Raw genomic sequence first — 121,896 nt, forward strand, 5'->3', positions numbered from 1 at the left:
AACCATACAATGTAAACCTCTCATGCAGCTGGACTGGCTGCCCATTTCTCCATTTTCCTCACACTGCTTCATATTCAACCATCAGATTGTGCTCAAGACAACAGAGACCAGTTTACCTTCAGATCTGTGAAGGACTTCTCCATCAACAATCTACAGCTTATACTTACCTCTCATACCACCACCAGCCCCAACGTCTGAAGTCAATATCCTTCTCAATTATTTTTCAACTCACTCCTGGTAAACAACGTAAACATCTACACCCCAAAACAAATCACACTAGTGCAAACACAAACCATCAGTTAGTTCAAACACCATAGACCTCACTGACAACAAACAAACCATATGCATGTAAGAAAGAAAATGGAGGACAAGCAGCTCAGTCCACATACTATTGCAGGCCCTCTGCACAACATATCCATCCAATGCAAAACTACACTAACACACTTAACAAAGTAGCCAGCAAAAGCAAAATATTCTTCAAAACAATCAAGCTCTACTTCAAAGCCCTCTTTGAATCTCTAATCCCACATTCTTCAGACAAATTCATTGCCATCAACCGCTTCTTCAGTGAAAAAATTAATATGATGTACCATCACATCAACAGAGAGACATGTGCTTCCCAACTACATGTCCCAGCACACACCACCCCTCTAGGGTCATTTTGTGAACTGATCTTGTTTGTTTCACACCTCGCCAACATTGTCAACTCCTTGGAAACCACATCCTGTGAAGATGACTTACCTGCAGTCTTCAGTGAACCCTCTCCACAGATGCCATTTACCCCTTCTCACCAATGTCAATGCCTCCCTCACCCATGGAGTCTTTCCAGAAGTCCTCAACATGACTAGCCTCACCCTCTCCTGAAGGACCCCTCCATGGATCGTAATGACCACACTGATGACTTGCTGACTCAACTACCCTTCATTGGTATGTTCATCACAAAAGGAGTTTACACACAACTACAAGCCCACATAAATGCTAGCCATTCCCTTCAAAACTACCAATCCGACTTCAGATGTAGGTGATCTAAAAAAGTTACATTGATTTTTCCACCTTGTCCATCACACACTGAACTAACTATCTAAGCAGGATTTAAACTTCTGAGCTTCAGGTTTCATGCAAGGCTCTGCAGCAGACCTGTTGACCACCAGATTTTTTTCCAGAATGCTTTATATGTCTGGAACAAGTGCATTACCCAATCCTCAGCAAATATTCCTCCTCTGTTCAGCAGCCCCTACAACTACTGTCTGTCATTGTCTACAGCATAAAATTGTGAGCAGAAACGGCCAGGATAGTGGGTATGTTTTCAGGAGGTAGAGTGGAGAGATGGTTAATAGGGAGGGGGAGAACCATGATGCCATAAGTGGTGCTTTTCATTCTGGGGGTGTACATGGCCTGACCCAGTTTCAGTCTTTTCACTAATTTGTAATGCAACTTTACTAAGGGCCCGAATATGAGTTAGGTGGAATGGGACCACCGCCTCTTTTTCGGTAGATGTCAGAAAGTGGGTTTCGGTTGCAATAACCCACACTTTTTGACAGTGTTTTGATGCACTTTGACTGAGTGTGCATAGAGTCCCTGGCAATCAGGTTCCCAGTGCTTGTGTTTTTTCGCTAAACCATACCATTGTTTCCACAATTGGCATACCTTTGGCTCATATATATGTCCCTTGTAAAAGGTACCAGTGGTACCAAGGGCATTGAGCCCTGAATGGGTCTCTTAGGGCTTGTCATGCCTGTTTTGAAAGCATAGACGTGGTTGGCACTTCTTGCGGCAGGAATGGTTGGCAAAACATCACGAACAATCAACACACATGCGCGGAGGTTAGCGCATGCGTGAAACAAGTATAAAGTCCATCCTCACTGTTTAGAGAACGCTTCACGTTCCTTCCGGTTTCGGAGTTCCAGCATCGCTACCGGGTCACGGTGGTGGCGTTTTCGGGTCTCGTCGGTTACGGCTATCGGCGATTCAAGTCCCTCGCAGAACTTGTTCTTCTAGCTTCTTCAGGTATTCCCGCTCTGGATTCTTGGTGCAGCTTTACGTTCTTTATTTGAGGCTTTAGAAGCTTATGCCTTTGGTTCCTCTTATTTGAGTCCTCTTGACCTGTTTGTAGGATCTATTGTCTGGCCAGTTATTATTTATTTTTAAGCAGGATAGTTTCTATATAAGGGCGATTGGCTCTCTTATTATTTCATGGGCACAAGGATTATTGACGGCCCAGGATTTCATCTACGCCCCCGAATACCCCCACACAGGGTGTACACAGCATCATTGCCCTCTACTTACTCTTGTGGAGATAACAGGAGAATATTGACAACGTTAAGCATCCTCTCACACAGGGTGTCCCCAGCCTTCTTTTCCCTATCTACCTCTATTCTGTGGAGTGAACAGGACATTGGTGGTATCCAAGAGTATACATACATCCAGCATAACGAACAGGAGAAGGTTGACAGAAGTCTCCCTGTCCCCTGAGCAGACTACCTTACCTACTGTGTACGAAGACCCTGTGTTTCCCCACCTTACCTTGTTTTGTTTCCCTGCTTTCCCCGCACAGGCATCACTTCTCGTTACCAGTATATATATCTTGGTGCAGAGTGAACCGGTGAGGGGGAGTTGTGGACTGTGCTTCAATTCCGTGGTGCTTCCGAGGCAACCTCATTTACCAGCTTGACAGAACGCGAAGCCTCTATATATTTGCCACCCAAGCACCATGGACGGGACGCTAGGTGACTTAGCCAACATGATGGGGAGTCTCCAAATAGAAACCCAAGCATTGGCAAGTCGGTTAGATAGACTTGACAGAGATGGAGCAGGGGGAGCTTCTGGTTCACAGAATCCAGTTATACAGGTGGTCACTCATTCACCCCCAATACCTTTAGCCCCTCCTGAACGATTTACAGGAGACCCTACTAAATGCGCTGCATTCATAAGCCAATGCCAACTACACTTCATGTGTAAGACAACATGTTTCCCTACAGATCAGGCCAAGGTCGCCTTTATGATTTCTTACCTAGGGGGTTCGGCAGCCAATTGGGCTATACCACTAATTGAAAGGGATGATCCGTTATTATTGGATTATGAGACATTTAGGGGTGAACTACGCAAATTGTTTGACAAACATTCCTTCACCCATGCAGCTGATACCGAACTGCTTAATTTAAGACCTACCTACATATATTGCAACCTTTAACAGACTAGTAGCTGAAGCAGGCTGGTCTCTTGAGAAAAGTAGCGCTTTATTTTACAAAGGGCTACGTGAGGAATTAAAAGACGCCTTGGCTCTTGTCGTTGATCCCCCTGATTCTTGCCCTGAATTGATTGATTTAGTGGTAAAATTAGACCACAGACTAGGAGAGCGAAGGAAGGATAAGACAAGGTACGATTTTAACAGGACATTCTATAGAGAAAAGAGAACTGAACCACAGTCAGGTTCTGTACCCAATTCTGACAGCACAGAACCCGTGCAAATTGGGAGTATTAAAGGTCCGCTTAGTGAAGCAGAAAAACAGAGAAGAAGGGACCATAAACTGTGTTTATATTGTGGTAAGGCCGGGCATTTTTTGAGGGAATGTCCCATCAAACCAAGACAAAGTAGGAAGTCGGAAAACTAGAGGACCCGAAGCCAAAGGAGGCTGAGGCATCGGGTCATTCTGGATCTATAGTCTCCTCCCTCTCTCACACTCAAGGCCATTTCTTCGTACCTTCTTTATTGCAATGGGAACATCATCAGACAGAAATTCCCATTATGATTGACTCCGGGGCTTCGGGAAACTTTATGGACCTACACTGGGCCCAGGAATGTAATTTTACCATACTACGCAAGGACATAGTAGAAGAAGTATTCACCATAGACAGGAGTTCCTTAAAGTCAGGCCCTATTACACATGCTACAGACACCATTATAGTGACATTAGCAGACCTTCATAGGGAGTTCATTCAGTTTGACCTTATTCAGTCGCTTCAATTTCCAGTGGTTTTAGGCCTTCCCTGGTTAAGACTACACAACCCGTCTATTGATTGGCAGGAGGGTACAATACGATTTGAATCTTTATCATGTAAAGATCATATATGTATCTTTGAGGTCCAGGACACAGAAATTCAACAGGAAAGGAATAATATCACTGATTCCGGTCAAACCCAAGACAAACACGTTTTGAATGCCACTATCAAAGAACTTAGCATTGACGAACCAGATACCATATTACCTGAGGTTTATCTAACGTTTCAGTCTATTTTTGATGCTAAGGAAGCTACGGGTCTACCCCCTCAAAGGGTGTATGATTGTCGTATCGATATACAGGCAGGAGCTCGCATACCGACTAGTCGTGTCTACGCTTTGACAGAAAAAGAAAATGTGTATCTGAGAGAATATTTGGACAAAATGCTGGACCTCGGGTTCATTCGGGTTTCTAGGTCCCCCGCCTCATCCGCTCTCTTCTTTATCCCGAAACGAGAAGGGGGTTTGCGGTGCTGTATTGATTATCGCTCCTTTAATGCGGTTACCATTAAGAACCGATACCCTCTCCCACTCATCCCTTCTCTGCTGGATCAAGTGAAGACTGCCAAATACTTCACGAAACTAGACCTAAGAGGGGCGTACCATCTTGTAAGAGTAAAAGAGGGAGATGAGTGGAAGACGGCGTTCTGCACAAAGTTCGGATTATTTGAGTATTTAGTGATGCCATTCGGTTTGTGCAATGCACCCTCAGCTTTTCAATACTTCATTAATGATGTATTGAAGGACCTATTAGACAAATGCGTGATCGCCTATATTGACGATTTACTGGTTTATTCTGCTACCTTGGAAGAACACGTCATTCAGGTTCAGTCTGTTTTACAAAAGCTAATGGACAATCTTTTATTCTGCAAGTTAGACAAATGTTTTTCCATAGGTCACAAGTAGCGTTTTTGGGGTATGTTATATCATCTCAAGGGTTGGAGATGGATCCCCACAAGGTTCAGGCAGTTGTACAATGGCCATCACCTACCACAGCCAAAGAAGTGCAGCGATTTATTGGCTTCGCCAATTTCTTTAGGCGCTTTATCAGTCATTTCTCAGAAATTGTAACCCCCATTACCAGGTTATTACGGAAAGGCACCCCTTTTGTGTGGTCTCCTGAAGCGGAAGAAGCCTTTATCACCTTAAAGAAGGCCTTCACGAGCGCTCCCATTCTCAGGCATCCGGATCAACAAAGCCCCTTCGTAGTAGAAGTAGATGCGTCACAAGTAGCCGTAGGAGGTGTGCTATCACAAGTCCACCCCAAAACAGGAGAATTACATCCAGTGGCCTTTTATTCTCATAAGCTTACTGCCCCTGAAATCAATTACGCCGTGGGCGAAAGGGAATTACTTGCGATATAGAAGGTACTAGAGGAATGGAGGCCGTATCTGTTGGGTACCCGATACACTGTTACTATTATAACAGATCATAGAAATCTGCAATACCTCAAAACGACCAAGGCGCTATCCATGAGACAGCTCAGATGGACCCAATTCTTCAGTGGGTATGACTTTGAAATTCACTTCAGGGCTGGCAAGAAAAACGGGGAGGCAGATGCCCTTTCACGCATTGGTTTTGATTCTCCTCCATCAGCCGAAGATCCACCTAACATCTTAGATACCAATAGGATAATAGGGGTACTCACAACTGAAGAAAAGTTCATGAGAGAAGTCAAGGAGGCCCAACAGAGTCCTAACACCCTTGAGTATCATCAAATCCCAAGACACCCAGTGGAAACAAGGGTTGTATTATGTACAGGGGGGTTTGTATATTCCCACTATTCAACAGCGACAGAAGGTTTTACATTGGTGTCACACTCAGGGAACAGCTGGACATCCAGGGTACAAAAAGACAATCGAGATGGTGAAACGTTATTGTTGGTGGCCTGGCATTTCACAGGATGTACAGGATTATGTTAAAACTTGCCATGTCTGTGCTCAAGGAAAAGCATCCCATATCAAACCAGTAGGTCTTCTCTGTCCTATTCCTACTCCTCCTGGTCCATGGCACACCGTGTAAATGTGTAAATGTAAATGTATTTACATAGCGCAAATCACCGACACGGTATCTAAGCGCTTGCTTAGGGAACCCGTCCTGGTATTCCCCTGTGAGATACCCCGGCAGGGTATCCACAAGGTGAAATCCAGGCATCCCGCCGCGAGGGGCCGTAGTGGAGATTAAGCAAGCTATTGCCCAGAGTCGCAGAGTGTGACCCTGTGAGTCGAGTAGGCACCGGAGCGAGAATTATCGAGTCCGTGGAATTTTAGAGCCCTAGGCACCGGAGCGAGAATTATCGAGTCCGTGGAATTTTAGAGCCCGAGACCCGCCGAGGCGGGGAATCGAACCCTGGTCCACGGCCGATCTCAGCTTCCGGGTCTGCCGCCTCTAACCACTGAGCCACACTTCTCCACTCCATGGACTTCATTGTTGAGTTGTCACGCGCTAACAAAGGAAATACTACATTGTTGGTGGTGGTTGACTCGTTCACTAAAGCTGCCCATTTCATCCCTTTGCCTGGTCTTCCTACATCGATGAAGTTAGCACAGGTGTTTTTACAACACATCATCAGATTACATGGTATTCCCTTTGTTTTGATAACCGATAGGGGTACACAATTTATATCTAGGTTCTGGAGATAATTGTGTACGTTGTTACAGATAGACGTTCGTTTGTCATCCAGCCACCATCCACAAACGGATGGACAAACAGAACGCGTTAACCAAAGCCTTGAACAATTTGTGAGATGTCAATGTATCCAGTCTAGTAGAGATTGGGACAAGATAATTTGGTTAGCAGAACTGTCTTACAACAACAGTCATCATTTCGCCACTTTATTCACCCCTTTTTATGGGTCTCATGGTTTCCATCCCCGGGTGCTGCCTATACCCCTTTCTACCTCTTATGATACACCGGCAGTGTCAGCATTGGTCCAACATTTACAAATTGTACACAACTCTATCCATGATAATCTTGATAAGGCCAAAACTCTGTACAAGAAGGGAGGGGACGCACACCAGACACCAGAACCGACATATCAAATAGGGGATAAGGTATGGTTGTCAACCAGACACATTGCATTGAGAGGGGCATGTAAATTCCAACCCAAATACTTAGGCCCCTTCCCTGTTTCCAAGATTGTGAACCCTGTTGCCATGAAGCTTGAACTTCCATCGTCCATGAAAATACACCCAGTTTTTCATGTATCGCTCCTTAAACCTGTTGAACCTGGTACACGTCTTCCATTGGCCCCCACCCCTGTTGTCATTGATTCTGAAGAGGAATATGAAGTGGAGGCTATCATTGATTCCCGAAGAAGTAGGGGCAGATTGCAGTACCTAATTCATTGGAAGGGGTATGGTATAGAGGAGCGCAGCTGGGAGCCTGCTAGCCAGATACATGCGCCAAGGCTGTTGCGCATTTTTCACCGACGTTACCCCAGGAAACCCAAACCGGTTGGAGGGGGTTTAGGAGGGGTGTACTGTCATGCCTGTACTGAAAGCATAGACGTGGTTGGCACTTCTTGCGGCAGGAATGGTTGGCAAAACATCACGAACAATCAACACGCATGCGCGGAGGTTAGCGCATGCGTGAAACAAGTATAAAGTCCATCCTCACTGTTTAGAGAACGCTTCGCATTCCTTCCGGTTCCGGAGTTCCAGCATCGCTTCCGGGTCACGGTGGTGGCGTTTTCGGGTCTCGTCGGTTACGGCTATCGGCGATTCAAGTCCCTCGCAGAACTTGTTCTTCTAGCTTCTTCAGGTATTCCCGCTCTGGATTCTTGGTGCAGCTTTATGTTCTTTGTTTGAGGCTTTAGCAGCTTATGCCTTTGGTTCCGCTTATTTGAGTCCTCTTGACCTGTTTGTAGGATCTATTGTCTGGCCGGTTATTTTTTATTTTTAAGCAGGATAGTTTCTATATAAGAGCGATTGGCTCTCTTATTATTTCATGGGCACAAGGATTATTGACGGCCCAGGATTTCTTCTACGCCCCCGAATACCCCCACACAGGGTGTACACAGCATCATTGCCCTCTACTACCTCTTGTGGAGATAACAGGAGAATATTGACAACATTAAGCATCCTCTCACACAGGGTGTCCCCAGCCTTCTTTTCCCTATCTACCTCTATTCTGTGGAGTGAACAGGACATTGGTGGTATCCAAGAGTATACATACATCCAGCATAACGAACAGGAGAAGGTTGACAGAAGTCTCCCTGTCCCCTGAGCAGACTACCTTACCTACGGTGTACGAAGACCCTGTGTTTCCCTGCCTTACCTTGTTTTGTTTCCGTGCTTTCCCCGCACGGGCATCACTTCTCGTTACCAGTATATATATCTTGGTGCAGAGTGAACCGGTGAGGGGGAGTTGTAGACTGTGCTTCAATTCCGTGGTGCTTCCGAGGCAACCTCCTTTACCAGCTTCACAGGGCTGTAGCATGTATTGGGCCACCCTAAAGGACCCCACACTAAACACATACACACTGTCATTGCAGGCTAAGTAATGTGGTGTAGCTAAACAAAAAGAGTTGATAGGGCACACCTTCCTGGCATAGGTAGGTCACCCCTAAGGCAGGGTGCACTATAGTACAGGTGAGGGCATAGCTGCATGAGCAGTATGCCCCTATAATGTCCCAGTCCATTCTTGGACACTGTAAGTGAAGTGAAGCCAATTTGAGTACATGGGCTGGGAGGTTGTCACTACAAACTTTACAACTCCATGATGGAGTTACTGAAGACTGAGAATTTTGGTATCCAACTTATCAGCATTATAAACCCACCCAGATGCCAGTGTTGGATTTATTATAAAATGCACTCAGAAGGCATCTTAGATAATACCTCTGAAAAAAAAAACAACTACTAGTGAATTGACTGACTGGTCTCTGCCAGCCAGCCACCAACAGACAGGTTTCGGACTTCATGGATAAGAGCCATTGTGCTCTCAGAGGTCAGAAACAAAGCCTGCTCTGGGTGGAGGTGCTTCACACCTCCCCCTTGCAGGAACAGCAACACTTGGCGGTGAGCCTCAAAGGCTCTCACCTTGTGCACTGCTGCTTTGGGCAGCTCCAACTAGTGGAGATGCCCGCCCTCCTGTCCCAGCCCCACTTTTTGTGGCAAGACAGGTGGGAAATTAGTAAACAAAGTAGGAGTGTCCACCTTAGCCTAGCACACCCCTAGTGTGTCCTGGATCTGAATTGAACCCCTCTCTTAAAAATTCTCCATCTTGAATTGGAGAATTAGGCCCAATAGGAACAGGGATGTGCCCCTCTCCCCAAAGGGAGGGGGCACCTGATGGGTGTAGTCACTCTAAGGGGCAGTAGCCATTGACTACTGCCCTCCAACCTCAGTAACACCTTTAAATTTAGTATTTAAGGGCTCCCCTGAGCCTTGTTCCTTGGATTCGATGACCTACGAAGAAGGACTGAAGAACCGTGTTGCAGTGGAGAAGAAGAAGACAACTGACTTGGCCCCAGCCCTACCGACCTGTCTACTCCTACAGTGACCCTGCTCCAAGAAACCGACATGGCCCTAAGGCACCAACCTCAAGAAACCCAGAGGACCTGTGCAGTCTTCACTAAAGACTCTTGTCTCCCGTTGACAATTGGTTTGTCCAGAAAAGAAACTAAAACCAAGCATCCGCGGATCCGCGACACTTGCACCACTCTTAACCCAACGCCATGTCCCAAGTCCAGGTGGCCCACCGACCCAGTGAAGTCTCCCTGGTGATCCTAACCTGGGATCCAGCGTTTGGTGACCTCTCCTGACCTCCCCCATGATGCCTGCAGCCCCAATACGAAGTGTCCCCCTGACTGTGATCGGATCTGGTGAGAAAACCCGACGCCAAAAGTAATCCCAGCACCCGCAGCCCCCCGGCCTTGGTGTGCCCACCTGATGGTGTCCCGGCATCCCCCCACTATCCAATTTACCTCTCCTATCATTGGATACCTTCAGCCAACCTTCTGAAGCAAGCCTGCAGCCCTTCTGCCCGACCCTGGATCTCCATTGGTTTCAACAGGGCTCCTGATGCCTCTTTTGCACTCTGTACCTGGCCAACACCCGTGCCGCTGGTGGTGCAGCCTCAGTGCTCTTTGGTGGCCCTCCAGTGCTGATCTTAACCCCCAGGGACTGTATCCCCGAACCACAGGTACTTACCTGTAACTGGTGCCTCTTCGAGGTGCCCCCAGCCGCCATTATATAACATTGGGCCCAGTGACCTCTGCACCCGGCCGCACCAGTGCTGCTGGTGGTGCAGTACCTACCTTGGTCAGACCCTGGTTCAGTGTTGACCCAAACCCTCGGAGACTGAACTTGAGAACCATTTACTTAACTGTAAGTTTATCACTTGCATTTTTTCCCCATAGGATTGCATTGCTCACTGTGTGATCCCAAATGCAAAGTAGCTCTTTGTGTACTAAAAAGCATTTCTTGCACATGTAAAGTATTGTTGAATGCTATACAAATCTATTGCCAGTAATTTAAAAGCAGTGCAACTGAAAAGTACTTACTTGTAAGTTCAACTTGGTTTCTAGAAATCAAAGTAACTGAAGTAATATTTTTCTACAAATATTGGCCTGGAGTCAGTGATTGAGTGTGTGTTCCTGCCTTGTATGAGTTTGTACCCAAATGCATTCACACTACCCTCTGATGAGCCAGACTGCTCAGCCCAGCTACCACTTAATTGAGAGTTAGGTATTATCTACTTTAACCTCTGCCATACCTATGGAGACTCACTATACTCTAAATTTGTTTTGCCGTCTGTGTGCGAATGACACTGAGTCTTTGATTCACGTCATATGCACATGCAAGAAGTTAGATGACATTCGGAAAACACTATTTAAGCAGCATGGAGTAAGGACCTTCAGGCAGGCAGTGATGCTGTGCTTTAATCCCTCCTTAGTGCATCTAAACTGTCGCCTTACAAAATTCTTTGATCTGACAAAACTGAGACTGGAAAACTCTTGCTGCCAATCGTAGAGATCCACAAAAGACTATAGTAGACACAGATTTGGACCACTAGCTGGTTTAAAATTAGATGGTTCAAACAATTGACTTCAAATAGGCCTGCAAACATGTGTCAGCAGTGCTATCATAATCGGAACATTTTATGTCTCTTAATTAAAAAAGTAAAGGATTTTTTAAACTTTGTTCTTTTTAACCGTTTTATTAATGTCATTTTTTCATATCAGCATGTAATGTTCTAAATGCAACGGTTTTAAATAATCATGCATAATAAAAATACCTTACCTTACCACTGTACTCTGTGCACACTATACCTCTTTTTGGTGTATATATACAAAGCCAGCTTCCTAAACCAGTCTTCCCACCCGCTACCTTGGCGGTCCGGCCACCCAATTACAATCCTAGGGGTCCATTATGATATCGGGCGGATTGCCTCCGCCATGCTGGCGGTAGCCACCGCCAGCGTGGCGGAGGCAATCCGCTCGATATCACAACCAGATTTTCCCCCCGCCATATTAGGATGGCGGGGGGACCACGGCGGACGGAAAGACCGTCCGCCGCTTTTCCGCCCTGGTCGCCTTGCGGCCGGGGAGGAAAAGGAATAATATGGTGGCGGTGTCTAATAGACACCGCCAGACATATTATGATGTGTGGTTTACAGTGCCTTTCCGCGGCCCCAATGCCGCCACGGAAAGGCATGCGGTCTTCACTCTGGGGGCCCCCTGCGGGCCCCCAGAGTGAAGTACAGGTGGGGGGTGCACATGGGGGGTACCTGTGGTACCCCCCTTCATTGTCATTTACAAAGCGGTAGGCACTGCGCGGTGCCTGCCTCTTTGTAAATGACACTGTGAAAGTACATTTTTAGCATTGTGGCAGGCGGTGCAGAGAGCACCGCCCGCCACAATGCTGAAAATACAGGATGTGCCCGCCACTGTGGCGGGCACATCCTAATGGCACCCCCGGGACCCCCGCCCTTATGGCAGGCGGTCCCGATTTACGATGGGATGACGGGCGGGCAAAGTCCGCCCGTCATCCTAATGAGGCCCCGAGTGTGAATTCGGCTACAAAACTGCAGCTGGACCACTGCCGAGACTCCTGCTACTGCGTGACTGTGGCAGAGCCAGAGGCAGGTTTTGGAGGGTGTCCTGTCAAGCTACCCACCGTCCAGTGTACGACCAGCCTTTCCGCTGAACTGGTAGAGAAACGTCACCCCAAGTCACTCCAGTTGGTACTCCGCTGCCAAGAGACCGCCAGTCCATTGGGAACATCGAAATCAGCTCGGTGGTATACTGCCAGCCCGACCGCACCGGAGCAAACCAGCTGCAACATCGTAATATGGCGGGGGAAGACAGCGGATAACAAGGTCTGCTTGGGACCGCTACAGTGGTAGTCCGGCGGAAAGACCGCCAACCTCGTAAACACGTACACACATTGATGTTTCCATATTAAAGAATGGTGTAGCGAACACTGGGTAAATGTGAAAACTAGCATGGTAAGGGTGCTTTGCAAAATGTGAAAAAGCATGGAAACTGGTTTAGTAAGGGCACTTTACATATTCAGTAAATGTGGAATACAAAATATTTTCCCAGAATATGCTCTTTAGAGGTTTAATTTCAGAGCTATGGTCCTTTACATATGGCTTGGCAACAGTGCCTCCGGCACGGACGGAAATGTAGAAAATGTTTTCGCAATCTTACATTACAAATTAGGGAGAATGAGGTAAGTCACTTGGCAATGATGCTTTTAGACATTGGGCTACAATGTGGAAACAAATAGTTGCCACATTTACCCCCAATATGTACGATTACTTAACCACTTTCCACATTTCCCCAGTACTGAAAGCACTGTAGCTAAGAGACTGTAAATCGGCTCACAAAGATATTTTGTAATTTAATTTGCCTTGCAATGTTGCATTATGTATGGGGAGGGAGAGTTCAAGACTAGCTTACCATTTTCTTATTACATTTAGTGGTAAAGTGGAAACTGGCATAGCAGTGAAGCTTTGCATGTTAGAGGAGTTTGTGGAAACTCGGTTGCCACGGTGTTCTTCACATTTCAGGGCAATGTAGGCGGGATCATGGCAGCATCCTGCATGTTGAATCATCTAAACTCCAGGGGTAGCAGAAGTGACATTCCACATCCTCTGACTCTCAATGAGTTCACAGTTTGACCCATCGTCCCATCCTTACCTGCTGTGGGTAGGCTTGCAGAAGGGTAAAAGGTGTAAACTACAGAAAGTAAACAAGGCCCATAGAGTTCAGTATACTGTCTGGTTTTACTGTTGCAGTCTTGAACCCTGAGACCAGAGATGTAAAGGACAGGGCAGGGAGAAAACAAGCACTGACACAGCCAATAGGTTTCGCCTATGCAAAATCTATTGGCTTAAAGTAAAAAGGAAGAAGCTCTATGATGCAGCCAGTGATAACTGCTTCATAGAACTTTTTTCCGTTTAAACCATGTAGCACAGCAGCTCATGCTGCTGTGCTACATGTAAAAAAAAAAACTGCGCGGAGGGTGTTTAGGGGGGTCAACTCATCGGAGGCGATTCCATTGTAAGGTGTCAAAACGGATACATTATACATGGACAATAAATCATACAAGTGTGTAGTGTATATCAATAAACAGAATGTCACATAAGACATGGAGGGTTACAAGGTGTAGGAGTCGCACAGCATCTTTCTTGGGAGGAATTATATGCTATGATTCAATAGCTGGGCGAAACACAAAGACAGGATTTAAAAAGTAACTCAGTGCTTGGGGTTGTCCTTTATTACTACCCAAAAAACCCTTTTAACAGTCTCATAATACCAGATTGAGAAACAACTATAAGGTTCTAAACTCATGTCTTGGAGTTTGCATACAGGTTCTTGTTGCTGGTACATAGCTCACTGTGCTATATTAGAAGGATTGCAATTTATGAACTGCAAGTAATAAACACATCTATGCGTCAAAAGCAGTGACCCACTTACCTATCTACATCACATAATAATCTGTCATCTGCATGTTACCCAAAGAGCTTTCCTGGAGATGCATTACCACTCAATGCTACTTTGAAAACTGTGACTAAATTAAACACAGACCTCTCCAGAAATTGCTTTAACCACCAGAGTTATCTTACTATTATTATGATTCCTTCGGATTTTCTGGGTACACAACGCTCTTTCATAAGGTGCTTTAGCCCCATTAAGATATTCTAAAAGGCAGAATTTGCAAACAATTAAGCCAGACCAGATTTTCTGTCACATCTCTCCTTGCTGTCAATTTCTTTGTGACAGAGTTTTTAAAAAACATAAATGTATACGTTGACTGTCAGACTGTTTTTCATGACTCCACCCCTAGTGACACCTCCCCCATTTTGTTACCCACCTTGACTCCTAATTTATGATCGCCCAGAGTAAAGTTTTATTCTTTTACAAATTAAGCACTGAAAGGTCAATGAAGAATAGGAAAGGAGCAGCCTTAAAAAGGCAGGTAGAGCTGGGCAAGAGTCAGTTGCATGTCCCAGAAAGAACTGTAGTTTTGGCTGGTGGAGTCGTTAATTTCAAGCAAGCTAGCTTTACAGCACACCACGCCGCAGCCAGCAAGTTACATCTGAAAGTACTATAGTTCATAAGACGAATGTTGCTTATGTTTCCCGGCAGACAGGTGCGTCACTCCTCAGAGTCACCTGGAGTTCACCTCCAGCACAGCCCAGCTGCCCAGACACACCCAAGCCCCTCCCCGCTCAGTCTGTCGTGCCAACACAGCCAGCCGTGGATGGAGTCCTCTGTTAGGGCTGGTAATCACAGGAGACCTTCTATGCAACAGTCTGTCAACGGGACCTTGTGTACTCTACAGGATTCCGGATGCAGCGGTACAAGTAAGAAATGAACTTCAAAAACACCATTGAACTTGTCAGGACACCACTTCAAAGGCATCAGAGTCATCAGGAAGTAGTGGGAGGCAGACGGAGAGCGGCCAGGGATCAGCGCACTCAAACATGATGTGCGCTGCGCCTTATCCATCCATTGTTGTGAGACAATGACATCCACAAGGCATTGTGAGAAGAGCCCACATCCAAGGATTTCAAGGTGGCAAGCACAGCAATGGGGACCTCAGGCCAATGCCTTGTGCCTAGACGTCTCCTGATGAAGGCTTCAACCAGCATGGGAGATTGGGCACTATAAAGAGAAAAGACATATATGCACACAACCCCACATAAGGGGGCTTTTAGTAACATGTACTGAACAATAAAGGCTAAAAACTCATCTTGCCTTTCTCAGTTCATAGCTCGGCTAGTGAGCCTGCCTTTACAGCAGCATCGGATTGGTAACGCGGGCACTCGGGCAATGCCCGAGGGGCCAGTATCCAAATTCCAGCTGTGGGCTGCTTTTTTGAGGAGTCTGGGGACGATTTGGGCGGTTGCTGCCTTGTACAATATTATCAAGAACAGTGGTCCTTAGAGCAACAAACCAATAAAGGAAAAAATAAATATAAACCAAATGGAAATATATTCTGGGGAAATGTCCAGCCGGACGATTTATTTCCCTGATACAAAAATAATACTATAACAAATATAACACTGGGTGTGATAGAAACGGGGCACCGTCCGGTGTCCGACTAACACACTGAAAGAACATACAACATACACAATAACAGGCAATAGCAAGACATCTGATTAGAATAAGACATACACCAGATAATCTAAAATATACACATATGCAAGAAAAATTGTCTATACATTCGTTGCATTTAGTGTAATGTGTCGACGACGTTTCGAACCATACTTAATAAAGGTTCATCCTCAGGACAGAGGGTAATTGCCTTAAAGTTACACATTTGCGAATATATCACTGGTAGTGGGGTAAATACCATGTAAAAAGAAGAGGAGACATAAAAAGATAGAGACATGTCATTAAAACATTGCCACAACTGCGTGCATAGATTGCATGACTCATACCATGCCAAGGTGCAGCCGGCAACGAGATGTGGATCATGCAGAATATGGGCAGTGGAGAACAGTAACGAGGAACATGGCTGGTGGCGCCGAGTATCTATGGTCCAGAAAGTGACTGTGGCTAGCGCAAAAAATGGGCTCAAACGGAGTGAAGTGGCAGCGAGCTGACGTGCCAAACAACCAGTGCACTCAAACCTAGTGAGTCAAAAGTGAGGATGCGCTTATGTGAGGTTGCGCTTACCAATAGTGTGGCACTCTGGAAGGAAAATTCCTTAAACTTGATAGTGCAGTGCTGTATATGGATAGCCTTGAATGCGAGCGCATTTTGATCCCGTCTAACCCTTTCCATAATGGCATTGCCCTATGGAAAAGGTATATAGATGACATTTTCATGATTTGGACGGAGAGTGAGGATCTACTTCCCCCATTTCTACACTGGCTCAATTCTAATTGTAGCGGCCTCACCTACACTCTTACCAAGAGCAGGGCTAGTATTCCCTTCCTAGACTTAAACATACAGGAGAAAGAAGCCGTCCTCATCACTAGCCTCTATAGGAAACCCACTGAGCGCAATACCTTACTAAGCTACCAGAGTAATCACCCTAGAGCGCTCCGCGATTCCTTACCCTTCTCACAATTTCTAAGGCTTAGAAGAAATTGTTATTTAAAAGAAGACTACTTCAAAGAGGCCCATTTACTCAGCGCTAAACTTAGCACCCGAGGTTACCCCCGCAGACTAATCAAAACATCATTAAAAAGAGCATGGTTTTGTCCGAGGGAAGTTTTGTTGGAATCCAAACCAAAAAAAACACAGAACCGGATGGTATGTGTAACAACCTTCTCTCCGATATCCAACCCACTAACCAAAAGCATTAAAAAACATTGGGCTGTGCTGAATGCTGATCAACTGCACCTGGAGAAACCGATGTTTGCCTTTAAGAAGGCCAAGAACTTAAAAGATCATTTGGTGCGGGCAGCACTACCTGCCCCTGCAGAAATGACTACAATTGACACACTTTGGGGTTTGCCAAAGCTCACTGGGCATGTACGATGTGGTAATTGTTCAATGTGTGAGAGCACTATAGAAGGCAAAGAGTTTGTTTACAGAGATTTGAAATACGAGCGTAGAGAATTCTCAAACTGTAATAGCTCCAATGCAATTTATGCTTTGTTTTGCCCTTGCTCCATGATCTATATCGGACAAACTACACAAAAGGCACGAACAAGGATGTGCCAACATCGAAGCAGGATACGATGCAGAACTGCGAATGCTCCCTTGGTACAGCATTTCACAGAACAATCCCATACAGAAATGGATTTCAAATGGACTATCATTTGCCTGGTAAAACTCCCGAGCCGCGGGGGCAACCTGCAACAACTCATGAACAAAGAGGAATTGAGATGGATTTTGAAGACCAAAAGTCTTCATACAGGGTTGAATCGGACTGAGGATTGGACTTCCCTGATTTAACATAATCTGCTTCTTCCTCTGCATGGATTCTTACTTTAGCCTGTAACATAATTGTACAAAATGGTTCTGAATAATTTCTTCACCTAATTCAGTGTACGTGTAAATGAAAAATGTAAGAAATGTGCAGGAAATTCATTTATTATGGAAAACTAGCTTTACGGTATGTCCTGAATGAACGTGACTCACTGGCATGCAATTCTTCGCTCTCCACTCGAATTTATTAACACTTGGTGTCACTCACCTAGTTATTACCCTGTATATTGTTTAATGGGCCGGGCGCCACTCTAAGATGGCCGACACCCGGCTTGCGCATCATAGCTTATTCTTCACGTGACTACCGGCGTCACCATACCACGTCATGGGTTTATTCTCCCAATCCAAAATGGCCGCCAAGTTTCGGCGCAATCTGATTGGTCCGCTTGCCCATGTGACTTCCCTCAACTCCTCACCGCGTCCCGCATTGCACGGAGACGCCGCGCTGATCACCGGTGCAAGCAAGAACCCCCATTGAGGCCTTGCTTCCAGCTTTTCCAGGTAAGATTGGCCCTTTGGTAACCTGCATACTTGACAGAAGTATAGCTGATGACACCATTGTCACTTATGCCGCCCGTGTTCTTTCTTCCAGACCATGGTACCGTGACCATTCTTTTCGGGTAAGATAAAACTTCCCGCAACATGTGTTTTTTATGTTCACTTCGACTCTATTGCTATAGCCAATCACATGTCGCCCTTCCCTCCACAGACCATAGTACCGAGGGCACTCATTTACGGTATGAGCATTTTCTGGAAACAACTTTAAATTGGGAAGTATTTTTCGCTACTTTAGTTTTATTATTTATCTTCCCACTAGATTTATTTTGGCATCTGCAAATAAGCCAAACTATCAAGTTTAAGGAATTTTCCTTCCAGAGTGCCACACTATTGGTAAGCGCAACCTCACATAAGCGCATCCTCACTTTTGACTCACTAGGTTTGAGTGCACTGGTTGTTTGGCACGTCAGCTCGCTGCCACTTCACTCCGTTTGAGCCCATTTTTTGCGCTAGCCACAGTCACTTTCTGGACCATAGATACTCGGCGCCACCAGCCCTGTTCCTCGTTACTGTTCTCCACTGCCCATATTCTGCATGATCCACATCTCGTTGCCGGCTGCACCTTGGCATGGTATGAGTCATGCAATCTATGCACGCAGTTGTGGCAATGTTTTAATGACATGTCTCTATCTTTTTATGTCTCCTCTTCTTTTTACATGGTATTTACCCCACTACCAGTGATATATTCGCAAATGTGTAACTTTAAGGCAATTACCCTCTGTCCTGAGGATGAACCTTTATTAAGTATGGTTCGAAACGTCGTCGACACATTACACTAAATGCAACGAATGTATAGACAATTTTTCTTGCATATGTGTATATTTTAGATTATCTGGTGTATGTCTTACTCTAATCAGATGTCTTGCTATTGCCTGTTATTGTGTATGTTGTATGTTCTTTCAGTGTGTTAGTCGGACACCGGACGGTGCCCCGTTTCTATCACACCCAGTGTTATATTTGTTATAGTATTATTTTTGTATCAGGGAAATAAATCGTCCGGCTGGACATTTCCCCAGAATATATTTCCATTTGGTTTATATTTATTTTTTCCTTTATTGGTTTGTTGCTCTAAGGACCACTGTTCTTGATAATATAGTACCTACCCATGGTCCTTAGCTTATTGCGCCTTGGGTCCCCTTGTTCCTCTAAAATAGCCTTGTACAATGCCACCAGTGGGTGCCTGAGTGGCCTTTCTGGAGGCAGATGGGCGTCTATTACCTCCCCTTTATCAACGGGCAGAGAAGTCACTCCCTTTATCTTGCTGGGCTGGCCCATTAACATATGCATATTGAGCGGGGCAGGGGACCTGAGCAAAAGTGGCCTCACTTGTTTTCAGGTGTGTTTCACTAGTGTACAAGTCCATGCAATTTTTTAACCCCTCCCATTTTAAAAAAAATAAAATTTCGTCGAAGCAGTGTTTTGCCGAAAGGCAATATACAAATGTGGGACACTTTTTTTTAGCATACCCGGGCCGATTTTTAATCCCAATACAACCCTGCTTTACAGATATAGAGCTGCGATACTCCTTGGAGTAGCTGTGCGCTTAACAAATCACTTCATTCATTCAAGTTTGGGACCATTTGCAGGTTTAGTTGAAAGATCAGTCAGGAAATGAGAAGATGCCTCTGTCTTGGTAGATTCACGACTCATTGACACGTCTTAAACAGAAAAACAAAAGAAAGCTACTTCCCTTCATAACGATACTTCAGTTTCATAAATATTTTTCCTGCAGATTCATTAGCTTATGAGTATCCCTCATGGCTCTAGACTGGTCTAGAAACTTTTCCCCAGCCGAAAGGAGGCATAATACTGATTAAAATGCGACTCTGGCTGTCCGATCAATTTAATTAGGTGCCAATCTGCATGCTGGCATCAGTTGGTGGTACTTTTTCTGAGCACATTGAAGGCATACAGAAAGTAACTGAGGGCCTCATTTAGAATAGAATGGCGCAGCGCGGCGACGCAAGCAACTTTTCAGCGCCATGCTGCGTCATTCTAAAAATGCAGGAATGTGCTGTATTTACAAGAATAAGGTGCATTCCTTTACTGACGCTGGTGCTACAAAAGCAGCCCAGCGTTAATGCAGGCACCCTTGCGCCATGTTGCAAGGGTGCCTGTGTTGCAGAGATGATTGATTTTGTGCAGGAAGGGTCACCTTTCTGCACAAAATCAATTGAAGCTATTTTCTCCTTTCATGTGTGCTGCAGAATGCATAGAAATAGGAAAAAACGAGGAGAAATAAGAATATTTCTCCATGTTGCGCCTCCCTAATGCCACCCACTGGGTGGCATTTGAATATGATCCATTCCCAGGCTTAGGATTCCTCATAAATCTGGATATGCTTCAGATTCCATGGGTGTTGCGTGGGAACACCCACAGCAACACCCATTAAACGCCCCTTTCACACAGTGTTCTGTGTGAAAGGGGCACATATTGAAAAGGTCATGAAAAGCCACACAAATTGGCATTGTGTGGCCTTGTAAATATGCTGTGGCACATTGCTCACTGGAGCGTCAAAAGATTATGCTCCAGCGGTGTAAAAGTGATGCTAAGGCCCCGTAAATTAGGCCCTGAGAGAGAGAGCATTAGCAACAGCCCTCAAAGCAATACATAAAATTGCATACACACCTCCTAGTATAACATAGGAGGTCATTATTCACTGAACTAACTCATCAGTAGAGTACAGATGACGGTAAGGAATCTAAGGAAAAATTATGTATGCACTAAAACTATTGTTACCAACGATAAGTAACTTTTCGTTATGGATATATCTTCCCACAGAATTCTCACCTCATGAATAAGCCCGATGGGAATACCTCCCTAAGAGGTTGAAAGAGTAGTGCCAATTAACTAAGGAAATCATGCAACACATACCCTAGCAAAGTATCTGTCACTGCATGCTTGGTCTGTGAAGCCCAAATTATGCAAGAATGACCACTTTGCTGCCCGGCACACGTCAGCCACCGGAATGCCTCTAGAGAGAGCTGTGGAAGCAGCCATGCCCTTAATAAACTGGACAGGAATGCCAGACAGGGGGTGTTTCTTGGCTAAGGCATAGCCGACATTGACACAAAGAATGATCCAACAAGAATGGTGCTTTTGGTCACTGTCTTTGTCCCTTTTAGTTCTAATGAAACTCACAAAGAGACGATGACCCACCCTGTAATGTCTAGTGTGATTGATGCAATAAGACACAACATGTCTGATGTTCAGACTATGCAACTGCTCTTCTACCTTAGTGGGATGAGGAAGAAGGAAACAAGATGGAAGGGTAAATAACTGGCACAGGTGTAAAGCATATACCAACTTTGGAAGATAAGCTGGGCACATCTGGAAATCATCTTGACTGGGTATAAGACGTGAATGATGGACAAAGTGAGAGGGCTCAAAGTTCCTCTACCCTGGAGGCTTAATTTGTTGCCACCAACAGTACAAGAGTCTTACTCAGTAACTATTGCCAATGACAGACATTTTTACTTGAAAGTAAGCATCCTAAAGGCCCAGGGATGCTTCTGCAATGAGGGCAATGAGAGCAGCAGAACTAGGCTCAGGGACAGAAAGGTGAATTTATCCTGGTAAATAAACAGGTTCAAGAAAGGGAGGTCGAGGGTGGTTCTGGACCTTCATCCTTCTTGAGGACCAGAAAGTATATTGAGGGGAATCTGGTCCCTTTCTTTCTTCCAGAGGTACTGCCTCTATAACCCCTTTGTTTAGTAGAGCGGGGATTTCAGCCTCTAAAATGGAGGTGTGTCCTGGAAAGCATGTCCCGGTGAGGGGAGGATGGTTGGGATGAGAGAAGGGTAGTACAAAGCCTTTGAGGAATAACTAGATGAACTAGTAATCTGTCGTGATCAACTCCCAATTGGAGCAAAAATTGGGAACACCCCGTGAAAAATGGTGAAATAAAGGGGAGAGCTTTTGTGGCAGCAGAGGAAGTCAGGGCCTGGAATTGTTGCTACTATTAGTGATGGCATCCTCTAGACTCACCTCTGTCCTAAAAAGACCCATACCTATGCTAGTGTTTGGATTTTATGCAAAGGTTGGCACTGTTTTGATGGTTGTTCCTGGGAGTGGTCTTTAAATGTCCACTACTGTAGATGGAACTGCTTTGCTAGAGGGAGGGCGGGAGGAAGGGGAGTCAAGCCCCATGAGCCAGACTTAGCTCTGATATTTTTGAAGCACTCCAAGGAGGAAGAGGTCTTCTCTCTCAACAGCCACTTGCCATTGAATTGCAGGTCCACTTGGGTTGCCTGGACAATAATCTGAAAAGCCACTGGAAAACATCCAAGCTTCACTGTGTAGCATTATGGCCATACCCACGGACCAATCAAACCACAGTGTCTGCGGAGCCCGGGCCACACTCCAAGATCTGTTTGGAAGCATCCAAACAATGATTGACCAAATCAGACTTTCCATGTTGTCTGGTAAGTTGATGACTTTACATTTTGACTGTATTGCCGGGAAACATGGCATTTCCCGATTTGAAGGGTAGGAGTGGTAGTGTTTGACTCAATGGCCCCTATAGTCCAGTGTTTTTGACTGGAGGTACCACGCAAAAGGCATTTGGGCTCAACTTCGAGGAGGAAGCTTGGACTATTACATTTTCTGGCAAAGGGCGCGACGCCAGAAACTGTGAGTCACCTGGTGCAGGGCTATGTTGTCTTCCAATTTGCCTGTCAACTGCTCAGTAGGAAAATGGTTTCTCCAAAGCTGCCCCAACAGGTTGCAGAAAAGCCTCGTTAAAGGGAAGAAAGGACTCTAAAAATTAACAGCATCAATCAATCAATCAGGGGTTTGTTAGAGCGCGACTACTCACCCGTAAGGGTCTCAAGGCGCTAGGGGTGGGGGGGGGGTGCAGGTTCCATTCCATCAAGGAGGGGGTCTGTCGAAGAGCCAGGTTTTGAGGTTTCTTGCGAAGATGGGGAGCGATGTTGTCTGTCTGAGGTGGAGCGGAAGGGCGTTCCATGCTTTGGCAGCGAGGAAGGAGAAGGAGCGGCCTCCCGATCTGGTCTTTCTGGTGCGGGGGACCACGGTGTAGGAGAGCTGGGCTGATCGTAGGGTCCTTTGGGGTGCGTGGAATTTGAGTCGGCTGTTCAGGTATGCTGGTCCGGTGCCGTGGAGGGCCTTGTGTACGTGGGTGAGCATCTTAAAGGTGATTCTCGCCTCGACGGGGAGCCAGTGGAGTGTGCGCAGGTGCTGGGAGATGTGGCAGTGTTTTGACAGGTTGAGGACCAGTCTTGCGGCGGCGTTCTGGATGTTCTGTAGCTTGCGGATGAGGTTTTTGTTTATTCCGGCGTAGAGTGCGTTGCCGTAGTCGAGTCTGCTGGTGACCAGGGCGTGAGTGACTGTCTTTCGGTGTTCGAGGGGGATCCATTTGAAGGTCTTACGAAGGAGGCGGAGGGTGTGGAAACAGCATGATTGCAAGATTTCTGTAAAAGGTTTAGACTTTGCCTCTGCAGAGGGCAGGGCCAACTCCAAAACGTTTGCTCCTTTTCATACCAGTGTGTGAACAAAGAAACTTCTTCTGAGGATAAAATTAAGATGTTTAAGACAGGCATCAAACCTTTAGCATATGGTGAGCAACAAATAAAATTACTGGGGTATTTCTTAGGTGATCTTGAGTATAAAGGCCCCTTGACAGCAGGTAAAATGTACATCTTGTGTAAGGGGGACAGTATTATACGCTGGTAGCGAGATCTTAATTTCATGCTGGATCCCAACAGTTAACCAAAAAATGTATTAAAAGAGATGATGTCAGATAAAGAGTTGAAGCTGAAAGAGAAGCTTGATGTTAATGTTAATACATAAGATAGGAATGTAAGTGGTCTAATTGAAAGTTTCCGTAATGAGTTAAAAAAAGTTTTTAGTAATAAATTAGGGTTTCACTGACTACACTGACAGGATTGTACTTAAAGATAAAGACATAGTAGTCATGTGTAAAATGGATGGGGTACCTTTAGCTCTGAGATAATCTATGCTCTCTGAACTAAACACGTTGAAGAGGAAGGTATTATTGTGAAGAAGGACGTTTGGCCCTGAGAATCATTACTTGGTTATTGAGAAGGAAGTCCTATTTATAGACTGGGCCATAAAAAGTTTTAAAACTTCCTCTGGGGTGATACCTTTTTGTTTAGATCTAACTATAAACCTCTGAAAAATGTGTTTTCTAAGAAGAACTTAGATGCAATTTCTTCTAGCATCTGTAAGGTGTTGCCCTAGAGGATTACAATGTTAATATTGAATATATCACAAGGACAGAAAATAGAGTAGCTGACTGTCTTTCTCATATGATGTCAGTACAAACTGAAACCAATGATAAAGTAGATGATGAGCTGTAGGACTAGGAAGATTTTAGTGTGTGTGAATGCACTGAAGGTATTGTCAGTGAAGAAGAATGGAAGGATTTTTTAGCAAACAATGTTGTATTGCAATCAAGTTATCAAGCAAGTCACTAATGGCTGGCATGGGAAGAAAGATGCGGGGGAAGAAATTCAGAAATATTGGGACGTAAGAGAAAAATTGTTTGGTAATGATGATCTCATCTAAGGAGGCACCAAGATTGTACCTCCTATTGAGGTCGGGAAAAAACAAATTCACTTGGGGCACCAAGGTCACCGAGGGATCTCAAAAACCTCAAAAATGGTTAGGTTATATTTCTGGTGGCCTGGAATAAATGTACAGGTGGAAAGAATCATGCGCAACACTATGGAGTGTGGCTCTTGTGACAAAATATGTAAGACCAGGTTACAACCAATGATTATGAGAGAAACTCCAGTGAAGGTTTAGCAGGAAGTTGCATTTGGACATATTAAGATCTGGTACCAGCAAGGCTGGCCTTACTGTGTTCTAGTTTTGACAGTCATGTTTTCAAGGTGTCTTGAGATATGTATCACACAACATATAGAAACATGAAAGGTTATTGAATTTGAAGATTACATTTTCAGTAGAGCTGGGTTACCCAAATGTTTTTTAATGGGAAATGGAGTACAACTGGTGTCCAAGGAAATGTTAGAGTTTTTATCAAAAAAAGGAATAAAGCACAAAAGATGTTCTATCATCCCGACACTAAAGATATGATAGAGAGATTCAATATGGTGTTGAAAGAATCAATCCAGATAGCAAAGTCTCAGAACAGGGATTGAAAGTCAGAGATTGTGGAGAGGGTGAAACTGTATAGACCTACACCTCATTCTATCACAAACAAAATGCAATTTGACTTATTTGGGGGCAGAAAGCCTCACATGCTAATGTATTCATGTTGGATGAGTTACAAAAATGTGGGTTAACTTTCAGACAAAGGGAGGTAGGAAGAAGAACAAAATGAAAAACATGAAAAAGGAAGCTCAATTTTGATGTAAGACATGCCGCCTCTATAACGAAGGTGAAAATATGTGTTACGGTGAGAGTGAGATAACCTCAGAAAGGAGGGACTTCCACATTTTCTACACCGTTCAAGGTTTTCAAGTTATTTCACAATGGAGTTAAGTTAAATGATAATCATATTTTGAATTTAGGCAGAATAGCCATTGCTCGTTCGGGTTCAGTGAGTCACAAAAGTCCTGAGAGTGTGAACCATGATTGTTTTGAACTGAGAAGGAATAAGTGAACAGTGGTTCATCCTAATTATATGAAAGACTATGTATAAAACATATGTACTTTATCACACTTTATCTAATTGATATTCTTTATTGTTTATATCGATCTTTTCATCTGTAGTATTTATTGGGCTGTATATTTTAAGGGCCTTATATTCGTCATTATTTTGTATTGAATATATTGGGGGAAGGTGTATGGTATCTTAGCATTGGTTTAGCTCTTTAGGAATGTACAATTACAGAATGTAGAACTTAGCTTAAGAGTGTAAGGAAACGTTAGAATGATGCGAGTCAGATACTGCTGGCAGTCAATGTGGGTGGGATGTTTTATTTATGCTGTTGCACGTAATTAATCTACACATTTCCACAATAATCGCCTGAGTATCCTGCTTCTCCACAGTACCCAGCTCTACTTGCCTTTTGGGTAAAGGCATTGGGTTCAAGACTCTGATTTGTTTAACCTCTTCCTTTAAAACAGTAAAACATGTCTCAATTTAAATGAAACTAAAATGCCATCTGCTTTTGACACTTTCCAATGTATGACACCTTTAAACACCCCACTTGGTTCCAAAGCAGAGTCATAGAATGCTTCTTCAGCTCCTCCGCAGGCTACACCTCTTTTCTCGCATTTATTATTGAAAACTCATGGAGGGCAGAACATGGATTAAACTTCACAGCTTATCCTTTTTGAATTAGCTATCCTAAAAGTGGTGCCCCCATTTTTCATACATAAACCTTAACGCTGCATCACCCATTTGATCCCAGAGGAAGTGACACAAATGACTTGATCAGGAACTAGATTTAAGGTAAACATCCTTGACCGTGCAGTCACAACTGTGGCCTGCCTTTACAAAGCAGTCACCACCCCAAAGTTACCACGCGTTCCTTTAACACACAAGTTGTTACAACAACTTGCTTTAGGGGTGCGTTGTTAGACTGGTTTTGGATTTTTTAAGTCCAACACCATCCCTACTGTTGCGTAGACTGGAAATGGAATAGTAGTTTATACCAGTTCCAAAGTTCAGCGCCCCCTAAGGCAAGTTATTGCAACCACTTGAGTGGTTAAGTAACGCGCAGTAACGTTGCGGTCAGGGTAGTGACTGCGTTGTGAAGACATTGCGGGTTCCATCATACAACCAGATTTAGTGATGAAACAGACCTGCTCTGGGAGACAATGACCGTCATGAAAAGCATCTGCACCCAGGGGCTCAATCCCAAACATTCTAAAGACTAGAATGTGTTTTAGGAAAGGCACCCCTCGACCTTATAACCAGATACAATATATCTTTTTCATTTCACACTAAAACAACAGACAAAAACACACACACAAAGGACTACTCATCAAAGAAAGGGCGAGGAATCATAACATGATGGGCTTTTCTGGTGCAGCACAGAGCCGAACACCTGTTTAGTGCTTTATTTTCAGACAGCACTGCTCAGGCACAGAAACTGACAAAACTTGTTCACTGTTCCTGAGATGTACTATATTAAAATAAAGCACTAACTCAGAGAAATGTTGGTGTAAATAAAATCACTTGCTCCACTGCTGCTGCATAAAGCAGGTTCTCGACTCTGAGCTGTGCCAGCAAAGCATATCTTGATACGGCCACAGATGTACAAAGCCATTTTACACTAACAACCCCTGGGATTCCCGAAATTGTATGGTTTAAAACTTCAAAACAGCTTTTCGTGGTGTATTAAACAGCTTTTGTGATTTGGAAAAGCCTTTCCAATTTGCAAAAGGGTGTTGTGACTGATTCTGATTTGCATTTAAGAAGTGGAGTTAAAGGGGCGCCCCTCCTACATATGAATCACAATGAAATGTATCAGTAGCTTGAAACAGAAACTGCAGTTGCAGTCCATTGAATAGGAGGTGGCAACTGATTCCCTGGACACCCTGGCAAAAGTACCTTGATGGCCCTCCTCCTTGTGACGTGGAGGAACGTCACGGATTGCCTCAGACCTGGGCGCTTCAGTTTTAAGCCCTGAAGTGGCCAGGGCCGAGTGTCAATCAGTGACAACTTGTCACAGACTGGTGTGGGGTCAGAAGACTCACTGACCCCATCCCACTCTCTGATGAGTGAAGGGCTGCTGGCGGCAGTTCTCAACCCTCCTGGGACTTCCGACTTCCATCTCGGATAGCTGCAGGTAAGGTACTATTTTTTTTAACGTGTTGTGCTTCCGTGTATGTATGGATGTATGTGCATTTGTTAGTGAGTGTTGTGAATGGATGTGTGTGCATGTGTGTGTGAATGAGGTGTATGTGTGAGTGGCCGCCACTGGTATTTGTTTCTGTTTTCTAACAGGAAACTCTAAAGCTTACAGAATAGAACTGTATATGTATCATTGTTCTATTTCCAAACTCTTATAAACACTATTTGAATTATAGTGGGCAGGGAGGCCTTACCCTCAGTTTGGATGTCCATGAATATTTATTAATATAACTGGCACATATGAAGTACTGTTGGTTCCAGAGGCCCTAACTTTTTTAATTGATACTATTACATGTGTGATATTTCCACTAATGTCCAAGTCTTCAAGACTACACACCCGCAGAGGATCTTGCTGTACAGGCACAAATATTAGTGGTGCACTGCCAACCTTGCACCACATCTTGCTCAACATCCTGCAACATAGTACCATACAGCACTCATAAATATATACCACTCATAAGTATATACCAATGGGTCATTGCATGCATCGCTCAGATGTCACATGCCAGATGTTTGTATCAAACTCTCCTTTCCTTGACCAGCCAGAAAGGAAGGCATTTTTCTTCTATTCTTAAAAATAACAATAAACAGGTTTTCCAAAATATGTGGGTAATATTCCTCATCAACTCACCATTCCCTGACTGATGAATGGTTTAATAGATGTCCGTTCATCTGCTCCCCTCAGCAAATTCTACCAGATGGCAGACTTTTGACTAAGTACCATTATTTTCCAGATGCCACTGTTGAAACCAAGGATGAAGGCATAGTCATGTATTGAGGTCAACTGATCTTTCTTGTGGTGTCAATTTCCGTACCTCCATACTTGATGGTTGGTCCTAGCTGACTTCTTAGATCAAACCTTAATATGATCTATGTTGGACCCGGCCTCGTAGTGTGGTCCCCTTCCTCCCGCATGGCGGGCCCTGGACAGCAGCGACCCCTGACCTTCCCGACGAAGTTACCTCTCCAACCCTCAACGAGAGCCACCACTCCTGGCGACCCCCGGCTCTCCCCCTCAGAAACACGGCGACCCCTACTCGCCCCACGCTGCCAGTCCGACCCCTATCCCGGGCCGCCATCTCAGGCCACGACTCCATCTTGAACACTCCACGCCCGGGCCACGTGGCCTCGGCCCGACCTCAGCCAAGGCCCCAGCGAAGCCCCGACATCGAGGCACCAAGATCCGACCAGGTGGTAAAGCGGCCACTTGACGGATCAAGAAGGAGGGGAGTTTCGATGGCCCTCCAGCCGTCCCCGGACGCCTGGTTGCGATCGCCCTCCGGCCTCCCTGGGCGCTGGCTCCACCCCCCTGCTGGGTGTCTGGACACTCTCATCCCGGCCCCTCTGACCCCCAGACGCGAGGGTCCGGACATCAAAGGACTCCAGACCTATATCTGGGGCAGCTCTGGAATGGGTCGGCAGTTGTATCCTGGAGTCGAGAGCCCTGCTGACGCTGTCGCGGCTGACCCTAAGAGGTAGTCACTACTTTGAACCCTGCATCTTCGAAGCCTGCTGGCGCTGCCGCAGCCCAACCTCGCTGAAACCATCTTCGGAGCCTGCTGGCGCTGCCGCGGCCCAACCTCGCTGAAACCACCTTCGGAGCCTGCTGGCGCTGCCGCGGCCCAACCTCGCTGAATCCATCTTCGGAACCTGCTGGCGCTGCCGCGGCTTGACCTGGCGGAACCTCCCAGCTCGAGGATTGAGGGCTGTGCGTAGGGTACCGCCGTACCAACCTGGTACTGAGACTGTCCCGCTACCCCTTTCCCGCAGTTACCGAGACTTTAAGGATCCCCCCGATCCGTATGTACATAGTACCGAAAGAACCAATCGTTATTGCTGATAAAGATTCTAAGAAGTTATCCTCTGGTGTGGTGTCCCTTTGTAGTGGTGTGGTTGCTCTACTGTACGATTCTAAGAGAGGAGCCTCACTCCGGAGGCCCCTCGACGACGCTGGGCCAAACTCCATACGGAGAGGTGGGACTCGGGGTGGTCAGTCAGACATCTTCTGCCTCCCCAGGATCCGCCTTTCTAACATTGGTGGCAGGCGGTGCGATCCGAGCCGACGCAAATCGTACAGAGAGGGACTCACCCACTACTGACAGAAACACACCACAACCATGACCACCAAAGAAACCAGACCAACCGCGGAGTTCCAGAAAGAACGGTTGGAGGATTATAACCACAAGGAATTGAAACAATTCTGCAAGGACCTGGGCATCGCTACCACTGGACTGAACACCAAGGAGGATTTCAAGCTGGCCCTACAAACATGGGTGGAGGCAGAAGCGACGCCACCCCAGAGTAGAGACAACACAGTTCCGAACATGCAACCAGAGACCGACACAACCCCGGCAGAGGAAAGACCTACAAACCTAGACACGGGCCTCTCCCACGAAGACGCCCGAGAGCGAGAAAGGAGCCTGCTCCACGAATTGGAGCTCGCCCGACTCCGTCTGGACGGAGAGCTACAGCTGGCCGAGAAAAAGATAGCCCTTGAGCAACTACGGCTGCAAGGAGACCTGGAGGAAAAACGAAGGCAGAGAGACTTAGAGGAGAAGAAGCTCACGTTCGAGCACGAACGTGGCTTGAAAGAACTTGAGATCAAGGCAAAAAATGGGGAGGCCAGCGCCTCCGGGGACCGGAGCCCACCTCCTCCTGCGGACACGAAAGTCAACATCCCCAAAGATGTCGTCAAAGAATACTATAAAAACGACGACATCCAACAATGGTTTAAGGCCTACGAGGTAGCCATGGCCTCTCATCGAGTACCCCAAAAAGACTGGGGTGCCGGCTTGTGGGGGAAGTTCGTCAATGAAGGGCGAGACGCCCTGCTGGAGCTCCCAGATGCCGAGATGACCTCTTAAGAACACATCAAAGCCGCCCTCCTTACTCGCTATGGACTCACCCCCGAGATGTACCGGCAGCGATTCCGAGACTGTAAGAAACTCCCCGGGACTACATGGGTGGAGTACGTGAACTTCTATAGCAGAGCCCTAGAGGGGTGGATCAAAGGCAGCCAAGTCACCACATACGAGCAGCTGTTCAACCTTATTGTGTGGGAGCACCTCTCCAACAACTGTTTTATCAAACTCCGGCAGCATCTCCTCGACAGCAAACTGACCGAGCCACGTAAACTCGCCGTCGAGGCTGATAGATGGGTGAGCATCCGGGTCCCCCGGACCCCGATGGGAGACTACGGCCGAGGTTCCCCGGGGAACCACCGGCCGCGAGGCGGCGGAGGAGGCCAGAACAGGAGCCGAGACTCCCCCATGGGGCCGCCCCCGACTCCACTTCCCCATCCCTGGCCAGAAGAGGGGCCCCCCAGCACGTCCGGGGCCCCGCCCGAACGTTACCTGCCACAGATGCCAGCGGCCCGGTCACTACACCAATGACCCCCTCTGCCCGCTGAACCAACGACCCGTTGCCACCGGTCCTCCAAACCGCCAGATCGCCGCCGCCGCCCTGGGAGAAGAAAGGGGCGAAGAAGAGAACTATGACGAAGACCAGACCGAGTGGGAGCCCGCCGCCATGTCCCTGATGTGTCTAGGCGAGAGAGACATGGTTCCCCTGACCCCGATTCCGGGCAACACTCAGAAGTACCGCCAATGGGTCACCATTAATGGGCACTGGGCCGAAGCCCTCCGCGACACCGGAGCCAGCGTGATGGCCGTCCGTGGCCACTTGGTAACCCCCGACCAAATCCTGCCCCATGTGCTGTGCCCAGTACGGTCGGCGGACAATTCCGAGAGCCTGTGCCAGATGGCCCGCATCCCTTTCGAGTGGGGAGGGGTGTCGGGCATGCTGAAGGTGACCGTCCGGGACGATGCCCCCGTGGACTGCCTCCTTGGGAACGACCTAGAAAGTTCCCCCTGGGCCGGCGTCGAGCGGAGAGAGCATCTGAGGATGCTAGGCCTTCCCGAGTGGGTCTGTGCGACCACCCGATCCATGGCCGCCCGGGCCACCCCCCCCGACGGAAGCCGCCCCGGCTGGAGACCCCGAGTGGCCTGCACCTCCGCCGCCCGCCGTATCCGAAGACACCGACCCAGAGCCCGAACCCCTGGGGCCCAACAGTGAAGAAATTGCTGAGCTCGACAACCTCCCGGAACTAGCCCAATGGCGCCAAGAAGGTGGCCCCACACGAGAACAGTTCCGGCAAGAACAGAAAACCTGTCCCTCCCTCGAAGGAATCCGACAGCAAGCCGCCACTCAAGCCACCGGAGACCCCTCGGGGTCCCACTGGGTCTATTGGGACCACGATCTCCTCTACAGTGAGCAAAAGGTTGCCGAACTAGGGGCCGGCCGGGTGCTGGTGGTCCCCCTCCGATTCAGAGACTTCCTCCTGAACCTGGCACACGATGTGCCCCTCGCCGGGCACCTGGGGCAGGACAAAACATACAGCCGCCTGGTGACCCATTTCTACTGGCCAAAAATGAAAAATGATGTGAACAATCACTGCCGGACTTGCCCCACCTGCCAAGCCAGCGGGAAGAGCGGAGGGAAGCACAAGACGCCCCTTCAACCCTTCCCAGTCGTCAGTACCCCATTTGAGCGGGTGGGAATCGACATTGTGGGGCCTCTGGAGCCCCACACCTCCCAAGGACACCGGTTTATTCTCGTCCTGGTGGACCATGCCACCCGCTATCCGGAAGCCATCCCGCTCCGGACGGTGACGGCCCCCGTGGTGGGCCGGGCGCTGATGGGGATCTTCTCCCGGGTGGGCTTCCCTCGAGAAGTCATCAGTGACCGGGGTACGAACTTCATTTCCCGATACATGAAGTCCCTGTGGCAACAGTGCGGGGTCACGTATAAGTTTTACGACCCCCTACCACCCCCAAGGGAATGGGTTGTGGAACGCTTCAATCGAACTCTCAAAGGGATGATCATGGGCCTGGAGGAGCCCCTGCGACGCCTATGGGACGTACTGCTGCCCTTCCTCCTCTTCGCTTATCGAGAGGTCCCTCAGAAGTCCCTGGGATTCAGCCCCTTCAAACAATTGTACGGACACCCCGTCCGGGGTCCCCTCAGCCTAGTCAAAGAAGGCTGGGAGGCTGCAGTCAAAGGGGCTCCACCCGACGTCTACCGGTACCTCCTGACCCTCCGAAATCAGACTCGGAAGTTCCGGGAACTTGCAGAAGCCAACCTCGAGGCCAGCCAGGAGGAGATGAAACGCTGGTATGACCAAAACGCCTCTTCCATTGAGTTCGAGCCGGGCCAACAGGTCTGGGTCATGTCCCCAGTCGAACCCTGTGCCCTCCAGGACAAGTGGACGGAGCCCTTCATAGTGGTAGAGCACAAGAGCCCTGTCACTTACCTGGTGGACCTGGAGTCCCCCAGAAACCCCCTCCGGGTCCTCCACTCCAACCGGCTCAAGCCTCACTTTGCCCGAACGGAGCTTAACCTGCTGATGGCTACCGATGGCGGGGCCGAAGACGACTCCGAGCCCCTACCGGACCTCCTAAGTACCTCCGAGAAAGACGGCTCCGTCGAGGGGGTCACCCTCTCCTCCGCCCTGACCCCAGAACAACGCCAAGACTGCCAAAAATTGTTGGGTCAATTCGCAGACTTGTTCTCCCTCACCCCCGGTGTCACCCAGTGGTGCGTCCACGATGTCGACACCGGGGACAGCCCACCTGTGCGACACCGGGCCTACCGAGTTCCCGACCGAGTTCGGACCTGCATCCAATCGGAGGTCTCCAAAATGCTGGCCCTGGGGGTAGTAGAACCCTCCGACAGTCCCTGGGCCAGCCCTGTCGTCCTGGTCCCAAAAGCCGCCGCCCCTGGCGCCACTCCCGAACTACGATTTTGTGTCGACTACCGGGGGTTGAACGCCGTCACCCGGACCGATGCACACCCCATTCCCCGGGCCGATGAACTGATCGACCGCCTGGGGGCGGCCCGCTACCTGAGCACATTCGACCTAACATCCGGATACTGGCAGATCGGACTCACCCCGGGCGCCAAAGAGGCTCCGCTTTCTCAACCCCCGATGGCCACTACCACTTCAGGGTGATGCCCTTCGGGATGAAGAACGCCCCCGCAACGTTCCAGAGACTGGTGAATAAGGTGCTGGCAGGGCTAGAAGAGTTCAGCGCCGCATATCTGGACGATATTGCGGTGTACAGCCTCCACTGGGCCGAGCACCTCAAGCACCTCTGGGAGGTCCTGGCTGACCATCAAAGCGAGCAAATGCCAGATAGGCCAAGGTTCCATGACCTATCTGGGACACCAAGTGGGGAGCGGCCATGTGGCTCCCCTCCAACCCAAGATCGACGCCATCATGGCCTGGGAGCCCCCGGTCACCCAGACAGCAGTCAGAGCCTTCCTGGGGCTCACTGGGTATTACCGGCGCTTCGTGAAGGACTATGGGAGCATTGTGGGCCCCCTCACCGAACTCACTTCCAAGAAGCAGCCACTGAAGGTGCACTGGACACCCGAGTGTCAGGCCGCCTTTGAGACCCTGAAGACAGCGATGTGTACCGCCCCCGTGCTCCAGGCCCCCGACTACAGCCGGGAATTCATAGTCCAAACAGATGCCTCGGAGCACGGTGTCGAGGCGGTCCGTTCCCAAGTCAACCCCGAGGGAATTGATCAACCTGTGGCCTTCATCAGCCGACGTCGTCTGGCCCGAGAACAACGCTGGAGCACCATTGAACGGGAGGCCTTCGCCGCGGTGTGGGCCCTCAAGAAACTCCGGCCCTATCTCTTCGGCACCCACTTCCGGGTGTAAACTGACCACCGACCCTTGCGGTGGTTGATGCAAATGCGAGGAGAGAACCCGAAGTTGCTGCGATGGTCCATCTCCCTCCAAGGGATGGACTTCACTGTGGAACATCGCCCCGGCAACGACCACGCCAACGCCGACGGCCTGTCCCGCTTTTTCCGCCTCGACGAGGAGTACCCCCAAGAAGATGGGTGACTCTCCCCGCCTTCAGCTGGGGGGGACGTGTGTTGGACCCGGCCTCGTGGCGTGGTCCCCTTCCTCCCGCATGGCGGGCCCTGGACAGCAGCGACCCCTGACCTTCCCGACGAAGTTACCTCTCCAACCCTCAACAAGAGCCACCACTCCTGGCGACCCCTGGCTCTCCCCTTCAGAAACACGGCGACCCCTACTCACCCCACGCTGCCAGTCCGACCCCTATCCCGGGCCGCCATCTCAGGCCCCGACTCCATCTTGGACACTCCACGCCCGGGCCACGTGGCCTCGGCCCGACCTCAGCCGCGGCCCCAGCGAAGCCCCGACATCGAGGCACCAAGATCCGACCAGGTGGTAAAGCGGCCACTTGACGGATCAAGAAGGAGGGGAGTTTCGATGGTCCTCCAGCCGTCCCCGGACGCCTGGTTGCGATCGCCCTCCGGCCTCCCTGGGCGCTGGCTCCACCCCCCTGCTGGGTGTCTGGACACTCTCATCCCGGCCCCTCTGACCCCCAGGCGCGAGGGTCCGGATATCAAAGGACTCCAGACCTATATCTGGGGCAGCTCTGGAATGGGTCGGCAGTTGTATCCTGGAGTCGAGAGCCCTGCTGGCGCTGTCGCGGCTGACCCTTAGAGGAACTCACTACTTTGAACCCTGCATCTTCGGAGTGTGGTAAATAAATAATTAATTACCGGTTCTCTTTTTCAGGATACTCATATAAACAGATAGCTCAATAAATAAGAGTCAAGATTCGAGGTAGCTGGAGTCTACAGGCTTTAATCAGACATAAAGGACAGGAACAGGACAGCCTGCATGGGAATGGGATGGCAGCTGCCGGGGGCAGGATCTGGGAATTGGCTAGCTTTTAATAACAGTGCACAATATTTATAGTTAAACAAATACATTACATTCAATACAGGGGGCGTAGCAGTAGGCGTGGTTTGTAGCAGTCGCGAAAGATAAGGGCAAAATGATGTAACAAGAAGGCGTGTACAGGGCGTATACATAGACATGTGATGTAAACGTAACAGAATATGTCATAAAAAGGGGCGGAAACATGGAGGGGGCTACCTGAGCAGCTGGGACCTCTAACCTAGTGGTGCGCGCAAACTGGCAATGACGTGTTACCAGGGAGAACTGGGGGCTATGACTTCTGCCCTAGAAGAGGAGACTAAAGTCTGGAGGGTCAGAGCGACATGTACCCAGGCATATCTAGTATCTGGTGTTTAGAGTACATGTTGATAGAATCCAAAAGTTATCAGGGCAAAGGCTAACAGACACTAAGACTGGTGCATGCATAATTCTATATGTAGTGCGTGTGCGAGGAATATTCTATGAATATTAATACAGTATTTCTCTTACATGGAGACATAAAGGCTAGACCATGACGGAAACTATTGATGTGATTCAGTAGCTTAGGAATGCAGAGAAGGAGGGCTGGACTGATAACTAGAAACATAACATACTCTTGGCAGACTGGGAGGCAGAGCCAGGCCGGGCCGGGCACTGCGAGGCATGAAGTAAGTGAAGGGTCAGGGATACAGGTGGGGGCTGTATCGCTCCTCGGAGAGGGTTCAGGAGACAGGAGCTGAATCTGAGTCCGGGCCCTTTTGAGGCCTAGAAACGGGGACAATTCAATGAATTAACGTGCACACTGTAAAACGTGGCAACGTAGGTTTACATAGGCCTAATATTCGTTGTTTTCACGAGGACTGGAAACTGGCATACTAGAGATGGACACAACTGTAATTGCGTCTTTAATCGATCAGAAAGGGGATACATGCATATCGATCATGCACATATGACATAACATGGGGAACACGTAGGCACATATGACATGGTAAAATTTACTTTTCCACATTCCCTCCTTGTGCCCTACGTTTCCATCAGGAAACATCAATATTCATGATACCATCTATCATTTCATATAGCATCATTTGCTCGTCTCGAATTGTCTTGGAACGGGATTTAGGACTAGGAATACAAGAGGTAGCACACATGCCGCAAATCGCAGGGCCACATTGTATACAGAGGCAGCAACTGAATATGATCATTACTGCAATACCTAGGAATGACAATACTTTCCATCCCCAGGCAGATATAATACTCCAGAGCCAACTGGACCATGTCCAGGTGCCTGGATTCTGGTGTAACTGATGGGCTATTTTATGAAGTCTGGTTATAGCCGAATAAACAGACGGCGCGTTATTAGGAATGAAAATGCAGCAACTAGATCCGATGACTCTACATGCTCCTCCTCTATCGGCCAGTATGACGTCAAGAACGAGACGATTTTGGAGCACGACAAATCTCATAGCAGATTGCTCTTCGGTTAAGTTACCTAGAGCAGAAGTAGTCTCATTCACTACTGCTTCGAGGGTTCTGGTTAACCTACGTATTAACTTACTATTCTGGATAGGTCCTATAAAGAAGAAGAAACCTTTATTAAAGTCTTGATATTGTTCTAGAGTAGTTTCAGTTTGATCGACAATTGGGGACTCGATCTCCCTTCTATGTCTGACGTGTACTAGATGTGTGTTTCTATGATAATCAGATGGGGCTAGAAAAACTGGTGGCAGTAGGAAGGCAATGTAACATGTTCCATCCCAATCGAGGGGCAGACGAATATATGCGGTCTGACCACAAACAAAATAAGAATGACGTGAGGCTTTGAAAATAGATTTCCCACTGTCTCTATACTCGACAGTAATAGTACAATCACTATGTCCTACATGTGCGGAACCATTCTTTCTGACACATAATTCGCCTTTGACTGGTAGTACTGAAATAGCAGGCAAATCTGGAGTAGTATCAGACTGAACATTCAGGACCATAAAATTCGAAGAATAATTACCTAAATTATAAACTTCATTTTCTAGATCTAACCCTGTTCTATGGGAGAGACCTTGCTTGTCTGGAAAACATGTTCTATTCAGAAGGGACATATCATTGGAGGATGACGTTAACGTGGACCATGCTCCACACGAACCATTATGTGAAAACGGATAAGGAAAGAGTGGCAGAACTCCCTTCGGTGTCTGGAAAGGGGGGAGTCGACCACACACCCAACAATTAGTGGCATTGCTGGTCTGGTGTGAATAGTGTAACATTCGGATGAATGTATTGTTTCGCATAGCAAGACGATAGGATAGCTCGTGAGGAGGCAGATCACTAAATGTGTGCTCTACTGTAGCATTAGCAAACTTATTTACATGAGAAATTGGAAAACATAAATGTAATGCATAACTTGTGCAGGTAACCATTAAACTTAGAAACAATAAGAAACTTAAAATGACGATACATCGTATAGAGTTTTGACTAACTCTCTCACTATGGGGGTCTATCTCATACATGTCAGATACCTGTCTAACCGTTTCACCCGAGAGGGACTTAGACAATTAAACTGGCTGACTTATTTTGCTAGACCGGAGTTTCTTTTTATACTCCTGTTGCGGAGTTTCCTCTAACAGGGAAGGCTTGAGTTCAGAGTCTGTTTTTAGGCAGTCCTTAGAAATGGAACAGTCCTTTGCAAAAGATTTTTCACGAAGTCCATGGAATTTCTTGATATGGGAAAGATGGACCCACCCCTTGCGGCCCTCCAACTTCACGGCCGTGCGGGTGGTCAGGAGAACAAGTCGCGGCTCCTTCCAACGAGGCTCCAGCGGACTTGAACGATCAAAGTTCCTTACAAGGACGAGGTCGCCTGGAATGACCTCATGCGGTTTCACTTCAGTATTGTCTGGAAATGCAGCGGCAACCTGCGAACGACAAGAGTGTAGGGCAGACATCAAGGAAGCTAGGTAATCTGTCAGCATATTACTGGAAACATCTGTAATACTGCGGGGTCTAGGTGTACCCCACATGTTTGGGGGGCGGCCGAATACGACCTCATAAGGGGACAGACCTGATCTGGAATGTGCAACCATTCGCATATAAAATAATGCAACTGGCAGGGCAACTAGCCAGTCTACACCTTTCTCTTTACAAACTTTTGCAATGCGGATTTTCAGGGTCTGATTATGTCTCTCTACGAGACCGGCTGCTTCAGGATGGCGCACACAATGGAACTTCCACTGGTACCCTAACAGAAGGGAAACATGTTTCATTAACTCGGATGAGAATGGCTGGCCGTTATCTGAATACACGACCCTAGGGAGTCCATAACGGGGAAAGAATTCAGGAACCAACTGCCTGGCAGTGGTCGCAGCGGTGTAATCTGGAACTGGATATGCTTCTGTCCACCTGGACAAAGCGCATACAACTACGAGGACATACTTGAAACCTCGACATCGCTCCATCTGAATGTAATCCATCTGGAGGACTTCAAAAGGGTGGTCAGGAGGTTGGAATCCACCTTGTTCCACCGGGACACTTTTACCTGGATTGAATTGACAACATATCATACAAGTACGGACTTTCTGCTTGGCTGCAGCTCGTAGGTGCTTGTTGAACCAAACGTTCTGTATACTGTCTAACATGGCTTTTTCTCCTAGATGTGCTGGACTATGTGCGGTGTTAATAATGACTTGAACCATAGAGTCGGGGAGAAACCATGTGGCTTTTCCCTTCATCACCCATCCTTGATCTGTCTGGACCCCTCCTTGTTCGGACCATTTCTTGATTTCTTCGGGAGTAGCATGTAACTGTATGTCTATGACATCTTGTGTAGGGTCCTTAACTGTCATACAAGTAGTCGGATCTAGAGTGAGTGTCCGTGTCGTGTTAACTGGAATGTCTGGGGTCTGAGCTGTAAGCTTGGCTGTTCGATCTGCTAGATCGTTACCTTGGGAAATGATGTCAGTAACTTTCGTATGTGCCTTGCACTTCATGATAGCGATAGCTGTCGGTAAATGTATTGCATCTAACAGAGCTTGAATGAGGAGACCATGCTGAATCTTGGTTCCATGAGAAGTCATGAAACCTCTCTCCTGCCAGAGCACTCCGAAGTCGTGTACAACTCCGAATGCGTAACGTGAATCTGTATATATGTTTACTTTCAGGTCCTTGGCACGTATGCAGGCTTGGGTCAGAGCAACTAGCTCTGCTGCTTGAGCAGACAGGGTGTCAATACGGTGTGTTTCAATAACTTCGGTGTCAGTAGTCACTGCATACGCGGCTACTAGTTCTCCTGTACTAGTTCTCATACATGAACCATCCACATAAAGTGTAAGGTCGGGATTAGGTAATGCAATGTCTGTCAGGTCTTGTCTTGGCTTAGTCATAGTGTTAATGACTTCCACACAGTTATGTGTGGCAGGATTTGAAGTAACTGACGGTAACAGTGTAGCAGGATTTAGAATGTTGCAGCGTCTGATTTCTATGTGTGGCTGGAACAGTGTCAGTTCATAACCTGTTAAACGTGCAATTGTCAAGTGCTGAGTCTGTGTTCGGTTTAAAAGAACTTCCACGGAATGTGGAACTTGTACTGTCAGAGAGTGTCCTAATACTATGGAATCACTTTGTCTGATAGCTAGAGCTGTAGCTGCAACTGACTTGAGGCACGCAGGCAAAGCCTGGGCTACTGGATCTAGTGTGCTCGAAAAATAAGCACAGGGCTTGTACTGTCCGGCTTGATCTTGTGTGAGAACAGATAATGCAGTACCATCACGTTCTGTGACAAAAAGTGTAAAAGGCTTACTGTAGTTCGGTGTAGCTAGAACAGGTGCTTGGCATAAGGCTTTCTTTAATTCATTAAAAACAAGTGTATGTTCAGATGTCCAAGGGAGGACAGTCGATACGGCTGCCTCCTGTGTCGTTAACTGTATCAGTGGCTTAGCTAGAAATGCATACTGAGGAATCCATTGTCTGCAGTAAGAAGTGAGGCCAATAAAAGCACGTACCTCCTTCTGTGTCTTGGGCTGTGGAAGACTCGCTATCAACTGGATACGGTCTGGTGTCAACTGCCTACCCCACTTGGACAGTAAGTGGCCTAAGTAGATCACTTGCTGGACACAGAATTGAAGCTTCGAAGGGGACACCTTGTGCCCCTGCTCGGCCAGAAAATACAGGACTATAAGTGACGCACGCTCGCAGTCACGTTCAGAACGGGCTGTGATCAATAGATCATCGACATACTGGAGCAGGGCAGTGTCAGTTGGCATGTGAATATTGTCTAGCTGTCTTTTAAGTGCTTGACTGTAAATACTAGGACTTTCTGTGAAACCTTGAGGAGCTCGTGTGAATTTATAGCTCCTTCCATCTAAACAGAATCCGAAAAGGTACTGGCTGTCTGGATGAATGGGAACACTGAAAAATGCGTTCTTGAGGTCGATAACAGTGAAAAACGTAGCTTCAGAATCAATAGCTGTCAATAGGGATGAAATATCTGGGACTACTGGGTACTGGGGTATGATACATTTATTAAGTTCTCGAAGGTCAATCACTAATCGATATACTGGAGGTGCATTTGGATCAGTACGTTTCATGACTGGAATGATAGGAGAATTACATACATTGGAGTCAGTTTCTACAACCACTCCTTGAGCAATGAGCTCATCAATAATTTTGGATAAGGCTGCTACAGCCTCAGGTGGCAATCTGTACTGTCTGATTCGTGGCAAGACTATACCTTGCTTGAGAGTCACACGATGGGGTGTGATGTGCATAAAACCTACATCAGTTGGACCTTGCGCCCATAAATGCTGCGGTACATTTGATAGTCTTGGATCAAAATCACGCAATACATAGTGACCTTTAAAGTCACGCAAAAACAATCGGACTCCTTCTGGGGAACAGCATATCACTGCACCTAATTCTTTCAATGTTTTAATGCCTAATAAATTTTCTGGACATGCTTTCGTGAGTAACAAATCAGTAGTTCGGGACAAGGGACCAACTTCTAGGGAAACTGGTTTTGAAATCTCGTTAACAATAGGCTTTCCTGAAAATCCAAGGGAAACATTTCTAGAGCCTGAGAGCGGAGCCCCTGGAACCTCGTCATGACTGATAGTAGTCCTACTTGCCCCGGCATCAATCAAAAACTTTCTGTCTTTCCCTAATACTTGACTGTGTACATAGGGACCCTCTTGATCTACAGGTATCTCGATGAGAGGCAAGCCTACCTCCCTCTCTAGGCTGTTTCATGAATACTGTTGATACTCTGGATACTCTGTCTGGGCATACTGGTACATCTGCTGTGTAACATGCTGTGTTGCAGCGATAGGCTGCGGTGCTGGAACTGTCTGTTGTGCATTCTGTGGTGACTGAGAAGTCTGTGAAACTTGTTCTTGTCTAGGCGGACGTGGTCTTTCTTTAGTCTTACCAGTGGCTATATTGTGTTTCAGAACTGCACACTCGTTTATAAAATGACCTGGCTGTTTATAATAATTGCATGTCCCTTTAACGGGAGCTGCAGGATGACTGGCTTGATTCGGACCCCTCTTCTGACTGTCTTGTGGAACAGATTGTGCAACTAATACTTTCATTTTCGTGTCTTTCATACGTCTCTTTTCGTGTTCTTGCTCTTCCCTGATTCTATTCTGGTGATACTGGAGCATCTGAAGCCTTTGTGACGGGGTACTAGCTTGCCAGGTACTTTCGACTTTCAAAACTCGATTTTTAACTTGTGGACTTGAATTCTCGACTAGTTTAGTAACAAAAAGATGAGGGTATGACTCGCTACTCGTCTTCAGACCACTGTTAATAATAAAACATTTTTCAAATCTAGAATAAAAATCACTAGTGTCTTCATCCTGTTTCTGTTTGCATGCTGAGATTGCATCCCAATCTTCCTTTTTCGTGGCTAGTAACCTTGGCAAAACTTGTATCAATAACTCGGGCAATTCTTTACATTTGTCCCCAAGACCGGTACCTGGTACTCGTATATTATCTTCAGCTTCTAGAGCTGTCCAATCAATCTTTTTCTCTCCCACCTCCCATTCTTTTTCCTTGAGTTTTTCATATACCCCTGCGGGCAACAGGACTTTTAGCATTTTAATGATATCTGGATACGTGTATTCTCCCATACGGAGCATGTCTTTTAATTCTCGATGGAACCCTGCTGGGTCTTTGTCGTGACAGGGAATTAACTTTTTCATCTCTAAGAGTTCCATCTTTGTGATAGGGGTGTAAACAAATACTCGTTGCATTTCACCACCCGCTGTCCTAACTGGGTGTACTTCTCGTAACGGATGCTGTCTATCTATGTAGAATGGTTTACTTCCTGGGGGTGAGACGTGAACAAAATGCGGATTCAGTAACGTTCTATATTTGTGGCGCTGTTCTAGAATGACACTAATTAAATCGGTACCTAAACCTCGCCATCTATATTGGAGTAACTCGTTCAGAACATCGTGTAACGGACCTGGGTCAGAATGTTGCCCCTCATACAGTGTAATGAGGTGCTGGATCATATACATACCCACCAGTCGCTGCTCGGCTGGGGGCAGTTTCAGAAACATTTGTGCCACTATTTCGTCTGGAAAAGTGGTAGAATCAGTAGTCCATCGGACTGCTGATCGGGCTAGTTCTTGTTCATGCATAGTACTAAGTTCACTATAACCGATTCGTGATTTCAGAATGTGATCGGTAACTTGAAATACTTGTTCAAGAGAACCTTGTTCTGGTGCTGGAGGAGGAAAAACTTTCTTGTGTTCTAGGCGTGAATGTCGGTCGGGAAGTCTAGATTTACCTACATACGCTATTCTGGTAGGATTCTCGTCGTCTACCTCTTCAGTATCAGAGTCGTCTTCTTTCTCGCTTACTTGTGCTGCTTTGCGTTTCTCGTGCAACCTTATTATTTCCTTACGAATTTTCTTGTACATACTCTCTATACAACTTAATGTCCTGTGTCTTCCCTCGGCTATATTATCACTCCACTTTGTCAGGACTCTCATTTCGGTCGGATCTTTAGTCGGATAATCTTGTTCCCTTATTAAACAATTAATTAGAAACTTTAATAGCATGAGCTGAGTCTCAGCTTTCCTTAAAGACATGATTTCGCCAATACTTTCTGGATCCTCTCCTGTACGGATGAAACGATATATTCTGTCTAGATCTTCTTTCATATTCGGTAGGGTGTCCAAATACTCGGTCACCCGTCTTACGCGCAATGAATATATAACCATATTATCATCGCCTGGGACTGGATCATAACGGCATTCGGTAAGAGCTCGCTTGATATCTGCAACGGACTGATGTTTGGGCGTACGCTGTAACGCACGTTCATGTAACTCGACTAACGTTACACGTTTGTGTGGCGGCGGGGTACCAGGAGGACCTCCCCCCGCGGCCCCTAAACTGGAATCGTCGACTGGTACTATTCGTGCTGGGAGAGTGACTGATGTAGCGGGTACTTGTACTGTGGGCTGGACCGGGGGTACCGTAACAGGTGCTGTAACAGGTGCCCCAGTGGCTGGAGGAACAGGAATTACATTATTTACAGGAGCGGGCGGAACAGGATTTGCATATTCTGGGACCGTGTCGTCCAAATAGGACGAGAGAAAAATATCAGCTGCGGTCGGTTTGTGACGTAGCTTAATCGGAACTAATGGCGGCGGGAAATTACATGGTGCTTCCGGGGTTGCTTTCGACAAGCCCTCGGCAAGAAGAGGATACATACCCTTAATAAGGGCATTTCTCTGTCTGTCTGACTGTTCGGCTTTAACTCGTTCACCTACTTCGATCAATTCCCTTTCTTGGGCTCTTTCTGAGGATTCTCTACTTAATTCTAACTTTCTGATTTCTTTTTCGGTTCTTTTATGAGATTCTTTGCGCCATAACTCGATGGCATCTTTCTGGGACTGTCTGGATTTCTTTTTCCATAATGCTTCTTCTACTCGCATGATGCACTCGGCATCCCATGTACCTGATACAGGCCATCTATATTTCTCTTCTAGATCTTTAGTATACTCGACCCATAAGTCTAGATATAATATGGCACTTATGCCATGTTTATGATACATAAAATGACCTGGACTGTCCCTAGGCGGGACAGGAACTGCTTCTTCGAGCAGACCTTTTCTGGTTTTTAACTGACGTAATTTCGAGAACAGAGGCATGACTTAGACTGGAATCTGGACACAATACAATACACGATAAACACAATAATAACTTGAAAAACAAATCACTCATACCACGACACTGAAAACACATGAAATAACATTTAAAATAACAGTTCGGACAGAATATTACCTGGAATACTGAAAACAGAAACACATGAATTTCTCGAGAACAGAACAGAACTTACTGGAATGACTAGATGCACTGCTAAAACAGTACGAAACTTACCGGTCTCATAAAGAGACACGTCAGGACCCGCATCCACCTAGGTGGACACTTCGTGTTGGATCTGTGTACCCAAACCCACGGACCAGAGACAAATTAATTGACCCTGTCTAGATACTACCCCAGCAATGGTACTCACCGGGCAGCAAGAACGGAAGGCCTCGGACTGGACTGGACTGCTACGACGACGGACGGACGAACTTCGGACTTCAGTTACAGGTGGGCCTCCGGATACCTCGGACCTTGGACTCTCGGCTTGGGCTCTGGTCGGGACTCGCCGCGTTCCTCCACCGCCTCGTCTGGACGCTGGACCGCAACCTCCGTCTCCTCCGTGGGCCTGAGGGATACTTGAAGCAGAAATATCTGCACGTGGCCGGTATGGTTCCGTCACGGCTGCAGAGGATCAGGGGGCCTGCGTGGCTTCTCCGGCGCGTGGGGAAAGGGCAAGTCCCTGTTCGGGCGCCATTATGTGGTAAATAAATAATTAATTACCGGTTCTCTTTTTCAGGATACTCATATAAACAGATAGCTCAATAAATAAGAGTCAAGATTCGAGGTAGCTGGAGTCTACAGGCTTTAATCAGACATAAAGGACAGGAACAGGACAGCCTGCATGGGAATGGGATGGCAGCTGCCGGGGGCAGGATCTGGGAATTGGCTAGCTTTTAATAACAGTGCACAATATTTATAGTTAAACAAATACATTACATTCAATACAGGGGGCGTAGCAGTAGGCGTGGTTTGTAGCAGTCGCGAAAGATAAGGGCAAAATGATGTAACAAGAAGGCGTGTACAGGGCGTATACATAGACATGTGATGTAAACGTAACAGAATATGTCATAAAAAGGGGCGGAAACATGGAGGGGGCTACCTGAGCAGCTGGGACCTCTAACCTAGTGGTGCGCGCAAACTGGCAATGACGTGTTACCAGGGAGAACTGGGGGCTATGACTTCTGCCCTAGAAGAGGAGACTAAAGTCTGGAGGGTCAGAGCGACATGTACCCAGGCATATCTAGTATCTGGTGTTTAGAGTACATGTTGATAGAATCCAAAAGTTATCAGGGCAAAGGCTAACAGACACTAAGACTGGTGCATGCATAATTCTATATGTAGTGCGTGTGCGAGGAATATTCTATGAATATTAATACAGTATTTCTCTTACATGGAGACATAAAGGCTAGACCATGACGGAAACTATTGATGTGATTCAGTAGCTTAGGAATGCAGAGAAGGAGGGCTGGACTGATAACTAGAAACATAACATACTCTTGGCAGACTGGGAGGCAGAGCCAGGCCGGGCCGGGCACTGCGAGGCATGAAGTAAGTGAAGGGTCAGGGATACAGGTGGGGGCTGTATCGCTCCTCGGAGAGGGTTCAGGAGACAGGAGTTGAATCTGAGTCCGGGCCCTTTTGAGGCCTAGAAACGGGGACAATTCAATGAATTAACATGCACACTGTAAAACGTGGCAACGTAGGTTTACATAGGCCTAATATTCGTTGTTTTCACGAGGACTGGAAACTGGCATACTAGAGATGGACACAACTGTAATTGCGTCTTTAATCGATCAGAAAGGGGATACATGCATATCGATCATGCACATATGACATAACATGGGGAACACGTAGGCACATATGACATGGTAAAATTTACTTTTCCACAGGAGCCTGCTGGCGCTGCCGCGGCCCAACCTCGCTGAAACCATCTTCGGAGCCTGCTGGCGCTGCCGCGGCCCAACCTCGCTGAAACCCCCTTCGGAGCCTGCTGGCGCTGCCGCGGCCCAACCTTGCTGAATCCATCTTCGGAGCCCAACCTCGCTGAAACCATCTTTGGAGTCTGCTGGCGCTGCCGCGGCTTGACCTGGCGGAACCTCCCAGCTCGAGGATTGAGGGCTGTGCGTAGGGTACCCCCGTACCAACCTGGTACTGAGACTGTCCCGCTACCCCTTTCCCGCAGTTACCGAGACTTTAAGGATCCCCCCGATCCGTATGTACATAGTACCGAAAGAACCAATCATTAATGCTGATAAAGATTCTAAGAAGTTATCCTCTGGTGTGGTGTCCCTTTGTAGTGGTGTGGTTGCTCTACTGTACGATTCTAAGAGAGGAGCCTCACTCCGGAGGCCCCTCGACGACGCTCGGCCAAACTCCATACGGAGAGGTGGGACTCGGGGTGGTCAGTCAGACATCTTCTGCCTCCCCAGGATCCGCCTTTCTAACAATCTAAATTACACTTGTCCTGCTTTGTGGGAGGTCCCAGAGACACATTCCTTAAACACAAAGGGCCCGATTCACAGAACTAAACTTACTACCATTTTGGTATTCACAGAAGGAACTTACTCATTTCGGTATTCACAGAAGTTAGGAGTCCTAACTTTAGTACTCCTAGATGCCTTCTGTGAATACCGAAAGTCTTAAAGTTAGGATTTTTCTCAGTTTAGGAGTAGTGAAGTTAGGAGTCCTAACTTTAGGAGTCCTAAATGCCTTCTGTGAATACTGGAAGTCTTAAAGTTAGGATTTTTCTCAGTTTAGGAGTCCTAAAGTTAGGATTAGGAGTTTAAAGAGCGCCCAACAGTTCCCCCAGCAATAAAGTTTAAAAACAAACAAACAAAAAAGCCATTGACAAAGCCAAAGCGAATGACCAGCTGCCAGTGCCAGACCAATTGGCTTTATCAATGTTTTATTGGAATTGGAAGGCTTCTCTAAAGGCTGTTGCCTTCATAACCCCCGAACTTGGCCCACTCTAACCAGTACACTTCCCACATATCAACTCATGCATAATAAAATTACACCAGGCGTGTGTTTGTCGTTTTTCATGACAATTCTTCACCACAGTTTTATTAACATGTACGATCTGTATTTTATGTCATTGTAATCATAAATCACAGTGGCCAGTCATAAATGATGATGACAGGGCAATAAATCAATTTTGACAGTGTCATAAATCATTCTGACAGGATCATAAACGGGAGACTGATCATAAAGCTACCATAAATCAATCAAAAACTGTCATTAGCTTTTCATAGTTTTTTTCAGAGTTTTATATAGTGTGAACTTGACCAGAGACATCGGTATCAGAGAGCTTTACATAAGCACCAGTTTCGTTATAGATGGATACATTCATTTTTTTGTTTTTTTTGTTAGGCACGGGGGCATTAAGTGATTGCCCAGAATCACAGGATGTTGAGAATAGTCATGAAACCTTTTACTTGTTGAGGCCATCAATCATACACACCATTTGGGGTCATAAAGTGTTTTGTTGGCTTTTTCTCTGATTAGGAGAAGGGTAGTCTCTCACTTCTGTTAGGCTTAACTCGCTACCTTGTCTGTCCATTTTGTGCCCTGCCATCCGGCGGGTCTAGACTGCGAGTGCCATGCTCAGCTTACTCCCCCCGTCAGCCTATTCTCCCTGCCATAAGGCATTCCTCGGTAAGTGGCCTTCCTCGGGCACACTGCCCTGCCTGTGTGCCTCCTTTACCAGCAAATGTACCCCTTTGTCCTCCTCATCACCTTTGGGGCTCACATCTCCAGGCTCCCTTTTGCTTTTAGGGTTTGCTTCTGATTCCTTTGGGTGCAGTCTGCCATTGCCATGGCTGTCCATAGGTTGGCCCAGAATACTTTGATTCCTTCTTCTGACAGGTGCACCTTATCGATCACATACAATTCTGGGCGTTTTGGGTTGATCAAGCTATGCCTGACACTCTCAAAGCTATTAGCCTTGCAGTACTTGCTGATTGCAATGTGTAATTTCCTTCTGTAGGTATCCTCTGCCCCATTTGACATGGCCCCACACCATGTTAGCCTAGGAATTATTTCTGACCATATGATTGTGGTGCTGCCAAAGGACTTTATCACCTCTGTTAGCCCTACTTGGATGTCGTGGAGGAGGTCCTTCCTCCCAAGCTGAGCGAGGTCATTGCCGCCCAGGTGTATTATCAAAACATCTGGTTACCTGGCAGATGTTGCCTGTAGTTTGCCCAAGGTTGATGATAGTTGTCCCCATCTCATCCCCGGGTAGCTCCTCCACCTAATGCTTGTGGCTTCTAGCCTGCTCACCTGCCTGCTGCCGCTGTAGGTCCACCATGTCTGCATCCGGTGAATGAATAAGAGGCCGACCACCCAAACTGTTCTGGGCCAGGACCCTAGGAAGGCTACACGCCTATTGTCAGTTTGTGTTTACACCAGCTGGGGCCTCACATGTGTTTTATACTCGTTGGAGTGCTACCTGCCCACTGACCTGATACCAGACTCTGTCATATCATGTTGTCTGTCTGTTGTTGATGCCCCTATACTGAAAGAATGGGACCCGAAAACTGAAATTAGCTCAGTAGGTCCCTCTTCATGTGCTTGAATAGTGGGCCCTCGCACTGCCATGTAAGTGTACAGGCAACACACTGGGTAGTATCTGGGGTCCTCTATGCAGTGCAGCTGTACCCAGGACCCCTTGCCAGATTGGTCTGTTTTTGACTTTCCTAGCAGAAGCTTCACCATTGACATGCCTGGCTTGACATCTGTTGCTTACCACCTGCTGTGCTCTCATCCTTTCTCGCTGGGGCCACAAGCTCGCTCACCCTGAATGCCCCAGAAAATGCTGTTGAGAAATCTAGTGTGTCCATTATCTCGGTCAGCTTTCTAAAGTCTATGGGTCGCCTCGAGTCCTGTTTCTTCCCTTCCAGGTGCTTGCAGGCCTTCATGGCTGCCCTAATATAGTGCAATGCTGTGGGGTCCTTTCTGTGCTTAGTTTTGAGAAGTCGGCCACTGCTGCTAGGTGGGTTCTGTGCCCAAGATTTTGCTTTCTTTGGTAGGTATGCCCATTCATTGAAGCGTTCCACAGCCCTAGCTGTGGCTCCCGGGTCCCCCAGTGTCTGGAGCTCCGCCCCCCACATGCATCACCCTGCTCATATTTTTTATATTGTCCTGCTGCACTGGGCATGAGTGCATGCTCAAACAGAGCTGACAGGTCTGTTCCATCAGCTCCCACAAATCCTTTGGTAAAGGGGTCATCCGCTGGTCTGCTTGTGGCGCTAGCCTTCTGAACTTGCTTCTCTGAGAATGAGAGAGTGCATCAGCCAGTGAGTTCTCCATCCCAGGGACATGCCTTGTCTACATGTCAAGATTTCCCTCTAACTGTAATCTTACCATGCACCTCATTAACCTTAATATCTTTGGACACCTCGCAGTTCCATTTTTTATTTCTTGGTTGTCTGACCACGGTGTAAGTTTTATGTCCCTCAGTCTACCTTTCCACACTGTCAGTGGGGAACAGCTCAAGAAAGGAGATGTTCATGGTGATGCCCAATTCCTGTCATCTTCTTGGCCATAGCCCTGCACACCATTCCCATCCTAGTATTGCACTAAACCCCTAGCTTCCGGCTGCGCCTGTGAAGAGGGCTATCTGTATAGCCATCACACTTGCTTCTCTCCATATAAGGAGCCCAATAAAATCAGCCAGAAATGAGTCCCACATTATCAGGCTCCCCTTCAACCTAGCCTTATGATGTTTCTCCCACAAACCTGCAGTCAGCTGGGCAAATAGTCACCCCACTGGTATGACCCTTGAAGCGAAGCTGATTTTGCCAATCAGTCTTTGCAGCTCGCGATGTGTAGCCTTCTATTTGCTGCACCCTTATTTCTTCTCCAGTACCTTGTCTTATGATAACCTGGATGTACCTGCCAAAGAGTCTAATTCCATCCCGAGGAGCAATAGCTTTGTTGCCAGACCAACTGTCTTCTCTGCTGTCATTGGCATGCCCAGCTCCTTGGCTAGCTCTTGGAATGCCCTCAGTGTGTCCCTGCACTCCCCTGTCCCAGCCCACCCTACGAACCGGAAATCATTAAGGTAATGTAGCTTGCCTCCCTGAGCGTATGGCTTGTGCAGGGTCCATTCTAAAAACGTGCTGAAACACTCAACGAATGAACAGGATACTGAGCAACCCATAGGCCCTTCCTTGTCAAGATACATTTCTCTCTTGCACTGAAAACCTAGCAGGTGAATGATATCTGCGAAAGAGGATTCAATATCCACCTTCGCCACGAGAGAGGTCAATGGCATCCTCCACTTTTGAGTACCCCACTGAGCATGCCTCTGGGCTGATCCCATTGTTTACTGATGCTTCCTCTGGGAAAGACAGGTGGTGTATGAGTCTGAACTTTTTGGGCAACACTCCCAGGGGTCAGGACACCAATGCCTGTGGGAATGGAGGCGATAAGGGGCCCTCTATTCCCCCCAGTCCGTCACCTTTTTGATCTTCTACTGTACTATCCCAGAGTACCCCAGGGCGTATTTAAGATTCCTCACTCTGCCAGTGGAGACAGATTCTTAAAATGAAATTTTAAAACCCTCCTCAAACCTTTCACCAGTAGGGCAGCGTCCTTTCTATTATTGTACCCATTAGCTAGCCTCATGAGCCGTAATGTGTAAATGAAGAGACCTGGCAAGCTGGAAACATCCACATCTCTTATGCCCCCACCCCCCCAAGTGCTCTTGCCACGGCTAGTGCTTCTTCTTCGCTTTTTGGCACCGCTGCCTTTGTTGTGCCTGCACCCTGAGGTTGAGTGTACCCCTGACAGGATGTGCAAGCATGCCTAGACTTGCATTCCATACCCCATGTGCATTCGTCTGAGTCGTATTTCTAGCATATTTCAACTAACTTTTACTGTTTTCCAGCTGTAGAATGACTTAGGCTTGTAGTATGACCTCTGTGTATCAAAGGGCTTCTCCCCTTTTCCTGCCCAACCCTTGATCTCCTTGGCACCATCAGCTTGTGTATGAAACCAGATACATCCACCTCATCCCATTCCATTTCAGGGTGTGTCTGCATTTTTAATCTACAGCTCTTGTCATATTCCAACCACCTCTCTCCTGGGATTTGGCTTTGTGCTTCAAGTATTTTGGAATTATAGAGCCAGAGGTATGCTGCGCAGTGCAGGAACCTTTCACCAATCATGCATGCCATTATCCAAATTGCATCAATCCAGTTATCAAAATTCCTTTCTTACCCATTTACTCTATCACCTGTCTTCCTCTTTCTTGTCACACAATGTCATGTCTAACCCTCTAACTGTATGTCTAGCAATGTAGAAATGTTAATAAACTCTTTCCTCCAAATCCTTTACTTCACTGCCAATGGGATGAGACTTGCCAAACCTGTTGCTCTTGTGACCATTGATGGCTGCGCTTTGTGTAATCCTCTGGAGCTTGCCCCACTAAGACTGGGTTTCACACATTTGATGCCCTGCTCCCTGCTGCGCCACCCCAAGCTGCCATGAGTGATGGTAGCATCCCCGCCGTTGACCTGCCCCATGTCAAGATTGCCTTACTCCTGACTCTCTGCCTCCCCCTGCTTGAGGATCTTGCCACAGTGTCACCGCCAATGGTAGGCCATGTGGCTCCTTTGCATGTCCCTGAAATGTGTACCTTGGCTCTATCTAATGCCATGGGAGCCCTGACATGCCTCCTTCTTGTGCAAGTTTACCTATTGTGCCGTGCACTGCACCTGAGCTATTGAACAACGGTGTAAATTAGTTCAAACATTTATGTTCAATTGCATTGATATGCTGACCACTTGCTGCTTTGCTGTTGGCTTTTTTGATGGATCCCACCGTTGCCAAGATTCAGTTCTTTTGAGAGCGGGGTCCTGCCGCTTTAAGCTCCCTGCACGAAACTCAGCTGCCGTGCTGAGGAGAGGCGTGGCACTTTACAGCGTGGTCATCAGTTGCTGCTGGGTGCAGCGCGTCTTCTCCAGCCGAGCTCCGATGCTCTGCCGCACCAGTCTGGCCACCGAAGGCTTGATTCACATTGCTGCAGTGGTGTCCTGAAAACCTTGGGAGTCCTGAGCTGCGTTGGGCAGAGGCTGGGATGAGGGTCCGGTCGGGGTGGTGCAGGTGGAGTGTCTACACAGCCTGGTTTGTGGTGGAGAGTGTATGGTCCCTCTGAGGCCGCAGATCGATTGGGAGGATCGGGAGAGCAATACCAAGACGGGTAACTTCTTCCTCCACTTGATCTTTGTCACAGTCCTCTTCTTTCTGGAAATTCATCGATCTTTCAATAAGTATTGCATGCTGCCCCTGCTCCTCGAGTTCACCATTTACGGGGGCAGCACTGTCTTTTAACCCCTAGATCCAGCTAGCCGAGGTGTGGCTGTGCACATCCCCCACCATAGTCGGGTCCAAATATTCTTGGGCCCGGATTGGCCTGGCATTTTTGTGCCAAAGTCGGTGTGCTTTTTTAATACTGGCGGTGGGGACGGGATGCCTCCCCCCTTTGTTTTTTTGGAACTGGAATCTTTGGGCCCCCAGCATATGTTATTGCGCCAGCCCCTGATACCCCCTTTAGGGGCGGCCTTTGCCAAAATGGCAGTAGAACTTTGGCGAAATTAAGCACAAGATTTAATGATGTGTGAAATAGTATGACCCCCTGAAAAATAAAGGGACAATGATATCTATATTTTGGTGGTATTGACTTGTAGGGAATCAATGATGCACAGAAGGAGTACAACTTAGGCAGATAAAGGTAGATGCAATGAGAGCTCTGTGAAAGTCTGGTGGGAATTTATTTGTAAAAGGGTAACTTCATGCACAAGAAACTAATGGCGGAGTTTGAATTTTGTTGGTAGTTTCTGTTCAACACTGTAGCATATTTTGATACAATGTGTGTTGTATTTTGTGTTTGCTGTCATGAAAGCAGTGGTTTCTTTAGCAATGTGGTTGTCTCCATTATAGAAGCAGTCACTTTGGTGTTAGGTGGAGCAGACAGTGACAAAGGAACGGCTAGAGGGGCCTGGCAGCTCTTACTGTCATATTCAGTTAATTGAACGCAAAACTTTGAATAACAAAAAAGCAAAACAGTATCATTGAGAAGTAGTGATATTAACGCCTTAACCGCGGCGGCAATTCTGCCGCGGTGCGGGCGTTCTGATGAGTGGGCGGGGCTGCGTCGGCCGTTGGCAATCGGCAGCACTGGGGAGGGAGTGCTCCCGTCGGGGAAGGGGTTAAGCTTTATTGGGAAAAACCAAAGGAAATGATGGACGGAGCGTTGACAATACAAGCACTCACCCCCAGTCAACTGATCTGGGTTTAATCCATCACCATTCTTTAGCCCACTCTGCCACCCCAGTTCAGACATGGCCATATGCAAATCAGTCTGACCCTGTGCCTCATGGGAACAGTCCACCCCGAACTGCCAAGCCATGCCTTCCCTGGACTGGAAACAAGCTACCGACCGGAAACAAGCTACATGTCTGAACTGGGGTGGCGGAGTGAGCTAAAGAACGGTGATGGATTAAACCCAGATCAGTTGACTGGGGTGAGTGTTTGTATTGTCAACGCTCCGTCCATCTTCACCTTTGGTTTTTCGTTAAGCTTTATTGTTCAATTACCTAAAATCGTTACAATATACTATCATTACAATAATCTATAAAGGGAAAAAGAGTTAAAACCCCACACAAATTGCTACAAACTATAAGGGAGTTAAAACATTAAAAACAGTTATCCAAACTGGCAGTAAAGTGCAAGTGCATAAAGCTTAGTAGGGAGTTTTGTCAAGGTCTCTCTTGCTTGCTAGCCGCTGGTTTCTTTTTGTAACTTAATTTTCTGTGACAGTGCGGCCCGGATTTATTCTGTATATTTCCCTAGCAGCGCAACTGTTTGAGCTGTTTTAGCAGAGAAACACAGGTCTGAGGCTTCTCTACATCCTACCAGACCGTGAGACCTGCAGATGGGAAGTACCAGTCGGTGCTGCTCGCTAGCTAACTTTGGGCATCACAGCAGATGGAGCCAGGATTCACGATGCTAACAACAAAGTCGACATGCAGCTGATTTGTCCTTCCGGGCCCAAGCTGGGTTAAAGTCATTGAGAAGTATTTTTAAGAAGACTTTAGGGTTCAAAAACAAAGCTAATTAATAGGAGAAACAAAAAACAATTGCTCCTCTCGTGGGAGAAATTTTAGGTGCGCTGATGGAAAGCCAAGCAGTATGAGATCTGTTGAGATGGCAGATGTATGTGTGCAGAGAGGAAAGCAGTGGGTGATGCTTGGAGAAAGACTCGGAAAAGGAGCTGAGGTTGGTGTAAAAGTCTAAGGAAAGTCCACGCACTTTACACATGTAGTGTGAAAACAGATATCCACATTTAAAAATTGAAATGACAATTGGAATCTCTGAGGTCAAAGATGTGTTAGGGTCACCTTGAATGAAGGCAGCTGTAGATTATGTGAGGGCGCTCATAGGGATTACTGCAGGAAATTGGAAAAAAGAAAGTTTTCGAATGTAGACAAGTCAGGCCTAAGCACTGCACACCTGGTTGGGCACAATGGTCAGTACGCATTGTGTTTACACCATTTTACCTGTACACGGGTTCACACGCTCGCCGTCTGCTCTAGACTTTGTGCGCCTTCCCTTTATCTCGCGTTCCTACTTTTCAAATAGCCGCAGGTTAAGGGCCTTTGAAAGCTCTGAAAGACACAAACAAACAGGGCCTATCAGCCCGGTGTGTGTACACAGTGTGGGAAAGCGGCATGCTGGGAGCGGCGCGCACGCCACGCACACTCCCCCGGCGGAGCGCGCCACCGGGCGCGAGACAGAGCGAAGCCCGGGCCTCTGTCAACATCCTCGTCAGCACCTTTAGAAGGGTTTTGTGTGCCATGTTCCACCCCCGGGGAGATTAGCTCTGATTAAGCAGGTGCCTTTATGCTCACAACACACACCCACACTTATGCGGAGGTCTTGCTACATTGTCAACTTTATCATTTTTTCCTCCAAACGCAGCACTGCGTGGCTGGAGAATGACGTGTCCATGGAAACTGGTAGGTGTCGAGATGGTTTTAATATACGCATGTATGTTCATTTTTTTTATTTGTAAGATTTTGCGATGTGGTGTTTATGTTTTGACTTCCCAAAGGAAAGAACTTGATGCTTTTGGTAGTGTCTGACGGTATGATGTATGTCATGTTAATGACTATGTCATAGATGATATTTAGAGTGAAGCTATCCAGGGTCGCTTCATGGCACTTTGACTGAAAAGTGCGCATCAATGGCACAGTCGACAGTTTACGATGATGAGAACAGGTGCAGAAGAATAGACAGCGCCCAAGGGTAATATATATATATATATATATATATATATATATATATATATATATATATATATATATATATATATATATATATATATATATATATATATATATATATATATATATATATATATATATATATATATATATATATGTATGTATGTATGTATGTATGTATGTATGTATGTATATATATATATATATATATATATATATATATTAAAGTACACCCAATTGTGTATTGTAAAGATGTTGCAAATCGTTAGTGTGCTATGACCTCATATAGGTACGAGGCCAAATACAGAGTTTTTATCCATAGTAATAGAACTCTGAGATGAACTAAGTTCACTTTTAGGGCGGGTGGCATATTTATTGTTTAAACTACAGAAACTACTTTGAATCACTTGGTCTTTTGATACTTCTTATGACAGAGATCCACTGACTACTGACATCAGCAAATATGAAATATATACTAGAAAAATAAGTGCGTTAATATGATCTTTGTTGCAAACACATACTAAGCAGTTTAATATCTCACTTTCATACCATACTGTGAGTTAGAACGAGTGCTAACATGCAAACAGGTTCTTGCTTTCCAGCAATGAACTGCAGTGCTCAAAAATAAAAATTGTTCCATAGATGTCTTTTGCTGAGTTCTTATTACTGCATTTTCAGCAGGAAAAAGTTTAGAAGAAAGTGTGCAGAAAAGGTAACAATCCCTTCTATTGTACAAACAGCAACAGTTAATCTGCTAATTTACCTATTGGCCTCTAAATTGGGTATGAGCTGTTTGTATATATCTGTTGAATGTCTTACGTTTGAGATGTTTGGTATTATATGTACTGTGCAATGAACAAACAATTAGATACCACATACAGAGCAACAGTTAAAGTACAGTTAAGGTTAAGAAAAAGAATCGGAAATTTGCAAGTTATGGTTAGCTCTGCAATCTATAACTCACACAAGCCTTACAAATATAACTTGGGCACTAAATGCAATACTTATGATGATAACTAACAATAGTTATGCCAATAAGTAACTACACGTAAAAGCCCAATATCCTTAAATGTTAACACTTACTCGAACCAGTATAAAATAAGTATATAGATTGTTGTTTCAATGATAGTACTAATGGTAATGAGATATGTAATCTGACCTAGAAGATCATTTATTTCATCTGTTACATCAAGGATGAGGTCATCAGCATTCTATTTGGTGTGGCAATTGTATTTTACATAGCTATAGTGTGAGTTAGCATATTGCATATTGTGGAATTTCAGTGATTTATCATTTTTAATTCATAACCATAACTGTGTTATTTTAAATGGATTTCACAACCTTTTTCAAACATATGCTAAGGTATTCTAATCAATCCTAACCATAACTTAACTTTAAGTGTAGTTTCTTTTGTGAATTTATGTGTTTTTGGAGATAATGTACTCTGTACTCATTTCAACTCACACAGACAGCCAACTTTCACTGCGCGCGGCCTTCGGTGGAGTTGCCGAAGGGTCTCATCTCCAACCATGCCCTGCTGCCTACCTGCTGTGGGCATTCAATCCTTCTTGTGCACACATTAGCCTGCACACAGTTGGGGTGGGCCAGAGATGCTGATCCTATCTCTCCGTGGGCAGCAAAACTCCGTGTGTGCATGTTTTCTTCTATGCTCAGTAGAGTTTGGTTACATGGCTGCCCTGCACCAGTATCATTGGGCATCCAACCACGATTGCAAACACACGGCTGTGTGTGGCAGGAATTGGATGTAGGGTCTGGCCCTGTGTATGAGGTATAGCACATATGCATATATGGGATAAAGTACCCCTACTGAGCATTATAAAGATATTGCAGGTCATGTAGAAATTCCATCACCATATAGAGGAAGAAGGTCGAAGAGCATGTTCTTTTATAAGGTTATAGAACCCCAATCCGACTTGTAATATCCTTATCAAGTATGGCAGGGGATCCTTTATTCAAAATAATACATGGTCACACCATCACGTTTCCCACAGACCACTTACAATTGTGGCGCATAGCTCATTCATATGTAAGAGAGAGCATATTTGCAAACATGAAGAATAAAATTAGAATCGCTAGTGCAAATTAAACACATAAAAAAGCTTAGATATTTGTTAAAAAAAAGTAGAATCAGTTTAATACGTCATGTTTAAAAAAAAAAAGATAGTTATTCAAAATGTTTAGAAACATGCTAAATGATTCTAACTTTTCTTTAATTACCTAAGGAGTGCAAAAAATAAACATGTTTACATAAATTAAATATCTCCTTTCACCCTATCACTGTTGAGCTGGAAAAACAATGTAGAAGAAAGAAAATAATAAAAGATTCTTTTATTATGCTCCCTGATTATGCTGTCTTTGCCTTCCGCTGCTCGCTCTAGCAGTAGCCATTGTGACGTCAGAACTCAACTATAATAAGTTATTACAGTTGAGCAACTCATTTTTTTCTTTATAATAGGCAACTGGGTGTGTCACAAGTGACCTATTATAAAGAAAGAGACAGGTTACTATTCAGCAATTACAGAATCCCATGTATTATAGCCATATAATATGTGGGAACTCGCAATCTCTCGATAATGCATTGTGTTAATTTTCTTATAATCGGCGTGTTCTGATATCAGAAAGCTCTAATTCTAAGAAAATGTGGTACTTAGATGCTTGTAATAAGTTGATGTCACAGTGCTTGAGGCACAACGACCTTGGAATTTGGTGCACATGCACCCAAGCAGTGTGTGTGTAGAAGCAGTTTTTAAAATAACTGTCACTTCACAGAGATGGTGCTTGGGGCAGCTTTCCAACTTCCCTCATTGTGTCTGGGTAGGAGCGCAGGCTGTCTGAACCAGCCTGCAGGAATGAGATAAGGTGACCCAGCTAAGAAACAAACAACATTTCTTTTATGGTTGAAGGCTAGAGGAATTAATTTTTTTTGTTCCTCTACCTTTCACTTGTTAATGTAATGGGTTTTGTGTTAAGAACGGGCCAGCTGGAATGGTGGAACTATGCCACGGAGCATAATGGCAGCTCACTGAATGACTCCGGCACCGGGGATGATCTACCCCCCTTTCATGCCATAGACACTGTTCCCGGTTGTAAAGTTGGTAGTGGAGAGGCTCCAGAGGGGGCGTGCTCCGGTGTACCTGATTTAGGGGCACTGGATTTGTGTGTTCAGGGCTCCACCCTCACACACACAGCTGCCAGAGTGCAGTTTGATGTGAAGCGGCTGCTAGGGGCTGCATGGACTATGGCAGCACCCGATTCCTGAGGGAGTGTGGACGACGGATGCGCAAGAGCGAGGTGCTCCCGCCCTTGGGATCTGACCACTGGGAGAAGTGATCCACTCGCGGGAGAGGCGATTCCGGTGTTGGAGGCTGCTCCGGTCATTTAGAAAGGACAAGGGGAACCCAGTAGGTAGCTTAGGACCATGGGCATCAAGTATTTATAAGGGAACAAAAGGGTCCTCAGCAAATAAGAATAAAGGTAAGCAAACAAATATTAAATAGACCACAATGGGCTACTATTAAGTTCACAGTCCCTTGTCCAGCCGGACAGGAGGCTGCTCCGGTGGCCTGGTGGAGGGTGCTGCTTCATGTGCGGTGGCTACTGAGGTGTCTGCCTGGACTGTGCTTATCGAGGGGAGAGGTGCTCCTGTTCTCAGGTCCCACCCGTGTGCATAACAGATTCAGTGGCAGTGCTTTTTGCTTCCATGCTTGACTGGTCCATCTCATTAGAGGCTTCTTTCATCGGGCGCTCATCCCTCACCACATTGGTGTGGGGGCTTCTGAACCACTTGAGGCCTGCTCCTCCTTGCCATTTCCTTATTCCGGTGGTGAGGGTGGAGGACTGCTAGGAGATACCCCCTCCCATACGTGGACTCCCGCCTATTGATGTAACTGGCCTGCTCTTGGGGTTTAGGGCGTTCGTGGAGGTGCTTACCTAGAGCGTGGTCTTTTCCTGGCACTACTAATTTGGTTCTCTATTTGAGGAGGGACTGTTTATCCAGGACATCTGGTCCCCGCTTTCCCCTTGGACAGTGGTACTTTGAACCGTTAGTATGTTGGTGGTTCACATACTAATAGAGTGACTTTGGCTGGGACTTGTGCGTTGCTGCTCAGTTGGCCCTGGAACACCATTCTTGTCTCCCGGCCCCTCGAACGCTTGGTCTCGCCTGGTATGTCCCCGCTCCTGAACAGGCCCATGCTGCCAGATCTCCTGGTGATCTCTTTCTGCTGGCCAACGCTCCACTAGCCATTAAACCTAGGTATGTCGGCCTTTTTGACGGTGAGGTGTGGCCTAGGATGGTGAACTTCTTTGGAACTGTTTTTCTAAGTGCCACTGGACATAATGCATACGCCTTTGCACGGAAAAGTGCAAGAGCATTGCCTATGCTACATCCTCTCTCATCATGCCTGGTACAGAGGCAAGAAGACAGCTGTATGAGGCACTATTAGTGGGTACCTCACGCACAACTGTGACTACTAACCCTATGGCTGAGAATACACTGGCGATGATCCTCAAAAAGGTAACTGTTGTGAGTGCCAAATTGTCTGCCTTCAATACCACTATCACATCCATGGCGTCTGATATCAAGTCCTGTGGTCTGATCTGCCACAAATGCATTTAAAGCTCAATTCCACAGACAACAGGGTGGATGAACAGGACAGGATCTACGGTCAACAGCTAGGCTGGGTTACTGGCATTCAGTGACTGCAACAGAAGGTGGACTTGAAGGACCAGGCCTGGATGGATAATATCTGGCTCTATGGGATCCGGGAGGGTTTGGAGGGCGACCGCATGCTGGTCTTCCTTGGCACCTTTCTACCCACTCTGACCCACATGGCATTCAAGAAGCCTTCGGAGTACGACTGTGCACACAGATTTCGGGCCCATCTGGGGCAGTCCTCTGGCGCCCCTAGAGCAATCATAGCATGCCTTTTGCGCCATCAATTTGTCAGGGCCATCCTGCAGGCAGCAAGATAGAATAGGAGAATGTTTCAGCGCAATGGAGCCCTGATGCACATCACTGCAGATTTCTTGCATGAGATGGTGGTCACATGCAAGAAGCTGCTGGCACTAAGCCCCGCCTACGAGATGCAGGGATCAAATTTGGCCTTTTCGACCCAGCCCTGATGATCATAATCAGAGCGGCTGGCATCCTAGTTCGATACATTGAAGTAGATGATGGACTCGCTTTCGCTTCAATTGGAGGAGGGTGAAGAATCTGCACGAGCCAGTGGACTGAATGCCTCTCCTCCTCCTGAATTCAAACAGAGAAGGCCTAGACCAGATGATCGATGTCTGGAACCAGGGACCCCTCTGAAGTACAGACCTACAACCTCCTAGGGAGCTGCAGCCTACCCACTTCGACCCTGGTTCTATTCTGCTTCATTTGTCCTAGAAGTTCGCCATGGTCCCATCCATGATTATATCCTTTGTTGTACTTTTGAATTGCATTCTCCCCTGCTTGGGCCACTGTTTTCTTATTTGTTCAATGCTTGTGTTGCTGCTCATTGTCATGGATGGTTGCGGGAGGGATTTCCGTGGGCAGCTGGGGTTTGGTGCTCAATTCTTGATGGGCCAGGCCTATGTTTCCCTCACATCAGTAGACTTAGAGCCGATGAAGAGACGCGCTCATTGATCAGCTGCCCCCTTATACTGCTCTATATCCCCTGTGTGTGACTGAGTGACCCTCAACAGACCTTCCCTTGATGGCATATGACAGGCTGGCGCGGTCCCTTCGTGTCCCCAGCCAGAGTTAGTTTCGCAGACTAAAGTTTGTTAGTCACGGTTACTCACAGTGCACAGTAACAGACACCTCACAGTCCTCATTACCACACCCACTCTCTCCGCTGACACTACTATCTCCATAACTGGTTAGCAGGATTGCACTGAGCTTAATTGGGCTTTCGTTTGGGCAGATGCTCTGGGACTTGGACATCCACCCTTCGCTTCTAATATCCCAAAGTGTATCCCTTCTTTATACATGACAATCCCTCTCCCATTGGTTCAGGACTCACCTCTCTGTGTTGTGTCTATGAATGTTAATGGCCTTTTCAGTTTTGTTATACGTAAAAAGATCCTCAGTTACTTGCAATTCCATAATACGGATGTGACATTATTGCTGGAATTACATTTGCACACAGGTGAGGTGGAAGTTACGCAGGTATTGGGTGGCATACTATAAATTTAGAGTCTATTTCACCTAACTGCCAAGTCTCTTCCCGCTCATATTGGAAATGTGGGGTGCTGTCTTCATACATAAATCTCTCCCACATACTCTGTTGAAAACATGGGCTGATTCTGAGGGTAGGTACATCTTCGTGAAATTAAAACTGGGAACACACATTGCTGGTTTGGGTGCGGTATATACTATTGTGGGCAGTAAAGCTACCTACTTTAGCTACCTGAACAGACTTCATACAAAGTTTGTCGAGACTGGTCGTGGGAGGGTGACCGGAATGTGGCAGTTCTCGACTAGCTGGTCCACCTGACCATCATAACTCCTAGGACAGGGCTCAGCTCACAGATCCACTGGCTGATCAAGGCCTACTGGATGTTTGGCGTCTTGTCCACCCCTCTGATAAGGACTTCACTTATTCTTAGGTGGTTCATAATTCTTCTTTTCAGCAAGATCATTTCCAGGTGAACCACTCACTCCTCTTTCCTCCTGTTTCACTTGGACATTTTACCAGGCCTCTCAGATCATTGCCCGGTATTATTGAGGATTAGACCCCGGCGACAGGTTTGTTGTGCATTCAGGCCTCCAGATACGGCCTCCCAGTGAGAGGACAAAGCAATGCTAAATGCTCATATGAGGGTCTACCGAGCGGATATTGAGCACTCGGTCGCCTCACCTCAGGTGGTGTGGGTGGCTAGGAAGGCTGCCTGGGGAGGCCTTCTGATGAGGACAGTGTATGGCGAAGCGCCACTGTGTCACTGAGAACCCGCTTGGAAATGCTAGTGTCCTCCCTTACGGTGTCCCATAACAAGATTCCCTCAGTTGCTAATCACCATAAGCTGAAAGCTGTCAGGTTTGAATATCATGCACACTACACCACTACTGTGGAAATGGCGCTCACTAAATTTAAATGAGAGAGGCGAAAAGGCAGGCTATCTTTTAGCCTTTCCACTGCGCCATCCAGAGGCTCAGTTCTCACTACCGGCCACCTGCTACTCTACAGGCCGACTTAAACTCCCTACACATATTGCAGAGGCTTTAGCCTCCTTCTATGAACACCTCTATGATTCCGACTGTGGTGATCTTACACCTGCTGAGGACAGGCCTCCAGTCACTTTCTGGTGCTGATGGATGAAGGCAGGGCTCTTTTGGCAGGGGACATCATCCTCGATGAAGTTAAGGGAGCTATAGTCAGTTTACCAACATACAAGTCACCGGGTGAGCATGGCTTCCCTGGTGAATTTTATAAGATCCGTGCATCGTAATTGGCACAGGTGTTACACCAAGCCTTTTGGCAGGTGTATGTAACTGGGACCCTGGGCCCTCTTTCCCACAAGGCAATCATCATGCTGATCCCAGTGGATGATAGGAAGGAGCCTCTCCACAGTGGTTCATATTGCCTCGTTTCTCTGTTAAATGTTGACTTGAAAATTCTGGCCAAGATCCTTGCTAATCCAGCTCTGAAAACTTATACTATCTCTGATCCAGGCGTCACACAGGAGATTTGTGGGGGCCGCTCTTTTCGGATTCATATGCATACAGTGGCCCATCTCCTCTGGTACAACAAAAACCACTGATAAAGGTAGAGAACAATGGGTGAAATAGGCAAACTACTCAGAACAGATATTCTCTACCTGTCAGGATCAAGGTGTGCTATACATCACTGATAAGTAAACACCTAAGAAGCTGGCCTACTGACAAATAAATATACCAAAGTTGAGATATCAAAATGTATTAATGATAAATTCACATTATTTAATTATTAAACATTTAAAAAGACAACCAAACTCGTACACACACAATCTCATACGTCCTTGAACTCAGGGTTCCAACCATACAGAAAGTACCAACAGCAGCAGAGTGACAAATGGACCCAAAAACTGCGCTCTGGCATTAACATTAATTACAATGATTGAAATATATACTGATCATTAGACACAACAGTGGCAGAGTAAATTAAACGTATATAAAAGTGAAGAAACAATACATGCAAAAATCCACGAAATTCAGATCAACAAGATTGATCAAGCTGAGAAATTATTCATAAGCATTTAATAGTCCACAGAATTTTTTAATGCCGACGCGCGTTTCGGTGTTAGACCCAGATGCTGGTCTCACCTTCCTCAGGCTGACTGTATCAGAGGCAGTGACCATGGGATGTGCCTAAGATAAACAGACTACAATAATACATAATGTGTACACAGCGGATAAGGGGTTAAAAGGTCAATAAAAAGTGTATATGATTAATGGCCTAAAACTTAAATTAGAGCAGAAGGCACAGTTTTACCTAAAGTTTGCAGCGTTCAGCGTGTCAATTCGCTGCATAGGATCGCTTCCCTTGCCATCTTTTGAAGATCTTTTATACGCTGCCCGCATTTTGCGTTAAGACTTCTTTTCTATTTCCTGTACACTTTGTTTTCATGTTTTTATTGTCTCTTTTTTCATACGTCAACCGTATATTTGTTCCTATTAGGTCCCATCTTGTACCTTCTTTGTATATATTGTGGAATTCTGTTTGCTGCGGCTAGCCTGCCCGGCTTTGAGTCCAGGTTCTCTATTTATTGTTTTTTGGCATACATTCTTTTTTATCTCATTTTTGGGCACCATTTCATTATTTTTCCCCGCACCATTTGGTGGTCTAGATCATTGGGATTGTATTTTCTTATCTATGCCTAATACTAGCCTTTGGAAACACCCGTGGCACACCTTATCTGTTTGTTTTCTATATTAGGTGACAGTATATTTTCTCTTTTCTTAGCTATTCCATCCTAACTATATTCTTAGTGTGCACTTGTTACCCGGAGATTGTATCTTGACAACCTTTTTTGAAGCTGTGCCTTCTGATCTAATTTAGGTTTTAGGCCATTTAACATATCAACTTTTTATTGACCTTTTAACCCCTTATTCGGTATGTACACATTATGTATTATTGTTGTCTGTTTATCTTAAGCACATCCCTTGGTCACTGCCTCTGATACAGTCGGCCTGAGGAAGGTGTGACCCACATCTGGGTCTAACACCGAAACGCGCGTCGGCATTAAAAAATTCCTGTGGACTATTAAATGCTTATGAATAATTTCTCAGCTTGATCAATCTGGTTGATCTGAATTTCGTGGATTTTTGCATGTATTGTTCCTTCACTTTTATATACGTTTAATTTACTCTGCCACTGTTGTGTCTAATGATCAGTATATATTTCAATCATTGTAATTAATGTTAATGCCAGATCGCAATTCTTTGGTCCATTTGTCACTGTGCTGCTGTTGGTACTTTCTGTATGGTTGGAACCCTGAGTTCAAGGACGTATGAGATTGTGTGTGTACGAGTTTGGTTGTTTGAATGGCTGAGTGAGCGTGGGATGGGTTATGAACTGTATTTTTAAATGTTTAATTAATAATTAAATAATGTGAATTCATCATTAATGAATTTTGATATATTTTGATATCTCAACTTTGGTATATTTCTTTGTCAGTAGGCCAGCTACTTAGGTGTTTACTTATCAGTGATGTATAGCACACCTTGATTCTGACAGGTAGATAATCTCTGTTCTGAGTAGTTTGCCCATCTCCTCTGGTACTCACACTATGATGAGGATGAACGAATGGCACAATCACTGGATGCAGAGAAGGAGTACTACCGGATTGGATCGCCTTATTTGTTACGGGTTATGGAGCGCTTCCGCCAAGACTTTATTTTTAAAGTTAACTGGCTCTACAACCAATCTACTGCACCGATAATCTGTGAGGCCACCTTTTCCACACAATTTGTATTAGGAAAGGCACAAGTCAGGATTGTTCGCTCTCTACTTTACTCTTTCTCTTGTCCCTTGAGCCCTTGGCGGTTGCCATCAGAACGTCGTCCCTTTTACCTGTTATACCAACTGCAGCAGAACCCATTAATTCTTCTTCCACAACATCCTGATGATGGTGTCCCAACCACAGGCATCCATGCTGGTTCTGATGTCCTTACATGTTTCTTTTTTGGAATTATTCTGGTTACCATGTGAACTGGGAGAAATCCCTGGAGATGCTGATGTCTATAGTCATGACCCAAGATTCCATCCAGGGAGTGGAGAGGGAAATGGATCCCGGAGGGCCTGAAATATCTGGACATTCATATTTGCAGGGGTCTCCACCATTTGGCGCACAACAACGTATCTACTCTGTCAGCATCCACTCGCCTTGGCTTTATGAAATGGACGCCTCTTCATTTATCTCTGTGGGGCTGGCCATCAAGATGGTGACTACCCCAGGGTTCAACTACATATTGGGGATGCTTCCAATTCACGTTCCAAGCTCTCTCCTGGCCTCCGTTGATTCTCTTATTAGGATTTCATATGGGGGGGGCGGGGCAATGAACCCCGGCTTCGAATGCCCTAATTCTATGCTGATACGGAAGCGGGGAGTTATGTCTTCCCCACATTGGTACGTAATATATGGCCAATCATCTCTAACAACTGGCCAGCTGGTTAGGGACGAATGCAGACCAATGATATGGCATAGGATAGAAAATATCCTATTGCTGTGCGGGCCTCACTCACTGTCCTTAATGCTGCGCAAATGGCAACGTGACGAATTGGCAACCCCATTATTATACACATATTACGTATATGGAAGCAGGCCCATAAGTGTTTGAAGGTAGATTTGTGGATACAAATTATTATGAATATATCCCTCTAGACCTATATTTCTTTATTCGACCGGGATCGGAAGACTCGTAGCAGGACACGCTGTCGGCAGAAAGCGATAAGTGGGTTTGAAGCATAGCAGAGATTAATCATCATCATTGATAGAAGAGAAATATCAAGAGAAAGAAAAGACATCTCTGTGGAACCGATAAAAGTACCTACAGGAGTCACACAATAATATGAAGGACCAAATAACGTTGGACCGACTGTTTGTCTCATCATAAGAGCACTGCCATCTTATAATAAAAGAGAGCTCTCTTGAATGCAAGACTAGCGACACAGAAGAATCAAATGACAAGATAACTTCCCTTTTCTCTTGGAACGGATTTTCCAAGAACTGTAGTCAACTAATATAAGCTATCCCCTTTTCCCCAACCCCCCCCCCCATTTTTATCACTTCAACCAGTTACAAATCATAGAAGTAGCAGGTCCTGAAGAAGATGGTATGAGAAAAGAATAATAACCATCGAAACGTGCGTTGACCAGAGAGTATGGGATACCCCACTCACAACACAGCATTAGAGGGTTGAGTTCATCACCCCTAGGCAGTCATCTGTGTATGTAGGTTGTTGGTGGGGTATGAAATCTGTATGTATGTAGTGCATGTGATATGTAAGTACAGAGTGTAGAGGTGTGTTTGAGTGTGGGGGACTGTAAAGATTGATTTTTGAATTAATTTGTATTGTGAAGATATTAAGCATGTGTAGTACAAATTGAATTTTTGGTGATACATTTTCTGGGCTTGATAGGATTTTTCTCTACATTTTTCACTTTTTATGTATAGAATGTAATCATAGATGGTAGCACATATCAAACGAAAAATTTAATCTATTTTACACACACACAAAAATAATGCACATTGTTGTAAACGGATTGTAATTCATAATGCAATGATTTTTAGTTGAAAAGATAAAACAACAAAAATAAAAGAGAATTTTTTCAAAAGAATCTTTCCTTGTGGCAGAGCAATGGTTTAATGTTGTTATGCCCTTAACATGAGCTTATCTTAGCCAGGAATAAAGAAATATAGGTCTAGAGGGATATATTCATAATAATTTGTATTTTCTTTTCCCCTGACCTTTAACCGCATGCGCGCTAGCGGTTTTCCCGCTGCGCGCTGCGTTTTTGAAAAAGCTGCGTTACCTGACGAGCTGAGCTCGTCATGAGCGTGCGAGCGGCGCAACTCATGACGAGCTCAGCCCGTCATGAGCGCGGAAGGGGTTAAATTACTCTCCCTAGGGGGGTGCCTCTACTTCTTTCAGATTTGTGGATACATACAGCTCCTCCTGTATGGAACAATGCTCGTATACATGTCGGTGGTCATTCAATTAACTCAGTGGTCGAAGTGGGGGGAAAAAAGTAGGGGAACTGTGGGCGGAGAATGAGAGGGCGGGAATAAACTGAGGATTGGATCAGTGGGCGGAGTTAGAGGTTTGGCCAGGATGCGCAAAACATCCCAATCTTTAGTATTTGTTTGGCATTTCACTGACCAGTTACAGCTTACTATGTTATGTAATTCAACCAATGGATACACATGATTATTTAACGATCAATATGAGCTATTGACATTAAAATAAATTCACAAAGTGGAATATGTTTCTAATCACAGAATGTTCCAAATAAGCTTAAAAGTGGAAGCACAAGCCATTTGTTTCCGAGCCATGGAGTTTCTGTCGTCAGCAATATACACAGAGACAATCAATTTTACGTGTGTAAATCACTGTATAGGAAATGTTACATAAGACAAAGGACTACAAGGTGTAGGAGTCACATGATAACCATACTAGTAGACAGTATAGTTTAATAGTGATTGGCCTGGAGAAACACAAACTCAGAATTTAAAACTTAATACCATGATTGAGGGTTCTCTTTAATAATCATTATTGATTTCTATCAAAAATAACACTTTTTGGAACATTAGGATAATCAAAGGCTTAGGGAAAAAACCATAATGTTCCAGTTTATACCTTGCAGTTTGTATGCAGCTCTTAGATGAAAGTTAATAGCTCACTGTTCTTTGTTAGGATTTTAACTTATAAACTGCATGTAGCAAAAGGATCTCACTGATAAAAGCAGAGAAACACAAACTCAGAATTTAAAACTTAATACCATGATTGAGGGTTCTCTTTAATAATCATTATTGATTTCTATCAAAAATAACACTTTTTGGAACATTAGGATAATAAAAGGCTTAGGGAAAACCATAACGTTCCAGTTTATACCTTGCAGTTTGTATGCAGCTCTTAGATGAAAGTTAATAGCTCACTGTTCTTTGTTAGGATTTTAACTTATAAACTGCATGTAGCAAAAGGATCTCACTGATAAAAGCAGTAACCCACTGACCTATTTACAATATGTGCACTTTGTGATTGGTCTGGTACATTTTCTTTGCAGCAGGCACATTAACCCTCTGCACTATCTTTCCATTAGTCGAAAACTTCCACTAGACAAATCTCCGATCTCGCTCTAGGAAGAAGTTTATTCATCGGAGTTATCATGACATTTTTATTATTGCCGAAAATAGCTGGCGGCCAGGAAGGAGGCAGCAAGTGCTTTTAAAACCATAATATACGACGCTCCCACTCAAAGTCAGCGCCCGTTGCGGTCACACCAGTCGCACTGCCCTCGAGACAGCTCTTCTCAAGGGTCATGTGACCTCAGTGACAGCGTCACTGTTGCTCTAGGGTCTGCTACTGCGTAGGTCTACCTGCAAGACTGGAGATGAACTTCAGTATGGATTGTGGTGGGCAAGCCTTCAAGGTGAACCCACACTTGCCACTGCAAGGGTCCACCTGATGGTGCTAACACACCAGGGCATTTCTGGTGCCTTCTAAGGTCTAGCATGGGAATATGCTCCCTCAGGAGAGTGGTCTGGGGGACTGTTCATGAAGGCTGAACCTGGTTCCCCAGTTCTAAATTCAGCAGCTCTGCCCCCAGTGCTACATCTGCTCCCTCACTGAACACCATACTGCCCCACTGAGAGAAACTCATACTGCCTTCAACTACAATCCAATTTGACCTGCTATAAATAACTGGATGCGACTCAATTCAAATTACGCACTAGGCAAGAGCAATATACTGCCTAAAAGAAAAGTAACAACATCCTGGAAAAAGCAAACACTCATAAGGAATAAAAGATTTAATAAAGAATGTAAAATGTAAGCAGGAACATGGTGAACGTAACGCTTTTACAGTCATTATTCAGAAATCAACAAGTATTTTTGCCTGAAAAGTTAAGGACATAACTACAGGGCCCAGAAAGGACCCATTTCAATGTCCACTGCTTATATGCTTACAAAACGTAAGCAGTATGGTTTCAAAAGACCAAATTTGTGAACACAAAGCCGCCGTACACATTTTGTTTTCCAATCAACCCATCAACCAGGTATTGCAATACCTCTAGGTAGGAGGTACTGGAGGAAAACAATGCTGTTCAAAGAAAGACAAGAAACCAAAAGTAGCTCTTTACTGGCAAACTCTGTAAAGTGGCGCTAATGTGTTGGGGTTTGAATAAAATAATATGGCCACTTTAAGAACACTCCATCTTGCTTTATTTAATTATTTCTCAGAGTTTGAACATTTTATTTCCGAAGCTGCACTTTGGAATAGAAAAATGTCAAAACGGCATTTCCAGCAAAAGTGGTTTTCTTTTTTGCATCCATTTCACAGGGGTACAAATGGACGACAGGAAGAGACGGTGAGAACTATTTCTTGATTCATGATTTCGGTAAGTGAGAAGGAGTTAGACAGAACGAGAGGGAATAGGAGTAAGAAAGAGGTGGCAGCTGCCGCCAGCGGCAGAGCAGCAGCGGACACCTTCCTTGTCTTGGCTGGGCAGGAAGTAAGAGACAGAGACCTTTTCCTTCTCTGCTCCCCGCCCGTCCACGAACGGAATATTTCTGACGTCCAGGGACGCATGTTCATAATAAAAAAGTAGGGGAACGGAATCTACAGAATTAAAGAAGTAGGGGCACGCCGTGCCCTGCCGTTCCCACCCACTTCGACCACTGAATTAACTGGCCAGTATGGAGGCAGTGTGGCATTCTTATGCTTGACCACTTGCTTGCTGATTCCTCCTTTAAGTCCTTTGAGTACTTTGCTCAGAAATATGGCCCCCTGACTGCAGTCCGCTGGCAATTCCTCCCTCTCCGCAATAGCCTTGCGGGAATAATTGGTAGTGATCCAATTCTCTCGGACACCTTGCTGATCCGTGTGTATCTTTCTGTATTGGAACCGGCCCCAAGGGTGATACCCGAACTTTCTGGTCACCTTCTCAATGTCGTTTTTCCCCAACCTAAACTGGAGGTGTCTCAGCTCTTCTGGTAGGGTGCGGGAGGCCATGTATACACCCCCAAGGACTGGGCCTCACTCCTCAAGATCCATGATTCTTTTCTCTGGGAAGCTCAGTTGAGATTTTCCTACTTTGAACTGCTGCATAACTGGTACTGCTGTCCAGCACCGCACCTGTTGTTGGCGGGGGATGTGACATGGTGCGCATGCTGTGTTCCTGTCTGGCGCTAGGCTCCTACTGGTCTGATAAATGGGCACCCTCAGTGGCTCAGGACCAATCCGATTGCTACCCACATCCCGGTTGGCCCTCCTTCATTACATGGATGGCTGTGATGTCCCCACAAACCACAGGAAAGGTTGGCTGGTGACGGACCTGGCTACTGCCAAACTCTGTATTTTATGCCACTGGAGGAAACCGTCTGTGCCTACGAGTGCCGACTGGCTCTCTGAACTGGCTAAAGTAGTGGAATGTGAATAAATCATATACAAGAGGAACAACCACATGGATGCTTACTGCCAAATTTGGGAGCCGTTCCTCTGACTGACACCCAAACAGGTCCAACCGATAGGGTTTGTAGCAATTGTTACACCTTTAGCCACGGGAAGTGAGCCAAGAGCCCCAGGCCCAATACTTGACAGATCCGTAGCTCCTGTTTCTTGATGCCCTGGTGGGTGATGCTTTCGGATCCCTGTAGGAACACTAAACACATACCCTAATTCCAGCACCTCCCACCTGCTATCCTTCACAATGGGGGGTCAGTCCAGACCGGTTCTTAATGCATGCCCCATTCTGGCATAGTGTATTTCTGCTGCTGATTGGAACTCACTGGATTGAGTGTTTGATGCTGTGTTTTATACCATTGCTCAATGTGCACTTTGCATATTTTCCTTATTTTTGTTTTCCCTTTCTGCTTTATAGTTTTCTGGTTTATTGATTTCCTGTTCTTTAGGATGGGTGCTACTGCACTACTGTTGATATGCCAATAAAAATTGCTGCAAAAAAAATGAAATTAAAATAAAGGGCCAGCTCTGCTCTTTTCTGGAGGCTGTCTAAGCTCAGCAGCAAAGGGAACTCACACCATGTATCACATCATCAGCAGTGCCTACCTTTTTAGCATGCAGGAAATTGCACTCTGGCACATGCAATTGTATTTCCAAATCGAAAATCAAAACATGCAAAACACTGAGAGCTAAAAAGGCAGGACCTGAAGAAGGTGTTACACAAAACACATGCCCACTTGTTGGCCAGACCGGCTGGACCGGCCGGTTGAGGGCCCTGGGCCTTCAGTGCCAGCGGCTCCTGCCCCGGCGCCCAAGGACCGCCATAGATCCAGGCCTGGATCGACACCGGTCGACCTTACTTGACCTTCTCCGGCACCTATCCCAGCTACAATGCCCCCGGCGCCGGCCGTTCCCCTGGCTGACGCCCTCCGCATCCTCAGTTCGAGATGGACACAGAGCCAGATCGACGTCCACCGATGTCAAATCTGACGCCAGAGGGTACATTTGTTCCTTTGTTCATCCCAGGTGTTTCCTATCAACCGGAGGGTGATGATGAGGACTAGGAGGTGAGGTGCCGGGTTTTTAAGAACCCGGTGGTGTCAGGGAATAACACCCGAAGACCTCTGAGTTCCCCCTTGTTTCGGACCACAGAAACACGGAGTCTTCTAGTCGCAGTCAGAGATCAAGTTTTATTGATAGCTACCAAGTAACAGGTGTCCTAGAAGCACGACAAGCACGGGTCATGTGTTCTCAGGAGACTGTTCGTTTTTACAGAACCAGCCTTCTCCTTATATACACAAATAATAGCTGCAAGCAAGAATTCTTGAGTTTATGATATGGCTATATACATATTTCTACAATAATACAAAAGAGCGAAGTCATGTAGGCAAGCCCGTATTTTAGATGTCCAATTCGTGATAGATTACCTAGCCAGACCCGGAACTCCCATCAGATATCGGTGAAACCCCAATAAAAGAAGGCACCTCCTAGTCATAAAACTGGCCATAAACAGGGAGCGTGGACAGGTGTGTATGTGTGTAGAAAACATGATCTGTATGTGGTGAATGGTTTGTGGTATGTTGTGCATTGATGCTATCGTGTTTGGCCACTGGGCGAGGAGCTGCCTAAACAGGTTTGGCTGGAGGCAAGGGAGTCAGTTGGGACAGGTCAGGGGGGGGTCAGGGAAGGTGGACGTGTCCTTTTAGATCAAGCTCGACCTTTAATTGACTTATCATGAGAGCAAGACACAAGATGGATACCGTTTTATAAAATGGAGTCTGGGGGGTCGGGACGGAAACTACGATTCAGGGGTGTTAGCATGCCTCGATCATGACGCAAATGCATAGGAATGATGTCCTAATCATTATCGGTTCGTCGATACCAAATTCGTCATGGTACGTTGATGTTTCGGGACACGAGTATTGGACCTCGATACCGGGACAACGGTAGGGTCCAGAATTTCAGAACCACAGACCCTCCTTTTGCCCTCATATAAGGCAATAATTCATGTTAATCCGAGTCTAAATCTGTATGAAGGAATTCGTGGAGATGCTGTTGTAGCATCATTCTGTTGCTCAGTTCGTCCCTTGACACAGGCTTCTGTACACATGAGGTAGCACAGAGGCCACATAGTGCAGGAGCGCACTGTACACACAGGCAAAACATAAACAGAAGTGCTAAGATCATCCCAATGAAGATCAGTGTTTTCCATCCCCATGTAGCGATCAGTCCCCAGAACCACCCTAGTAAGGACCAGTCCCCTTTTTCTACGTGAAGGGAACCAGATATCTCGTGTAACTTAGAGATGGCCTGGTACACTGTCGGTGCGTTATCAGGGATGAAAATGCAACAACTGGATTGGATCACTCTACACACACCACCACGATCGGCGAGTATGATATCTAGGGCAACTCGGTTCTGAAGTGTCATAAGTCGATCCGACTGAAGTTCGGTCGTCAAATTGCCAAGGGCTCTGGCCGTTGTAATCACGACGGATTCAACTATCCTCGATAACTGGCGAATATTCCTGCTGTTCACCATAGGCCCCCAAAATGGCAGAAAACCCTTTGCGAAGTCAGCGAATTCCTGACCCGCGGTGTCGTCTTTACTCACGACACCTCTAGCTGTCCTTGTCCGATGGTAATCTGCTCTGGCCGTGTAGGTGGGAGGCAGCAGGAATGCGATAAAGCATGTACCTGAGAAGTCAGGGGGCAACCAGGTGTAAGCTTGGTCATGGCAGACGAAATACGTGCCTTTGGCTGCTAATAGTATAGGGGAAGTTCAGGAAGTGAACACATAGGTTTCCGTGCATATACTCTTTCCTAATTGTGCTTTGGGATCCCTGCCGATACCTTGTAAACATAAGTGACCTCGGTTGGGTACTATCCAAACTGGGCGGATTTCTTTGCTGTCTGGCTCTTACTCAGGTAAACCCCATATTTAGTTACGTTCCAACGAGTGTACGGAGTGAGTTCATCTTTGGGAATCGTAAGATAGGTGTCGAACTCTCTACTCATATTTCTTATCCCTGCTATTAGTGCCTTGTTACTGGAATCACTTTCAGTAGAACGGGTCGGGTATGGTTCTAGGGCGAATAGGAACATGGTCTAGAAAGCCCACAGAGAACCATATTAACTGAATGGCTCGATGAAGTATGGGATACCCTTATCCGTTGTGTGTGGCATGAGTCCACATATCCAACAGTTTGATGTGTTCATGATGGACTGGTGTTGGTGTAGGAGTTGAATGAATGAGTTATTTACAAATTCGAGTCTTCTGGCAGACTCGTGTTCAGGTAGAGGGTGAAAGTAGTGTGGAGAGATAGTAGGAGGAGGCTGTGGCCGGGTGTCATTTGAAAAAGTAACTTGGAATACGAATAGAGTATAACCAGTTAAAAACATCGTTATGCTACATAACATTAAAATACATGTTATCAAAAACCTTCTTTTGGCCAGTACAGTGCATAGTTGTATTTCAACGTTCGTGAGTCTGGTAGGTCTCTTTACCCTAGGAAACTCCATCCTCTAGTTGCTGCCCGCGGTGGTAGGTTGGTTCTGCCAGGGAGTGCGCTCTGTTCAGTCCGGGGTAACTCCCTTGGACCAACCAGAACTGTTGACCTAAACGTCCCCAGTTGCACTCCCCAGCCTTCAACCGCGACCCTAGCAGCAGAACTGGATGGCGGTTCGAAAATCAAAAATGAGCAAGTTTCCTGAGAGTGAGAGAGCTGAAAAATCAAAAATAGTTCTTGGGGGAAGGGAGAATCACATTCGTTTTTTTTTTTTTTATTAGTCTCTTTGTCTTGACCTTAGATTATATCGTTGTTTCCCAGGTACGGTGTGGTCTTCAAACAATGTCTCAGGTTCGGTAGTGTCCAACTGCATAGACTGTGGCACAAGTCCTTGTAAAATATGATCACTCTCCTTTTCGGTACCAGTTTCTTTTAAACGTGCATCGCTGAAAGGGATGAAACGAGGTATGGATTCTGTCTCGGAGTCGGCAATTCCTTCGTTGACCCACCGGTCGTATGGAAGGGGCAGAGGGACCCGTTTACAATGGGTCCCGTGCACCCAGTTCTTTTTGCCTTCCACCCGAACCGCTGATCTCGTGGAAAGAAGTACCAGGTAAGGTCCGGTCCACCTCGGCTGTCCATTGTTTGTGCGCTGGAAATTCCGCACCAAGACCCACGTGCCGGGTGCGATGGAGTGACCTGGATCGTCAGAGGCTGGTGGAGAGGAACTGTGAACCTGTTGGTGTAAAACACGCAATTTAGTTGTCAATTCGCACAAATAGTCAAGCAGTACGGGGTGCTCTATTTCGCTGAGTTTGTTTGGTCTTGGCACGCCCCAGACGTTGGCTGGGCGGCCAAACACTATCTCATGGGGGCTAAGTCCTAACCTGGAATGGACTGTCATTCTGGTTGACAAGAGTGCCAGGGGCAAGGCGTCAGGCCACTTAAGACCTGTACAGGCTTGGATCTTGCTTAATTTGAGCTTTAAAGTGCCATTGTAGCACTCTACCAATCCAGCTGATTGGGGGTGATTCGCAGAGTGGAATTTTTGTTGTATGCCTAAACATTCACACACTCTCTTCATCACGCGTCCTACGAATTCACTTCCATTATCACTCCAGACGATTCTACGCATGCCAAATCTCGGGAAGAACTCTTTGACAAGGGCTTTGGCAGTTGACAAGGCAGTATTGTCTTTAAGGGGGTACGCTTCCACCCACCTGGAAAAAGCGCAAACAACAACGAGCACATACTTCAGATTGTTGCATCTCTCCATGTGAATGAAATCGAGCTGGAAAACCTCGAACGGATACGTTGGGGGCGCAAAATGACCAGCTGGAGTTGGGGTTCCCCTACCGGGATTGTACTTCAAACACACCATACAGTTTCTGACCACATTCTCTGCATATTTCGGGATATTGCTATTTTGCCATACTGGGGCCAATACCTTACAGATTCCTTTCGAACTGATGTGCGCAAATCCATGAGCCATTGTTACTACTGCAAGTACATAGGCGTTAGGTAATAGCCATCGCTGGTGTTCTGACAATTCGACCCAACAACCATTCGCATCTAACCTACCCTTACTTTCTCTCCATTCATTCACCTCTTTCTCAGTTGCCTCGGCTTGTATAGATTTCACGCTTTCGATGGTGTCCTCACACATTCCCACATCAGTAATCCATCTAGCGGGACCTACAACATACATTCAACTCATTGTGTTCCTTGCAGTCTCTTTTGCAACCTCGTCTGCAAATGCATTCCCGCGGCCAACATCATCCTGAATCTTTTTGTGTGCACTGCATTTTACAATGGCAACTTGTAGTGGCAACGTCAGTGACTTGAGGAGTTCATTAACTAGCTGACCATGTTGTATCTTTGCACCATGTGACGTAAGAAACCCACGTTCACGCCACAGTCTCCCAAAACTGTGAGCCACACCAAAGGCGTATTGGCTGTCAGTGTACACATTCACTCGCTTTCCTTTCGCTAACACACATGCTCTGGTAAGCGCAATTAGCTCTGCAGCTTGTGCAGAATTATGGGAAATGCGCGCGGTCTCTATAATGGTGTGTAATGTCGTTACGGCATATGCTGCAGTCGTATCACCATTCGGCAGCTTGAAACATGAACCATCAACCCATAAAGTATCGTTGCATTCAGGAAGGGGAGTGTCCTGTAAGTCTACTCTCCCTTTTGTCTCTTCTTCTGTCCTAAAACAGCAGTCATGGTTATCAATCTCGTCTGTTTCTGTCGGAATGGGTAATAACGTTGCGGGATTCAGTGTATCGCACCTCTTTATGTGGATGTGACTTGCTAGCAGTGTAAGTTCGTAACTGGATAGTCGAGCGCTAGTAAGGTGTTGCGTCTTTGTCCTGTTTAGTAAAATGTCTACTGCATGCGGAACCATAACGATCAGAGTATTGTTCATGACTAATCCAGCGGATTGTCGGATGCAGACAGCTGCTGCGGCGGTAGCCCTCAGACAACTTGGTAGGGCTTTAGCCACAGGGTCTAGAGTTGCCGAAAAATACGCGCATGGGCGCTGTCTGTCCCCAAAATGTTGTGTTAAAACTGATAATGCACAACCTTCCTTTTCATGAACATATAATGTAAAAGGCTTACTGTAGTTGGGGTTTCCCAACACAGGAGCCGAACACAATGCATCACGCAACTCGTGGAAACTCGTCTGGCAATCTTCAGACCAAGGCATAGGATTTGGCGTGTCTTTGCAGAGTAGTGCCAGCAAGGGTTTAGCTAGTAGTGAGAAATTCGGTATCCATTGTCTACAGTACGATGTAATGCCCAAGAAAGCTCGAACTTCTCTCTGTGTTCTTGGGGCACTCAGTTCTGCAATTGCCTGTATTCTTTCTGGTGTCAGTCTCCTTCCCTCCTTCGACAAGATGTGACCTAGGTAGGTTACTTCTTGTCGGCAAAATTGTAGTTTGGAGAGAGAGACTTTGTGCTTCATGTCACATAAGTTACGTAATAATGATAACGTAGCTTTCTTGCAAATCTCTTCAGTGTCCGCAGCGATCAGCAGATCGTCTACGTACTGAATCAGAGTTGAACCATTCGGTAGAATAATCGTGTCTAGTTGTGTTTTCAGGGCCTGACTGAATATTGATGGGCTCTCGCAGTAGCCTTGAGGAGCGCACTTGAAGCGGAAACTTCGTCCTCCTAAATTAAATCCGAAAATATCTCTACTCTCCTCAGCAATCGGGATGCTGAAGAAAGCGTTCTTCAGGTCAATCACCGAGAACCAATTTGCTGAAGCTGGAACCATCGTCAATAAAGCAGTAATGTCGGGGACAACTGGAAACTGTGGGATAACTATCTTGTTCACTTCTCTGAGGTCGATCACAAACCTATACACAGGGGGCTGTGAAGGAGCCGTACGCTTTAAAACCGGTAAGACTGGACTGTTACAAACATTTCCTGTCGTTTCTTCAATGACGTCCTTATCAATCAGGTCATAAACAATCGTCAATAACGCCTTTTCACATTCGCTAGATATTTTGTATTGGGGAATACGTGGCAACCTAACGTTGGCTTTCAATGTTATGACATACGGTGCTATCTCCAAACGACCTACATCATTAGAACCGTTTGCCCAGAGTACATCAGGAAGACACGACAATTCAGTTGCAATATTTTCTTTTGACACATACATTGGAGAAATGACTTTCTTACCTAAAGTAAGTTGTACTCCCAATGGTGAACAGTACAAAGTCGCATATAACCTTTTTAGCAAATCCAAGCCTAACAAATTTTCACCGCAACCTGTTGTCAAAATGAGGGGTGCTTCTAATTCGCATGGGCCAATAGAAAGAGATACAGGACTGGAGATCGGGTTTCTAACAGGGGCGCCAGAGAAACCTACTGAAACATTCATTTCGCCAGACAAAGGTGCGCCAGGAAGTTTCGAGTGCATGATCGAACTTTTTGTAGCACCAGTATCCAGCAGAAATGGCTCTGACACTCCTGAGGTAATTACCTTGACATAAGGTCCATTCTGATCTACTGGAACTGAAATAACTCCCTCTCTTTGTCCATGGCTGTCCTAGCAATCGTTACCCTCATTGTCGTGTTCGGTGTAATAGTCGTCAGCATAGTACTGAGCTGACCTGGACGACGCATTATTCTGTTGGTCAAAGCTGTTCATCGAATTCTGAGGCGGAAAAGGAGTGGTATTCTGGGTGAAATTTCCACGGCCCCTACCTCTAGGGGCATGTTGAACACCTCTTCCCCTTACACCTGAAGCACCGCTCAAACGTCGCGCAAGAGCCGGACAATTACCTTTAAAGTGACCCTCTTCCTTGCAATACGCACATTGATTCGGGCCATAAGCAATACACTGATGGGAAAACTCGTTTCCTTGCGCGTTTCTCGAATACTGCTGTTGTGGTTGATAATTGGGCTGACTAGCCGTACGAGGCGGATAAGCTTGCTGGAGAAGAACTTTAGTTTTTAAATCTTTTGTCTTTTTGTCGACTTTATCTAGCTCGTCTTTGCGCCTATTTTCATAGTACTGGGCTGTAGCTAAAATTTGAGCTGACGTAGAGACAGCCCAAGCACTCTCTGAATCTTTCAGTTTATTACACAGTTCAGGGATTAAATTATGTACGAATTTGTCTACAAACAACCTTTGACCACCCTCGGTAGCCATATCCTGACCACTATGATCGGTGAAAGTCTCCTCAAATCTTGTGAAAAAGTCAGACACATTCTCATCTTTCTTCTGCTTGCACGCAGATAGCTTGTCCCAATTTACGCGTACTTCAGGCATTATCGTCTTCATGTATGCGATAATTCTACCGGGAAGTTCAGCTATTAACGGCTCAGGTTTAGAACCACCTATTTGTCTAGCATCTATAGCGGCAATGTTCGCCCATGAGTCACCTAGTTCTTGGTCATGGTTCGTATGACGTATTTTGCTCCATAACGGATGTGGAATAACGTTCCCAAACAACATGTCTATATCCGCTAAATTCATTATACATGAGTTTGCAGTTTGCGATAACTCCTTATAATACCCAGTCGGGTTTTTACGACGATCAGGCAGTGTCTGTTTGAGTGCTAAGACATCGGATCTATTCCAGGGGACATGTACCCATACACGCTGGAAATGAGGCAGAATTGGCGGATTCGCATTCGCATCACCTTCCCTCCAAACCGGAGGAACCTCTCTCATGGGGTACTGTTTCGCTCTTTTCCCGCCTGATGCATCGTCTTCGTGACATGATCTAGAGACGTTTCCCTTACTCCTATAAGAGAGCAATAACTCTATCGCTTTCTCAACATCTGCACCTATAATCATACCTTCATAGAACTTAAAGCGTGAACGCCATAGTTCGTTCATTGTGTATGTGGGATCATTTGTCTTCACATCTTCGCCCAGATATACACACATTTCTTCGAATACGTATCTCTGAGTGGGTGCATTCCATTGACGGAAAACTTCCATAACAGACTGAACATCATATCTAACAGTATCCGTAATCCATTTACGGGCTAGTTCATTCAGCATTTTTCTTTCCTCGTAATCAGGCAGTTGACTACGTAACTGTCTATGTGCTGTTTTAGGGGGCGTTTTAGGCGACCCGAAGAAAGGTGAAAGCAGACCAGTGACGGTACCTGTCACTCTTTGTCTAATAGAAGGAGAAGCTTGCGGAGGGGCAAGTGCATCGGAAAAAACAGGCTGAGGCAAAGAAGAAGTAGAGGCAAAAGCAGATGAAGTTGAAGTAGTAGCAGACGTAGTATCATAGACAATAGCTGGAGCTGTAGGCAAAGTCGTAGAAGTAGATGGAGTATGTAGCAAAGATGGCGGCCTTTGAGAAGGCTGCGCCGGAGAAGTAGGAACCAGCTGAAGAGTAGCTGGCGTGTGTGCAAGAGCTGTGTTTCGTGCGCCGGGGCGTGGTATAGAAAAACGCTTTGGCGTTGTAGTAGCGTCTAACGCATACGGTGGAGGTGAGCTTAATAAGTGGGACATTAATGGATCTTTCTCGGATCTCTCCTCTTGACCTTGTCCCTTATTTGGTAACATCGGGTAGCATTTATCTACTGCTAGTTTCTTGCTCCGAAGTATTTGTTCGTTTTCCTGCTCTTCCTCGTTATCCCTGTATGCAACGGCAGCTTGCACCATTGACATACCTCTTTTATTCTTTTTTGCTAATTTTATTTCTTTCTGTTTGGCTTCTTTGTGCCATAAGCGGAAAGAGTCAAACATCGCCGGCCGGGCTTTTCTCTTGAATAATTTGACCTCTAGGTTATCTAATATTTCTGAGTCGAAACTACCATATTGGGGCCATTGTAAAACACCATCCTTGCGGGTGTATTTTATCCACACTTCATTATATGTGATAGGACCTACGCCGTGCTTTACATAGAGCTCATATGTTGGAGTTCCAATCGGAGGAACCGGACAGGAATCCTCTAATCAGGAGTCCTTACTATAACCAAGACAAAACAAGTTTCCAAGTCTGCTAAAACCAGGCATCTTTGCTCACTAGTCTAGCTTCAAACTTCAAAGGATTATCTGTTACGATATTTCTCGTGAATACACAAGTCCTTCGGCTTTGGGGCTTGCAAGTACCAAATCAAAGCGTATCTCAAGGATACCAAAAACTAAGGACAAACTAAGGACTGGGAGACGCTCCACTTATACTTAACTGAAGTATTTGAAGATCGGTGACGTCGCTAGAAGACTCGTCTATCGTTTCGCTCTACCAAGGATCACTGGGTCCAAAACAAGGCGATAGTCAGGGCAGCAGTCCTTCGTAGCCGTCGGGACGCGGGGAACCTCGCAGCAAAGACCTTCGGAACCACGTCGACATACAGGGGTCGCTGAAGTGGCTGGCCGTCCTCCGGAATTTTCACACGAAGCTCCTCACGAACATCTGGCTTGGACCGTCGCCGCTTGATACCGCCCCGAGTTGGGCGCCAACTGAGGTGCCGGGTTTTTAAGAACCCGGTGGTGTCAGGGAATAACACCCGAAGACCTCTGAGTTCCCCCTTGTTTCGGACCACAGAAACACGGAGTCTTCTAGTCGCAGTCAGAGATCAAGTTTTATTGATAGCTACCAAGTAACAGGTGTCCTAGAAGCACGACAAGCACGGGTCATGTGTTCTCAGGAGACTGTTCGTTTTTACAGAACCAGCCTTCTCCTTATATACACAAATAATAGCTGCAAGCAAGAATTCTTGAGTTTATGATATGGCTATATACATATTTCTACAATAATACAAAAGAGCGAAGTCATGTAGGCAAGCCCGTATTTTAGATGTCCAATTCGTGATAGATTACCTAGCCAGGCCCGGAACTCCCATCAGATATCGGTGAAACCCCAATAAAAGAAGGCACCTCCTAGTCATAAAACTGGCCATAAACAGGGAGCGTGGACAGGTGTGTATGTGTGTAGAAAACATGATCTGTATGTGGTGAATGGTTTGTGGTATGTTGTGCATTGATGCTATCGTGTTTGGCCACTGGGCGAGGAGCTGCCTAAACAGGTTTGGCTGGAGGCAAGGGAGTCAGTTGGGACAGGTCAGGGGGGGTCAGGGAAGGTGGACGTGTCCTTTTAGATCAAGCTCGACCTTTAATTGACTTATCATGAGGGCAAGACACAAGATGGATACCGTTTTACAAAATGGAGTCTGGGGGGTCGGGACGGAAACTACGATTCAGGGGTGTTAGCATGCCTCGATCATGACGCAAATGCATAGGAATGATGTCCTAATCATTATCGGTTCGTCGATACCAAATTCGTCATGGTACGTTGATGTTTCAGGACACGAGTATTGGACCTCGATACCGGGACAACGGTAGGGTCCAGAATTTCAGAACCACAGAGGGGTCTCTGGACCCTTTGGTAGACCAGCTGAAAGAACTGGACTGGAGAGTGGAATTTGGTGACACCGTTGGTCTGCACACCTCCCCAGACCTTGGCATGCTTCCGCCGCCTACCGTGGCTACGGAGAAGGGAGTGCCCTTTGCAATGGTGGTAAGTAGGGTAGCCGAGGCCTTGGGCCTGGAGCTCCCTACACTGGCAGCAGGACTAACCTCTTGACAGAGGTGCTTCAACCGGCTGCAACTTCCTCTGAACCCTTCTTTCTTGCCCTTCAATGAAGACCTCACGGATGTCGTTCTGGGCACTTGGTCCAAGCCCAGCACAGGGGGTCCTGTGGAATGGATGATTGCCCACCGCCACCACCCGGCTCTGGGTGATCCCATTTTCCTCACCTCACCTCCCCCCCCCCCTTCCCCCTCCCCCCCCTTGGTGGTCCAAGCTTCCTATTCCAAGGGCGCATTCCCTCCTGCACCCCCGGATAGGCAATCCAAAAAGCTGGATCATCTTGAGAAGCGCATGTTCTCTTCCTCCAGCTTGGCACTGGGGTCCGTGAATATCGTATGCCTCTTCGGCCGTTACACCCATACAATCTGGGACACAGTTGCGCATGTGCTGCCTTAGTGCCAGGAGGGGGACTGGGCTGTTCTCTCCCAGGAAGTGGCGGATGGGAGAGACGCATCCAAATTCACAATCAGATGTGGACTGGATACCACCGACACACTAGACAGAATGATTGCCACGTCCGTAGCCCTTGGGCGCCCTGCATGGTTAAGGATGTCTGGTTTTTCGGGGGATGTTCAAGCAACGTTGCTGGACATCCCCTTTGGTGGCCGTCACCTTTTTTGTGACAAGGCAGACTTGGCGCTAGAGCGCTTCAAGGAGTCTTGGGCTACGGGCAGATCCTTGGGCCTCACTGTGTCTTCCCACACACCATAGTCTGCCTTTTGCCCCTTTCGTGGCTACGGAAGGGGTACCCCACCACGTCCAACTCAGTTTAGCCACCGGCCCATGCAAAGTGCCCAGCCTCTGTGTGGCCGCGGACGTGGGACCCAGCAACGCAGCTCAGGGAACCAGCAGGCGGGCCAGTCCATCCTTTCCCTGCCTGCAGCAGCCTCCAAACCCTCCTAGTCTGACTTTTCAGGCCCATCAGTGGCCAGTGGGTAGCAGGATTCGCCATCACCTCCCCCCACTTGCAATCCATAATGTCAGACAGGTGGGTTTTGCAGATAGTCTGAATATGCTACTCCCTCCACTTCGAGACTACCCCTCCCTCCATGCCACCGTCCTTTGATCGTATGTCAGAGGATCATTTGGCGCTTCTCCGCCAGGAAGTCTCAGCTCTCTTGGCCAAGGGAGCTATCGAGAGGGTCCCTGCGCCAGAGGTAGGTCGTGGTTGCTATTTCCGTTACTTTCTGGTGCCCAAGAAGGACAAAGGCCTTCATTATATCCCGCACCTGAGGGCCCTCAACTGCTGTCTCAGGAAGGAGAAATTCAAAATGTTTACCTTGGCTCGGGTTCTATCTGCCCCGACCCTGGCTGGAACATCAGGGCATGACCCAGATGGTCCAACACCTGGCAGGTTCCCTGAACGGCACGGCAGACAAACTAAGCCGTCGATGCCTGGTGGATCACAAATGGCATCTTCACTTGGAGGTGGTGCAAGGTCTCTTTCAACGGTGGGGAGTACATTGGTTAGATCTGTTAACCACCGACGAGATCGCGCAATGTCAGCAGTTCTAAGCGTTGGAGTTTCCAAGGCGGGGCTCACTCGGCAACGCTTTTTATCACAAGTGGTGTTGCGGATGCCTGTACCACTTCTGCCCAGAGTGCTGAAGAAGATCAAGTGCGACCATGCCCAAGTCATTCTTGCAGCACCGGACTGGGCATGAAGTGTCTGGTACCACGAGCTCCTGGGCATAGCCATCGATCCTCCGATCAGACTGCCCCTTAGGGAGGATCTTCTGTCGCAGCAGCAGGGAGCGGTTCTCCAACTGAACCTGTCCAGCCTCCACCGCCTTGCGTCGAGATAGAGTGGTGACAGTTGACAACTTTTGATCTTCCTCCCGAAGTTTGCAATGTCATCTGGGCTGCCTGGCGACCCTCCACAAAAATGGTATACACCTGTCAACGGAACAAGTTTGTGGTATGGTGCACAGCAAAGGCTGTGGATCCCCTTTCTATCCCTCTTTCAGAGGCTCTTTTGTTCCTTCTTTCTTTGGCCCAGCAGGGCTCTGCTCTGGGCAGTCTTAAAGGTTACCTGGCAGCCAACTCTGCTTTTCTTCGGCTACTTGATCAGCCCTCTTTGTTCAAGTCCCCTATTGTAAGTAGGATCTTTAAAGGCATTATTCATCTCTTTCCTCCATCTCCTTTCATAATGCCTCAGTGGGACTCGAATCTTGTTTTGACTTATCTTATGTGTGCTCCCTTTGAGAATCTTCACAACTGTACTCCTAGGCTTCTTACCTTGAAAACTGATTTTCTTGTTGCCATCATTTCTGCTTGCAGAATGAATGAGTTTTAAGCTCTTTCTTCTAAGCCCCCTTGCTTCTCGGTGCATCCGGACAAAGAGGTTTTTCGACTGAGGCCTTCATTCCTCCCTAAAGTTGTCACTCCTTTTCACATCAGACAGACTATCACTCTCTCCACCTTTTCCCCACTTACGCACCCTTCCAAGGAGGAGGGGACACTCCAACATCTGAACCTGAAACGTGCGCTGTCTTTCTTCCTTAATGGCACTAAAGAAGTCCGGGTGGACGATCAACTCTTCGTTGACTATGTGGGTGCCAAGAAAGGTCGGGCTGTCCAAAAGTGTACCATCTCAAGATGGGTTGTCCTTTGTATAAAGATTAGTTATGCTTTAGAAAAAAAGAAACCTCTAGTGGGGCTGCGGGCACATTCCACTAGAGCTACGGCAGCAACTACTGCTTTGTCATGTGGAGTCCCACTTATTGACATTTGCCAGGCGGGAACGTGAACATCCATGCACACTTTCAACAGACATTACTGCCTGTATAGTCAAGTCCGTAGGGACGGCTACTTTGCCCGTTCTGTCCTCCAGGACTTTCTGGTGTGAACATTGGCTTGCAGACCCTCCTCCGGGGTTGGTATTGCTGGGGTATCTATTCTAAGGTAAGGAATCTATAACTAATAGTCTCTTTCAGATGAATAAGTTACTTACCTTTGGTAATGATGTATCTGTAAGAGACATGTAATAGTTCTAGATTACTTACCGCCCCATCTATCCTCCCCGCTCTGCAAACTGACGTCTAGAAATAGGAACTCCCTTGCAGGGTGCTAGTTATGGCACACCAGTGGTCAATGTCTTTTATGGCTCTGCGCTTTTGCATGGAAAGTCGTGTCAGAACTGACATCAACGTGACGTCATCCCAGTGACCATGACGCCGACGACTTACGCAGAGTCGACCAACACCACCTTCGGATGCACAGGGATACTGCTAAGAGAAAAAGTCTCCGGATCCTGTCTGAAGCCTGGGGGTAATTCTAAGGTAAGGAATCTATAACTAATAGTCTCTTTCAAATCAATCATTAAAAAATTTACTATATGGCACTTCTGTGTGCTGCACAATACAGCACACATAGAGGTTACAATTCACCATTCTGGATTGTTTATATGCTGGTAGGGACATCATCCTGCACATAAACATTATTTCCCCGAATGCAAACACCCTTGTACTATGGTGCGGTGGCGTTAGGCAGCTAGATTTAGCACCAGCGCTATTTTAAAACGCAAGGGTGCGCCACATTCTTGTGAATAAGCGCATCCCTGTGTTTTCAGAATAGCAGACTGGGGCTTTAGCAATGTTTGCTTAAGGCCACCCTTTGCCATTCCCTTATAAATATGCCCCTCTGCATCTTATGAAAACTCAATTTTGCATGGAGTAAAAAAATACTATGTAGCTTTCTTGTCGCATAAGCCTTGCCGGCACAAATTCTACCGCCTCTGCTGCAATGACTACAAACACAGAGCAGTAGTCACAGGTGGCAGAATGTAGGGGGCTGCCGTAGGGTACAAAGGATTTGGAGGAAGGGAAATAACGCCATAAAGAAGGGGGAGGAGGGGTGGTATTCCCCCATAGAGGAAACCAAAGCTGGAGTATGAGAGGACTGGGCGGGCAATGCAACATAAACTGGAAAAAAGGCAGTCCGTAACAGCCGATCTTAACACCCTGGTAATGTCTGCCCCAAAAAAATAAAATAAAGCGTCTCCAAAAGCTATATGAGCAGCAGCAAGAAAAAAAGGTATGTGCTGGGAAATGGGGGCGGGAAGTATTGGGGAAGAATTGCCGAGGATCAAACACCGTCTAATATGGGGCGTCATCCTGTGGCAACTTGTCCGCAAATCGAATAAAATGATGGAACAGCTCATGGATTGCCCCAGCTGTTGGATTTGATTCTTCTACGTTTAGCTCATAAAGTCACAGGTTTCATTGATGTGTAGCTCTTTTAGTTTAGCATAATGTACTTGTCCAAGAGTACACATTCAAACAGGTGTTCATAAATATTACCCTTCATGCCTCGATTTTTATTTATTAAAATATAGTCTAATAAATCAATAGCTTTTCACACTGAGCACATAGTATTGCTGTTTGAAGAAATCTTTGGAGATATGTATGTTAGAGGGCGCACCCATAATGCTAATATGCAGGTTTCTGCTTCTTACACATAACTATTACAAAAGCAGAAAAATAAGGCCATGGTGGTTTTACAAAAGGAAATTAAGGGGCTGTGTGGTGCTGGGCGAGGCTCGCAGAAGTGGGTCGGTTGGAAACAGCCCTGAGGAGAGCAAGGGAAATGTTGAGTAGAATTCTTCCTAGATGTTACAATAATGCTACATTTTCCCATTAAACACCATTATAGACAAGATGGATGCCATCTGTACTACTCACTCCTGTTTCTCACCCTGTGTGTATCTTCTCCCCACAGGCTCCGCACAGCATAGTCAAGCTGAAGTGTTATGCTTTATTTACACTGTTATGATTGAATTGCTTTCGATCAACTTTCTTGTTTCCTACAATCTGCAACATTATCAAGGTTTCTCCTGCTGCCTTCCATTGTGAATACTAGTCCATTATTTCGCTGAAAGGTCTACTGCTTTAATATTTCATATGGGGAAGAAGACTTCCGGATAGTATTAGCAAAGAGGGTGCCAAATAAGTTTATTTTTTAATGGGATGGTGCTTATGTGTTAAGGTAATGACGTGTATTGTTTCTTATTTGCCAAGAGATCATATTCTTTGCTTGGATCATGATGATTTTGCATGTTTACTAATTTGTTTTGCAAGAATTGTGTATAAGAACCCCTGGACTTTGGGGGTGAGCCAGAAGACTTTCCTGTTCTACTAGGGATGCTGCTGACTTCTTTTTGAGAGTAACTCTTATTTTGCATACATAATATGATTTTGCATCTGAGAGCCTTTATGGCATTATTTCTGTACCACTTATGCTTGAATTTTGTAATAAAACTCTTTAACTTTTACTCATCTGAAACTCAATTATTGAGTTGGCCCCAATATTTATTTGAACTGGTTTACTCTGCTAATTGATGGTTAAAGGGTGTCCTAATGCACAATTCAACTTGTGGGTGAACCGGATGAGGTATAATTTTGGTGTATCTAAATTTTGAGGTGTTCAAACTTTGGGGTAGTTTTGCTCCCACAAACACTGCCGGACTGGGAACCAAAGCCAGCCCTGGCAAAGCGCTTGGCTGGCCAGGGGTTGGGGGTGCGGCCGAGCTGTTTGCCAGGGCGGGTTTAAGCCGTTTTTGTTACAGGGGGCACTTTTGCAGCCTAAAACCGTCCCCCTCCCTGGCAGCCCACTGGGAAAACGCCCAGTGCCCGCTACGGCCAGTCCGGCCCTGACCACAAACCCATGGCAACTTAGTAGTGACATCTTTTTCAGAGTGTTCCCGTTTCGAACGTTTGTTCAGGAAGTGATGCCTTATTAAAATTGGGGTGAGTGTAGGGGGGTCCAGAACTTTATTAAACTATTAGCAATTGCTTGTGTCAAAATAAGGAAGACCCCAGGGATGAATGAATGACAGGGCAATTCCAGACAAAAAATGTAATTGCTGCTATTAATTGTCCATTGATCATTGAAGTCCTATAGTTTACCAGGTGAAGACTCCTCTCCTCAGACAATATGAAGGAGGGTAACATGGCTAGGCCATCTAATGAGTGTCTTCTAGTCAAATTACATTTCTTTTATGTATCATTGCATGTGACAGTTTCACAGTGACCTCTTTCCTTCTTTCCAGATCATATTTGTTGCCATCTCTATGCTCGTGACACTGGTGATCTCCACAGACCACAAACATAAACCCAAAGCGGGTAAAGTCCGGAAGAAAGGTCGACACAGGGGGAGGGAGCAGGCTGAAGTTCGATCCCCAGAGGTTGTTCCCTTTGAGAAGATCTCCACAGACCCTTTGCTACGTGTGAACTCCCTCACCACAGTTGGCAGCAAAGACTACACGCCGCTCGATGAGTATGAGCACAGCCTACAGGACATGGTGGCCCAGCTGCGGAACCACAGTGAGGCATATGGAGGCAAATGTGAAGTGAACCTGCGACTGTGGATGTCCAACAAGAGAAGCCTGTCTCCTTGGGCCTATGGGTGAGCACTCCCTGATGACCCTATGAACAACATAAGGGTTATGCTGTATGCAGATTTTCAGTAGGTCTGGCTGAGGGAGAGCTATAACTGTTTCGCCAGTCTTATGATTTCCCAAAAAACACATAATACAAATACACATAAGGGGCAGGGGTGTCAGGTTTGTTTACATTCTTTTGCTTCTTGCCTCAGTGTGCCTGCTGAAAGCCAGCTCCATGACCACACCACGCTTTCCTGCAAGAGATTCCCAAGTTACTCCTGAGATGCCACAGTTAAATCTTTATTTATTGACCCCTTGTTCTATGTCCACTTCCTCAGATGCATTCTATATCCCTGATGAGTGTTAACGTCTCTGTTAAATATCACTTTCTTTCCTCTGTTTCTGATAATAATGATTAAAGCATTTGCATCTCTCATTTCTGATGCAGTCCTTGTCCCATCTTGATATTTGGCTGCGCTGTCAGTAATCTATCTCGCAACTATGAATCTATGACGTTACTTTGCATGTGTTTACCAAGCGGGCAGTACAACGACTGCGTTGTTACAACGCGTACCATTACAACGCAAGTCATTACAACGACTTGCTGTAGGGGGAGTTTGGAATAGTATAATTTACTAGTTCAACTCCAGTCTGCAACAGCAGAAAAGGTGTTGGATTTAAAATCCAACACATATAGCCCCCTACAGCAAATCAATGTAATGACTTGCGTTGTCATGGTATGCGTGGTACCAACGCTGTTGTTGTACTGACCGCGTGTAATGGCGCTGTGTTGTATTGACAGCGTTGTAAATGCGGTTTCCCCTTAACTATACTCAGTGTGACCTCAGTACCAAACACAGTACTTTAGGGGGGCTTGGCCGATGAGTTATATGGGTTAACATAGCTTCCTCAGTTGAGGTGGCCACCTCATCTCCCTACGCTCACCTTACACTCTTGCTCTTCCTATAGCCTGGAAAATGTCACACCTTTGGATCTATTAATCCATCGTAATCCTCTGTTATTGAGGGCCTCCTGTACTCTTTACTCCATTGTCTTCTAATTTTCGTGAACTCTCTACCAGAAAAGCCACAAAAGACAAATTAATTTTAGTTATGATCGGTGAGATCAGTCTTGCATTGTTTCAGACGTTCTTCCTGGCCCGTCTCTAGAAGATGCTAATGGTGTTGTCAAAGATGCACACCTTCCTGGCCTTCGGCTCTGCCATGATAAAGTGTGGTCCACATATTCTTCCCTGTGACACCTAACAGCCCACCCCCATTCTACAATATGAACTCAACTCACCCATGTCCTTTGTCTGTTAAGTTATGTTACAAAGGGTTTATAAAGCGCTCTAGCATCTAAAGGGTATTTTAGCACTAAAAAGCAGGAAAGCTATGTGCTGTTTGTTGCAGTTGAGACAACAAGACAGCACTTACAAAATCAGGGATTTGAAAGCCAAAGTTGTTGGGCTAACTAGTTCCTAATCCAGTTTACAACCGGGGACTACACTAAGGTCACCTCTCCATTCCTAGGGTCAAATCTGAATGACACCTTCAGACCCTACTTTTATCTATGTTCTGGATCGCATTGGCACTTAATACATGTGTCAGACATAGCCTTCTCTGGGAACACCACACTGCACCTTGTCTGGTGATTTCCTTGATACGCTGATTCATTGGCTTCAAATTAAAATACAGTTTCCCATCCCTTACTGAGCAAGAGAAATATCCAGCCACATATAAAAAGTGCTGGTATTTACCTCCACTTTTTTCGAAATCTAGCCTTGCATAAAGTTCAGCCACTCGCGTTTCTTTGGATGCACTCTTAGATTAATCCACGACATGGGAAGCTCTCTAGACCAGAATTACACTCCTAGCCTGGTATCTGACAAGCTTTATCCATCCCCAGGTCTAATACAGCCCCATCAGCTGTGGTGTAGCTAGGCTGAGTCCATAAAATATGTATTTTTAAAGCACTCTGTTTCCGCCACAAGGCTCTGTATATGTCTAGCTATATGTCCCAGTTGTTTTGTAGATATTTGCTGCCTACTTTCTTTGTTCCTCAGTTTCTCATCTTGTCACCATCTCAAGGTTTCGGAGCTCGGGACTGGGAGGACACTATTATTTATCACCGCTCAGACATGGTCAGGGGTGCAGCTTCGGGGGAAAGGGTTGTTTGGGGGTGTAAACAACAATAAGGGAGTTACACCTAGAGGATACACCCAGCCTCAATGGAGGCGAGTCTGTGTGTTAACCACAATCCAAGAGAAGGACGTCCTTTGTCCTTTAGAAGACCCCTCACTCACCAACCTAGTTGGTGACATGCTTCATCATCGGGGTCCCACCCGGACAGCCGAATGCCATCCAGGTGTGCTGCGACACCTGATTACAGTGGAGCTGGATTTTATTTCTTTTATATGTGCAAAGGAGAAAACTAAGTGTAATTAAAAGTATCCGGTACTACCCGCTTACGTGATTTATTCTGGGGTGTAACGGATATTATTAAAACAAGGAAGGCACCGGTTGCCCAATTAGGAGAGCTGTTGGTGAAAAAAACTATACAGGGTGTGGGTTAAAAAGGTCTACATGTTTCTACCTATGTGTAAATTTAACAGGTATTCGTCACGACCATGGGGTACCTCCGGGAAGGTGTACACACGCTAAGGCGCACCCTATCCTCGTAGGTAACAGAAGGAGAAACTAAAAATGAATCTCCAAAAAGCTGTTTTCTTCTTTTGTTTGTAGAAAAAAGCCTGTGGAAAGAATAAGGGAGAAGGGTTGTGGATAACGGACATACATATATATAACATACACATAAGACACAATCAGTGAATAGTGATGTACATCGTCATTCATCAAAAGACTTGATGTGAGGGACGTGTGAAATAAGTCCCAATATCGCGGCAACCTGCGAATTACATACCACGTGGTAGCGCACCCAATGTATCATAGATACTGAGTTCACTTGGTGTCAGTGCTAGCCTTAAAAGGGGCACTTAACACGTATTGGCGAAGTCCTGGGTGTTATGTCTCAATTGCTGAGAAAAAGCGAAATCGTCGTGGTAGTGAAAGACGACTTCGCGTGATTTAAAACGGCATTCGGTGAGAACGCGAGTAGTGCGTGAGTTAAGAACCTGATCTGGACGTGCTACACCAGTCACAAATTAACATAAGAGCGAAGGTGCCTGGTATGGGGAGCATGCACAAAAGTAGTGTGAGTTAAGGAAGACGGAACGTCTTACTGGGAGCGTTACTACTCAATGCTTCATGAGCGAACCCGGGAATGGCACTTTCCTCGTTACGATCTGGCAGAAAGTAACATACAGGGTTTTAAGGATATGCCAATATGAAAAACAGAGGCGCTGTTGGCGCAGCCTCAGAGGAACAATCTTACTTGTAGCAGGATGGGAGGGCGCCGTTTGCACCTAAGCCGTCACCGCGAGTGCTCCGTGTGATACTGGGCGAACCGCCGGCGTGGTAAATGTTTCCGGGTTGGGCGTGGTCAGCTCTAGCGTGTCACCAGTGAACTAGCCAATGGCGAGGCGGGTGTGTGGGGGTGTGGAATATTGCATGTCACTGTTGACGTGGCCAATCAGAGCGAGGGCGTTAGAGGGCCGATTCGTGTTTACATGGTTTCCTCGTATTTTACGAGTATGACTCGGAGTATAGCAGGCGGCTCAGTGGGTGTTTCCATCTTCTTGAAAATAAGAGTAAGGATGTATTAACAAAATAAAAAGAATGTGTTAAAAAGGGTTCTTGCGCAGTTGTGCTGCCGAAGAGTCAGTCTAGAGAATCATACAGCATACGAAAATCAACGATTTACAAGGGACTTCCATAATTTAATAGCGAAAGGCTAGTTATGCACTGAGTTCCAAGGGATATTATCATTGAGGCCGGTCTTATGTGTAGCCAGTCTATAGACCCAGCGCTGTTCCTTTTCAAAGAGGTTGGACTCTTTCTCAACTTGTTCTATGATGGTCCATTTAATGTCATTCGGGCCATGTTTCATAGACAGGAAATGTTCTGTGAGTTTTATCATTGTTTTTTGGCAGCGGATCGTGCTCCGGTGTTCGCATATGCGTTGCTTGATCTTCCTACTAGTCATGCCCACATACCGTAAGTTACAGGGACAAGTAATTAAGTACACCACATGTGAGCTATTACAATTGGTATGTGATCTGATTGTCCAGATCTTACCTTCTTCTTCTAAATTTTATGTCTTTGTGTTCTCTGTGAGAGGACAGACACTGCAATTCCCACATTTGTAGTGTCCCATAACCTTGGGTAGGCCCCATGCGTTGAGTACTGTTGGTTCTTCTTCAGTTTTTTTCTTTGGCCTGGTGTTGACTAAACTGTCGCGTATACTCCTTGCTCTTTTGTAGGCAATTAAGGGTTTGTCCCATTTCAAATTGCCTGTGTTGATTATCTTCCAGTGTTTATTTATGGATTTCGACATTAGGTTTGACGCGGTACAGAAAGTGGTTACACAGGTCAGTGGCAAGACAGCTTGTTCTCTGATATTATCCTCTAGTAGTGCCTCTCGTGGCTGATTCCTAGCACGTTTTTGGGACCTATTGAGGATATTGTCTGGATAACCCCTTGCTTGGAGTTTGGTGGTTAAATCTCCTGCTTGTTTGCGGTAGTCACTGAGTTTACTGCAGTTCCTCCTGATTCTTAAATATTGACCGTAGGGAAGGTTCTCTTTCTGGGGTCTCGGGTGGAAACTCTCGAATTTCAGGAGATTGTTGTTAGCAGTAGGTTTAAAATGGGTCCTAGTTTCCAAGTGTTCTCCCTCTTTAGTGATCGTTAAATCAAGGAAGGTCAAAGTCGTGGGGTCTTTTGTATGTGTGAATTTCAGATTGTTGTCTAGAGTATTGATCCACTCGAAGAACGCCAGGAGCGTTTCTTCTGGCCCTTGCCATATCGTCAGGACGTCATCTATATAGCGCTTCCAGAGGAGGATATGTGACGAGAATGGATTCTGGTCACTTAAGATGAATCTCTCCTCGAAGTCATACACATACAGACCCGCCACGCTGGGAGCAAATGTGCTTCCCATCGAGGTTCCACCTATCTGGAGGTATAGGGTCCCCTCGAACTCGAAGTAGTTCTTTTTGAGTGCTAATCTAGCACATTCTAGGATAAAGTTTCTTGGGGATCTGTGTGTCCAAACCTCTTTCTCCAAGGCTTTTTCTAATACTTTCAATGTATCATCCTGCGGTATGCTCGTATAGAGGCGCTCTATTTGCAAGACTGACTAGTATGGTCTTCTCGTCAATCGTCACTTGAGTTAACAATTGTAGGACGTTTTTGGTATCCTTCAAGTATGTAGAAGTTTTTTTAACTAGAGGCCTCAGAAATATATCGCAGAATTTTGACAGAGGTTCTAGGACCGATCCAATGCCTGATACAATGGCTCTACCAGGCGGAGGGTGCTTGTTCTTATGCATCTTAGGGAGTATGTAGAAATATGGAATCTTCCCCTCGTTGTTGCAAAGGTAGTTTGCCTCCTGTTTCGAGATGAATCCTCTTTCTTCGCCATGGTCAATGAGTGACTTGATTTCATTTTTTAGTTCAGGAGTTGGGTCATAGGTCAGTTGTCGGTAATTATGTACGTCCCCTAATAGGCGGAGGCATTCAGTTCTATACATAGTGGTGTCCAGTACTACCACTCCTCCCCCTTTGTCCGCAGGTTTGATAGTGATGGTTTCACAGTGTTTTAATTCTTCCAGAGCAAGCCTTTCTGGTTTGGTGAGGTTGGTGAAAGGTTCCTTGGGCTGGAAGGTTTCAATATCATTAAATACTGCTTGTTCAAAAGCGGAAAGTTCCACCGGTGTCATGTGCGAAGGGGGGGTGAAGGTCGACTTTGGTCGTAGTCCAGTCTCATTACGGTCTTGATTCTCATTGTTCTCAATGTTTTTTTCAAAGAAAGCTTTTAGTTTCAATTTTCTAAAGAAACCGGCTAGCTCACAATGTAGTTGAAATTTGTCGAATCTTTGTGTGGGGACAAAGCCTAGTCCTTTATTTAGGACTTGTACTTCAGTGGTTGATAGGGGTCTGGTTGCCAGATTAGTCACTCGTTCTAAGTGTTGCTCGGTCCCGCTTGTTGATTCTTGCTCCTGGTGTGATTCACAATCGGATCCTCCGGTGCCCAGTGTACTTGGGCCCCCCCTCCCACTCCTCCTCTGTTTCTTCCCCTGCCTCTTCCGCCCCTCCATAAAAATGGCGGCCTGTAGTTGTTGGGTGGAGGTGGTGGGTGTTGAAAAGGTGGTTGCCATTCATACATCTGGAATGGTGGGGGATGGAACGGTGGTTGGTAGCCTTGCATCATTGGGTTGAACTGAGGCCAGTTGCCTTGTTGTGCTGTTCTCCCTCTCCCTTTGCCCCGTTGTTTGTAACTTCCAGTACTGGAGGTGCTTGAATTGCTACTCACAGAACTGTTACTAGGGGAGACTGATGTTGGATCCGTTTTCATCGGTGCTGTGTACTCAGGGTCAGAGTAGGGATAGTTTTTTATAAAAGAACTTCTTTAGGTCCTTCTGGAACTTCGATACCTTTTGTTGGGTGAGATTTTCGTTATATTCGTTAATCTCCTTGTTAAGTTCCTCCAGTTTTTTCTTATAGCCAGTGATAGAGGCTTTTATCTGTCCTTCAGTGACTTGAGTTTCAACTAAGATTTTTTCGGACAATCGTACCGCTGTTTTTAGGATTAACATGATCCAGTCATGTGTACAGTGCCACCCTATTAGAGCCCAGTCCTTTCTGAAAGTGGCGTCTTCCAGGACGATGCGTGGGGCATTGGTCACTAATAGGCCCTTCGGAGCCATTTTGTTGATTACATATTCTTTCAAAATAGTCCTGTGTAGGATAGTCCTTATCCTATTTTTCTTGAGTTCAGTAAGTTTTTCCCACTCTGTAGTGTGTGAGATACTCTGCGAGATGTTGGTATCCGCAAAGGTTGAGAGGTCTCCCATAATAGCATTAATCTCTTCAGATGAGAAGGTGAGGCCCTGGTAGTCGCTCATATTGTCAGGATGTGGTAGTGTATATAGTCCAAAGGGACTCCCTGGCCCTCTCCTGCCTTTACTGGCGAATACCCTTTCTCTCCTTTTTGTTGATCTATCATTGGCAGCGCACAGCTGCGAGAGTTTTTTTAGTTCTTCTAGTTTTTTTTTAGTTCTTCTAGTTTTTTAGTTTGTAATCCCTCACACTTCTGGACTTCAAGACCGTAATGAGACTGGACTACGACCAAAGTCGACCTTCACCCCCCCTCCGCACAGGACACCGGTGGAACTTTCCGCTTTTGAACAAGCAGTATTTAATGATATTGAAACCTTCCAGCCCAAGGAACCTTTCACCAACCTCACCAAACCAGAAAGGCTTGCTCTGGAAGAATTAAAACACTGTGAAACCATCACTATCAAACCTGCGGACAAAGGGGGAGGAGTGGTAGTACTGGACACCACTATGTATAGAACTGAATGCCTCCGCCTATTAGGGGACGTACATAATTACCGACAACGGACCTATGACCCAACTCCTGAACTAAAAAATGAAATCAAGTCACTCATTGACCATGGCAAAGAAAGAGGATTCATCTCGAAACAGGAGGCGAACTACCTTTGCAACAACGAGGGGAAGATTCCATATTTCTACATACTCCCTAAGATGCATAAGAACAAGCACCCTCCGCCTGGTAGAGCCATTGTATCAGGCATTGGATCGGTCCTAGAACCTCTGTCAAAATTCGGCGATATATTTCTGAGGCCTCTAGTTCAAAAAACTTCGACATACTTGAAGGATACCAAAAACGTCCTACAATTGTTAACTCAAGTGACGATTGACGAGAAGACCATACTAGTCAGTCTTGACATAGAGAGCCTCTATAAGAGCATACCGCAGGATGATACATTGAAAGTATTGGAAAAAGAGGTTTGGACACACAGAACCCCAAGAAACTTTATCCTAGAATGTGCTAGATTAGCACTCAAAAAGAACTACTTCGAGTTCGAGGGGACCCTATACCTCCAGATAGGTGGAACCTCGATGGGAAGCACATTTGCTCCCAGCGTGGCGGGTCTGTATGTGTATGACTTCGAGAAGAGATTCATCTTAAGTGACCAGAATCCATTCTCGTCACATATCCTCCTCTGGAAGCGCTATATAGATGACGTCCTGACGATATGGCAAGGGCCAGAAGAAACGCTCCTGGCGTTCTTCGAGTGGATTAATACTCTAGACAACAATCTGAAATTCACACATACAAAAGACGACTTTGACCTTCCTTGATTTAACGATCACTAAAGAGGGAGAACACTTGGAAACTAGGACCCATTTTAAACCTACTGCTAAGAACAATCTCCTGAAATTCGAGAGTTTCCACCCGAGACCCCTGAAAGAGAACCTTCCCTACGGTCAATATTTAAGAATCAGGAGGAACTGCAGTAAACTCAGTGACTACCGCAAACAAGCAGGAGATTTAACCACCAAACTCCAAGCAAGGGGTTATCCAGACAATATCCTCAATAAGTCCCAAAAACGTGCTAGGAATCAGCCACGAGAGGCACTACTAGAGGATAATATCAGAGAACAAGCTGTCTTGCCACTGACCTGTGTAACCACTTTCTGTACCGCGTCAAACCTAATGTCGAAATCCATAAATAAACACTGGAAGATAATCAACACAGGCAATTTGAAATGGGACAAACCCTTATTTGCCTACAAAAGAGCAAGGATTATACGTGACAGTTTAGTCAACACCAGGCCAAAGAAAAAAACTGAAGAAGAACCAACAGTACTCAACGCATGGGGCCTACCCAAGGTTATGGGACACTACAAATGTGGGAATTGCAGTGTCTGTCCTCTCACAGAGAACACAAAGACATTAAATTTGGAAGAAGGTAAGATCTGGACAATCAGATCACATACCAATTGTAATAGCTCACATGTGGTGTACTTAATTACTTGTCCCTGTAACTTACGGTATGTGGGCATGACTAGTAGGAAGATCAAGCAACGCATATGCGAACACCGGAGCACGATCCGCTGCCAAAAAACAATGATAAAACTCACAGAACATTTCCTGTCTATGAAACATGGCCCGAATGACATTAAATGGACCATCATAGAACAAGTTGAGAAAGAGTCCAACCTCTTTGAAAAGGAACAGCGCTGGGTCTATAGACTGGCTACACATAAGACCGGCCTCAATGATAATATCCCTTGGAACTCAGTGCATAACTAGCCTTTCGCTATTAAATTATGGAAGTCCCTTGTAAATCGTTGATTTTCGTATGCTGTATGATTCTCTAGACTGACTCTTCTGCAGCACAACTGCGCAAGAACCCTTTTTAACACATTCTTTTTTATTTTGTTAATACATCCTTACTCTTATTTTCAAGAAGATGGAAACACCCACTGAGCCGCCTGCTATACTCCGAGTCATACTCGTAAAATACGAGGAAACCATGTAAACACGAATCGGCCCTCTAACGCCCTCGCTCTGATTGGCCACGTCAACAGTGACATGCAATATTCCACACCCCCACACACCCGCCTTGCCATTGGCTAGTTTACTGGTGACACGCTAGAGCTGACCACGCCCAACCCGGAAACATTTACCACGCTGGTGGTTCGCCCAGTATCACACGGAGCACTCGCGGTGACGGCTTAGGTGCAAACGGCGCCCTCCCATCCTGCTACAAGTAAGATTGTTCCTCTGAGGGTGCGCCAACAGCGCCTCTGTTTTTCATATTGGCATATCCTTAAAACCCTGTTTGTTACTTTCTGCCAGATCGTAACGAGGAAAGTGCCATTCCCGGGTTCGCTCATGGAGCATTGAGTAGTAACGCTCCCAGTAAGACGTTCCGTCTTCCTTTACTCACGCTACTTTTGTGCATGCTCCCCATACCAGGCCCCTTCGCTCTTATGTTAATTTGTGACTGGTGTAGCACGTCCAGATCAGGTTCTTAACTCACGCACTACTCGCGTTCTCACCGAATGCCGTTTTAAATCACGCGAAGTCGTCTTTCACTACCACGACGATTTCGCTTTTTCTCAGCAATTGAGACATAACACCCAGGACTTCGCCAATACGTGTTAAGTGCCCCTTTTAAGGCTAGCACTGACACCAAGCGAACTCAGTATCTATGATACATTGGTTGCGCTACCACGTGGTATGTAATTCGCAGGTTGCCGCGATATTGGGACTTATTTCACACGTCCCTCACATCAAGTCTTTTGATGAATGACGATGTACATCACTATTCACTGATTGTGTCTTATGTGTATGTTATATATATGTATGTCCGTTATCCACAACCCTTCTCCCTTATTCTTTCCACAGGCTTTTTTCTACAAACAAAAGAAGAAAACAGCTTTTTGGAGATTCATTTTTAGTTTCTCCTTCTGTTACCTACGAGGATAGGGTGCGCCTTAGCGTGTGTACACCTTCCCGGAGGTACCCCATGGTCCTGACGAATACCTGTTAAATTTACACATAGGTAGAAACATGTAGACCTTTTTAACCCACACCCTGTATAGTTTTTTTCACCAACAGCTCTCCTAATTGGGCAACAGGTGCCTTCCTTGTTTTAATAATATCCGTTACACCCCAGAATAAATCACGTAAGCGGGTAGTACCGGATACTTTTAATTACACTTAGTTTTCTCCTTTGCACATATAAAAGAAATAAAATCCAGCTCCACTGTAATCAGGTGTCGCAGCACACCTGGATGGCATTCGGCTGTCCGGGTGGGACCCCGATGATGAAGCATGTCACCAACTAGGTTGGTGAGAGAGGGTTCTAAAGGACAAAGGACGTCCTTCTCTTGGATTGTGGTTAACACACAGACTCGCCTCCATTGAGGCTGGGTGTATCCTCTAGTTGTAACTCCCTTATTGTTGTTTACTGATATATTAAAGGGGACAGGGAGTCCCTCTCCTGCCTTTACTGGCGAATACCCTTTCTCTCCTTTTTGTTGATCTTTGTTTGGGGGTGTGACACCCCCAAAATCAATGCATTTCAGGCCAGAGTTCGTTCTGAGGGACATGATTCCGTCTGCTGTGCCTTTTTTTTGTTTTTTTCTCTTCCTGCTTATTTGACTAAAAGGTTTTAACTTGTTAATTTCATTTTATCAGGCACTTAGACAAGAGGCCCAATTAATACAAATCAATATTGAACCTGTTCCTCGTGGGAACAGCGTACCCCAAACCATGGTCATCTCATCCCTTCACCTTTTGGCATACCGTTTTTTTTAGTTGGGAAATTTGCAATTCATACCCCCTCCCCTCCTCCGATTATCACTGACTAAGCTACGTTCCTGGACATGGAATATCCTCCCCCCTTGCCATTCGCTCTTTCGAATCTTTCATATTGGCAAACTCCTGAAACCCACCTCTTCCGACAATAATTACTCTCTTGCTGCTTTACAGGTTAAAGCGCCAGGTCACTGTCGAGTATTAAATCAATCAATCATTTAAGGAGTTCAAATCCCCCTTACCTGCAGCGGGTCCAGTGGAGCTCATAGCTCTAGTCAGTAGATCACCTTGGTTTAGTACTGAAGGAATAAAGGCAGATAAATCTTTGCCCAGCTGGACCTAAAGATTATTTGGTAGTTGGTTTTGGGGGTATCATGTATTTCTGCAGGTTGATATTTCTACTGAGACATTGAAAGATCCCTCTATTGATCATTCCAATCCTCCATCTTCCTCTCAACATTTAACCTCACCTTCTTCTCCATGTTAGTGTGCCCATGCAGGTGTGTAAACTAACTATAATTTTAGAAATGTGCCAAGTGATACTGATTCATCATCTATTACCAAAAAAGTCCATCATTCCTTACGTATCGAATTATTCTTAAACAGCAGTTCTATTCAAATGATTCCCACATCCAAAAAACATATTCAATAGAAGGAGATGAGCCTCTCACTAGACTAATTTCCTTTTAAAAGGACAACCATAGGCCAACTGTTGCCCTCACGCTGATTGCGCGACTGGTCGGCAGCGCTCCTTCCCTCAGCTGTGACTCAAATTCCCTTAGCAAAGACAGGGGTCACGATGTCCGATGAGACACCCGACCGTAGGAATAAACCTGAGACCCCCACCGTCAGATTCGCCTTGCGCTCGTGAGATAGTCCCCTTAAATCATCCGATGCCCGATGAGGCACCCGAGCTAAGCCTGATCACGCGGGCATACTCCTAAGGACTACAATGAGCTGGGGCAACGCTGCAGAGTCACCTTACTTGTTTATTTTCTCTGCTCCCATGTCCTCCTTCATAGCGGTGACCCTCCAGTCAAGCATGGGTCACAGGCTCCTCCGATATTCTTTTCATTGACAAGCAATTCACAAGTCCAGGGAAACGGCAGTCACTGTCCCTGGCTCAGCTTCCTCCACCTCGTCGCCAGGAAAATGTAGTAATGAGTGACGCAAATATATATAGCTGAAGTTCTTTATTCTCAAGAGTAACTTCTCAGACTGCCGTCAGCTTGTCAAATACATGGCTCGGGTCACTGTGTCAACATTCCACAGTGAGCGCCCAAGCTGTCATGTGGGAGATACCATCAATCAACATTAAGGAGGGGGGAAAACCGGGAGAGGGTTGGGTGAACACATGTTCCTAGTTACAACACCAACCTGAACAATCGCAGCCCCATGGACTGGGACTCAATTACTTCCTGGTCACTTGTTCTGTTTCAGAGTTCCCTCTTTGCAGCCATTCGAGCACCCACCCTTTTGCACAGGTGTGTGATCCTTGAACATCACGTCATTGGCCTCACTTCCTGGCAGTGCTTAATCTGTAAATAAACAAGTGCCAGGGCCCAGGGTGTTGCTCAGGAGGCCATTCAGGTTGCACTAATGACTGTAACTGCCATCTGTCGTAGTATGAAAGTCCACAGGAGGCCAGGTTGTGGTTCCAAGTAAAAGCTTTATTCAGGTACAGGTTACAGAAGTATTAAGTATAGCCAAGATGGTAAGTAGGCCTGTAAGTACGCCCCATCAGGAGCAGCCTCCTAGCTGCTCAGCCTGCAGACACCAACTGACTCACATCAGGCATTCAACATTCCATGACCTGACCAACATTCCACACATACTTAGGCAGAACAGCAAGGGGAAAGAGAGAGGACATAAAGAAGAGGAACATTCACCCTACTACACATCACTGCCCCTTGTCAGTGTAAATGCTCTACACTAAACATCACAATCCTGTTAATGTGACATTTAGGATAATTGCTGTCATAGCTGTAAGAATGGACTTGAACACTCTAGCTTTTTTCTTTTTAAATATACATTTAATTGTTAACCTGTGTGCTCCATACTGAAATAAACAACCAGCACTGCCATTTGGTAGACTGCCATAAGTATGTGCCAGTGTTAACAATTAAGTGCGGGTTCCGAGCACCGGAAAACACCAGCACAAATTAAGCACTGCTTCCTGGTTCCTTACAGTTTTCAAACATTCCCCGTGGAGTAGAATTGGCTCTATTATAATAAGTCAAATCTGGAGCATGTGTAACAAAGTTGTGTAGTTCCAAAGCCAATACTATGGCCCTCATTCCCAGTTGGGCTGGCAAACCGAATATCAGAGGCAAATGGTGGTTGCACCGCATTCCTGCTTCTGAGTTATGCAGTAATTCTACACCTCTGCGTAAATTCATTTGCTTTCAAAAACATAAGGGGTCGGTAATGGGGAAAACATTTTTTGTAGGTGTGATTAAACCACATCTGTGCATTACTCTCCAGCCCCCAAGCTCAAAAAATCATTAATAAAACTGCCTTAGGGTAAAACGATAAGGTGCAGTAACAGATCTACCCTTCGACGATTTTACTAACCTTTATTTTGAAGACCTTACAATGAGGGCTTATGTATCTCCCGGACACGTTGTCAGGCAGTCGAGGCACTCTGAAATATGCAAGAGAATCACAGACTCATTCAAAGGCATGCAGTGTTTCTTTTTTTAGTTTGAAAATCTGATTTTATAATAAGACATTTACAATTGTCTTTAGAAAACTATGGTGTCAAAGTGCTGGATACCGGTCCGCAATAGGACAAGGCATATCTCAGCCCCGTAAGGTGGGGTAGCAGGCGCTTGTGCTTAGTCATCATCATCATCATCATAATCTTTACTTCGGTTGTAAAACCATAATGTGACGACTGTGTCGTCACAGTCCAAATACACTATTTATGAAAATGAGGTGTAGTAATCTTTAAAGAGAAGCTGATGTGGAGGGATGAAAGGAGAGCAAGAGAAGGGTCAATATTTCTCTACAACGCATCCTTTCCCCTCCAACATGGTACATGATAAGGGTGGAGTATTTCAGACTTCAAACAAAGCGGCAACATGCGTTTTCTGAAACCTAATGTTGAGAAACGAATATGTCTGTATAAAAATATTCAGTTATAGACCTCTATCGTTGGGAAATACAGAGCAAAGGAGAACAACTCAAAAGTAGTAAAGGGTGTGCAGGAGCAGACGGACGCATTTCCTCTGAGAAAATGCAGATCAGGAGTTACAAGATGGCGTCCATCAGATTTCGCATTCTGGAGAACTCTGATATTTTGAGGTCATCTCCTTAGGAGGACATGGTCAGCTGCTGCCAATCTTGCAAGGGGACCTTGATTTTACCATCCCCATCTTTATCCAAGGCTTTGAAGGCACAGAAGGAGTAGTTTCTGTCCTCTAACTCCAGTTCTGTAGTAGGGGTATCTCTGTTACAGTCATAATCTAGTGAATAGTCCCGCCCATGTGCGTGGACCCCGGAGCAATCAAAAATTATCTCTTAAAGTGTCGAAAAATGCAAAACTGCACAGACACTTAAGAGAGAATTTAAAGACAGATAATGCAGCCTAAAAAGGCTACACTGTCCAGTACTTCAACTAGAAATTCCATAAACAAAAAAACACAAAACAGCAAAGCCTGTATAGATTTCCCTGGCTTTAACAGCAAAATCCCTCAGGAATGATAGAGAGAAGAACCTGGACAGACAAGCCCCATAGGCTGCCATTATGTGGCTCAGAACAGGATACTGTGCCTTTAAGAGAACTTTCCAGAACTTCACAGTATCCCAGAATGCCCTGCAGGTCCCAGTTACTTTCAGTTCTTTTTGAAGGCGTAACACGCCAGACCTGTAGCATTCCGTACATGAATATCTCTCTCCACCGGGGAGAAGGGCGGGCGCTTATGACTATAACAGAGATACCCCTACTACAGAACTGGAGTTACAGGGCAGAAACTACTCCTTCTGTAGTAGGGGATCTCTGTGTATAGTCATAATCTAGTGAATAGAATGGCAAGCCCATCCCCACACCAAAGCGGCGGTTGAGAAACGAGAAATAACACCACTATTGTGCGAACAGATTTCGCAGCGAAGCCTGCCCAACCTGAGCGTCTGCCCTGGCATCAGAGTCCAGGCAGTAATGCTTAGCAAAGGTATGGACCGACTTCCAAGTGGCCGCCTTGCAGATTTCCGCAATTGGTACGTTACGAAGCAAAGCCGTCGTGGCGGCTTTGCCCCTGGTGGAATGAGCCTTAGGTTTTCCCCCTAAGGTCTTATTAGCTTGTTGGTAACACAATTGTATGCAGGACACAATCCACCTCGAGATGGACTGTTTAGAGGTAGCAAGACCCGTCCTGACTGATCCATAATTGATGAACAATTGGTCTGACCTACGAATATCTTTGGTTTGATCCAGATAAAATTTCAGCACCCTCCTAACATCCAGGGAATGCAAGGACCGTTCCGCTGGAGATGAAGGATTCTGAAAGAACGTAGGTAAAGTTATAGTCTGGTTGATATGAAAATCAGAAATAACCTTGGGAAGAAATTTAGGGTGAGTACGCATAACAACCTTAGCAGCATGAAATACAGTATAAGGTTCTTGGCAACACAACGCCTGAATTTCACTAACCCTGCGGGCCGACGTAATGGCCACGAGGCCTTCCAGGACAGGTGCTGCAACGAAGCCTTATGAATAGGTTCAAAAGGCTCCTTCATCAACCTGGACAGCTCCACATTCAAGTCCCATGAAGGCGAAGGAAGCCTGACAGGAAGGAATACTTTCTTCAAGCCTTCCAGAAAATCTTTGATCACAGGGATCTGGAAGAAGGAAGTCTGTGAAGGGCATTTCCTGTAGGCAGTCAAAGCAGCCAGATGAACCTTAATGGAATGGACATTAAGGCCAGACTGCGCCAGATATAGCAGATATGGAAGGATGACATCCTCCTTGCATGTCGTCGGGTCATAGTTCTTAGACTTGCACCAGATGCAAAACCTCTTCCACTTGTAAGCATAAGAAGTCCTAGTGGAAGGTCGCTTAGCCTCCTTCAGTATGTCCATACAATCCTCTGGGAGATTCAGATGGCCATATTGCACTATTTCAGGAGCCAAGCCGCCAAACTCAAAGACGAGAGGTTGGGGTGCACCATTCGCCCCCCGAACTTCGTGAGAAGGTCCGGCCTGCACGGCAGCTTCATATGAGGAAGGAGAGACCGGTGAAGCAGGTCCGTGAACCACCACTGTCTGGGCCATTCCGGGGCAATCAGAATCATCCTCGCCCTGGATTGGGACAGCTTGATGAGAACCGCCGGGGTCAGGGGAATGGGTGGAAAAGCGTACAGAAAGCTGTTCGACCAGTTGATCCATAACGCGTTCCCCAGCGTCCCTGGCTGGTAGTACCTGGAGGCGAAGTCTTGGTATTTGCTGTTTTCGGCGGTGGCGAACAGATCTACGCCTGGAGTTCCCCACCTTGCGAAGACTTCTCCTAGTACTTGGTCGTTTATGACCCATTCGTGGTTTTCCTGAATCAGTCTGCACAGCTCGTCTGCCTGAACATTCTGCACACCTGGCAGATGAGTGGCCGTTATCGACAGTCCTTGGGCCAGAAGCCAGTGCCAGATCGCCTGCGCCTCCTGCGACAGAGTGCGGGATCTTGAGCCCCCTGCTTGTTGAGGTAATACATCGTAGTCGTATTGTCCGTCTGTACAAGCAGAGAGTTGGTCCGGAAGGACGGGTGAAACGCCTTCACCGCTAAGTGAACAGCTCTGAGTTCCAGGAAATTGATGTGGTACGTGGACTCCGTCGGGGACCACGTCCCTTGAATCTGTAAGTCTCCGGAGTGCGCTCCCCATCCCTGGAGAGAAGCATCCGTCACGATAGTCTGTGTGGGAATGTCCTTGTGGAAGGGAACCCCTCTGAGGAGATTCTCCGCTGAACACCACCACTTCCGAGACTGAAGAGCATGCAGAGACAGTCGTATTTTGTCGTCCCAAGAACCTCTCCTCTGGTCCCACTGATCTTCTAAGCACTCCTGCAGCGGTCTCATGCGCAGCCGCGCATGTGGTGTCAGGAAGTTACAAGAGGCCATCGATCCCAGTAGAGGAGATACCGTCCTTACTGTCGTCGATGGAGTGGACATGAGAGCCTGAGCCTTCCGAAGGAGTGATAATCGTCGCTCCTCCGAAGGAGACACGCTTGCTGACAGCGTATCGATGGAGGCTCCCAAGTACTGAATGCACTGGACCGTAGTCGGAACAGACTTGGACATGTTGATGTGCAACCCCAGCTTGTTCAACAGAACGCACGTCTTCTGGAAGTGTGCTTGAGCTTCCGAGAAGGAGGAGGCCTTGATCAACCAATCATCCAGGTACGGGTAGACAAACACCTTGTTCTTCCTCAGGTGTGCCGCTACCACTGCCATGCACTTCGAGAACGTCCTGGGCGCAGACTTCAGCCCGAACGGAAGTACCGTGTACTGATAGTGATTGGTGCCGACTTGAAATCGCAGGAACTTCCTGTGTTTGTGTGCAATGGGCACATGGAAGTATGCATCCTGTAGGTCTATGGCACATAGCCAGTCTCCCCGTTGCAACTGAGGATAAATCTGATGCAACGACAGCATGCAAAACTTTTCTCTGCGAATCCATTTGTTTGCCTGTCGCAAGTCCAGAATGGGCCTGAACTCGTTCTTGTCCTTCTTGCGGACCAGAAAGAACCGGGAGTACAGACCTCTTCCCCTTTGAGACAGAGGTACATCTTCTATTGCCCTTTTCCTTAACAGGATATCGGCCTCCGCCTGGAGCTCGCGCAGCTGATACTGCGAGCTGACCGGAGGAATCGATGGAGGAGGGCTGATGAACCGAAGACTGTATCCATTGCAAACAATATTCAGCACCCACTTGTCCCGAGTAATTTTTCTCCACTCTGCCAGAAAAAATTGAACGCTTCCCCCCACCGGAGCGGGTAACGGATGAAGGGGAAGTAACCGCTCAGGGGCGAGACCCAGCCGGGCCTTTGGTCGCGGTAGAGGACTGCTGTCCACCTCTACCTCTCTGATGTTTTTGGAAGGGTCTTCGGAACTGCTGCTGTTGTTGCTGCTGCTGTTGTCCAGAAGACTGTCCTCTTCCTTTCCCCTGCGAGCCGAACCGCCGTTGGAACTGGCGGTAAGGCTTTTTGTCCTTGGGTTTCTCCAGACCCACAGCCGTCACGGTTTCAGCCTCGGCCTTCATCCGGGCCATTTCGTCGTCGGCATGTTTCCCGAAGAGTGTTGCACCGGAAAACGGCAGATTGGCCACCCGCTGTTGCGCCTCAGGCTTGAGTGACGTAAGCCTGAGCCAAGCATGGCGGCGCTGGTTGACCCCGTGACAGTAGCCATGTGCGGCCAACAGCACTATGTCTGCAGCGGCACTGATGGCCTGGTTGGAAACCAGCATCCCTTTCGAGACAATTTCCAGGAAATCCTCCCTCCTGTCGCGTGGCACAAGGTCCGCAAACTGCTCCAGGGAGTCCCATAGCGCACGGTTGTACCGCCCTAGCAACGCCGAATCGCTGGAGGCTTTCATAGTGGTGGAAGAAGTCCCACAGGCTTTCCTACCAGCCGAATCAATCCAGCGGCTCTCTTTATCCGGTGGCACTGTGGAGGACGGGGAGGTAGAATGTAACTTTCTGGCCGCAGTCACTATCACCGAGTCGGGCATCGGGTCCACACGGAGGAAGGCCGGGTCCGAGTCAGGAGCTCAGTACTTTTTCAGGAGTCTTGAGGGAGCAGCCTTCACCACCGCCGGTGTAAGGAACAGCGCTTCCGCCGGTTCGACCAGTCCTGGGACCAACGGCAGAAGAGGGCGAGACAGTTGCTTCTTGTAAAGTGTCTCGAATATCACGGACGTCGTAGGTGTAGGAGCCGTCACCGTGATACCCAACTTCGCCGCCCCCCGCAGGAGCACCTCCTGGAACGTGCCAATGTCGTCGACCGGGGACACCCTAGTCTCCGGAGAATCCGATAGAGTAGGCGAATAGGAACGGGTCCTAGATGATGCTGTACGGGATCTGGACATATGACTCCTGTGGTGATGTCTAGATCTGGTGGAGGACCTGTGTCTGCTCCTCGACCTGTCTCTCCGCCTGGAGCGCGACCTCGACCTCCTAGGTCTGGGGCGTTCAGCCGGTTTCCCCGGGGCGGACGTCTTGGGCCTGGGTGGTTCCTTAGACTTAGGAGTCTTCTTGGGAGGTGTCGGCAGCCTGGGCAACAAGACCGACCTCGGCACAGGGGTCCTTGTGCCTGTAGGAAGTGGAGGCAGAGGAGGCAACGGAGGAGGGGTTGGAGCCCTCGGAGGGAGACTTCTTGGCAACGGAGGAGGAGGCGGAACAGCCTTCTTCGGGGCATACACCTCCGCGTGCACCGATCCCGGTGACCCGCCATCCTTCCCAGACTGAGGGGAGCCCCCCACAGTCCTAGGCCTGTCAGCACGACCCCTCGACGCCGAAGAACGGCGACCAGGTGTCGAACGTAGGTCCCTCGACGTTGAGCGCCCCTTCGGCATCGACCGTCTTCTATGCTTCGGCGTCGAACGGCCTCCATGCCTCGACGTCGAGCCCGACCATCTCGACGACGATCCTTTATGCCGTGACGGCGATATCGTGTGCCTCGACGGCGACCTCTTCGAATGCCTTGACGGCGACCTTGTCCGCCTCGACGGCGACCTCGACCGCCTCGACGGCGACTTCTTCCTCGCCGGAGATCTCTTCTGCCTCGACGGCGACCTCTTCCGTTTCGACGGCGGCCTCGACGACGAGGATCCCCTCGACGACGACAATGTCCTGTCCGTTGACGGCGATCGGCGGTATCGCCTCGACGGCGAGCGCCGACGCCGGGCCCGTCGACGCCGATCACTCGACGTCGACGCCGAAGAAATCGTCACTGGGTTCAACGGCGGCCTGTGTAAGTCCCTCGACGTCGACGGGCGACGTTTTCTCGACCCAGAGCCCTGGGGAGACCGGGTGCTGGCCGTGGACCTCCCTCTCGACGTCGTGGTCAGTGCTACTGACCCAGATGGAGAATGTGGACGTTTGCTGGACTTCCTGCCCCTGGGGAGCCCCCCAGAGGCCTCAGCATGGGCAGATGAAGCCCTTCCAGACCCACCTTGCGCCTTCAGCCTCCTTTCCTCGAGGCCCTGAAGCCTTATCTTCATTCTGTCCTTCAGGGTCCTGCCAGAGAAGCCTTGACAGATCTCACACTCCTCTGGAATATGGGAAGAGGGCAGGCAGAAGATACACACCTCATGAGGGTCTGATTTTGCCTTCTTCCTGGAGCACTCCGGGCATTTGTCAAATAATGCAGGCATATTTGACATCAAAAGAGTGCAAAACACCAAGAAGAAAAGCCTAAAAGTACTTAGAAAGTACTCAAATCGAATTTACAGTGAAAAAACACCAATAAACCCTTGAAAAGGGAGAGCTCAATGCTCCAGGGTCCTGCTTGCAGGAGCCGGAAAAAAGAACTGAAAGTAACTGGGACCTGCAGGGCATTCTGGGATACTGTGAAGTTCTGGAAGGTTCTCTTAAAGGCACAGTATCCTGTTCTGAGCCACATAATGGCAGCCTATGGGGCTTGTCTGTCCAGGTTCTTCTCTCTATCATTCCTGAGGGATTTTGCTGTTAAAGCAAGGGAAATCTGTACAGGCTTTGCTGTTTTGTGGATTTTTGTGGTGGAATTTCTAGTTGAAGTACTGGACAGTGTAGCCTTTTAAGGCTGCATTATCTGTCTTTAAATTCTCTCTTAAGTGTCTGTGCAGTTCTGCATTTTTCGACACTTTAAGAGATTATTTTTGATTGCTCCGGGGTCCACGCACATGGGCGGGACTATTCACTAGATTAGGACTATACACAGAGATCCCCTACTACAGAACATGGCGTTCAGTCGCACAAGGCAGTGGATATAGTTGCCAAAGTCCATGTTTCCATTTTCATTAGACTATCTACGAACAATCATACTGTAGAGCTGGTCATTCATCCAGAACCCTGCAGCTTCGAATGCCCCCAGCAGCTCTGACCCGCCAATGGTCCCAGATCTGTCAGCGTCATATCATTTGTAAATGGCCTGCCACATCCGAATATTGTCCCATAAATACTCGAATTCACTGATTCCCAGTTTTCCAGTGCTGTTGCTATCCATGACAGCCACAATGTTACGGCACGCGTCGATGCTGAAACCATCAGTCTTGAGGTCTGAATTTCCGTGACAACCTGGTTTAAAATTCCCATCAACTCTTTCAGACTTACTTCCATATCATCTCCAGCCAGCGGTGCAAATAGACTCCGAAACAGTCGGACCTCTTCACTTTCACTGGCCTCAACAACATTGGAAGCAGGGCTGTGGGGGTGAGGGCTCTGGGTTATACTGGGCAGCAGCATTGCTGATGATGTTCATGAAGGTCACCGTCATGTTTCTTGCTTCTCCACCACTACCACCTCCGAAGATACCCTTCTTAAAGCTATTGATTACGAACATTATGGCGTCTCATGAAGTAAGATACAAGATGGAGCCGTGGGATAGGCGATGAGAGCACAGTTGGGGGGTGGGGGGACAGAGCTGCACCTTGTGCAGTCTTTCTTTTGTTATGATCGGTTTTTTGATCATTGTGTTCCTTGTCTTCTCCATGGAGACAGACTGTGAGACAAGGGTATTATGGTGCGCCCATGGAACCTTCCTGCCTTCACCTTACATTGCCAGAGGCCCCCCATCAACAATGTTACAAGGCTCACAGTCAGGACATTTTATAGACTCCAGTTATCATCCCTTGCTGATATTTCTAGATGTATAACTACAGCCACAAACACTGGTATTACTATTCTGTAAGTAAAAATATATTTATCATGTATTTTCCAGTCAGGTCAGTATGTTGTGAGCAAAATGTGACCTGCAAACGTGGTTTAATACAAACAAAATACAGCAGGCTTAACAAATATCGTTTTACTTTGTTGAAAATGCACATTGTTTAAAATTACTGTATCTTTGTTTAATAACTAGTTTCTACGAAATCTTTATTTGTGGAAAATTACAGGTATTGCTTCAGAATTCAATTCAGCCATATAGAACTTGTATTTTTGAAGACTATCCCTCAGTCGACATAGGACAGTCAAACTTGTGTGCATAACGGTGTCACTCGGGTAACTCAAAATCAAATTAACATTTTCATCCTTCTCCCTAGCATCAACCATGATGAGTCACGCATCCCCGTGGACATCCCCGAGGCCCGCTGCCTGTGCACGGGCTGCATCAACCCCTTTACCATGCAGGAGGACCGTTCAATGACCAGCATCCCCATCTATGGCAAGATTCCTGTCAGGAGGTTGCTCTGCCCGCAGGAAGTGCAGGGCAGGAAGTCCCACCGCAAGAAGAAGAAGTGCCACCCGGTATACCAGATGGTGATGGAGAACATCGTGATTGGTTGCACATGCATCTTCTAACCAGTGAAGCAAAGCCCGAAGCATTCAGAAGGATCACAAAAAAAATACACACCCCTTTCCCCATGACATGGTAGTCGCCCTCTTCCAATAGCTATCTTGAGTAGAACCTGCACCGACAGAAGTACAATGCTCCTTACAGAGATAATCATTCAAAATAGAACCCATATCACAAAAGGGAAAGGCAGTAGGGAGCAAAGCAGAATCTTTCAGGATACTGTTAACAGTGAAGCAGGGATTAAATCCTACATATCACACTTCTTGTCTTAAAGACCTAATCTCCTTGTCGTTTGACTGCTGAATAGCGACCCTACTCAAACATCATCCTTTAGAAAAATTGCTCTCAAACCAGGCTCTCTCCCTAATTGGTAGACTACAGAACGCTCAATGGTTGAATGAACCAAAGAGTTTTCATTAACCATTGTGTAATTCCAGACGGCAGCTTAAGACATCCAGTGAGATTGGGGTTCAACTGCTACCAATTGATCAACTATGTCCTTAACCAGACCCAAATTCCTACCTTAAATTTACCCTAGTGTCTACATGTGATTCAGTGTTGATGGTATGCGACGAAAGCCAGCTCATATTCAAGCACCATGCAGGAAAATACATATGATTTCTAAGGCAGAAAATGGAAACTTGCGACTCAGTGTGTCCTGTGAACTGACCAGAACTGCGGAGATAGCCCTGATTTTAAACACACAGGGCCCGATGCACAAGGCTTTGTCAAGGACTAAGTGAATCTTACGGAAATTCACGAGCATGTCACAATTAAGTTAGGAGTAAAACACTACTTTCCACAGTAGAAACGTTTTTCTGATAGAGAATGTTACAGGAATGCGCATAACCAAGGGCCAGCATCTCTATCACAGCAATTCCACAGGGAAGACAATCCCTTGTGCTATTCAAGTTAAGAACCTCAGCATTTGGCTCCTCAGCTCTGCACTATCTGGTGCAGTGTCTTCACTAGAACAAATACTCATGCCCAGTGCTAGGAACCCCAGTCTCCATCCAAAATGGCTGATACTAGTACCATTTTGTCCTTGTCATTCACAGACAAAGACATGCCCCAAATAAATGACCTTTTAAACTAAGAAATATGCGACTCTACATGTAGGTATATATGTATGCAGACGCAAAGTGTAATTTGTGGTTTATTATCATTGTTGAGTTTGAGGAGGAACCATGACTCGAGTGAGTCATGACGTCCCTCCCGTCTTTCAACAATGGTAATAAACAACAAGCATACAAATATACCTACAAATAGTCAAACGTGTTCCAGTACTAAAACATTCCTTATTTGGGGTGTGGTGATGATAGCACATTTAATGTTATTCTACTCTATGGGCCTGATTCATAAAGGTAAACATACACTTTGGTGTTAGTTTGCAATTGTTTACTATTCAAAGGGATTTACGAGTAGTAAACTTACACAATCCGGCCCAAGGTATCAGCATATACAGTTGATCCCATTTTTTCATGTGTATCTGTATTAAGACCAAACCATGATGCAAGGTTGCAAGGGGTTTAATTTGAGCTCCGTGGTAAAATTACACGGAGACATTGTGACTAGTAAGTTAGTTGTTTTCCTATGTAAATTAATTGTTACATGCAGTCTCTGAACCAGTAAAACATATTTTTCTCATCCCAATTTTGCTGTAATGTAATAAACTCAAATTTGAAATTTGCACTGTGGTAATAAATGTGTGAACGTGCTTTTATTAGTACAGTTGCTCTCAATAAAGTGTTATTCAACCACATTTCTTTTCACTTCTATTTTGCTGTACTGTGGGAATAAACTCGAATTTGACCTTTGTACTCTAGTAATAAACGCGGGAATGTGTCTTTATTTGTACAAAGCCTGAGAGAGAGATTTATTCATATGCAGATATGTTCCCGACTGCTTAGTAAGAGAGTGGCATATCGGGATCAAGTTTGCGCTATATAAAACTTTATAAACAAATAATTAAATACCACACACACTGTATATGTTCACGATTACACTTCCACCCATATTCTATGGAGCCCCAAAGCATACTCTCCAGTTTATACTAAATAAAATAGATTCAGAGTACATAAACAATACAAAACATACTCGATATTTATAACAATGAAATGGACAGCGTTTTTCATTTTCTGTATTCAAATCACTTTTCGTGTAAAATGTTGCATAATTCTAAATCACATCTCCCCGCAAATAATAATTTTCTGCAGAGGAATCACTTTTCTTGCAAAATGTAAAATTCTACACAGCATGTCGGCAATGTCCATTTTAATATAACATGGCATTAATTGTAAACATCCCAACATTCCACAACAAATGGTAGTTTTTTTGTTCTACAAAAAAACTTTATTTTAATTAATTTCTTTTCTAAAAAAAAAGGTAGACTTTATATTGAAATGGGAGATGTTTTTTAAAGAGATGAAATTGTGTGTTTTAAGAAATCAGGCAACCTTTTATAAAGTACAACATAAGCACTAAAAGGAGCACTAGTCTCAGAAATCGATTTTTTATTTAAAGTGTGAAGATTTATCTTAAAGAAAATGTACATGATTTTCCTACTAAAGATTTACAAAATCGTTTTCCTTTTAGAAAAGAGGACAGCAGTTATTATTTCAAAAGTTCACTGAATTCTACACCAAGCACTGGCAAAGCCAATCAGACTCGCCTTTAAAAGACAAATGCCAAGCTATTGGAATTGTCAATGCTTGTTTGCATTGGAAGATTTAAAAAAAAAATGCCCGCACACCCCTTAGATGGTCATCTTTGAATGTTTTTTCACATAAAGAAAAAACATCCTTAGGAGACCACTGATGTGCTTGCATGCAGCAACACATTGGCAACCACGTTAGATCATTTTTAAAGCTTGAGTTACAATTATAAGAAGGCAGCCATTTTAGAAAGTTAAATGTATAAAAATAAAATAATAATAAGCATGTGAAAACTAAAGAAGCAAATAGCCTGGTAGCAATGTGCAGTTTCCAATTCACTCCCATGGAGTCCTGAAAGATGAATGAAAAAATGAAAAAAAAAAACAGTTCCCCGATGTCAGCCGTGAAAGGATACCACTCATTTGATCAAAACGGTGGCATAGTGTATATACTGCAGTGGAGAAACAAATAAATGAATAGCGGGGAAATCCAACAAATAAAGAGACACAGAGATAGACAACAAAGCTATCTAATCATGAACAAGAGCTGACCAAAATCTGCTCTGTGTATTATTGCATTCTAGACAATAGATCTTTGACAGACATCAAAAACAAGCATTTTCTTTTTTTAGTTTAATAATTCTAATGGTATATTAATAAAGTACCAAGATTGCAATAGGGCATAAGATGGAACAATAGAATAATAAAACACATATCGTAAAAAGCTATTATAGTAAGGATCAATCAATTCAGAGATAGAGAAAAGTAGGGTAAAGAAACCATCTTATGGGTGAGAAATGGATGGGAAAAGTAAAGTGTACATATTAAAACAGGTTATAAAATAGATAGTAAGAAGAGTAAGAAAAAGAGGGGGAAGAGAAAAGAAAATAAGGAGAGAGAAATGAGAGGATAAGGGGAAAAAGATAGGATAAGTAATTAAGATAAAGAAGGGCGAGAAGATAGGAAAGTAGTAAAGAGAATTGAAAGTAAATCAGATTTGATTGTCTGAGATATCGTTGATGATGCGACAGTAGATATTCTATGTTCATTGCAAATAAGGTTCCACCACATTAATGTACAAACTTTAGAATTATCTTTCCAACAAGTTAAAATCACTTTACATGCAAGGGAAATAAAAAGGTCAAACAATTTCATTTTAGGTGAAGCATTGGAGAAATCATCAGATGAGGACCCAAGAAATACATTTTGAATTGATAATAAAATATTATAGTTTAATATCTTGGAGGACGTATACCAAAGGAATTTCAAAATGTAAAAACATTGGGACAGTAATATATTAGATGTAACAATGTGCCATCCGAGGAGAAACAAGACCAACAAAGGGGAGAGAAAGAGGGATTAATCTTATGAATATGAATCAGTGTATAAACCGCTCTGTTGTACAGAAAAAATAAAGATTGATTAATGTTGGCAGCTTTTGAAGTAGTGCAAATGTTATGCCGGAGTTTATTCCATATGTTAGTGGGGAGGGATATAGATAGGTCTTGTTCCCAAGCTAGTTCAATAGTAGATTTTGGTCTATCGGATATGGGAGTGGACAAAAGCTTGTATATTACAGAGGCTTTTTGAATTGAGTTGGGGAGAATTGTGTTCAAAGGGCTCATGGATGTAACTGGAATGGTGTCATCAGAGACATTTTTGGATGACAAGAATGATTGTAAGGTGTTGGATATTTGTGAGTATTGGGGAGAGTAGGACAGAGGAAAATTCTAATGTTGTAGTACAGTGAAGTGTATAAGAGAGTTATGTGATACTAGTTAATGAACATAGAAAATACCCTTCTCTTTCCAATGTTTGAACTAGAATGATTTTTGTCAGAATTTAATGAATTTGTTGTACCAAATAGAAGATGTAAGAAACGCTTGTTGAAAGGTAGCGCCTTCTGTAAATAGAAGTGTATGAAATGTTGGGAGTATTTTAAAATGGGATATTGAGAAATAAAGGTACAATTAGACATGGAACAGATGTCGGAAAAGGAGAATTCCTATAGTAGGGAGCGCTAAAAAGCAATGCATCTGGGTATCGGTGAGTCGCAATCCTGCTTATTTAAAGCATACAATTGTCTAAGTAAAAAAGCAGTATGGTATTATTTAAAATAAGGAAATCTCACACCTCCTTCAGTTTTTGGTTTAATTAATTTAGATAAGACAATGCGAGGTGACTTTTTAATCCATAGGAATTTAATACAGAGAGAGTCAAGTTGTTTAAAATAATAATTGGGAATTTTAAAAGCTAACATAGAAAGCAAGAAAACAATGAGGGGAACAATCATCATCTTAATAGTGTCCAAACTACCCCACCAAGATAGAAAAAGAGGGGACCAAGAACTAAATGATTCCTGAATCTTATGTTTTAGTGCATTAAAATTGTGTAAAAAGAGTGTGAGGAATATTTGAGGAAAACCACACACCCAAGTATTTAATTTTGGAGGGACACCATTTGAAATTAGTGTTGGAAAACACGTATTGATAACAAGTGCAATTTAAAGGTAAAACCTCAGTTTTGGAGAAGTTTAGTTTGTAGCCTGATATTTTAGAGTATAAATCAATTACCTGAAGGAAAGGAGGCAAAGCGGTAGGAGGATTAGATAGATAGATCAAAATATCATCTGCATGAGCAGATAGTTTGATTTCTTGGGATTTGTGTTGAAAACCAGTTATTAATGGGTTATGATTAATACTTTCAAGAAAAGGTTTAAGACAAAAGAAACAAAAGAGTGGAAGTGGACAACCTTGTCTGGTACCTGTGTGTAAATTAAAATATGGTGACAAGAGACCATTGACAGAAATAGATGCACGGGGCTCAAGATAAAATAACCTAATAAATGCAATACATTTTGGACCGAAACCGAACCAATGAAGAGTTCTGAACATGAATGGCCAATTTACACGATCAAATGCTTTTTCTGCATCAAGGGATAATGCAGCTAGAGGATCAGGATATCTTTTTCCCCAACGCAAGAACGTTAGAGAACATTCTAGCGTTATCAGAGGTAAGTCGGCCTCTAATTAAGCCGGACTGATCAGGTTTGATTAATAGAGGTATGATGCCGTCCAATCGAGAAGCGAGAATTTTCACAAAAATTTTCCAATCAGAATTAATTAATGAGATAGGGCGATAATTTTGGCATCAGGTATGATCTTTGTCTGGTTTGGGGATGATTAAAATGAGAGCGTCTAAAAAGGAACCCTCAGGTTTGATTTTGATATGGAGTTAAAAAGTTCAAGTAAACGAGGGGCAAAAATAAATAAAAAACAGATTATTTCGCTGGAAAACCCATCTGGTCCGGAAGCCCTGGCCCCCCTCAAATCTTTAGTAGCATCATGGATCTCTTAAAGAGAAATATCTTTTTCAAGAAGAGACATAGCATCAGGCACAGACAGAGGAGAGGGAAGACCATCAAAGAAAGACTGGGTATCGCACTCAGAGGGATTTGTATCATCCATATATAGAGAATGATAATAGGATTGGAAAGCATTAACAACATCAGAATCACAATGAAGTAATTTATTATTAGTAGTATTACGAATAGGACCGATGGTTACTTTTCCGATTTGACTTTTAAATAGTTGGCCAACATCTTACCTGCTTTATTTTGACCCCCGTGATATTTGGATTTAATTTTAAGTAAAATATTGCAAGCATCAGTTGTAACTAATTTGTTTCAATCTGACTTTGCCTTAATAAGATCTCGGAGATGGGAAGGAGAATTAAATGTGAAGAAAGAGTGTTCTAGAGATTTAATGTGTTTAAGGGCAGAGATGTACTGGGAGTTCAGTAATTTCTTCTTTTCGGCCGTGTATGCAATGGTGAAAGCCCTGTGGGAAAAACAAGCATTTTCAAAGTCAATATGTCTTGCCTTTGGGACTTAATGGTTTTGCCAATGGTTTTTGTCAGGCTGTACAGCATCCCCAATGCTATGTAGCATGGCTCAAAAAAAAAAAAAAAAGCTCATAATGTAACCGGCAGTGTCATTTTGTAGGCATGTGCATCAGCTTCACATACCTACAGAATGACACGTTGCTTTTTTTTTCCTTTTTATTTACCGATCCCCATTGTAGCAGTAAGTAAAAAGAAAAAAGCAGCAAGAAAGATTTTTTTTAAAGCAGGATGGAAAAAAGGGGAACAACCTGGAGGGTGGAAGCAACATGGAGGACAAAGGTGGGGGAAAAGACACAAACCGCATAAACACAGATCAATGTGGAGGGCGGTGGGGAGAATAGAAACACACAGGTGAGAGAGAGCAATAAGGAGCAGGGGGAAGCACACAGGTGAGAAAGCAATGTGGGGTGATACTTGGGTGAGCAGGCCCTGATGTGGGGTTGGCGTGTAGCACATGGGTATAACAGACCAACATGGAGCTGTGGTGTGGGCAAGATAATGACAGAAGGAAGAATGCTGGAAAACACATGCGCTCTAATGGAGGCGTTCGCAAAAGAAAAAGTAGTACTTGAAGAGTAAGCAGTGGAAGGAAAAAAGTAGTAGGGAAATTCACAAGGGGAGGGACAAACACAAGAAGAGGAAGGAAAGCCCACACAAGTTAAACAAATAACAAACAAGCAAACAAGAGTGGCATAAAATCAACCAATAGTAAGCAATGGGTGGACTCTAAGCTACTGTGAGCTGACGAAAGGTATTTTCACTAATAGACAGCTTCACATCTGGAAACACTGGGCGTATTAATTATTCTAATTTCCTATCCATTGTAGAGTGCACTAATACCTCTTGCTTAGTGTAAAGAAACATTCACAAAATAAACGCAGTCACAAGGCCTTAGGTGTTTCTGTTTGATAAAGTGTCCACCTTCCAGTCTGAATTCTGTTTAGAATTATATTTTAGTTAGTCTAGTATTCCGTGAAGAGTAATATGGTTCTCCCCACCTTTCTTTTATTGAGCCGGAGTCCATGACATTTCTTACCTGAAATAAAATTTGATTTATCTTTTTAAGTTCAGTGTCCTGTATGTTTATTCAATTCTTGAAATCCTCTGTTTTATTAAAGTGCAATTTATATTATTTTCATATGATGTAAAGTGGAATGTGCTAGAAGGATGGTCTCAATGTAAATTTCACAATTTCTTCAGGGTGGACGCTACTTCACAGGTGTGACTAGGGCTGGACTTTCTGGATTTCAGCAAGTGTGTGTGATCGGACATTAGTGAAAGAGTGTATGTGTGTTGATCACACTAACTCAGCAGATGGAAACAAGGGTGTGCCATAGTTGCAGATGGGAGCCATTGCACATCAGCGCTCAGCTGGGGTGAGTTCAACTAAGCTTTCAGCAGCAATGTACAAGAGCTTCCTATAGCTCAGCGTGTGTGATTCGGGGCATAAAGATGCACAGTTTGTGAGCAAAGGCACATTCGTTATCAGTAGGTCAAAGTCCACACTACATCTAAGCTGGTGTGAATGAGGTCCACTACTTCTTAGTAGTTGTGAACGAGTCTGCAGTAGTCATCGGCAGGTGTGGGTGTGGTCTGAATATGAAAGAGGGTGCACCATCTTAGCACATGTGAGTGAATGTACACTAGCTCTTAGTAGGTGCAAGCTAGCACCCAGGTGTGAGTGAGGGCTTATTAGATAAAAAGGCACAATAATGGTCTTGGAGAACCTAAGGCTTCTGATACCTTTTGCTTCAAATACATTTGTGCAATTGTGCACTGCACGGGTAATTTTGAGCACGTCTTTGCTGTCATCCCTTTACAAGGGCCATTCCACCTATTCAACCATAAAAGAAGGGGAATTAGAAGAATCAGTAATTACATTCTTCAGGACACCACTTCTTTTTCAATCACTTCTTATAGTATGAGCTGAATTCCTTTGATTATGCTGCTCCTGCCACCTTCTTTAAGTCACTTAGAAAAGTTAATCTCATACAATCTCAATCTTGGTTCCCGTCCAACTCCTCAAATGTGTTACGGAACAGTCCTTCCGTGGCGGCCTGCACGGGGAGTAAAGGGGTCGGTTACATTCACAGTATAAACCTGCTGCAATGTGTTTGTATTTACATGTCATTCTAATTCCATCAGTCTTAGAATGTAACCTCCCAAGCATTCAGTTGCACTGTTGCTCTGGAGATCTTAGGTCTGTGTTGCTGTGCTGCGACCTTCTTATTAAAATTTATTTTAATATTATTTACTGGAACTGGAATTTTTAATGGCGACGGGGAAAAGAAGATTACTCTCAATATATTAAAAGCAGCACAGAAGAGTTAATTTTTTAAAAGGAACCCACGAAGAAGAAAGAGGTAAATTTGTTTTAGTTGGTTGGAGGATAACTGGAAAATCACAACTATGCACTTACAAGACAATGGAAATGGGAATGAAGAAGGAGTATCAACTGTGTTTATACATTTTTCGTGAAGATAAATAATCAAAAATGACAAGAAAAGCATCAATTCATTGAAAGAAAATTGCAGATATTGAATGAAAACAAACGAAAGGAGATTGGTCACACTTGTGGAAAACAATAAGGTACTGTAGCTCTTTGTTCCTGTTTAAAATATCCGGCAATCTTAAACGTTCAAAAATAAGCTTGAACGCTTACCGACAACGCGCGTTGGTCACATTTCAAGTGTCAACATCCAGCGTGACGCTTTGGTGGATTCTTGACTGCTGCAACATTCTTGTGGGCAGGCGTCTGAAAAGCATACGGCAATACCGGAAAAGCATTCGGGAAGACACAGTGCATGCTGGGAAGTGACGCAGTCACGAAGATCACGCAGCGGCCATTTTGTGTTCCTTAGAAACAGCATAGCAACCAAAACGCTAGCTGTAAAGGACACGAACAGTTTACTTTGAGTATTTTTAGAGACAAAATCTTCAGAACTACGAAGGAAGTAAGTCATATTTTAAAATAAGGAGCATTGATTTAAAAAAAAAAAAAAAA

At 45.8% G+C, this 121,896-nt stretch overlaps 1 protein-coding gene and 1 pseudogene across 1 annotated transcript; one reads left to right on the forward strand and one right to left on the reverse strand.

Moving 5' to 3' along the window:
- Positions 1 to 55,396: 55,396 nt before the first annotated feature.
- IL17B (interleukin 17B) lies at positions 55,397 to 114,098 on the forward strand. Its single transcript, XM_078652981.1, has 3 exons — positions 55,397 to 55,695; positions 89,266 to 89,621; positions 112,083 to 114,098. The coding sequence occupies exons 1-3, from the start codon at positions 55,675 to 55,677 to the stop codon at positions 112,339 to 112,341; spliced, it is 636 nt and encodes a 211-aa protein (XP_078509107.1). The 5' UTR covers positions 55,397 to 55,674; the 3' UTR covers positions 112,342 to 114,098.
- Positions 104,173 to 111,382, reverse strand: LOC144768992 (calpain small subunit 1-like; annotated as a pseudogene).
- Positions 114,099 to 121,896: the final 7,798 nt, after the last annotated feature.

Source organism: Lissotriton helveticus, chromosome 7, assembly GCF_964261635.1.
Source record: "Lissotriton helveticus chromosome 7, aLisHel1.1, whole genome shotgun sequence".
NCBI classification, from domain to species: Eukaryota; Metazoa; Chordata; class Amphibia; order Caudata; family Salamandridae; genus Lissotriton; species Lissotriton helveticus.

Excerpts from the sequence above, each read along its gene's own strand:
- IL17B (XM_078652981.1), top strand. The coding sequence starts at position 55,675 with ATGACGTGTCCATGGAAACTG. Across the intron at positions 55,696-89,265 it reads TGACGTGTCCATGGAAACTG|ATCATATTTGTTGCCATCTC; the intron begins GTAGGTGTCGAG and ends CCTTCTTTCCAG. Across the intron at positions 89,622-112,082 it reads CTGTCTCCTTGGGCCTATGG|CATCAACCATGATGAGTCAC; the intron begins GTGAGCACTCCC and ends CCTTCTCCCTAG.